The 137,333-nt window shown below is 35.4% G+C and overlaps 19 protein-coding genes across 31 annotated transcripts in view; 12 read left to right on the top strand and 7 right to left on the bottom strand.

Annotated features, from left to right (window-relative positions):
- Window positions 1–260, top strand: part of LOC118043329 (uncharacterized) — a 2,879-nt gene extending 2,619 nt beyond the window's left edge. The window contains exon 4 of one of the 2 annotated variants that reach the window (XM_073411757.1): window positions 1–260. This exon is cut by the window's left edge and continues 403 nt beyond it. In XM_073411757.1, the coding sequence (XP_073267858.1) occupies window positions 1–41 (41 nt within the window). In that variant the 3' untranslated portion in view covers window positions 42–260. The other variant, XM_035051283.2, reaches the window with a different exon arrangement.
- Window positions 261–6,588: 6,328 nt separating this feature from the next.
- On the top strand, window positions 6,589–12,994 carry LOC118043328 (anthranilate synthase alpha subunit 1, chloroplastic). The gene is made up of 11 exons (XM_035051282.2): window positions 6,589–7,022; window positions 7,490–7,674; window positions 7,770–7,959; window positions 8,856–9,007; window positions 9,452–9,567; window positions 9,660–9,906; window positions 10,015–10,071; window positions 10,281–10,433; window positions 11,202–11,282; window positions 11,770–11,856; window positions 12,201–12,994. Exons 1-11 carry the CDS (start codon window positions 6,875–6,877, stop codon window positions 12,525–12,527), a joined length of 1,743 nt encoding a protein of 580 aa, XP_034907173.1. The 5' UTR covers window positions 6,589–6,874; the 3' UTR covers window positions 12,528–12,994.
- Window positions 12,995–14,454: 1,460 nt separating this feature from the next.
- Window positions 14,455–17,395, top strand: LOC118043327 (clathrin light chain 2). Its single transcript, XM_035051281.2, has 3 exons — window positions 14,455–14,791; window positions 15,132–15,285; window positions 16,811–17,395. Exons 1-3 carry the CDS (start codon window positions 14,532–14,534, stop codon window positions 17,153–17,155), a joined length of 759 nt encoding a protein of 252 aa, XP_034907172.1. The 5' UTR covers window positions 14,455–14,531; the 3' UTR covers window positions 17,156–17,395.
- An 886-nt stretch (window positions 17,396–18,281) lies between these two features.
- LOC118043325 (uncharacterized) lies at window positions 18,282–23,532 on the bottom strand. The gene is made up of 5 exons (XM_035051280.2): window positions 22,789–23,532; window positions 22,550–22,661; window positions 21,358–21,472; window positions 19,724–20,749; window positions 18,282–19,388 (listed from the first exon to the last, which is right to left on the bottom strand). The coding sequence occupies exons 1-5, from the start codon at window positions 22,985–22,987 to the stop codon at window positions 19,137–19,139; spliced, it is 1,704 nt and encodes a 567-aa protein (XP_034907171.1). The 5' UTR covers window positions 22,988–23,532; the 3' UTR covers window positions 18,282–19,136.
- An 8,924-nt stretch (window positions 23,533–32,456) lies between these two features.
- Window positions 32,457–37,898, top strand: LOC118043324 (arginyl-tRNA--protein transferase 2). Its single transcript, XM_035051279.2, has 6 exons — window positions 32,457–32,772; window positions 33,324–33,362; window positions 33,495–33,645; window positions 34,056–35,150; window positions 36,430–36,766; window positions 37,551–37,898. Exons 1-6 carry the CDS (start codon window positions 32,619–32,621, stop codon window positions 37,659–37,661), a joined length of 1,887 nt encoding a protein of 628 aa, XP_034907170.1. The 5' UTR covers window positions 32,457–32,618; the 3' UTR covers window positions 37,662–37,898.
- A 1,587-nt stretch (window positions 37,899–39,485) lies between these two features.
- Window positions 39,486–42,846, bottom strand: LOC118043323 (protein yippee-like). Of its 2 annotated transcripts, XM_035051277.2 has the most exons (6): window positions 42,692–42,846; window positions 42,423–42,548; window positions 40,859–40,902; window positions 40,068–40,176; window positions 39,925–39,980; window positions 39,486–39,835 (listed from the first exon to the last, which is right to left on the bottom strand). In XM_035051277.2, exons 2-6 carry the CDS (start codon window positions 42,516–42,518, stop codon window positions 39,748–39,750), a joined length of 393 nt encoding a protein of 130 aa, XP_034907168.1. In that variant the 5' UTR covers window positions 42,519–42,548; window positions 42,692–42,846; the 3' UTR covers window positions 39,486–39,747. The 2 variants fall into 2 exon arrangements, with proteins under 2 accessions (XP_034907168.1, XP_034907167.1); XM_035051276.2 differs by having other exon boundaries at window positions 42,423–42,798.
- Window positions 42,847–49,813: 6,967 nt separating this feature from the next.
- LOC118043322 (high mobility group B protein 3) lies at window positions 49,814–53,111 on the top strand. 2 transcript variants are annotated; one of them, XM_035051274.2, is made up of 8 exons: window positions 49,814–49,967; window positions 50,529–50,601; window positions 50,780–50,908; window positions 50,997–51,054; window positions 51,164–51,208; window positions 51,684–51,764; window positions 51,851–51,952; window positions 52,755–53,111. In XM_035051274.2, the coding sequence occupies exons 2-8, from the start codon at window positions 50,531–50,533 to the stop codon at window positions 52,797–52,799; spliced, it is 531 nt and encodes a 176-aa protein (XP_034907165.1). In that variant the 5' UTR covers window positions 49,814–49,967; window positions 50,529–50,530; the 3' UTR covers window positions 52,800–53,111. The 2 variants fall into 2 exon arrangements, with proteins under 2 accessions (XP_034907165.1, XP_034907166.1); XM_035051275.2 differs by lacking the exon at window positions 49,814–49,967 and adding an exon at window positions 49,996–50,029.
- Window positions 53,112–63,502: 10,391 nt separating this feature from the next.
- LOC118043319 (nuclear pore complex protein NUP88) lies at window positions 63,503–74,724 on the bottom strand. Of its 3 annotated transcripts, none has more exons than XR_012171011.1 (10): window positions 74,189–74,724; window positions 73,925–74,076; window positions 73,718–73,840; window positions 73,334–73,478; window positions 73,019–73,080; window positions 72,456–72,669; window positions 71,161–72,084; window positions 70,295–70,544; window positions 69,554–70,048; window positions 63,503–68,703 (listed from the first exon to the last, which is right to left on the bottom strand). XR_012171011.1 is itself a non-coding variant. In XM_035051271.2 (9 exons), the coding sequence occupies exons 1-9, from the start codon at window positions 74,486–74,488 to the stop codon at window positions 69,789–69,791; spliced, it is 2,430 nt and encodes an 809-aa protein (XP_034907162.1). In that variant the 5' UTR covers window positions 74,489–74,724; the 3' UTR covers window positions 69,355–69,788. The 3 variants fall into 3 exon arrangements, 1 of the variants encoding a protein (XP_034907162.1); XR_012171010.1 differs by having other exon boundaries at window positions 63,503–68,682; XM_035051271.2 differs by lacking the exon at window positions 63,503–68,703 and having other exon boundaries at window positions 69,355–70,048.
- LOC118043321 (3beta,22alpha-dihydroxysteroid 3-dehydrogenase) lies at window positions 63,749–67,800 on the top strand. The gene is made up of 8 exons (XM_035051273.2): window positions 63,749–64,267; window positions 64,743–64,892; window positions 65,039–65,290; window positions 66,743–66,829; window positions 66,942–67,020; window positions 67,130–67,236; window positions 67,329–67,459; window positions 67,581–67,800. Exons 1-8 carry the CDS (start codon window positions 63,749–63,751, stop codon window positions 67,684–67,686), a joined length of 1,431 nt encoding a protein of 476 aa, XP_034907164.1. The 3' UTR covers window positions 67,687–67,800.
- Window positions 74,725–75,493: 769 nt separating the features above from the next.
- Window positions 75,494–78,391, bottom strand: LOC118043318 (uncharacterized). The gene is made up of 4 exons (XM_035051270.2): window positions 77,808–78,391; window positions 77,430–77,704; window positions 75,789–75,943; window positions 75,494–75,658 (listed from the first exon to the last, which is right to left on the bottom strand). Exons 1-3 carry the CDS (start codon window positions 78,082–78,084, stop codon window positions 75,875–75,877), a joined length of 621 nt encoding a protein of 206 aa, XP_034907161.1. The 5' UTR covers window positions 78,085–78,391; the 3' UTR covers window positions 75,494–75,658; window positions 75,789–75,874.
- Window positions 78,392–83,136: 4,745 nt separating this feature from the next.
- On the top strand, window positions 83,137–87,228 carry LOC118043317 (elongator complex protein 4). The gene is made up of 9 exons (XM_035051269.2): window positions 83,137–83,332; window positions 83,712–83,868; window positions 83,987–84,213; window positions 84,336–84,411; window positions 85,009–85,165; window positions 85,740–85,818; window positions 86,070–86,229; window positions 86,306–86,397; window positions 86,860–87,228. The coding sequence occupies exons 2-9, from the start codon at window positions 83,736–83,738 to the stop codon at window positions 87,025–87,027; spliced, it is 1,092 nt and encodes a 363-aa protein (XP_034907160.1). The 5' UTR covers window positions 83,137–83,332; window positions 83,712–83,735; the 3' UTR covers window positions 87,028–87,228.
- Window positions 87,229–93,729: 6,501 nt separating this feature from the next.
- On the top strand, window positions 93,730–97,659 carry LOC118043316 (GDSL esterase/lipase CPRD49). Of its 4 annotated transcripts, none has more exons than XM_073411645.1 (7): window positions 93,730–94,293; window positions 94,372–94,574; window positions 94,756–94,833; window positions 95,001–95,141; window positions 95,537–95,613; window positions 95,702–95,851; window positions 96,047–97,264. In XM_073411645.1, exons 1-7 carry the CDS (start codon window positions 94,272–94,274, stop codon window positions 96,048–96,050), a joined length of 675 nt encoding a protein of 224 aa, XP_073267746.1. In that variant the 5' UTR covers window positions 93,730–94,271; the 3' UTR covers window positions 96,051–97,264. The 4 variants fall into 4 exon arrangements, with proteins under 4 accessions (XP_073267746.1, XP_073267745.1, XP_034907159.1 ...); XM_035051268.2 differs by lacking the exon at window positions 96,047–97,264 and adding an exon at window positions 97,271–97,659 and having other exon boundaries at window positions 93,751–94,229; window positions 94,341–94,574; XM_035051262.2 differs by lacking the exon at window positions 96,047–97,264 and adding an exon at window positions 97,271–97,659 and having other exon boundaries at window positions 93,751–94,293.
- Window positions 97,660–98,238: 579 nt separating this feature from the next.
- On the top strand, window positions 98,239–103,534 carry LOC118043315 (DNA replication complex GINS protein PSF3). 2 transcript variants are annotated; one of them, XM_073412063.1, is made up of 9 exons: window positions 98,239–98,824; window positions 98,942–99,072; window positions 99,176–99,244; window positions 99,363–99,463; window positions 99,918–100,010; window positions 101,217–101,353; window positions 101,499–101,658; window positions 102,151–102,513; window positions 102,628–103,534. In XM_073412063.1, the coding sequence occupies exons 2-7, from the start codon at window positions 99,028–99,030 to the stop codon at window positions 101,606–101,608; spliced, it is 555 nt and encodes a 184-aa protein (XP_073268164.1). In that variant the 5' UTR covers window positions 98,239–98,824; window positions 98,942–99,027; the 3' UTR covers window positions 101,609–101,658; window positions 102,151–102,513; window positions 102,628–103,534. The 2 variants fall into 2 exon arrangements, with proteins under 2 accessions (XP_073268164.1, XP_034907152.1); XM_035051261.2 differs by having other exon boundaries at window positions 98,946–99,072; window positions 101,499–102,513.
- LOC118043314 (cation/H(+) antiporter 15) lies at window positions 101,873–105,812 on the bottom strand. The gene is made up of 4 exons (XM_035051259.2): window positions 105,262–105,812; window positions 104,738–105,026; window positions 103,622–104,602; window positions 101,873–103,386 (listed from the first exon to the last, which is right to left on the bottom strand). The coding sequence occupies exons 2-4, from the start codon at window positions 104,999–105,001 to the stop codon at window positions 102,103–102,105; spliced, it is 2,529 nt and encodes an 842-aa protein (XP_034907150.1). The 5' UTR covers window positions 105,002–105,026; window positions 105,262–105,812; the 3' UTR covers window positions 101,873–102,102.
- A 670-nt stretch (window positions 105,813–106,482) lies between these two features.
- Window positions 106,483–108,883, bottom strand: LOC118043313 (peptidyl-prolyl cis-trans isomerase CYP20-1). Of its 2 annotated transcripts, none has more exons than XM_035051258.2 (8): window positions 108,712–108,883; window positions 108,509–108,571; window positions 108,345–108,429; window positions 107,949–107,996; window positions 107,818–107,841; window positions 107,347–107,520; window positions 107,117–107,192; window positions 106,483–106,907 (listed from the first exon to the last, which is right to left on the bottom strand). In XM_035051258.2, the coding sequence occupies exons 1-8, from the start codon at window positions 108,787–108,789 to the stop codon at window positions 106,769–106,771; spliced, it is 687 nt and encodes a 228-aa protein (XP_034907149.1). In that variant the 5' UTR covers window positions 108,790–108,883; the 3' UTR covers window positions 106,483–106,768. The 2 variants fall into 2 exon arrangements, with proteins under 2 accessions (XP_034907149.1, XP_034907148.1); XM_035051257.2 differs by having other exon boundaries at window positions 107,347–107,529; window positions 108,712–108,882.
- Window positions 108,884–109,258: 375 nt separating this feature from the next.
- Window positions 109,259–114,248, top strand: LOC118043312 (phosphoinositide phospholipase C 6-like). Its single transcript, XM_073411725.1, is given in 10 exon segments — window positions 109,259–109,950; window positions 110,712–110,908; window positions 111,510–111,645; window positions 111,741–111,945; window positions 111,948–112,003; window positions 112,071–112,291; window positions 112,400–112,517; window positions 112,808–112,960; window positions 113,040–113,126; window positions 113,597–114,248. Coding segments are annotated over 10 exon segments (1,860 nt in total). The 5' UTR covers window positions 109,259–109,557; the 3' UTR covers window positions 113,891–114,248.
- A 5,122-nt stretch (window positions 114,249–119,370) lies between these two features.
- Window positions 119,371–123,939, top strand: LOC118043310 (phosphoinositide phospholipase C 2). 2 transcript variants are annotated; one of them, XM_035051253.2, is made up of 9 exons: window positions 119,371–119,813; window positions 120,415–120,611; window positions 120,995–121,130; window positions 121,206–121,442; window positions 121,519–121,751; window positions 122,138–122,255; window positions 122,660–122,812; window positions 122,948–123,034; window positions 123,361–123,939. In XM_035051253.2, exons 1-9 carry the CDS (start codon window positions 119,505–119,507, stop codon window positions 123,652–123,654), a joined length of 1,764 nt encoding a protein of 587 aa, XP_034907144.1. In that variant the 5' UTR covers window positions 119,371–119,504; the 3' UTR covers window positions 123,655–123,939. The 2 variants fall into 2 exon arrangements, with proteins under 2 accessions (XP_034907144.1, XP_034907143.1); XM_035051252.2 differs by having other exon boundaries at window positions 121,516–121,751.
- A 691-nt stretch (window positions 123,940–124,630) lies between these two features.
- LOC118043309 (NF-X1-type zinc finger protein NFXL2) lies at window positions 124,631–131,737 on the top strand. Of its 2 annotated transcripts, none has more exons than XM_035051251.2 (13): window positions 124,631–125,960; window positions 126,186–126,299; window positions 126,386–126,441; window positions 126,729–126,795; window positions 127,226–127,318; window positions 127,593–127,678; window positions 127,783–127,945; window positions 128,040–128,216; window positions 128,421–128,611; window positions 130,157–130,238; window positions 130,367–130,573; window positions 131,065–131,148; window positions 131,225–131,737. In XM_035051251.2, exons 1-13 carry the CDS (start codon window positions 124,764–124,766, stop codon window positions 131,384–131,386), a joined length of 2,679 nt encoding a protein of 892 aa, XP_034907142.1. In that variant the 5' UTR covers window positions 124,631–124,763; the 3' UTR covers window positions 131,387–131,737. The 2 variants fall into 2 exon arrangements, with proteins under 2 accessions (XP_034907142.1, XP_034907141.1); XM_035051250.2 differs by having other exon boundaries at window positions 124,650–125,960; window positions 131,059–131,148.
- A 2,391-nt stretch (window positions 131,738–134,128) lies between these two features.
- On the bottom strand, window positions 134,129–137,110 carry LOC118043343 (putative serine/threonine-protein kinase-like protein CCR3). The gene has a single exon (XM_035051311.2). It carries the CDS (start codon window positions 136,811–136,813, stop codon window positions 134,396–134,398), a length of 2,418 nt encoding a protein of 805 aa, XP_034907202.1. The 5' UTR covers window positions 136,814–137,110; the 3' UTR covers window positions 134,129–134,395.
- Window positions 137,111–137,333: the final 223 nt, after the last annotated feature.

Below are 137,333 nucleotides of genomic sequence, written 5' to 3'. Positions count from 1 at the left end.
AGGATGAGCCAGAGCTCTTACATCTAACACCTGCTACTTAATCCCTCTTCCCATCTTCTATTCCAATACTTGGCAGGGAAACTTCAGTATCATTTTCGATTGTAAATAAAGTTTTCACAGCGCAGATTTTCTCTAGAATAGCCATGAAGATAGATGTCTTGGTATCACTTACTTGGCTGCTGTTTTGACCTTTGATAATCGAACAAGTTAACAAGCCTTCATGTTCTTAGCTTCCATTTGATTAAATATTTTACAGCAAATCCTCTAATTGTTTTATTTTCAGCATCGTGTGAGAACATTAGCAAAAAACATCCTTGGTGCACCTGAACGATTAGTTTTTTTAATTTCGTTTTTTTTTTCCTTATTCCATTACAAAAAAGAACTGCCTTTCTTCCTTTGAAAGTTTAGGAAACTGTTTACAAACTTAACTATGGAAGTTGAATATCCAATTAAGAACGGGGACATGGAGTCTTTGAAATGGATACGTAAGGGGAGTTGCTGTTTCGTTTTACTCTTTCTAGTCAAGAGTAATTGTTTTATGGCTTGCTAGTTAATTTGTTGGGTTTTTGGTTTTCCTTTTGGTAGGGTGGAGTCTTGTTTAAAGGAAACCTGCGAGGTCAGGCAGCTAAAAGCTATGAAAAATTAACAAACAGGAAGCATGTATATATTTGCTTTTCCTTTGTCCAATTTCTTGCAGTTTCTTCAATGATCCGTCATGCAATTCAATTAAACAGAATAAACTTAGGGATCAGTATAAGCTTTTCCTCCAAATTAATCCAGAGGATGATAAGCCAGTGGCAGTTGTGGTTCCTAGAAGACCTTGCAGCCAGAAACAACAGGTAGTTTCATAGCTTAGTACAGTTTTCCCCTGATCAGCGCCTTTTGCACAGTATAATACTTAAATTTTCATAGCAAGAATGAAGGCACTAATCAATGCCATTTTAACTTATAGTTTAAACTACAACGGATTTAGTTTTATTTCTGCAGCTGTCCCAGAGTGTTTTGCAGCTGGATCTTTTGGACTGTTTACGGTCTTCTCATTACTTCTCCACAATGTGCCTGCATCATTACAGGCATACCTATTGTGTCTGATTTATTTATCTATTCTTATGAATCATATTTAGATTAATACAAGTTATGTTTTACTGAAGCTAAGAGTGATAGAATAACAATTTGTTCCTTTTCATTTTGTCTGTTAGGATGATAAAGTTAATTTTAATTGCAGTCATGAATTTTTAATCCATTTTATGTTATTGTTCAGGCAAGTATCTGAAAAGGTGATGTCCATGGTTTTCCTTTTGTGGTTCCTTGTACCCTCTTTTTGTCATGCTTTTCTTGATTAAGGGCAATAACCTAAGCAAATTCTTTTTCTTCGCTCACCACATACACTTTCCAGGGAGGAGAGTCCATTTTTGTTGCCCTTGCTCCTGTGGATATATTTAGTTTGATGCTATAGTGTTTATAATGCCTTTTATGTCTATTCTTTTTTGAAGCTTATCATCAAGGTTTCTAATTCATTTTTGTATAAGCATTTTCTTTGACCTGTCTAGACTTTTTCATGATGCAGAACTCGTTAGTTTTTTTCTGACTAGAACATTAATATCTTAATCTTTACTTATGGAGCAGTTCCCTAGCCACGATTTCTTTTGGAAAGCTTGCAAGGAGACTTGTCTTTCAGAAGCAGTCTATTTTTATTGATGTACATGATTACTGATCTATACAGCAAACGTGAAGTTCGTCTGAAAGTTGCAGCAGCAGGACCTTTAGCTGGTTTTTCTTTGGACTTGTTCTTTTCCTTTTGGACTTCATAATACCACCCAGTGATGGTCAATTTCTTATTAATGGCATCAACAGCATGGGTGGGAGCTCTCATTAATTCCCTAGATCAAGTGATATGGGCATGGGCGGGACTTCTTATTAATGCCATCAACAGCATCCCTGCTGGAGAGCTTTTGCTATTTGGGGAAGAAGGTGTACCATTTAAAGCCATGATACGAGAGAAAATATAAGATATTCCCGCTGGATTGCCTCCCCTCTCACATGAAAGTGGGCCCGCCATGATCACTGCTACCGTGTTGCACTTTTCCACGAGTCGGTGGACAGTACACAGGAGCACCCCCATCATCTTTTTCAAGTACAATATAGCAATAACTTAAGGTTTACGTCGTCAAGGATCTAATGAAAAATAGCTTAAAATCTGTATAGCAGGTCTTGAATTTGAGTTAGGATATGTATTTTTTTTAAAAGCTTGGAATAGCTTGAATTTTATTCGATCACTTGAACCCACAAAATACTCTTTCTTAAAAATAGAGTTTTCTCGAATCTTAAAAAACAAAACTTCAAGGTTTAAACTCGGAATGCTACTAGCACAAAAAAATAAAAATAAAAAAAGGTACACTTTCAAATGGTCCATAAATGGAATAAAACCTTTTATATTATACTTGAAAAAGAATTTTTTATATTTGGATTTTTTAATTAATTAAATTAAATTAGGTTTAATTTAATTCATTAGCTTTTCAAGACTGGAAAAGAAAATATAAAATAAAATTGAAATATTTCGGCTAAAATTTAACCAAAAAATCCGTAACATATCAAGATTTAAAATAAAATGAAAATTATTTCATTTTGTTTTGTTTTTAGAATTGATATGAAATATTTTAGTTCTTCCAAACAAAATGAAATGGATTTAAAATAACCTTACTTTGAACAGCTGATGTTTTTCTGAATGTTTATGGGCGAAAAGAGTGTAATACTGATCTAATTTCTCATTTGACAGGCTTCAGCTCGCTTCACTGGTTTCTCCATTGTCCTGCTTGGGCTATCCTCATCACTATCTAACGATATGGCTTTTTACTGGGTAGTTTTAATATTCTTCTTGGAAAGGAGGCCAATTGCTCAAGTTTCCGAGGAGATCAGTGATCCTGAGGATAATTATGTTGTCCTTGGACTCATAGTTTGACTCTTAGGATTGCTGGCATGCCTACCACACCCCTTCCCTTTTACAGATGAAGCCATTACAAGTTTCACAAATGACTCCATTTCGAGTCTCTAGCCACGAACAGTACTTTCCCTTAGAATGCGAGCCCTTCTAGAAGAACTTATCCACCAAAATGCTTCTGATACACATCTTGGCTCATCAAGTAGGTGGATTGTGCTGTGTATAAGCATCAACAAGTTCATATGCATGGCAATTTTGTCCCCTGATTCTGTTCATGGAATCTCAGTAGAGTTGATGAATCTTTTTCCGGTGGCTGAAATGAAACTTACTGCATGATCTCATCCTGGGTGGCTGAAATGAGCGAGAACAGGTAGCTAGTTATCTTGGATCGATGATCGATCGCCTTCCTTCAAGGGCGTCGCATGCCGTTAAGTTGATATATACCCTTTCAAGTGGTAAACAGGATGTCATGTCATTTCAGCTTGTAAGAATCTGGGGAAACGTTTTACATGCTTGACATTGATGGAGGGAGGTAGAGAAACTAGTTTCCATTTCAATTTTAGTCGGCTACCTTCCTTGCTGTCTGGCTAGCTAGGTCCGTGGTTGTCTAGAAAAGCTTAAGTAAATCGACATGGACTATCATGTGGTCCTTGGATAAGGATATTCTCAATAAAGCAGGCATTAAACACGCACATGTTTGGTTCATATTGTTTTCACAAAACGAAACTGCCCCATGTCGTGAAACTTATACTGTTGTACTAGATATCGCTTTTAAATGTGTTCCAGAAGCCGAATGTTATTGAGTTCTGCAGCTTGGATCACGGCCTGTTTATTTTTTATTTTTAAAATTATTTTTAAAAAAATTAATTTTTTTATTTTTTATTTTAAATTAATATGTTTTTGGTATTTTCAGATCATTTTGATGCGCTGATGGTAAAAATAATTTTTTAAAAATAAAATAATATTATTTTAATATTTTTTCAAGTAAAAAATATATTTTAAAAAAACAACTGCAACCACATTTCCAAACTTCTAATCTCCTAGCATAAAGTTTGTTGATCAGAGTGGTAAATATTATGGATTCAGAAACATGATTGAACTCACTGGAGAAGTGATGTCCTAATTCCACCTGAGAAAGGAATTGTGGAGATTTCGGATATATACAAGCACCTAGACTAAATAATAAGCGATACCTCGGATCTAAAGTTTTTAGTTTATGAGAGGAAATTGTTTTTCACCATGTTAAGTAAAAGGTGATGGCAACTTGAGGCATTACAAATGGTACAGGGGCGCTTAAATATTAATTTGAAGTATATAAAAAAATAAAAAAAATATTTAAATTTGTTTTAAATATAAAAACAAACTCCCTTTTAAATTAGAATGTGTTTTGATTCAGTAATTGCTTCGGCCTTGCATGAGAAAGACTGGGTAACTTTTGGCTGTCGGTACAGGCAAGATTAGCATTGATAATATCACCAAGGCAGGAGTCATACTCACGACTTCGGCGCTCTAGCATTTATACAATTTCACGTCGTTGATTAACCATGGACGGAACCTCTCTTTGACAACGAACCCTCACGTACATAGCTGGAGCCTGGAATGTTTTTTAAATCCATGGTACCGGATGGTCAATTCCATCACTTTCTAGAAGCTTTATTTGACTGGTTTTCCTTCTTCGTCTTCTTTATTTTTCTTGACAGAAGTTGCAAACGTCTTTTCTATTACTCTACTTCAAAAACGTGCCATGCATGATGGAACACGAGAAATTGGATAAGTTTCGGCGGCGGGGCCGGCTCCTGTGAGAATCCAGCATTTTTCTCAGTTGCTTAACGACACCTGGGTTGGATAGTTCTCTTCTCTGCTTAGCAATTAATACCACAAAATTAAGTTTCGTGTCAACACGAACTTAATACTAGAAATTAAAAAATTGATCGATTGATTCCATGCTTTTCACGCATGAGTCCGTGCTTCGCCGGAAATAGCTACCGGATTCGGAGTTTTCTTTCTTATACGCCAACTAGACTAAAGTTGAAGATTTCCGTCCAGTTCTAATTTGATTAGAAGTTTTGTCACGAGAGTATCTCCACATGGAGTTCTCCACCCATGAATGAATGTAGTGCATCCAAGAAACACATAAATTAGTTTTATATATATATATAGGAAAAATCTTTATTATTTAGGAAAAATCTTTATTCAGTTTTCAAAAGGTTGACTTTCGAGTGTCCAAGCTTTATCAATTAATTTTAAGGAAAACTCCACCTTTAGATTAATTGTGTCACGTGATGCCAAGTTTTTGATTTATCAAAACTTTAATTTCACCGGGTTTTCTTGTTGAACAACAAACCACCGTTTCTAATCATCGGTGTAATAAACCTAGATTTATTAATGGATGCAAAAAATCTTTTTAGAAACCATATTTTTTAGATTCAGTTAAAAAAAGAATCCACTTTTTAGTGGGCTCAAATTATGAGAAGAGTCTAGCATGATAATTGCAGTTATATTTTAAATTCTACTTTGTATAATTCTCTAATAACCTAATTATATATATATATATATGTAAAAGTGTTTTTTATGTTAAAGATTTTTTTTTTCTGTAATACTATCAAGATAATATTATACTTTAATTATTTTATAAAAAAAATTATTAGATATAAATAAATCATGAATTTTTCAATCTAAAAAGCTCGAGAATTTTCATCTTTTGCATATTTATATTTAGAATATATGTTTATAATATTTTCTAAAAAAAATCTTGATTATCATATCTCTGTAATACTATCTTTGTAATAACTTATCTTTAATATGCCACGTCAGGACTTTCAGATCGGGAACGGTCAAACTTCAAAACATTTGTTTTCTAAATAAATTTGACTTTTGTTTTCACATAAATAAATGTGGAGGAAAACTCTATCTAATCCAAGAAGCTTCTATCCACCCACCTCCTTTTCCGTATCTGTCATGAAGTTATCCGTAAAATCTTGAAAGAGTTATAGATTATTTGTAGCGTAGTTATGATTGTTTTTAAATAATTTTTTATATTAAAATATATATTAATAATATTATTTTATTTTTAAAAAATTATTTTTAATATTAACATATTAAAATAATTTAAAAACACTAAAAATATATTAATTTAAAGTTAATAAAAAAAATATTATTTTTTAAATATTTTAAAACATAAAAACAAATAGCTCTTAATCTAATCTACAATAGAAGACTATACCTATCCCTGAAAATTCATGAAGTTATCCGTTTCTTTCTTTTCAATAAAATAATAGATTCATTCAGTTATTTATTTACTAGTGAAATACATGTTGTCTGTTTAATAGTGTTTTTTATTTAAAAAAAAAAATATATATATATATATATATAAATATATTAAAATGATAAAAAAATCAAAATTAAAAATTTAATTTTTTTAAAAAAATACAGTTGTACTCCAGCAACAAACACCCCGTACCAACACGAGAGAACCTATAAATGGTTAATTGCCATTTAATGCAATAACGCAATTGAGATGTCTTCATAATTCAATTAAAAGAAAAGAGAAATCTAATTAATTAAAGTTGATTTGTGTCCAAACACAATACACAGAACCAATAATCAGAGACAATGCATCCACCTTCACCAGGTCTCAAACAAACAACAACATCTGAATCACAACTAATTCGAAACATGATATAAATAGAAGATAAATTCTCACCAAGAGACTCATGAAGAAAATTCCTAAAATTTTAGACTGGATTAAAAAATATTTCCATTTCAGCACGCACGCACCTTTTATAAGGTGTCGTTTTCAGACTCGTTACATTTCAAAGCTCTAGCCTTCCTGCCTCTCTTTCTCCGGTCATCTTCGCCTATAAATATAAGAAGAGGAACGGCAACTGTTTACGTATTATTACCATCAACACAGAGGCACTACAGATTCTACTCAAAATGCAAACCCTAAGCTTCTCAAACTGCTTGTCTCTGTCCAGTCACCGGCTCTGTCCAGTCCCGTTCACCGGCATTTCAACGAGGAGGTCCAGCTCAGTCTCGTGTGTCCGTCCACTCAAGTGCATTTCCCTTTCCAGTGATTCTCTAGGTTTGTCTTGATTGCGAAGTGTTTGGTTGCTGAGAGTATTGTGAGAAATGGGAAGAAAATCTTGAGCAGTAATTGTTTAGTGTGGCTTCTAAATGGAACATGAGATATATTGATTTATCAGTTAAGAGAAGCTTTTTTTTGGGAAGAAATCATATCTTGCTATTCCTTTTGCATCCAATGCTTGTTTGCTGCGAAAAAGAGGGGAAAGCAATTAACATTTAAGTTCGCCTCTTTTTTTTCTCTAAATATTGTGTGCAGATTTTTATTCAACTTCCTAAGCAACATTTGATTAAAGTGTCATTTCGATTGGTAAATTATAATTAAAGAATTAAGATATGATTATTTTTTTTGTCATTTTTTATGCTCTCATTTAATCAACAATAAATTAACGTGTTTTATTTAACAAATTCTATAGCGACTTTGTTTTCTAAGCTTCAGTTTTAATCTTGGTTTGGTGTTTCTTGTAGTAGTTGATGCCACCGAGTTCAAGGAAGCTGCTAAAAATGGAAATTTGGTACCTCTTCACACCTGTATATTCTCTGACCAGCTCACTCCAGTCACTGCTTATCGGTGTTTGGTGAAAGAAGATGATAGAGATGCTCCTAGCTTTCTATTTGAGTCAGTGGAGCCTGGTTCTCGGGTTTCAAGTGTGGTAAGAGCCCTCCAGTGCTTCCTTGTTTTGCGCATAGGTGGTCGACCTTTTTTTATCACGAGTTGTTAATTTTAAGGTTGGATTGATGGCAATAGGGGCGTTACAGTGTGGTTGGAGCTCAACCATCAATTGAGATTGTAGCAAAAGAAGATAAGGTTAGTCTGATGGACCATGAAGCAGGTACATTGATTGAGGAGATTGTCGAAGATGCGATGCTGGTTCCAAGAAGAATATCAGAGGCTTGGAAACCCCAACTCATTGATGGACTTCCAGACGCATTTTGTGGTAAGACAAGAAATCTCTGCAGACAATTTAAATGGCCCATATGAGATCCTCTTTAAGTATGATTCGGGCATAATTTCATTAACTATTAAAACATATGACCTAATCTACTTGCTGTTCTAAATTCTATTTTAATGATTGGTTGCTTTGATTTACCATGCTGAATGTGAAATGTGGAATACTCTGGGAGGTAATTGGCCTTTACTGATAAATTAACAACGCAGTATACAGCTTTATTGTGATCTCCAAGGATTGGTGCTAGAATGTAAGGGATTAAATTGATAAAATAATTTTCTTTTTAAAAGTTGTAGACAGGCATGGTCTCTGTGTATCGGCCTTAATTATCGTGGCATATTGAGAATTTGTAGTTATCCGGTGCCACCTGTAATATTGGATGTGGGATTATTCGGTGCCATTCATAATCAGAAATATTATTGTTCAAGGAATCAGAATTTACTAGTAACGGCAAGATTATGTGGTACTGAGTACCAACAAACCCCAAGAATACAACAACTGGAAATAACTTATATTTGACCATGATGTGAAATATTTGTCAGTTGTAGTAGAAACATCCATGGTAGTATGATTTACATACAGCATTTCCATGCACATGTCTTGTAGAAATGATGAATGTCCTGATTGGTGTTGTTTTGAATATTTGTATGCACCTTTGTTATTCAACCCTTACCCTGACCGCGTGGATTATGGATTTATTTCTAGAATTTTACAGCCAAATTGGAAAGTCAGATGCGTCCTTTTTTTCTTTCTTTCTTTCATTATATAACTGTCTATCTATAGCGTGGTCGTGTCATAGTTGAATCCCTCCACAAAATCTTAATCAATGTGGTCTCCATACAGTCTTTATGGCCATATCTAATGATAATCCTTGTCATGAGCAGGTGGCTGGGTTGGTTATTTCTCATATGACACTGTTCGATACACGGAGAAGAAAAAGCTGCCATTTTCGAGGGCACCCAAGGATGACAGGAATCTTCCAGACATACATCTGGGACTTTATGATGATGTGATCGTGTTTGATCATGTGGAAAAGGTACTGTTTTTTTATTGACAAAGTAAATTACTGGTGCAATGCCATATTATAAGCAGTGACCTTCCATTTCTATCTATGTGTTATCTATGCTTTTCATTTCTATGACATCATAGTCAACATGTTCCATTTCCTGCTTGAATGTTGAAATAAACACACTAGAATTTACAAAAAACAAAGTAAGGATTCATAGGTTCATTTTAATGTGCATGCTTGATGTATATTCTTATTGTAGATAATAGAGCAAAATGAAATGCGCGCTTTATTGAGCAAGCTATGTGGCAAGTTCAACATGCTCTATTTGTGGTGCATTGTCATTGCTTGTTATCCCTTTTTTAAGAAGTTTATTATTTTCCCAAGCTTTCTTCTTACTGAATATTAATGTAGATAACATAATGTTTATATAGGCTTTTGTGGTTCTAAATTTATCTTTTTGTTTATTCTCAGAAAGCATACATAATTCACTGGGTGAAGATAGATAGATACTCTTCTATTGAGGATGCATACAGTGATGGAATGAAACGTTTGGAAAAATTGTTGGCCAGAGTACTGGATATTGATCCGTGAGTTAATTCTCTGTTCTTTTTAATTTTCTTCTACTGTGTTTCTCTGAAGTTCATTTATATTTTCTTTTTAATATGATTGTCACTGCTAGGCCAAGGCTATCTCCAGGTTCTGTAAAATTACACACTCAGCATTTTGGTCCCTTGTTGAAGAACTCGAACATGACCAGTGATGAATACAAGCAAGCAGTACTACGGGCAAAAGAACATATCCAGGCTGGGGATATTTTCCAGATAGTACTGAGTCAGCGCTTTGAACGCCGAACCTTTGCTGACCCATTTGAAATATATAGAGCATTGAGAGTCGTAAATCCCAGTCCTTACATGACTTACTTGCAAGTATGTGCTCTCTTCTAGTATAGTGTTTATTTTTCCAGTGCGTTGGTCACTGCACAACTTGCAATGCTTAACATTTCTTTCATACTACAAATCTATTGTCTCATACAGGCTAGAGGGTGTATTCTTGTTGCTTCAAGTCCAGAAATTCTTACACGTGTAAAGAATGTAAGATACTAAATTTATGATTTTCTATTACTATGGTATGATATTTCAAGCCAAATGACTTGCTCCGTGCCAACAGCACCGTATTTGGTTTTAAATTTTACTTGTAATAAAGCTGATTGCAGATCTCTATGAATTCTTATGCTCATTTGATTTACTGGCTAGTTTTGAGAATATTCACAAGATTTTTCATTGTTACATTTCTTGAACAGAATAGGGTAGTCAATCGGCCACTAGCTGGGACTGTCAGAAGAGGCAAGACACCTGAAGAAGATGAAGTGTTGGAGGAACAATTACTAAAGGATCCAAAGCAGTGTGCAGAACATACCATGCTTGTCGATTTGGGAAGAAATGATGTTGGAAAGGTTTTACTACTGATTGTGAATGCTATCTTTTATTTCTTGAAGCTCATAGTCAATTGACATGGTATTCCTTGAATTTTAGCTAGAAACTTTATCACTCTGTTAAAAGTCTCTTTTACCAAACCATGCACATATGCTCTTTTAATTTGCAATTGTATATTTCAAGGGTCAATTACGGAGAACTAAATCACTCTGTTAAAAGTCTCTTTTACCAAACCATGCACATGTGCTCTTTGATTTGCAGTTTTTTATTTCAAGGATCATCCTAAATATTTATGTTGGAAAGCTTTCACTTTTACAGTGATCAGTGACTGACTACAACAAATTAAACTACGGCTGTCATCAATTTTTGATTTCTAGCTTTCTTCTGCACAATGTTATTGGTTATAAGTCAGAACAATGTAATTTTGTTTGCTCTCTTCACTGTTATATAAATTGTTATCTGGATGATCAACATCTCAGCATCATTTTATATCCTGAAATTAAGATATATCTTCTTCCGCTTGACTATAAAAATAGGCCTAGTGGATGGAATTTCTTGTCTATCGGAAAAAGAACTTTCTCTGATTTGTTGTCAGCATAGTTTTTCGTCAACATGTGATGTTTTGTGCTGTTGCTTTGCTTATTTATTGTTGGTCTCGTGCTTTTTTTATTAAATGCTGTTTCACCAAGTTTGTTTAAGTATTCAATGGATAGATGTTCCTCCAAAAGAGTGAGCTATATTTCAATAGTAAAGTTGCTTGACTAGCCATTCTGGGTTGTTGATTGTAGGTTTCAAAACATGGTTCTGTGAAGGTGGAAAGGCTTATGAATGTTGAACGATATTCCCATGTTATGCACATAAGCTCCACGGTGAGACACTCTGCCTACAAAATCAAAATGTTGATTGAGCTTTTATATAAAAACTATGTTCTGAATCCCCACGTGTTGTCATTTTGATATTCAAACTATTGTATTCTTTGATTTGAGAATTGGACGCAAAGGAAAGTTAATTTCTAGAAATGCCTTAAAAATTTACGATGCAAGTATGATATTTCGCATCTTTCGTCCATGGCATTTACAGGTTTGCATTTCATTTTCTTGACAACATTGTAAGGGGATCATTTTGATAGTTATATGGGGATAATAACTTGCTATTTTCCTTGTGATGTTATTGATGTTGATGCTGATAACTCTTCTTAAGCAATTAATTTGTGTGGACAATGGCATGGAAGTTGCCAATGCAGTATTTGGTTTGATGTGGATTTGAGATGTATAGATGAAGGACTCGTCCTCTTTTGGCTGGTTAGCTAAAACCAAACTTTTACTAATGAAAACCATACTTTCCCCCAAAATGCAGGTCACAGGAGAGTTGCATGATCATCTCACTTGCTGGGATGCCCTGCGTGCTGCATTGCCTGTTGGAACTGTCAGTGGAGCACCAAAGGTTTGCTTTTCATCTTATTGTTTCCCATTCCTGCCCAACTTGATTCTCCTGTTCTAATGATTTTTAAATCACTGATGAGATGCTCACAACTTGACTTGGTGTTTGGGCTGAACTAAATTTGCAAACATTATTCGGTCACTATTTATGCTTTTTCATGGCTTGTTTGGTATTAGGGCATCCTTGTGACTGCACCTGTATTGGCAAGGTTGTTTGTGAAATCTGTCATGACTAAGTTTAGACTTTACAGCCTAATTTTTTCCAAATTGCTTTCCCAAGCACTATCAAGATGCAATGTTCCTTTCCCTTTGCAAATTCCAGTGATCATCATTTGAATTGTGATCCAGGTGAAGGCAATGGAATTGATTGACCAAATGGAGGTGTCGAGGCGTGGCCCATACAGTGGAGGATTAGGTGGGGTTTCCTTCACTGGTGATATGGACATTGCACTGGCTCTTAGGACCATGGTATTCCCAACCGGAACTCAATACAACACAATGTACTCATACAAGGATGCCCAGCTGCGCCGTGAATGGATTGCTTACCTTCAAGCTGGTGCTGGTATAGTTGCAGACAGTGTACCTGATGACGAGCATCGTGAATGCCAGAACAAAGCTGCTGGACTTGCTCGTGCCATCGACTTGGCAGAATCAACTTTTGTTAACAAACCATGAGTTTTAGCAACAGATGCAAATATAGATTTCAATACCAGCCGAAGTTTTGTAGGTAGCAACCTGCTTTGGAAGCAAGCTAGAGTTGCCTGAGAGGCAGAGTAAGAAAAGAATGCTAACCAGTTGAATGTCAAACTTCTGCTTGTTTTAGAGCACACAAAATAAATAGAGCGAAGTCAGTTTTTCATGGAAATAGTGTTCCTTCTCTCATTACTTGCCGTCGAGGATCTTAAGATCCTGAGTAGGAATATCAATTAATAGAAACTGAATACAGGAAAACTATTAGCTTTAATGATAAATTTTTTTAGTAAACTGATCCAATATCTATTAACTTAAAAGATAACTTTCCTCAACGGATCCAGAGTATAGTGCGGTCTTGCTTTTATGCTGAACGAGGCCCCATTTAATTGTGTTGAATTTAGAGCATAAACAAAATCCAAGCACTGGGACAAGCAGAGCAGGAATTAAAACCAAGGCAGGTGGGATTTAAGTTACGTTTTCCCACTGAACTTGGTATTGAGTATTGATTACTTTATTTATGTGCTTGAATGCAGGAATGAAATTGAATAAAACGATACCCTAATGGTGTTTGCGTTCCTTCCTTTTAGATTTTTATTTTTTATTTTTTTTCATATTTCCAACATGTGAGTGTTTCATATATGGATGGGGAGGAGGTCCCAGCATTGGCAAAGTAACAGTAGCATTTCCCATGTGGTTGAGCAGAAAATAGATCAAAACAGGAGTGATGATGCGCCTTAATCAAACATGCTGTTGATGGGTCTCTTCCTGTTGTCATTTCCATCACCACCACTTCCCGGGTCGTAGTCAACGTAGAATGTTAAGATTGTAACACAAAAAAAAATGTAGTAACATGTTGATAGCATGATGAAGAAAGATATTTAATCCTTCAATTGCAAGCTCTCGTATATTTAATTTTTCATTTTGATCTTTATTTTTAAAAATTTTGAATTTTATCCTTGACATTTTTATTAAAATTTCTTTTCTTTCAATAATTTTTTTATTGTTTTATTTTTTTTAGCTAAACACTTATTCTTTTGATTTTTTTTCTTTTTAATAAATCTAATTTTTCAATTCACTTAAACCCTCCAATTAAATTTTTTTATCCTTCTGGTTAATATTTTTTTCTCACCTTTATCTTTTTGCATCCTCTTTTGTAATTATTTTTTTTATATAGTTTTATTTTCCAACATTTAATTTATTGGGAATTCAGCTTCATATAATTTTATTATTCTTCATTGTTTTTTTTAGTATTGTTTTTGTGATTATCTTCAAGTTTTGTCTATTGATTTATCATGGTCTCATAACATAGGTCATGATTTTTGCTTGTCTTTTTTTAATATAATTATTTTTTTAGTTTTTTGTTTCTGTTTTATTTTTCAAGGTGTTATTTTAATTCATCTATATGTTTTATATATATACAAATAAAATTTATTTTTTAAAATAACAGATATTCATTTTTAAATCACATTGTTGATATATTCGGCCATGCCTAATATTATTTATAACATGAGTTTATTCAATCAGCTTCATTTATTTTTATCTTTTAAGTCATTAGTATTTAAAGATATGAATTATTTATTTATTTATTTAAATAAACAGGTTTAGTAAACACAATTGAATGCGTCATCTTATTTTATATTATAAAATATCTTGATTTCACTTGTATGAATTTTTTAATTTATATTTTAATTTTTTTATATATAAAAATATATTTAATAACTTGCATACATGCTATTTTTAAAAAAAATTACCTCATGACAAAACACAGCAATTAAATTACTAAAAACCCTAGAAATTAGATAACGACTAGAAAAAAATGACGCCATTAGAAATATCCTATTCGGCCCATGGACTCATCAAAGCCCAAATTTTCCGAATAATTCCTCATAACCGAAACGCTCACGCTCCAACCAAGCTCTCTTTTATCTGCCCGAAATCCAAAGAGAGTGAAACCATTTCCTTGTTCGTAGATAACAGGCAATACCAATGTCAACATTTGCCAACCCAGTCGCACAAAACGACTCCACTCGCATGTTTGATGAAGATGATTCCTACGTAGGCTACGATTCGCAGCCATTCGATGACTCATTCGCCGCCGGCAATGATGTTTTCGAGTCTCAGTTACCGATCTACGGCGAGTTTTCTCCTCTTGAAAACGAAGGGTTCGGAGGACCGGAGGGTCCTATTTTTCCTCCACCGTCGGAGAAGGACGCTGAACAGGGATTTGCTCTCAGGGAATGGAGAAGGTAGATCTGATAAAAAAAAAAAAAATTGGCGTTTGATTGATATTTTCTGTGTGCTTAAAAGATAATTTGATTAAAAACTGTAATTCTGTTTGAACTCTTCGCGAGTAGTGAAATTTGAGAGTTAATATATAATTAGGAGTTTTGATCAATGAAACAAATTTAAGACTTGTTTGAATCAATGAAACTTTATTTTATTTTATTTGTATGGATCAAGAACCAATCTGTAATTTATGTTTATATATTTGATTGTGGTCTTGATTGGTTCAATTTGATAAAAGTATTAGTTTTTATTACATAAAATGATCATGATTAATTTTGTTTGCCGGTTTTTGATACCAAGGCAAAACGCCATACTGTTGGAGGATAAGGAGAGGAGGGAAAAGGAGTCATTGAGCCAAATAATCAAGGAAGCTGAAGATTATAAAGTTGAATCTTACAAGAAGAGGGAGATCGCTTGCGAGAATAACAAAATCACTAACAGGGAAAAAGAGAAGGTCAGATTGCATTTTGTATTTTCTTAGCTGATGTTGCCGTTTTGTTTGTTCTTTGTTTGATAATATTGGTATCTCAGTCTACTAACTTTTGGGCTATGGGTTAGAGCAAATGTTATTTTTGTTGTTATTTAAGTTTTCATTTGAACAAGCTGTATATTTCTAGACATGTTGAAATGTTCTTTAAGTCCCACCATAAAGGTATTCTTTTTTGGTATAGCATGTGCAAGAAAGGGCTTGGTTAAGCTATCTGTGAGTATATGCCTAAAAGAGTGATAGGTTATGTTTTTTTCAGTGCTTCTGTAACTTCTATGTGACTAGTACTTTAATATGATCAATGGGAAGAGTTAGAAGCCTGGAGTTGTTGCATTAGATGCATTCAGGTGTTGAATTATTTTGATAATGTCCTTGTAGAGGATAATCACAGAGTTGCTTCCTACTTTGACAATGTGAATTAGAATGGGATAAGAAATCAATAGACTCTCAGTCAAGATTCTCTTGTTGCGACCTGATTGGATTTTTGAAGGGACTAAACAAACTAGGATCTCCTAGTCAAGAATAATGGTACTAGATATTTGATTCTGGATGGTTTTAAATTTAATTCATGTGTGGTATTTCTAAAAAAAAAAGAAGAAGAAGAAGAAGGAAGGGAGTGGGGGCAAATAGTTCCATTCAGTCATCCCGGAAGTAGTCCAAGTTACCATCACATATGTAGATGTTACCTGTTTTGATGCTGATATTTTCTATCGGCTACTTAATAGTCATTTATCACTTGATCCATCTGATCACATATATTTTTCCTCTTAGGTTCCAAATTCAGAATAATGTATGTTAGTTCATTACTAAGTGATTTTTACATGTGCAACCATTTCAGGCAATTTAAAACTTGAAAGGAAAAAAGGTTATGTTTGTAAGCAGAAAGCTTCTAGCACAATGTAGAAACTATGCACATGCATGTAGCATGGACTTGATATAATCTTTGTGGTGATCAAATTTGATTTTTTTTTCTCATTAAAAAATTGTCCATGTGTGGTCTATGTACAGCCTTTACTTTTGAAGATTGTGTTTGGCATTTTCTGGGTCTACAACTTCCTTTGTAGCTTGACTACCAAAGCTGCATATGTTGCACTTGTACAAACTTCTTGTTATGAATAGCTGGTTACCTGTTTTTGATTTTATAGCTTAAATTATATGTCCTTCAATTTAGAAGGGCACTGATCAACTGCAAACTGGGGAAGGAAAATGATTGAAATTAGTATGGTAGAGCTTGGACTTTTTCATGCACAATCTAATCAGCTAACTGGATGTTATTTCCATGACTAGGTTGGCTATGTACTTCTTGACTTGCTAATGAACTTAATCATTATTTCCTTTGGATGAAAATCGAGCAGTAAAATTTGTTTTTTTTTAGGAAACACTGCACTGCCCGCGAAGTTAGTATTTTAATAGCAAGTTTGGTTTCTGACATCTAAATAGTAATGGAATGACGAGTCTTTTTTTTTCTGGCCTGCATCTTCTTCTTTGTCAGTTATTTCTGGTCAACCGAGAAAAATTCCATGCTGAAGTTGATAAGAATTACTGGAAGTCAATTGCAGAGCTCATTCCTAATGAAGTTGCAGCTATAGAGAAGAGGAAAGGGAAGAAAGATCTGGAGAAGAAGCCTGCTATTGCTGTGATCCAGGGCCCAGAGCCTGGGAAACCAACTGAACTCTCAAGGATGCGGCAAATACTCTTGAAATTGAAGCACAGTGCACCTCCTCACCTGAAGTATTCCCCAGCAGAAGCAGCCACTTCTATTGATGCTACAGTTGCAACCACATCCCTCAAGACTAATACTGTGGTGACGGCTTCTGAGCCTGTAGCTGTTGCTTGATAATTTTGTTTTTACATTCTTTGCCCACATGTATTGAAAGAAGTTGAAGAGCTCATTAGAGTTTGGTTGGTTTAGCAACAACCGTTTTAAATATGGTTCACAGGCTTATTCGACTGCTGTTTTTTTGTCTTTAATGTGTACAAAACTAGGCCATTCAAGCAGGTTCATAACTAGATAAATTGTTTGTCAAATTTCACTGCTGCTTTTTTTGAACCCGCAATAAATATGCTGTTATTCTGATGCTGCAAGTTTCGTGATTCATGTTTCCAACAATCCAGTTCGTCGTGTTGTCATTCATGGTGGCTGTGTGTTTGAGCTTGAAAAGCTGCTTGGGGGCAGTGCTATCTTGTTTTTACCGAATGGATGGATGTAGGCAAGCTCAAGAATCTTTTAAAGCAGCTGACGATTCATGAGAACTGGTTATTTTTTTGAAGTGTTTTTTTATTTTAAAATATATTATTATAATATTTTTTATTTTTAAAAATTTATTTTTAATATAATACATCCAGTCTAAAATATTAAAAAATAATTTTTAAAAAAGAATCAAAATTTAAACGAACAGAATTTAATGTGCTGGTTCAATTATTTAAATTTTCAGTTGAGTTATGTGGTCCTGTTACTGATTGACTTTATCTGGAAAAATAAGAGAGTATCTTCAAAAGACATGTTTCGTTTGGAATGGATCTTAAGTAATATATCATGGCAAATGGGTACTCGCATGGTGGTCCAGCTTCAAAGAGCTGGAGTTGGAAATGATGCTGCCTGCAAAGCTTGATCCCTTTATCTTCCTGTCGTAGTCTCTTTTTTGTGCAGCTCAAAAGAGTTTTATTTGCCTGCTTTGCATACCCTAGGTCTAAGATTAGGAATTTTATGGTGGTCCGATCCTTCACACTTTCATGGGTTTAATCCCCTACTCCACACTTGTGGGTTTCTTTCCCCTCCTTAAAAATTAAAATGCCCTTGCGCCTTTTGGGGTTTTAATTGGAGGGATGGATTTTTGTACGTAATTTCATAGGGGGTGAATCTCTGCCCTCCAAAAAAGAACATTTAGAAATTAAATAATATTTTACATTGCGGTAGCTGTCTAGAAATATATTAAAATAAATATTTTTTATTTTTTAAAAAGTAATTTCTAAAAAAACATGGTGTTGTAGCAAAGACAATCAGACCCTAGCTTGTAAAAATTACTGGTTAAGCTAGGCTTCAATTCATCCTTAAGCTGGCTGCTGCGTTGGTGGACGCTGCTTCCATTGTTGTATGAAGTCTTTTCCATTTTCTTCATTTTCAGTAGTGCACCAGGACGCCAGGGGTAATGAGTTTCAGACCCCTGACCTTCCCTTTAACAGTTTTGCATTGGAACTGATGCCTCAGGGAGACTTCTAGTTCTCTGAGAATTTCACCATCTTAACAGCTCAATACATTAACCGATGGCATCAAGCGTCAATAATGATACTGCAATAAATCCCACTTTGTGTTAGTCACAAACTAGGTAGGTAAATCATAAATGTGATCCCAGAAAATCTGTTTCTGTGTTTCCTTGACAGGGCCTGAAATCCAAAAGCAGTAAGCCGCTGCAATTTTTATGCACCCGGTTCTTTTCATATTGGGATGCCAGATGAGCGACAGAAAAGAAATGGGGATTATGCAAGGCCGTGGGATGGGGGGAGTGGTCCATGGTTTTCGATAATGAGGGGTCAACTTCTTAATGCCAATACAGAACACCCCACCAGTAGAAATGGGCCATAAAGACTGTTCTACTAATAACTGATTTTCCTAATAATAGAACCGTGAATTACATAAAACTTAATCGCCAATCAATCTAACAAGCTTTACATCAAACATGGAGGGAGGATTTTGGTCATTTTCTTTTTCATGGAAATTGTTTCCTCTTTCAATTGTCAGGCTGGATGAGGACCCACAAGAAGACACGGAGATTAGATTTAGAAATGGAGTTCATAACTCGAATGTTTGATTCTGAGCATCATCTGCCTCGTAGAGGTGAACGGCCACCTCTCTCACTGCCAATATCATCTTCTAGTTCAATCCCATCCAAACAAAGACCATTGTTGTTGATACTCACTTCTGAACTAGCATTACTGCTCGTTGCAAGAGGGGAGTCTGAAACACTAACTGTCCTGCTTCTTGCAGGCCCTGATCTCACACTGTACATCGACGATGCTGGTATATTAGTCATCAAAGGCCGTAAATTACCAGGAATGGTGCGCCTTATGTCCTGCTCAATACAAAACAAAATCAGAATAAATAACAGAATAAAGCACTGGATTGCTTGACTCAACTTCTCCATCACTTTAGATGAGTATCCTTGCCAAGGAACTGAAAGAGAGTAATAAAATAAGAAAACGAGTCATGTTTTGTTTGACTTCAAGAAAACTCAGGCGCAAATCAACATATAGAAGTGGAAGATAGTACTTGTGAATTGATGGAATAAAAGGATCTGAAATTATCAGCTTGAAACACTATCTGGTGTGTTGCGTTCAATTACCAAGGGTTCTTGTCCTGAATTCAAAAAAAAAAAAAAAAAAAACTAACTAATTGGAATATACATACCATGTGCCTTATGGCCATATCCAAAGATTTCTTTGAGAGTGTTCTTCCAAAGCCAGAGCTGTCTGGAGATGATGACTTCCCAGTCAGATTACCACTAGGAGAGTGTTTGCCATCTTGCTTGGGAGGTGCCAGTTTTCGCATATTTATCACTCTCTCGACCATTTTGGTTCCAATAATGACAGGGCTAACATTGTCATTAATTTTTGAATGCCCACGACTAAATGCAGGAACAGAGCTCCCACTGGGGTGCATAATGCCATTGGGGGCTCGTCCTCTTGACGGGGAGCAAGATTGACGTCTTGGCCGTCCATTAGGAGCAGGCTCAACAGAGGAAGATCGAGCACTGGGTGCTCCAGGCCTACCCCTAGTAGCTGAAAGTGGCCGTTCAGGTGCTGAAGTTCTTAAATTTGGTGGAGCATCAAGTGAAAAACCAGGCATCTCTGACGGCTTCCATGGCCTAGATTTCACCGTTGGAGAAGAGCCACGTGCCATCACGGGATTCCTAGCAACTGTGGGAGCTGACTTGGTAACAGTAGGAGCTGACCTGGTAACTGAAGATGATGACTTAACAGGAGCAGCAGACAGGCTAGGTGACCTTGATGGAGTGGATGGTCGTCGAGTGGGGCTTGCTGCCCTTGATGTAGACTTGGATGGAGGTATAGAGGGCCTTGCAGTTGGGGTTGAAGATCGTGCTGTAGACCTTGATGGTGTTGAGGATCTTGCAGGAACTGTGGACTTCATTGTAGAAGTAGTTGATTTAGCTGCAGAGACAGTCAGCTTAGCTGCAGAAACTGTGGGCTTAGATGAGGACAGGGTGGCCCTGGAGGTTGGTGTTGATGATCTTGAAGGTTTAGGACCTGTAGTCACTGTGGGGCGTCCGGTTGGTGTTAAAGGCCTAGATCCTGGACCACCTGATGATGAAGGCCTGCGCATTGCTGCACCTGAAGAGTTCAACCCAGGGGAAGAAGCTGATTGTTTCGATACCAAGTTGCCCCTTGCAACATGCTCTGGCTGAGGGTTAGCTAGCTATGACCACAATGAACAGAATTCACTTCACACATTAGTTGTGAACTCATCAAAAGACCTAGAAAATTCTGAAAAGAAGATGAAAAATGAAGACCACCTTCATGATATTTGAGCAACTTTTACTACATGAGAAGAAGCGGCAAGCATAGCTATGGCTTCAGAACTCTTTAACAATTACCATAGATGCTTGAGGAGAAACTTGAGAAATGGTATCAAATGTTTTAAACTCTTTGTTTTGTTTCAAAATTGAATGTTTAAGGCAATACAATCTTGTGAAATTGAGGATCCAAGAATTCAATTCAAGTTTGGGGCTTGTCAAGGAACCAGATCAATAAATGAAAATCAGAAGCTTCAAGTGTTCCATAACAAACTCACATAGTTTGATTTATTGATAATAAAAACAGATATGGGGCAATAAATCATATGCAATTGAGATGCTTCCAAACACAATCTTTTCTTTTAACTAAAACCAGGACCACAATGCACTGTGCCTGTTTGCACTTTAAACAAAATGGATTGCATAAATCAACTTTAGTCAAATGCAATAATATAAACAAGAAAGCACTGAAGAAAAAGGAGGGCTTAAAATTGTAAAATAGTGCTCTTACTCTAGATTTCAGAGCAGTTGGGCGGGCCTTTGGAGTACCGATCTGACTCATAATGGTCTTTTGTGATTCCATCTCCAAAGAAGGAAAAAGAGGGGTACCGGGAGGCGTTAGGAGCCTGAAAACAGATGATAACTCTCATTAACATCAGTTTAGTGGCACTGCTCTCAGCTCGTTACATCCATGTGAAACAATATACACACGCAAGCTCCATCTATGGAATTTATTTTGTATTCTTAGGCAACAGGACATGTCTATCTACTGATTATACAATAATGCCAGTTTATTGGGAAATCCATAAGCTGTGGAAATATGATCAAACTCAGAAAATGACAATGGAGAAAATTGATAGCTTGCCTATTCCATAGAAATATGATCAAAACATGACAATACAACTCGAGATCTCAAGTTTTACTTTCTATAAATGAGGAGAAACTGTCAGCTCTTTCCACCTTACAGAAGCCTAGCCTCTGAACAAGAAAACAGTCTAGGCCTAACCTTCTCTAGGAATCGCATTTTGATGTCCAACCAGTTTATTCATATGAAAGATAGTGGCTTAGATTGCCATGACTCCAGCAGCAAAACTTTTGCAATGTTTATGGAAACTACAGATTCTATAACAGAAATCAAATTGTCACGTTACTTCCACTAAAATCTTCAGATTTCTCTTTTTCCAATCAAGAAACAGGAATAAAAGGGAGACCATGCATTGTACAAACTGCTTGAGGATGACAGAAATTTGTCGAACAATACAAGGTATTGCAGTGTTATCATCAGTCACATCTACAAAGTGCATCCACTTCGAGCAGAAGCACAAATTATTGATGACTATAAGCCACTTCTCCATCTCTTTTTTCTCAATAGGTGGTCCCTTTCGTTCAAGTCTTTTATTTAAGATAGACCCAAGCTAAACAAAGACCAACTAAATACAGAAAGAAAAGCAAGTTGGAAAAGCTAAGATAAAGCGACCCAAAAAAAAATAGGGAGGTCATTGTTCTAAAGCATGATTAAAAAGAACAATTTTCTAAAATTTCAGTCTCCAACGGGTTTATTCAATTCGATTTACTTAATAAACTGATAATGACTCTTGAACGTTGACGAACCAAAACATCGAGATCATATGAATTCGCTAATCAAAAACTTTATTAAAAAACATCAAACCAAGAAGAGGGGGAAAGAATAAGCTTCTAGTTACCAGTCATAGTCGTTTTTATCATTCTCGGAGTTGAGAAAATCATCAGCCCCTGTTTTCCTCGCGGGCGTAGAAGAAGAAATATTAAATATAGGCAAAGTTCCATGCTTTGACCCTGCAATTTTTGGAAAAACAAAATTACGTAAGAATTTAAACCAAATAATCATCTTCACCGGACCATAAACCTAAAAGATTAGTAACAAGTAATCTACAATAACTGTTTTTTAAAAAAAAATTATTACCTAATGGTGCATCAAATTCTTCAGTGTTATTAATTAAAAGCAAATTATTCTGCTCCTTTTCACGCTTCTTCATTTCTAAAAATAAAGCAAGCTCTTCTTCTTTCTCTTTCATCATTGTAGCTCTTAATTGCTGCCTTTGCTTCACCACTGCTGCTTGCATTTGCATTTGCGAGTCCTGTGCCCTAAAACTACGATTCATTTTTTCAAATCTGAAGGGGAAAAAAATCCCCAACCAAAATACACTGAAAATTTCACAGATCGAAAGCTGAAACCAAGCTTCGCTTCTCACTCACACCTCTTAGATCTAAAAATGCACTCAAAACGCAGCATTCCGTGGCTGCTTCGCTTTACAAAGCCGAGAGCTACAGAGTCAGAGCACGGCTTCAAGAGAGCTCCATTGCTAAGTCAAAGCACTAAGAGAGAAAGCTAAAGCAAGTTCCGTTGTTGGCCACAAAAGCAGAGGGGAGAAACACAAATTCTAGAGTGACATTTGGAAGAGAATGTTCAATGCAGAGAGGACGAGGTGAGGGGCAGGTTTAAAGTGTAATTATGAGGAGGAGTGGAGGGTAAAATTGTCAGAGAAATGAAAGAGAAAAGGAAGCGGTTTTTGAGTGATAATGGGGAGTGGTGGAGTGTGGTGGGATTTCTTGTAGGAGAGGACAACTGTAACTATAATAGAGACAATACAAGAGAGAGAGTCCTGCTGGTGGTTGTTTTCTTTTCTCTCACTTAAAGCCTACGTTTTTAGATTTTCTTCTTCTTTTGAAATCCTTTTTTAGGTGGATGAATTATCACGATATTACCCTTTTTTATTATTCCTTTAATGTTGTTGCTTTTGGATTTTTGGATTTGTGAGGTTGTTTTGCAGTTGCGCCCTTCACTCCTTTTATTGTTCTTGTTCATCTCCTTTGTTTGGGGAACATTTTCCTTTTGCTCCTACCTCGGACAAGCAATATAAAGTAGCTATTACTAGCTGTATTTTCTTTTTATAAGAATTACTGAAAGTATTTACTTGCTAAAAAAAATATTTGAATTTTAAAAAAAAATTAATGTGTTAATATGCTGATATTAAAAATAAATTTATATATATATATATAATACTTTAAAAATGATCACTAATTCAATAACGAACATTACCTTGAAAAGTATAACAAGAAAATGAAACGAAATTTTTGCAATTAGTTGCACTGACCAGATCTGAATTTCCAGCGGGCGTGAGATATAAAAAGAAAAGTTAGACGTGTCAAGTATTAGTGACTGCACGGAAAGGGCGTGTTAAAATCAAGTTTTCATAAGCTTGTGTCCAGGGGCTCTTTTTTCCATTTCATCATGTTTTTTTTTTTTGTAATCATTAAGTAGATTTGTGGGTAGTTAGATATTTTAATAAATATAAAATTATTAACATGTGTGGGAGACGCCCATGTTGTTTGGATAGTTTACGTGGCGCCTCTTAAGTCTTAAGAGTGTGTTTGGTATTGCGGTAGCTGTTGTGATTGTGGTTTGAAAAAAATTGTTTTATAAAAATTACTTTAGTTGAGGTTGATTTGAAAAAATGAGTGTTTGGTTAAAACTGTGGTTGAAATTGAGGTTGAAGAAAACGTAGTTTAATGTGTTTGGTTTTAAAAATGCTTTTCAAATTGAGGTTATAAAATAATTTTAAAAAATATATATTAATATTGATGGTTTTAAATTTAAATATTGTAAAATTAATTACTCCTATTATATCATGAAAAAAATAATACTTTATATAAAATATTTTTTATTATTCTATTAAACTATTTATAATTTCATTACATACAAAATTCATTTGATAAAAACTACAAAATTGATATTACTTGCAAGTGAATTTAATTCACTTCTATACTAGTTTTTCAAGAAAAAATTTCGAGGAAAAAAATATTATTCACGTCGCGAACGAATTTAATTCTGAAAACTAGTTTTTTTTTTTAAAAAATATATATAATACAATTAACACATTATTTTTTTTTTAAAAAAAAAAAACCTGCGTACAGTGCAAGTGAATTGCACTGTTCACGTGAACAGTGCAATGAATTGCATTGTTCCTTGTTTTTTATTAGCCGTAGAGAACGAAAAGCATGTTTTTGTTGCTTTTCCGTTTCAAACGCAAAATTCATGTGGATTCCATGCACAGTAAATCACTTTTCTTAATTACCAAACGGCTGCGGACTGCGTTTTAAATAAAACACAGCCGCAGCCGCGTAGACAAACAGACCCTAAGTCTTAACAATCAAAAAGGCTAATTGTTATGTCATTCGAAGCATCAGGAGGCCATGCATTTTATGGGGCAGTATGTGTATGTTATTCGGCGGTGGTTGAATTCCCCTCTACTCTCTGCCCTCCTATCAAGAATTGAGGTAGCCTAGCTAAAATTAAAAGCTATCCTTATATTTTGTTTTTGTTTCAATTGTAGTTTTTATTTTTTTTATTGCTTTGCATCTTTTTTTTATTTAAATAATATTAAATTAATATTTTTTTAGATATTTTTAATATATTAACATTGAGAATATTAAAAAAAATAATATATTTTTAATTAAAAACACTTTTAAAAATACCTCTTATCATATTAATAAATACACTTTAACAAAATCGATCAATTGTGGATATTGATGTAGTGTTTGAGATTATGATAGATGTTGTTTTTAAAAATATTTTTCATCTAAAAAAATAAATTAAAATAATATTTTTTATTTTAAAAAAATTATTTTTAATATTAAATAAAAAACAAAAAACAAAATTCGAAGAAAAAAAACAGTGATTCTGAGTAAAATATCCGGGGAGGAGTGATGTTACTAGGAGTACTTTACTCTTCAATCCTTTTCCTTCGAGGCACTGGATCGCAGCAACTTTAAAAATAGCGGATGCCCACGAGCTGTGGGCTAGTTCAAGTTGGCCCACTTCCATCGACCCCTTGAGCAGAACTACAGTAAGAAAAATTAAAGCTATGCCACGGGAGGGAGTGGGCTACTTCAACTTAGGCCTTGTTTACTGACACTTGAACTTTCAATCAATCAGATAAAGTGCAAGCTGGTACAGGACCCGTGGCTAGCAATGGAGTGGCGAGCAAGATAAACTGTTGAGAACCACCTTGCTTGTCAGGCTACGCTAATACGCTTTATTGGGGTTTAAATGACACGTAGTGGGCACCATTTAAATAGTACAGCGATGAAGATATATTAAAATGATAATATTATTTTATTTTTTATTTTAATACATTAAAATTAAAAAAAAATCAAAAAATATTAATTTAAAATTAAAAAAATTATTTGAAAATTTTTAAAAAATAAAAATATCATTAGCATGTATTTTTACACGAAAAATTATTTGAAAAGCAACCGCTACCACGCTACTAAACATACTTTAAGAGAAATTTAAAAAAAAAATACTGTAGATAGTTAATTGAGCTAAGCTGTAATTTAAATATTCTTTTAACATAAAAAAATATTCAAGTTTTGTTGGCATTTTTTCTAGTATAGAGAAATTATATTTTACAGAGTTTGAACTAATATTACGCGTCGACTTAGTGATTTTAAATGTAATCCTTGGAGATTATTAAAAACGTAATTTTACTAAAAAAAATAAAATGATACATTTTAAAAAAATATTAAACTGATAACATATTAAATCAACTTGAGTTAACATATCGAATTCACGATACGGGCAATAAAACTATAACAACTCCATGTAAATTAATTTAAAAAAATTATAAAGTTTAATTCTTGAACCAATATTATCTAATGATAAAAATAAATAAATAATTAAAAAAATATGACTCGGCTTGCCAAACCCAATACTCGTTTTATAGGAGTAAAGTAATCTTATAAATATTAAATTGAAATAAATTATGAAGTGTAATTTTTAAAATCAACCCAGTATTGACCGATGAAGCTTTTTAAAATTCAATAAAAAAAATAAAAAATGACTCAAGAAAACCTGGTTTATTAATCCAAACCTACTACCCAAATCATCGAACTGGGATAATCTTGTGAAAAGCAAGTTGGAACACACTGTAAAACTTAATTCTCAATCAATCTAATGTTAAAAGATAAAATAAAAAAAAAATACATAATAAAATGACACGAGTCTATTAGGTCAGCCTGCAAAACATGTGACTCAGGTCATGAGATCATAATAATTTCATGAAAAACAAATTGAAACATGTTATGAAGTTTAATTTATAATCAACCGACTATTTAAAAGTTAAACTATAAAAATATATATATAAAAAAACTACAGTCAATCTAACTAATCTATCAAACTCACTACATGAATCATGAAACTGAGATAACTATAAAAAAAACTAATAATAAATCATAAAGCTTAATTTTTAACAAATAAAACTTGAAAATAATAAAATCACATGAAAAATATCATATTATCTTAGAAAAAAAATATTATTCTGACGAAGGTGTTTTGTGGCGTGATGTATAGTAAAAATACCACTTTTTTTAGTTTAATTTTTTCTTAATAAAAATAATTAATTTGGATTAATTTCCCTATACTAGTTTATTATATTCATTAATTATATTTACTGGGCAAGCAAGTAACAAGACATGGTTTCGGACACATGACATGCCTGTAAGGCGACACACATTTAAAATTCAACCTGGAGGCCAAAAAAAAAAAAACCTTCTCAATTTAAAAAAAACAATTCACGAATAAAAATAATTTTTTAAGTAAATGAACAGTTTTGAAAAAAAATATTACGCTGCTAAATTTGTTCTAAATAACCATGGTTTCTTATTTGTTTAACTGAATGACATATTGAGCCAGCAAAATACAATTGAAGAACATAGGAATAGCCCAAACCAAATCAACACAGTACGGGGACAATTTTTAAGTTCTAATTTTCAATATGTTATAAATTCTTCAATTCAAATGTATATTTTATGTTCAAATGAGATTTTAAAATCAATATATTCACATGCAGCGAGTTAATGATAGGTGGTCTGGTAGATGTTTTATTTTGAGGTGTTTATGAGAGTCGATAAAGGTTGTTTTTTAAAGTTTTTTTTATTTAAAAATATATTAAAATAATATTTTTTATTTTTAAAAAATTATGTTTACATTAATATATTAAAATAATATAAAAAAATTAAAATTTTAAAAATACTTTTAAAATATAAAAACAAATAAATTTTCATATATATATATATATATATATATATAATTTTTTACAATGCAGCAAGTGTTCAGGTACCAGACGCCGTTGAGTTATTAAAGTCTATTGATTGTCTTGTCAATCAAAGCACTTTTTTATATTCACCTTGCTGTCCCTAATTAACGCTGTCGCTATATAATCACGGGTCGTTAGGCTGCTAGATATTCGGAGAGTTGCGAGTGTCAGGTTTTGTTGTATAAATGAACTATTAAAACTTGACGGCCCTGTCATTTATGGCAAATTAAATCCACTCCTGTGACTGTCGTAAGTGTCGTTGCTGCATAACCATAAAAACTCGGGACCGAAATTTTTTTCAAATCATCTCACAGGACGTGCTTGTGTGTGCGTGAGGTCTATGCATACATTGTTCGGGAAGAAGTGTTATATGCCACCGCTCGAGCATATTCTGACCTTTAGAGGATTAAGGGCATGTTTGTTTTTTATTTTAAAAATATTTTTGAAAAAGTTTATTTTTTTATGTTTAAAATAATTTTTAAAAATTAAAAAAATTTTATTTTAATATATTTTAAAATAAAAGAAATCGTTATTGATATATATATAACACGCTGTATAGTTATGCTGTGCTTTTTTTTCTATGCTTTTTCTATAAGATTTCAATCTTAAAAAAGTTGAAGTGAGTAAAACAAATCACGTACGAATAACTAGTCTCGGTGCTGTATAGCGAGTCGATGGACACACGCTCGCGCGCGCGCACACAGATAAACTTTTCTAGTTACTAGAATAACTTTTGTAGTTATTGTAGTCTTGTTATTTAAGCCCTAAATTACCCTTACCCTGATTATATTTTTACAGAATCCACTCGAGGTGTTCGTTGACTTGTGTCCTCTTCTCACGGTCACGGGTGTTATTTTCAACTGCTATACAAGGATTTTATTACTAACAGTATATTTTTTTCACGAGATCTTCATCCATGCTTTCATCAAAATTATCAAAAATATTTTTTTAACACGACATGAAATATATAAAAAAAAATTCGGATTATAAACTTGAATTGTAAAATCATAAGTAAAATACTTTAACTAATTATATATTAACAATTTTAGTTAAGTAGTAAATAATAACCTAGTATGGGGTTTAATAGTTGTTTAATAATATAATAAATTTATTTTTTAAAATATTTTTAATTTTGAAATGTATTAAAATAATATATATTTTATTTTTAAAATTTTTTTTTAATATTAGTACATTAAAACAATTAAAAATAAATAAATTAAAACTTAAAAACTAATTAAAAACCCGCCTCCATCCCCCAGTCAACATAGATAAAAAGTTGAATACTGGTGATGACTTTGATCTTTGTAGTTAGTGGCAGAACTTAGATTTAAAAGAAAAGAAATGACAATTTGATAAAAAGAACGCAATGTCAAAGTGAATCATGAATAGTTACCCAAGTCTTCAACTCGGTAAGCTTTAGCTGTTAAGAAACCTTATGTGCTCATTTACACACACAACACAGTATCATCCCGATGGAGAGAGAAAAAAAGCCCACATAAACCATTAATTCAAGAAAACCTAGCGAGAAAGAGAGTTTGTTTGTGTATATTCCTTTTCAAGAAATGGCAAAGTGGAGTTCTTGTTTCTTAGTTTCAGGTACAGTCTTGATCTTGATCTTGATGGCGATGGGCTTAGCATCCACCGTTCAAGGAAGTGGGGAACTGGGGATCACCTTCTGGGATGGATTCCTACCACCACTACCACTAGATCATCAACCTACAACAAGGGATCTATAACAGAGTACATGGCTGACGATGGCGACGAGTTTGAGATGAACACAGAGATCAACGGGTGTATTCCAGCAACTAACAAATACACAGAGAGTTGAAGAGTTTGTCAAACTCGTAGACTGGATCCGAGTTGACCGCGTTTGACCCGGGTTTGACCGAGTTTACTGGTTTTCGAGTTTCTAACTCGATTTTACACGATATATATAAGTTAACTCGTAAAATCGAACGGACGATTTTACGAGTTAACTCGCAAGTTTAACAACCTTGCTTTCAAGCATTATTTTACGGCTATCGTAAAATAAAAGGTTTGTTTGTCGGTTTATAAACATCTTGTTTGTATTATGGTTGAAATATTATTTATTGAAAATTTAAATTTTTTAAAATTAATGTTTAGTGTATTTAAATTGTTTTTGATGTGTTTGTGTTATAAATAAAATTTTAAAAATAAAAAAATATTATTTTAATATATTTTCAAAATAAAAATATATTGAGAGACAACCTCTATCATATTTGTAAGCAAACACAAAATACAATAAAATATCATCCTAGAGTTTAAAGCTTAAGATATTGCAATCAATCATGATTGATATACTTGGTGTTTGGAATCGAGATAAAATTATTTTTTAAAGTATTTTTCATATAAAAATATATTAAAATAATATATATATATATATATGTGTGTGTGATTCATTTATGATATCAGCATATCAAAATGATTTTAAAATATTAATTTTTTTTTTAAAGTTCAAATTTCAACAAAAAAATAGGCAAGACCATAATTTAAAACGGGATCATACTTGGTTATGTATATTGAAGGGAAAATTACCCTAATGTACTGTAGTTTGATTGAAATTATATTTACCTGTCTAACAACATTTAACATTCTATATCAATCAAAAATTTCAAATATAATAAAATAACAGAATTACATTGATATAAATTAAGTTGAAAAATCAACCAAACAATATAGTTAATATCCTCTCTCTTAAAGCGAGGATTTTTTTCTTTCCACACATCATTTTTTTCTATTCTCTAAGCACAAATTATCAAATCAAACGCAAAATCTTTCAAGGATATGAAATTACTGGGTCACTATTTATTCATGTCATGCTCACATGGGTTTCGAAGTTTTCTTTGACTCAATGCCTAAAATCATGGTTTTAGCACATGGATATGTTTGTCGTTTGGTTGGTTAGTGGTGGATGAACCTCTCGTTCGAGTAGGCAGTGAAATGTTTTACTGACAAATCTAGATCAAGAAAAAAATTCGAATATGTTTAAAAAACAATTATTATTAATAGATACGAGTCAATACGAGTTATTTTGGGGCTGGGACCGTGTGAAATTACACTTGTATAATCCTCGGAAAGCTCAATCCCACTCGCGGGGAGAGAACCGATGAATCCATTGCAGGAGCTAACCGTCACTGGCGTACAACTCAAATTTATGTTCGAAAAGTATGAATTTCGGGCTTCCTCCAAAACAGCAGCTTGTACCGCAATTTTTCAAATACATCGAAATGTTGCATCGATTTTTGTCACGGCATAAATATCCAACCAGCATCGAGTACGGCAACAAAATGCTAAAAGTAAGCCCATGTAAATAGAAAAGTCACATGGAAAAAATATTACCAGCACAAAATATTTTTCGGTTTAACAATAGATGAACATCATATTCCCCAAGACAAAATACCAAAGTAAATTGGTGGCCTTGGTTTTTGCTTTTCGGAGTACGTTTTGAATTATTTTTTATATAATTGATGTTTTTTAAATATATATTTTTTTATAATCTTGACTGTTAATAACAAAAATATAAAAAATATTATTTTAATTCATTTTCAATTAAATTTTTTTTTTAAAAAACATTATAAACTACATTACATATCTAAAAAATATTTGACATAACATCTGCTTTTGCTTTTAAGTTATTTTGAAGAGTGGTTTTGACTTATAAAAATATTAAGTTTTCAATATTGTTTTAAATATTTTATGATAATCTTAACATGCTGATATAAAAAAAAATATAAAAAATAATGTTAATATATCTTTAAATAAAAAATATATTTTAACAAGCATTTAACATCACAATTTCAATTATTGCCTAATATATTAGAGAGGTTTATTATTTGATGTAACACAAGGGGGTTGCTTGCAAGGAATGATGAATATAGAAAAAATTGAAGAGAGGGGGGGAGATGGGTATTAATTGTTTTTACTAACAAAATCTATTTACAGGTGTTAACCGGATGTGCATGAAGTGTAATAATAATTATTTTTTTAAAATATTTTTTATTTAAAAATATATAAAATAATATTTTTTATTTTTAAAATATTAATTTTAATATTAACCTAACAAAATGATCTAAATAATAATAAAAATTTAAACTATTGTTTTTGAGATTTTACCTGATCTTGTTTGGAATGTAATACGAAACAGGGATTCACCAAATAAAATAAATAACTCATTCTTTACTTCCTATCCCCTAACAAACATACACATCCTTGATCTCATTTTACAAGTGAAAAAGCTGGGAAAAAGAAAAAGAAAAAGGAAAAGGAAAAACATGGAGGTGTGATCGAATAAGAAGTAAAAATCAGATGCCGCTCTCGGGATTATTCTCAGAATATCTGACCCTGAAAGGCAAAATATATAAAATTTCAAAACAAAAGGGACCAAAAAAAAAAATACTATACAAGTTGGATATCAAAGTTGCTGCGTTGACGTGTACCTTCTTTCACTTTCTATATTCGTTTATTTATCCCCGGAAAAAAACAAAAAACAAAAACCCAGTAAAAAGGAAAGAATCTTTGAGAATTGAAATTGACGAAGAAAAAGATCAACATGATCGAGCTAGAGAGATAAACGTGGTCGTTCCAGAGTTGCTGGCCGTGAGATTGGTAAGGGAGAATGGCAGGGAAGACAAGGAAAAGCGAAGCGAGCACTAGCAGTAGCAGCGGTGATAATAACAACAATCGCGGAGAAACCGTCGTTTCTGACTGTGGCCGCCGTAAAAGCTCCTGTGGTTATTGCAAATCGACTTCTCGCACTAGCGTCTCTCACGGTTTGTGCTTTCTTTCTTTCTTCTTTTTTCAAACAATCGATCGGCGAATTATTGATTCTCTTGCATTGTCTGGATTCTAATTTTCATTATTATTGTGATTAATTCAGGTTGTTTTCATATTTTTAATCTTTTTCTGGCTATAGTTAATCAACTAATTCGTTGATCAATGTTTTTATTTTGCTTCACAGCTGAGCAAAATACTAGCTCAGTTCAGATTACAATGACGAGGAGGTCAAACTTGGAACTGGAAAGGACTGTTTGTTAACTAATTTAGGCTTATGGTTAAAATTTGTGATTTTGCTATATTCTTTTGCGTGTGGGGAAAAAGAGAGGCTACACATTACGCAGAATTATGGATCTCTGTTTTGAATTCGTGTAATGATAGCTCTAATTCGTATTTATAAAAGTGACAAATGGATTTGCTATATGTATATAAACCAGAGCAGTTCCATGTTGAATTTATTATTATTATTTTTACTTTTTGCATCTGAATATAATTGATGGAAAATCAAACTTACAATTTTCTTCCTGTATTTTCCATATTGTTGTAGGTTTGTGGGCACACAGCATAACGGTTGATGACTACCAAGGTTAGTAAGATACGCTTCTTTCTAGTTTCTCTCATTATTCATAGTATTTTGTTTTTCAACGTGATAACTATTAAATTTAATGGTGGTAGCTTTATTTCATTTGCCTCTTTTAATCCAATGCTTCCTTGACAGACCTTCTTGACAGAGGGTGGAGAAGATCTGGTTCTTTCCTTTACAAACCTGAGATGGAAAAAACCTGTTGCCCATCTTATACCATCCGTCTGAGGGCAAGTGATTTTGTTCCGTCAAAAGAGCAACAGCGAGCGTCTAAAAGAATGCAGAGGTATGCCTTCTATGTCTTTTCAGCTATGGATATCCTCAGTTTGTTATTGGACAATCTTTTCTTCATACAAGAGATGAAAAATAGACTTTCAATTTGTCAGTTAGGTTGAAGACAATTTCACTGTCAATATTAAAAGCTGTTAAGAAATTTGAGCAAATCATTCTCCAGAGTCCAGAGTAATGTTTGTCCACAGAAAGCATCAGGGTTATGATGCCCTTCGCTAGAATTACTGATCTAGTGGATTTCCAAAGTTGCTAGGTGTTGAGATTTTATGAAATGGTTTATAAAGATCGACCTTTTCATAGGCTTTAATCTGTTTGTATGATATCCCCGGGTTAAATTATGTTGAAAGTACTTTTGGTTCATAAATCTTAGTTCCATATTGAGCAGTAACAATGCTACGTGCCTAGGTTTGTGGATGGTACATTGGAAGTGAAAAAATCAGTGGAAGCTACAAAGGACCCCAGTATTTCTGCTAGTGCCTGTAGTGAAGTTTCAAGCTCAGGAACAAAGGAATCCTTGTCCAACAAAAACAAGGAGAAAAATGTGGGAGATCACATTACTAATTATTTGTCAGAACAAGTTGACAATGTGATTCGGACATGCAGTGAAAGTGGGCAATTTCCTTGCAGTGTTCAATTACCAAAAGCTTCTGTAAAAAAGGTTTCACAAACCAAAAGAAAACTACTGGTGGAAGGAGCAGAAGATCTCATGTACTCTAGCAACATTGCATTTCAAATAGCAGCCACTATAAGGCAGGCTCGATCAATTGCCAAGGATGCAAGTCGAAGTGCAGAAGATAACCCCCTGTCTCCAAAAATTATTGCTGAAAAACTGGCTGCTTCTTTAGATCAATTAGCAAACACTAATGGTCTGGCAATTAGAGCTTGTAATGGGCACATTAATTTTTATACTGCAACACCTCAAGTTTCTTCCAACAAAGATAACCATATTGCTTTGGGTGCCCAAGAATCTGCAACAGAGAGGAAAGACTTCTCTGTGCATCCCCAGGGAAAAAGACGGAGGCTTGAGATCCGTTTGCAAAGGTCCAGCTTCGATCCGGAGGAGTTTGCATTGTATAGACGATATCAGATAAATGTGCATAATGATACTCCGGATCTTGTCTCTGAAAGCTCATATAGAAGGTTTCTGGTCGATACTCCCTTGGTACCTGTCCAACCAACTGGTGATAGCAGAGTCCCCCTTTGTGGTTTTGGTTCCTTTCATCAGCAATATGTAATTGATGGCCGGCTAGTTGCTGTTGGGGTGATAGATATCCTGCCTAAATGTTTGTCAAGTAAATATTTGTTTTGGGATCCAGATTTTGCCTTTCTTTCACTAGGCAAGTATTCAGCCTTGCAAGAAATAGGTTGGGTGAAAGAGAATGAAGTGCACTGTCCCAGTCTTCAGTATTATTATCTTGGCTATTATATTCATTCCTGCAGTAAGATGAGATATAAAGCAGCATATTGCCCATCTGAACTTCTCTGTCCCCTTCGTTACCAGTAAGTCTCTCCCCTGAATCTGAAAACTACTGTCACTGTTATTTGGACTTGGATTCCAGAATATATCGATTCCTTTTAATGCGATGATATCAGATCTCTTAATCTAAATCGATATCCTTTACTTTATGCACTGAGTGTTTTTTGGTAACCACATGTGTTGCATAGCTTTGAGCATTAAGGTTCAATAGTTTCCTAAAGTCATCATTTAAGAACATTTTTCATAATATTTGTTTTGACATCAACTGAAACTCGTTGCTTTTTAACAAGGATGCTTGTTCCGTGGTCTGAGAAGTTGTTGTATTATGGTAAATTTTAAGCTTTCAAATAAGCTAGGGCACCCGATTTATCTCCTATCATTTATGATCTAGAACCTGTTCATAAAAAGAATCTCCTGGGCTGCCTGGGAACATGCTTGAAAATGGTTCATATCAGAAAAAGAAAGAAAAGTTAGATAGCCAAAAAGATTTTTGACAAATTATACACAATATTTTCGAGCTCAACAAATTCAGTCCATTTTGTTGAGTTCCACATGTGAGTGAGGTCACATCGCCTAGGAATAAGAAATTTAAGGTGCATATATATAAGATGAACCCAAAACCCATTATTCTGGGCTTTTGAGTTAAAAGTGGTGTCAACCTTGTGTATAAAACCTCACTCATGCATGTGCAGACACAGGGCCAAGTGATGCCCCAGTGGAGATCTCCCTTACTAGTGGCATCAGAGTTGATGGTTCAATTGGGACAAGTGTGGTGTGGTTAGTTGAGCTCCCATTGTTGTCATCCAATGGTTGAGCAAGTGTGCACTTCCATGGTTTCCTCCACCTTACATGGTTGAGTAAGAAATTAGTGACACCACACTCGGATTGTGAAAGATGCTTCCATGGGAAGAGTAGTGTTTGATGTGGAAGAGAGATTCACATGTGAGGGGGAGAGTTGTTGAGTTCCACGTGTGAATGAGGAATTCCACATCGGTTAGGAATAAGAAGTTTGAGGTGCTTATTTATAAGAAGGCTTTTGGCCTAAAGTGGTGTTCAACCTTATGTGTGCATGCATGCGGGCCTAGGTACGTCCAAGTAACTCCCCATTGCAGATCTCCCCAATACATCTATGGGTGTTCAACTCATATACTACGCTTAAACTGCAAGTTTCCGTTTCAATTATGAGGCTAGACTTTTGGTTTCCTGCATTTCTATCCTTTAAATATATATTTGTCTTACATTATAGAACTGGATTGTTCTGCCGGTTATTCTTGGTCTGATGAGCTGATATCTTATATCCAGGTGGGTTCCATTTGATATAGCCCAACCTTTGCTCGATAGAAAGCCATATGTTGTCTTGTCAGATTTTGTGCTATTACAAAATGGAGAGTCATCACAACCTCTTGTCCCTGAGAATGTGATGGAAGTACAGGGTGATGAGAACCACAATGAAGACTATCATGATGTTCTGATAGATGATGATAATGATGATGACGATGATAATGATGATGATGATGAATTTGAAAGCTCTGATGACGATTCAGGTCCAGATAGCTTTGGTCAGACATCAGTTGAAATAGAAAATGGTGATGTCAGTGACATTTTAATTGGGTTAAAGGGATCTAGATTGAGATACAAGGTATGTAATTTAATTCTCTGTATGATTTAAGATCTGGAACATAACTCTTACATTTGGGAATGGTTTTATGGTGTAATCTGTATATGCTAGCTCACTTTTTATTTGAAGCTTTATCCCCGTCACTGTTATGCAGAGAAATAAAATTAGCATGACCTGACATTTTCTTTTTATTTTTAAATCTCAGTACCGTTTCCAATATTCCTCTTGTGTGGGTGCAACTCAAATACTGTTTCATCAAATTGTCAATGTGATAGACTATAAGATGCCTTTGTTAACAAATTTGTTCTTCAAAAGATATGTGTTTTATTAAACAAGTAATTGATGCATCAGTTGTCTGAAACAATATTGCTATTTTATTCGTGAAGATAATTTTGAATCAATGCTATTTAAGACAATTCTTGGGTCTTTTGATTGTAGCTGCAAATGATATAGATAACTAAAATAGAATGAATTCGAGGAGAGGGCATAGACAAGTTTATTCACTTTTTTATTAGATGATGGTGTTCTTTCCTTAGTTTCAGCTATGCCAAATTAGAATGGAAAGCTTTCACAATTAAGTCATAAATCCGAGCTGTATTTAGTTGTGGAGTAGATGATTAGGATTCTGACATCAACTTGACAAAAGATAACAGAATAAATGTTGCCATGTCCTGCAATTAGGGTGATGCTTTAAAAATTAACCTGAATGAGGGGTACGTTGATTAAGTTGAACAAGCAGTTTGGGATATTATTCCTTAAAATTGGTGTTTCATTTTAAGCCATTTTCATGTAATAATTCTTGCAGGATCTGCAACGAGCTATTGGCCTTGGAGAGAGATTGGAGTCCCAGTTGCGTAGATATAAGAGAGTTGTGGGTGAAAAGCTGTCAGAACGAATGGTCTATTCACTTGGATGATTCTGTTCTTCCACTAGGGATTTGTTGCATCTCAACACAATGAGAGATGGATATCTTACTGCGAGAGCTGGGTTCAGCATGATGACCACCTCCCCACCCAGATCATTCGGTGGTTTAAATGACTGTCTTGTGTTCTCCGGCAGTATAGTGCTTGTGCTGAATGAAAGGTTTGTGATATTTATTTGCCTTAAAAATAATGAGAAACGCAGCAATAAATGGAGGGTTTTGTTTTTTCAAGACTCTCCCTCTCAATTCAGTTCTTTCCCTCTGCCCTACCCCACTTTGCTCTGCCAATGTCAGGAGATGAACCCCTTCTACAGCACTCAATCCCACTTGAAATAAGTCAGCACTGGTTTCTTTGTTTCTTTGTTTTTTCTTTTTGACAAGGAAATAAGTCGGATTTTAATTCTACAATCTTCTACAATATTGTTGGGTATTAACAAAAGCTAATTGTGCATTGAAAAACAATGTGGACATAGATCTATTTGTACTTTTTAAAAAATTGATAGTTAAGGATATTTATATCTTTTATATTTTTCAAACAGTAAAATGATAATTTTACTTTTTAAATAAAAAAATTAAAACATGTTTTATATGAGTTTTTCGTCCTTTGTTTTGTTATTATCAATTTTATTAAAGAAAAATTCGGGTTTTTTACATAGTTTAAATATTATTTTAATGAAAAAAAGAGTAGACGCTTGTAGTTTACTCATAGGTGTGTGAGAGGGGCTCGTTTATTTTGGGTGATGCATGCAACGTATACTAGCAATCAAAAATATTTTTTTGTTGTTGTTGTTATGATGTATGTCGGAATTAGTGCGGTGGTTTGTCACTAAGTGAACTTTTAATATTTTCTTTCTCCTTCTTGAAAATTACAACTTGATTTTATTTGTTGCTATTTTAATTTCAGGGCTCGCTTCTTTTTTTTTTTTTTTTTTTTAATGTTGTCTATCTGTTGTCATTGTTTTTCTTTATATATATATATAGTCTAATTAAAATAAAATTAATTTATTTGATTTTAGCCAAGTGTATGACTTGAGTCATAAATTTTTTTTCTATCTTTAAAATGTGTTTACAACAATCTGAATATTATTTATTATAAAAAAATATAGGTATGTAGCATAAAGCAGGTCCACTAGTCACAATTAATCATATTAGCAAGATGATTTTTGTTTTTGTATTAGATTATCTTGATTTTATAATTTGAATAACGAGTTTATATAATTTTTATCATGATAACTTGGGGTTGAATTAAATTGATTTTTTTAGATTATTTTTTTAACTCATTCCATCCTTTCATATTTAATACAAATTTAGTTACATCACTTTTTTTTTAATATAATCATCTGCTGTCATCATTTTTTTTTTCCTATTCTAATTAAAATAAAATTATTTTATTTAATTTAATCAAGTATATAACTTTAATATGTGTGTATATTTATACATATATTATGAGATGTTTGGAAATATGATATCGATTATTTTTCAAAATATTTTTTACTAAAAAATATATTAAAATAATTTTTTTTTAAAAAATTATTTATATCAATATATATATAAAAAATCTAAAAACATTAAAAAAATATTAATTTAAAATAAACAAATTTAAATTTTTTTAAAAGCACTTATAAAAAAAAAAAAAAAAAAAAAAAAACCAGTCATTAATCCACCAACTAACTTGCATTGTGCTCCGGACAGCTGCGAGACATTCAATTGTTTTCTTAACCGGACGCATTCGATTAATTTATTCTCACGGATAATGTACCTGCCAACAAACACGGAAAAAAGAAGAAGAGCAGAGGAAAGAAGAAGACAACATCTTGCTTATGCAATGAACAATCATAGGTTTGCTTTATCCCAGCAAATCACGCTTGTAATTGCAAAATAAAAGATTCAACAACTGTCATGCACACGAGCTGGCATATGAAACTGGGAATGGATTCATCAGAATCAACATTCCAAGTTTGGAATTAATTATTGAAAGCTAGTTGAAAGAGCTGTCCAAATGATGATTTCAGCTTTTCATAGCTAAACCAGAACATCAGAAGAGAGAAGTATGTACAACTCGAAACGACAAGATGGATAATCAAACATCATCTGCGTCGCTTCCACCAATGTGGTGGTGTTCATGATTCGCCCAATAAAAGCTTCCGTCAGGACCAGACACCTTAAACCTGCTCAGCAACAAATCAATGAAACCTTAATTTACAGGATCATTTCAATCCAGAATCAGAACTTTCTCCTACTATAGTTTTCTACTAACCGCTCAAGGACAGATTTTCCTTCCTTGTACTTCTGGCTCTTTTCATGTGCAGTCTCCTGAAAGAAACCGTCCAAATAAATAGTCACAACAAGAAACATTCAAAAACATCGGATTCTTTTCAAATCTCTGCCATCAAATCTTACATATTTCCAGCCCACAATTGATCCACACCCAACACAGAAAATGTCAGCAACAGTATGCAGCCCGGTAATCATCATTCTCTCTTCCTTCTCTCCCGCAAAGACGTTCACTCTGCCATACAAAGTAAGATGATTTAAATCTGAAAGGAAAAAAGTGTGAATATATAATGTCTTCTGACTCATTGTAGCAACAAACAATCATTCTGAGGATGCTCTGAATATCATCCATAATCAATCTAGTTCACCATTCGGCAAGCTCAAACGATTAAATATGATACCTGCAGGCAGCCCATCATGACATACATCTCTCTTGCTCTGTTCAGTGATACTCAGAATACAATAGCATATTGACAACAAACAGTTTGATGCCTGAAGCGTGATTATGATTCACTTCTCAGTTGATAAACATACATTTGAATGCAAATTTTAGATTAATTTCTAAGTTGTTTAGCATAGCCCCCCTAGACTAAAGACGCCATCTAGTATTTTACCATTTAAGTTTGCCATGATCTTAGCTCTCCACTCCCCTTCCACCCCGCCCCCATTAGAAGCCCATGCTCTGCCAAGCGCATATCTACCAACAGAGGACCAGATGGGCCACATATATATCAAAACCTAGTTCAGATGTTACCTTCAAACAGCATCACTCACAAAGACAAATAAGGCACTTGTACAATATGTTCAAACAGCGTCTTGTGGTTTTGACAAAATTTCACGTTGGTCCAACATAGAATTAGCTCCAGATTTAACATGTATTAAAAGGTGCCCCAATCCCAAAATCAAGAAAAACTTACACCTTCTTGAAGAGATAAGCTTTCCCATGCCTGCAGTGGAAAGACTGAATAAAAGGGCAGAGGCAAAACATGTAGTCAGAACATTTGCGTCCCATGAAAACTACAAACGACATTTGGACAGAATGAAAGAAATGACAGGAAAATACAGCCCAAAATGCTGAGTTATCTTCAAGAAATATGTAATGCATATTACTATCCAAACTTCATCTTGACATTTAAGAAAATATTGAAAACCGCTATACGTGATCCCACTTAAGGGCTTACCTACAGTCATATTATAATCCTCGAGACAACTTATAGACGTGCAAATATACAGTGTTAGTGTACATGTGCAGAATGACGATATCTGAGTCGAAAGGTAGTGGTACAGTAATAACCTTGATGATACAGACCACGTGAGCTACTTGATTGATCAAAGCATCCACAAATCATTCACTTTTCAAGGACATGGATGCCCTCCCAAGTTTACATGCTACATGAGAACATCATTCATGAAACTTATAGGATGTTCCTTCTGCAAATGGCTTGGGGAGATAACCTCGCCATTTACTAAAAATGTTTTTAAAACACATAATATGCCATCCAAGCATGAAGTTGCCAAACTCCACACATGGCTGGTTACTTCATAGGAGTACAGTTTTAAACCAAGCAGAGAAATAGTTAGAACCATTTATAAACAAAATGGAATAAATACCATTTCAGTTGTATGCCTTAAAAATCTTGTCAATACCTAGAGGATATAACATCTAAGTAGCTAGACGTTTACTGAAGCTCAAATATCAGGAAGAGGGAAAAAAACACTTTAAGCAACAAATTCAATCACAAACCAGAAACAACAAAAAATCATTGAGAAGGCCTGCAATATATAATCATCACAGAGTGCAAAACAAAAAGATATGCATACACCCACCACATTAAGAAACAATTTCAATGACAAACCAAAAACAACTCTGAAACGAATTTAATTTGCCATAAATAGATCACACAAAAGTGAAATTCTCTTAAAATCCAGATATGGCATCAAGTGCAGAAATCTATATGGCGCAAGAAGTTAAGCATTACCAAGCTTCCAAAACAACGTATAGTCACAGCCTAACCGACTTAAGATCCTAAATACTACAGTTTGGTGCTTATTTGACAGTTTTAAAAATCGAAAGGTAAGGATTTCTCCACTTGCAGCATCATCTACTCCTCATTTATCAAGTTGAGGCAAAAGGAGTTCACCGATTAAGCATCAGTTTGATCGAAATAAACTCAAATGCACTAATACTGCTTAATATTCTTTAAATACATTCCTGATGGATGGAAAATTGGATGTCATTAAAATGACCAATCCAAAACCTCCTCGCTTAATCCGACCCATTCTTCATGTCTAACAAACAAACAAACCCTCTTACGATAAGATGAATTGGATCATCACAGCTTCAACACAGGCGATCATCAAAGAAGAACCCATAATTCTCACAAAAACAAATCGAATTCACAAAAACCCAGATAAAAATTCCGCGAAACAATCACGAAACAAATAGAATTCGAGCAATGAAAGGTAAAAAAAAGAAGCAACCTTTGAAACAATATCATCATAAAGAGCAATATGAGTCCTGCAGTGCTTGCAACTATAGATCCTCCCTTCAAGACTCTCCACAAACAGCCTGCCCATGTCCTCACAAACAGATCCTTCAACAAAAATCTTTAGATTTATAGCGTCAGTTGAGAGAATTCAAAATCTAGATTGAGAGTAGAAGAAGACTTTTTTTTTCCTTAATAGAGAGAACAAAAGGAGACGGAATCGTTAATATTAATGTTTCGAGTTTAATAGATTGGATTGGCCACCTCTTTCAGTGTTTGCTTCGAAATAGAGTTGTTGTTATTGCATGCTATATAAGAAACGTATACCGGTGGGAGAGGAGGGGAGAGGAGAAGCCATCCACCGTTATATTACCCTTTTCTGCTAAAAGTGGAAAGCTGACAAGACGTGTATTCTACGGTTCTTTTCCTTTTTTAAAACAAATACTGCAAATGCTTAATTATTTTATTTATTTATTTTCTTTTGAAAAGAAAATCACGATTCATTAACTATCGGTAAATATTAAATTGGAAAGAAATACTTGAATAAAACTCTAGATAAGGCAAACAATAAAGAAAAAGAAGCATGCTAATACAATTGCCAGAAAATCCAAAACAATTGCCTAATCCCATAATAAAAATCATGCACTCCAATCACAAAAATTGACATCCAAGTTTTTCAAAATCAAACAAACCAAACAAAATGCTCATCATAAAAATAAAGTCATTTCCAACAAAATAAAATTAAACTCCAAATATCTTTTAAGATTATAATAAAGTACTAAATAAAAATGTTTGTGTTGGTATGAGCAATAATCATCGTATTAGGACACGCCCCTGTCAAAGTATAGAAAGCCAATGATCTTGTATTTTTTTTTTCTTGTTAGATTTTGCACAAAAAATAACTAATTGCGAACAAGATTGAAATTTTTTTTTATCTTATGATGCAAAAGTAAAATAAATAAATAAATAAGGGATTGAATATAATAACATATTGTGTTTTAGCCATGTTTAGAAAAGTAAATGAAACATATATTAAAATCAATGAGAAATTAAGATGTTAAGCTGTATTGTTAAACCCATGTTAGTTGGATCTGACAAGTTTGCCAGACCTATATCAATTGAGTCTTGCAAGCATGCTAGACCCACATCAAGTGGACTTGATTGACTTCTAAGTCTGCAAATATTAGCAATCGAAACATCCATAAAAGAAAACATAAAACAATCGAAACCCTTATAAATAAGGCAAAAAACAAAGAAAAAGAAGCATACTAGTGCAGTTGCCAAAAAATCCAATATAAATGCCTAATCCCATAATAAAAAGCATGCATTCCAATATCAAAAACCAACCTCTAAGTTTTTTTTTTTTAAATCAAGCGAACTAAACAGAAACCATGCCATGCAACACAAGATGGAAATGCACAGGAAACCAACCTGGTTGGTAGAAAGACCCTTGACTAACCAAGAACTGTAACAACCACCAGAGCCCAAGCACACCTTAAAGCCAAATTGCAAAACAAATAAACATTAGAAATAACACCAAACCAAGCAACACAATATAAAATGAAAATGCTCAGGAAACCGATCTAGTCAGTATAAAGACCCTTGACTAACCAATAACTTTAACAACCACCAGAACCTAAGCACACCCTAACGTTATACTACAAAACAGATAAACATAAAAATTAGCACTAGCAATCTTCGAGAACCTAACCAGAACATAAACATTCCAACACCCTAAATCCCAAACCACAGAGAACAAAACAAGACCAGACTCCTAGAAAATGCCCTAAGAAACAAAACAATTCTTGCCAATGAAACTATATAAACTCTACCCGACTCTTTAAAAGAGAGAATGAATTATGTAATATTCCATAAACTAGCACATAAAATAAAAATAAAAAAAAGCATGAATGTCCTAATCAATCTCAAATGCAAAATCCATCTAGAGTCCCTTAAATCCAACAAAATCCAAAATAAATAATTAAAATAAACAACTCAGTGCAGTGACAAAGTACTTATACCTGCACAAAACAAAAAGAAATAACAAAGAAACCATTGTCATCCCATGCAAAATCAACCAAAATCTCATTCAACCGCACTATATCAACACTCTCTTAAGAACAACCACGCAACTGGATAAATCGCAGGTAATGGTTGTATCTAACTACCAGCTCCTCCATACTGAACAAATCAGGAGAATGACAGTCCATTAAATACCCACTAAGAATAAACAACCCAGCAACCCACAACATGCGACGACACCATGAAAAAATGAAAGAAAGCAAACTGTTCACAATTTATTGCAAGAACCAACTAATTCCTCCATGATAAATACTGTTCCAATTCACAGTGAAAATACTCACAATCTACCGTACATAAATGAGCTCTTTTAGTTTCTTTTGTAATATTGTTATGTAGATTTTAGATTTGGTTTGATAATATTTGTCTTATATACGTTTTTATCCTGTAAAGTGATTATCCAAGAAATCTATCCATTCTAATAAATTCAATCAATATCCATAAAATCTAGATTAACACATTCGCTAGTTGTTTGTAGAGGCATTGAGGTTCAAAATTTCCTGTTTAAAAGTATCTTTCATGCTCTTCGGTACTTAGCCAGATGCCCCGGTTGGGGTAGAGGAAGTGCATACCTAGCAACGGTAGAAATTTGTGAGATTGAAAAATATTAATCAGGTGACTAGGATGTATTTTAAAAGACTTCGATGTGGATAACGTTAATTTTGGTTAAAATTTTACTTTTAAAAAACATTTAAGAAAAATCTAAGGGATATTCACTTATTTAATTTAAAGATTGATTTGAAAAGAAATGCATACATTAAAATTAGCATTGCACTTTCAAGAAGTTAAGCAATATAACAATAGAACCCTAACTTGAATGATAAATATGATCGATCCCCCATTATCAAATATTAAGGAGTTGTTCAATGATAATTTCTTACTTTTTTTTTTATTATTAATGTGAGTGTCCAGACCAACTTGCGCGCACCTCGACTAATCCCACATGTCATGAAGTTAACGACTATGTAACCCTCTAATGACCCCGAGGTTTATGAGATTCGAACTGGAAACCTTTAAGTAGCAAATCTAGAACTTGATTAATTGAGCTATACCTCTCAAAATTACAATAATTTCTTACTTGTATATATATTAAGTGAATATCCTAACTATAAAAGAAAATCTAATCTTAATTTATGTGATTTAATCTAAAAATATAATATTTATTTGAAAAAAAAAAGAAAATAAGAATTTTATGATTTGCAACTCCCTCTGAGTTTTTTAAACAAAAGTAGGGTTTGTCTTTTATGAAGAGAAAATCCTTTTCTTTTAGGAGTGAGGTTTCATTAATCATTCTTTCTCATTTTTCATTGATTTGTTTTCTTATAATCAAAATCTATTAAAATTAAAATAACATAAACTTGAAAAAAAAAATAACTTAACTAGAACTAGCTTTCAACAAGTTGTATTTAAGATTGTTTAAATCGGAATAAAATCAACAGCACACAATTCACTTTAAAAAAACTTAATTTAAACTTAATTAGTTTGTAAGAAGTAGTTAATTGTAACGTACAGGGGGGGATTAATTTGATCAAGTAAGAGAAAATCACTTAATTAAATGCCGGCCTTTCATTTCATATAAAGGTTTAGAGTTTAATATATCATGACGGTGCTAATTAGGCTTGTCTCAATCAATTTTGGTTTTTATCTCGAACTAAAAAGAGCCTTTTCCTGGTGCTCGCCGCTAGGAAAGTTAAAAAAAAAAAAAAAAAAAAAAGGTTTGTGGGCCAAAATCTCGAGACAAAATCACAAAATTCTGTTCTTCCTTTTCGCAGATGAGATGGCCGTACGGGTAGAAACTGCTAGCCGCTAGGTAGTCCAGGCCAGGCCTATCTCAAAATGCGGTCTCGCTTGCCCAATTTGGACACAAACACTGGATTCGCTTGCTTGTACGATCTAAACTAAAGCTGAACCTCCGAATCTGGGAGAAGAAATAAACAAAATTCTAACCCTTGTCATGAACAGAACAACTCATCATTTTAAGAGAGATCTCAGATTATAAATGCAAATGGACTTTATAGTGAGACCATCTGATGAAATCATACTCTCTCGTACCAGACTTAGCATTTCAAATATTCCATCAACCACAACAGAAAATGGTCAGCAGTGAGGCCTATTGATTTGTTGTGGTGTGCAGCAGCAGCGAAACGACGATTAGTAATTTCCAGGCACCGACCATTACAGAGGATCGCCAAGTACGTAACAGTGTAACACGAAACATAAAACTGATCATTATTCTTCTTCTTTTTCGAGCAACGAAACATGAATTTGTAGCATATCCAAGTAGGATTCGAAAAGAAACAATGTCTTATTAACTGTGGTGACTTATAGAGATCAATTGTTAATTGAAGGCAGCCAAGAAGCTGATGGAACGAAGCTGTATAGAACTATAAAGATATCAATTGCTAATTGAAGGCGGCCAAGAAGCTGATGGAACGAAGTTGTATAGAACTATGGAGATCAATCGCTAAATACAATATTGTATAGCTGATGGGATCTTTTACTTTTAGAGCAGCTTGAACGCCAAATATAATATTGACGGCCACACCATAGCTAGCCTAGCATGCAAAATCTCTGCCAGTTGAAGGTTCTTTCTTCTCGGGATCAGATGGCAAGCCAAGAGGATCAAAGTAGCCACCAGGATATAGCCTTTTCTCTTGGGTCAAGTTCGGAATTCCTTTGGAACTCAGTGCACTCAATTACTATCACCTCAATCCATATCAATGTGGTATGAAGGAGAAAGGAAGTGGCTGGCCAAGGTACAATGACCCCTCAATTAACTCCACCTGGAAAAATTACCAGAAAGAAAATCCATCTGTTTAATGAATTATTATATCAGTCAACGTCAGTAAACTGTTGTTATCATCATCAATACTGTCATTTGTTTTTTTGCTTGGATAGCGAGAAGACACGAAAAAGAAGAAAATTAGTTGTGTTGTTGTTGTTGATGTTATGTTAGGTATTTCTCTGCCGGTCCTCTAACGTTTCGAAGAGAGCAGACCAATCTCAAAATCTCTCTCTTTTTTTGTTATGAAGAAGTTTGACGAGAGAAAAAAAATATTAGTTAATAAATATTGATGATTTATAAAATATACTAAAATTATATCTATTTAACTTAAATTTAATAATTTAAATATGAGAAACATACATGATCAAACAAGACATGATTGCATCTAAATGCATTAAATATTTGATGATGTTACAAGATTTAAAATACTTGGGAATATGGTTTTTTATGGTTGAATTATGACTTAATCAAATATTTATTTAATTAAATTCATTTTCTATACAATGATGTTTCAAAATCCAAGATACTTAGAAATATAATATTTTGATAGTTGAATTATGGGTTAATTAAGCATTTTTTTTCAATTAAATTCATTCTCCATGGTAAGGGAAAATGATCTCTTGATATATATATAAAAAATCTCATAAATTTAAGGATTTTCAGATGTGTTGTTTAAGTTAGTATCTTGTACGTATTTTTGTTGTGTCTTGTCATGGAACAACCGCGAGAGCCTCGAGAACAACGGCACCAGGAGCATCCATCATTGACTCCATTCCATGGATAAGTTTGAATTCTCTAAACCTCCGCAGCTCAAAAACCTCAGCGTATGGCTGATGATGATGCATGGTTAAAAAAAAAACTCTAATTTTTTTTTTTTATCCCAGGCCCAGATGGCTAGACTCGGCCTGCTCAAATGCTCTCTCATCCTCCCATATTAATCCTCTCCTTAATTATCACTAGGGGTCCCAAGAAAAGAGGACATGGCAACAGCAATCGTAGCAGCATGAATGGGTGTAGCAAGGAGAGGGTCCCCATGGAAGTGTCCCTGTCCTCATAATGGATTATTTGTTTTTGAAATTAAATTACAGCGAAGGTTTTATAGTTTTCTTTGTCATATGACGAGTGTGAACAAGAATTGATAAGCCTATTCTAGAGGGTGATGCTGGATGGTTGAAAATCGCTGCTGGCTTCGATAACCTTACTCGAAGCTATTGGGATAAATTGGAATAGAAATTAAGGTGGCATCCTCCCGCACTGCGCGCAGTTTTATGAGGTGACCTAGCTAGGTGAACTCGATCTTTATACTCTTGATTGGAATAGCTAAGTGTCCCTGTCCTTTAAACCTAACATATAAATTTGAAGGAAAGCAAACATCAAATGTAAAGTTTATATATAGAGCCTTCCGTTGAGCAGTGGCATTTTTTTTTAATAAATTAATAGCTACAGTCATCAATTCTTTAATTTTAGCTTATACCTAATTGTGTAATATAAATATCAGTTTTCACAATCTGAGTATCTATTGATTTTAAAATTTCTCACTGTTTAACTATTGATTTTAGACCAAAAGGCTTGTATCTATGATAAAAAAGAAAAGAAAAGAAATTAACGCAGACCATCATAACTACAAAATTTATTGTGAAATTAAACTCTCTATTATAGTTTTCCCCGCGAGTGGATGAGCGTATTAGCTTCTTCAGTGCTTCGAAACTTCGAAGCTATCTCAATCCATCTGTCATTGAAGATTTCATATATATATATATATATATATATATATATCATGCAATCACAATAATCAAGCCCGCCTCCTCTGTTTAACCAGAAGTCTTTTCTGGCTTGAATGGATTCTGTAATTGTAAAAGTTGATATACTGAGGGGCGAGCCAAGGAGATAGGTTGAAGGGGCCGTGACCTAAGATTGGAAGATTGAAATAGCTCCCACGTTTTATATGCTCTTCATAAAAGCTCCTCTCTTTTTTATATAACCATTCCTAATTAAAAAGTGAACAAGCTTGAACATTTTAGTTTTTTAATATCTATTTCTTTTTTTGTATGCATGGAATTCTCATCAAAAGTATAAATACACATGGAATCTAAAAAAAAAAAGAATAAGAAATTCCCAGCTCATCGTTAGATATATTAATAAAGCATTAATCAATGGGTGTATTTTAAAATAAAAGTGTCCGTGAACGGCCTGATGGGAAAATGGAAAAAGTTTCAAGACCTCCAAGTTCTTCACTGCCTCAGATGGAAGCAGGCCACAAGGCCCATAACTCCCAAGGAGCAGAAGACAAACAAATACCGGGGAGCTATTCTTACCTGATAGACACCACAAATAAATAAATAAACAAAATCTGAAGTAGATTTTTGCTGTGATGAACAAAGCTGAAAGTAGATTATACTGTACAAACTCTGACTTAGAGACTAGACATCACCTTAACCAATCAAAACCCAATAAGCGAGCCACTTCGGATCCTCCCCTGGAACTGGATCATAGCCCGACAAAACATTTTAGTCATTTTCAAGTTCTGTCAGAAATTTCCACGTGTTCACTCATTGGTCCTCGGTACAAATATCTTCTTGGCATCTCTCTCCTTACTTTTTAGGACTTTTTTCTGGCTCTGCTTTTGTTATTCGTACTCCTTTATTGTCGTTCGGTTCTCTTCCACTAATTAAAGAGGTATGCGTTCCTCTCTAGCTTGTTCTTAGTTTCTTTATTTTTTTGTTTGAACAACAGTTCTGGTATAATTTCTGATTCTGGTTCATTAGTTGTTGATTGGTTTTTTATTCAGTTTTTCTTTTCCCAGATGAGTTTTTTTTCCTTTCATGATCATTTAAAGTATTGATTTTTGCTAGTTGATTTTTTGTTAGCTCGTGCCTTAATTCGTGTACCGTATTATCCTTTGTGTTTGCATATGGGTGAAGAAAACAAAGATTGGAACTTTATAGCTTATGCTTCAGTTTCCTAGAAAATGGAATTAAGTTTTGTTGGTCCTTAAATTAATATCTTAAATTTTGTAAGCGTCAACCAGTAGCTTTCTTGTTGCCAAAGTGGGCATGCTTTGTTAAAACAAGCTACTTCTTTATGGCAAAGAGAGAGAGAGAGAAAAGGCTTACAATTTTTGAAACTTGATTTGAACTGTTGTAGCCGTTTTCTTGATCTGCCAACTAGGTTAGTGAGGTTTGAGTAAAGTAGAATGATTTTTAGTTAAATAATATGACTTTTAAATGTTGGTAATAGCCATGAAAATTGCCAAGGGCAAGGGGACAGCAAGGACGGAAAAGAAGGAAGTATTACTCCCGGTTGAGGACAGGTAATCTGTTTTTTTTTTTTTTTTTTCTGAGATTTATAACTAATTCATTCCTTGCTTTCCTTAAACAACCTGATAGATAAATCACGCGGCTGTTATCCGTTTTTTTCATTGATTAACTGGGTTATATGGTATGGATTCTGAGTGAGTGTTTTTGTCGTGTATGCATTTCTTCTTTCAGGAAGATTGGAAAGCGAAAGGCAGCACTAAAGGCTAATGAGAGTAGCAAGAAACGAGTCAAGAAAGAAAAAATCACCAAGAAGGACCCTAACAAACCCAAAAGGCCTCCTAGTGCTTTCTTTGTTTTTCTGTAAGACACTACTAATTTGAGATGGTTTAGTAATTATGATATCAAATTTGAAAATTACCTTACGGTTATGCAATGAAACACACTGCAGAGAAGAGTTCAGGAAGGTATACAAACAAGAGCACCCCAATGTGAAGGCTGTCTCAGCTGTAAGCAGCTCATGAACACAATGTGTTTCTTAGATCGTGAATTGTTTTTTAGTTGCTTTGATAGATTTATGTTGACTGAAATTTTGACTGCTGGATTATGTGATTGAAGGTTGGGAAAGCTGGAGGAGAGAAGTGGAAATCCTTGTCTGCTGCAGTAAGTTCTAAAATCTTTCTATGAATGAATTGTGCTGCCCTTGCCTGAATAGAATACTTTTACTCGAACAATCCTGTCGATTCTGTTTGTTAAGGCGCTGCATAAACCTGGCACTGTGGTTCCCACTGGAACTGGCTGTGCACCAAGCACATGTTCGATCAATCTGGAATTTTGTTAGCATGGCCATGCCAGTTCCAGTGTGGAATGCAGGGCCCCTAGATGTCAGTACTGCTAGGGCCTGAAGATTTAAAAAGACTGAGGTGGAATTCAGATATGCTTCCCTTGACTGATGTTGCAAGATGGACATGTGCACATAAATGCATGATTGTTTGAATTGGTCAAAATAACTAGTGTCCAAAGAGTATTTTCAGTTTTTATTAAGTTCAAATATCTGTCTGCTGATTGCTTCCTAGCTGTACAATTGCCATGCCGATTGCATTCTTACCTGTTCCTCTATTGGACTGGGATTTGGCAGGAGAAAGCTCCATATGAAGCTAAAGCAGCAAAACGGAAAACAGACTATGAAAAGCTAATGACAGCTTACAATAAAAAACAGGTGAAATATTTTTGCATTGTTTTCTTCAGAATCAAATGGACTTGCATTATTTCCCCAGCCTCAGGACTACATTATGCTCCTCTCAGGATACGGATGATGGTGATGATGACGATAATGATGATGACAACAACGAACAATCTCACAAGTCCAAACCTGAAGTCAATGGCCAAGATGACGAGAGTGATGAGGTAATCTTTTCTCAGCCTCTGATGCCTCATACTAACTAATGTGTGGAATATTTTGCAACTCTTGCACATGCACTGGGTTTCCATCCCCGTAGTGAAGAATTTAACCATGACTATGCTTTTCCATTGGATTAGCCCAGTGCGTTGAGCATGCTCACTTGCACCTTAATCCAGACACCGACATTCGTTGTTATACACGGTTCAATCCATTGTCTAAGTTCATTGTTACTTTAGATGCCTCTGAGGCAAAGCGGCTAGACCTTTGCTCTAAGAGCGTTCGGTAGTGCGGCGGGGCCCAGTTCCCATTAAAATTACAAAGGTTTTTTCCAGTCCAAGAGAACTAATTGATGATTCTTTTTACATGAGAATGTTCGTGCACTAGCATTCCTGTCAACAATTGGACAGGCTAGATCGAGGACCTCACTGTTCCATGTGCTAATATTCTTTAGGTTCTTAGGATTGGATTATTCGTTTTAGATTTCCTTGAATTTGTCAAATCTTCATATGATTAGTTTCACTGAAGAGAATCATAGATAGATGCCTCTGAGCCCATGATAGAGCGGTTGATGATTTTGGGACGGTTTTATCTTCCTTGTTAACATGAGTTTGGGAATTTATCTCGCTTGTTTTCAGTCCATTACTTCATTTTTTCTTTTTTCTTTGCTCCTGCTGATAGTGACCGACCTGTCCTCCCTCCTGACTACTAGTCTTCTATTTCTGATCGAATGATTGTATTTTCGTTCATTCCTACTTATCATGTTTTTCCTTAACCAGTCCTAATATAAGTCGATTTTTCCTTCTTCAGGAGGATGAGGATGACGATGGCGACGACGATGATGACGATGACTGATCAAGTTGGCATGTGGGCTGATTGGGCCTGTGATTGGTCCAGGCCAATATTCCTAGACTTTGTAAGTGATACGTTCAGGTTATGTCATGTCTGTGGTGGTGGTTTTCTGAAACAGGCCGAATTTTCTCTGCCCTTGGTGCTGCCAAGCAGTCATGTAAGGTTTACTCGTATATTTACCACGCGTGTATCTAACTATCTCAGCTGAATCATTAATGGATTCTGAGAACTAAATGCGTCATGCTTTTGTATGCTATCTGGGAACTCAGTAATGTTTGAAGAAGAATAGCAATCAATAGAATTTATGTTTGTAAATATGTGGGCTACGGGCATCACTGCTTCTGCTAGGGGTTTTCTTTTCTGGATTTCTTAAATGCAGTCCATGGTAAAAAATCATATTACCATCAGCTATGAGTACATAAATGATTTTTTTTTCCTGCAATTTTCTGCAACGCAAGTACCAGTTCCCTACCATCTTTGTACTTGGTAGTCTTAGGACTGACGTTGTGGCTGTCCGTGTCCTATTTGCCGAAGTCTTTCTCAAGTGGCCAACAATGCCAGGAAAAGTAGTTCACCCGTTTTCTCCTGTTGTAACTTCTACCATTGACCCAGATCGAGCAGGTCATCTCTACAACTAATATGCATTGCTTGACTGAATCAGAATCGAACCACAAGCTTTGATGTGTAGCTTAAATTGCGATTGCTTTGTCTCTAATCATTGCAGATAATCGGAATTAAATTTAATCAACTGTCCTGTTCAAAAAATGGGACAAAATGCTGCTTATTACAGCTCTCTTACGGGTATCAACTCTAGTACTTCTTTATGACCTCTAGTGCCTATGACAAGTAGGGTTTTTGCTCGCTTCTGCGGTTGGTTAGGACACGCATTGATACAGAATTTCTTGTTTCCAAGCCCGCCAAGCTGATTGAAGCTAGAATCATATCAAGAATTTATAGCGATTTTGGTTTGAAAACTAGAAATTCTGTATTAATCCGTGTGGACCTATTGCAGAAGTGAGAAATTATCTGAATTTCCAATGGGACTTTGGATAGTTTTGGGCTCCGAAAAAAGCCCTCTGGACCGATTTAAATGGACCAGATCTAAACCACCAATCCAGGAGCAAGAGCACATTGTTATTTTCTTAGATAGAGAAGTTTTTATGTTACTATAAAATTTTATGTAATTACGAGACTTGACAAAAAAGAAAAAGAAAAAGAAAAAGAATTTCTGCAGTTGATCGTAAAAGAGAAAGCACAGATTCCTTCTCTCATCAGTACATTGCTGTAGCCATTTATGTGGGATGAATAGTACATGCAATTTAATCTCTGAAAAATTCTTGGATCCATGCCATTCCTTTATTCTCCTCTCTTTTTCAATATGAAACTGATTTAAGAATCTATCGATGTATTTGTATGGGTTCAATTGCGCAACGATGCCGTTTTCACTACCCACACCTGTCACTAATTAAAATAGCAACCTGCCCATCTCTCAGAGCTTTATTTTATAGCAGTGTCCGGTTCTCTCTATCAAAACCATGTAGTTTTCATGGGCTGTAAAGAAAAAGAAATTGAGATGGAAGCATGATTTATACTTGCATGTCGGAACATGTCACAGGAAAGTTAAAGAAATGTGATGGTCACATGTTCGCGAGGGACACGCCCAAGTGGACTGCAATTGCCCATCATTATCATTATCAACACTAAAAAGCAACAAGTTGAATATTAGAAAAGGAAAGCAGTAAAAATTAAGGTATAGGTGCCCACAATTCCTACATGAAGCCAATTAGATGTCGTTTTTGTGTTTTGGTACATGATTTTAATCATGCCATGCTTTAATTAGCTTTTATGTTTCTGTTAATCATGGTTAATTTACCACATGATATACATAACTCAAATCTTCTTGTTCACGGTTTGTATTCCATGATCTCCAGCACTAGTCATGTCATGATGCCGGTTCAAGAGGAATTTAAGGCCTTGATATGTAACGAAATATCCTTTTGTTCTTGATGATGTCAGAATTTTATTACAGTGATTCATGCATACACGTGCCGTATTATAGTTTGTTTACTTTATCTTTATGCTTTAAATATATTTATATAAACTTAGTTGCTTCTAATTTGTCTTCGTATTATTAATCGTTCCTTAATTTATCCTTTCCAGGCGGAATTAATTATATAATTAATTGAAAAGGAAGCTGAATCACTGGTTAACTGTTTCAGTATTTACTAGGCGGGGAAAATGAGAGCAATTTCCAAACCATGCACAGCAATTGTTAGGGCAACCACAAGCTACTATTTTTTTTCTCGCCGGATGCAACGAAAACATCTAGAAAAATAAATAATAAAAACCAAAGCTGAAAAGCCAGCATAGATGTGAAAGGTCTACTCTGGATATACAAGTAGTTAGCTAGTTGTCCCCTACTCTATAAGCAGCAAGGAAGAGACGCCCCCTGAATCAAAAGAGAAACAGGAGATCGTGAGAAACGGGGATGCTTTCGCTGTTTCGAAGAGAAAATCAAGTTGATGAACTCAGGCAGTCAAAGCTTATTCACAAGATATTGAGGAGGTCGATTAGCGAAATGATTGGTGGGGGAGGAGAAAGTCTAAAAATGCTGCAGTGCTACTGCTTTAAGCCAAGATATAAAGATTAAAAGACAACAGCAAAGTGGGGTTATGTGTGTATCGCTACTTGATTACAGACAAAGTAAGCAAACCCTAAAAGAATGGAGGGGAATTTGTCCAGGCAGATTATCGGTCAAGATTATTCATCACCGCTCTTGTTGATATTTTATTCAGTAGTTTGGTAGGATTTGGCTGTAACTTAACACCATTAATAACGAAGCCTCCAATCATGATGGTATCAATCTGGGAGTACCATCGATCTCACCATACCCGGGTAAAAACATACGTGCGCAGCCGATAAGTTAACTCGGTATGACAATTCTTCCAATTCATTTCTCTGTCAATCTTTTCTCAGGCCTATTTTGATCTTTTCTCGGGCCTATTTTGAACTTGTGCGAGATGAAACTTGGGACTAATTTGAGAGCCATTTAATAACAAGGGGCTAAACAAAATTCATTGAAGAATTAGGATCCAAATAAAACAAATTGGTTGATCAAGGACCAAATAAAAAAAAAATCTGGCACGTGTGATCGGGTTGCCTTGCCACTTTTAAGCAACACGTGGTGCTTCAATGGGCTTTATTAATGGACTTCTTGAACTACTACGATTGATTTGCTTAATGTATAGCTGATTTTTTTTTTTTAATTTTTTGATATTAAAAGGTTCTCAACTCCAATAGCTAATGTTTAAATTCTAGACGATCTGTTTGTTTTGTCCATTTTAAAAATTTTTAAAAAAAAATTTAAATGTTATTTTATTTTTTTATTAACTATAAATTAATATGTTTTTAAGTATTTTTAAATATTTTGATGTGGAACTATCAAAAATAAATTTTAAAAAATAAAAAAATATAATTAGCATGTATTTTGATATAAAAAATTATTTAAAAAATAATCACAATCACATTATCAAACAAACTCACGTTGGTTAGGGAAGTGTTATGGGCACCGTCAAAATTTGAAAAATTTTTGGATTTTAGTTCTAGATTTTTTAATGTATTTTTTAACTTTACATATTTAATTTGCACTCTCAAGAATCAATTATTTTTCTTATTCTTCCTCCCAATCCTAAATTTATAGTTCCACTCCTGCTCAAAGCGTAAGTAATCTATAAACAAAAAATAATCGATGTAATTAGTACCTAAAAAACCCGGGGCCGGGATTAACTGGACCTTTTTAGAGCACTTTTAACGTACTAATCAAGCAAATATATATATATATATATATATATATATATATATATAAAAACACTGTTTAGGAGTCAACCAGCATGTTATCATGCATCTTATCGAAAACAAATTGAGGCGAAGCCTTTTTTAAACGATAACTGATCTGATCTTTGGCTCGGTGTTTTTTAAAAAAAGAATCAAGAATCATCATATGATAGCTAGTTTTGAGTCTTTTGACAACGGAAGGAGCTAGCTGCTGTCTGGTGGTTGTTACACCATCGGCTTCAATCACTTTTCTAGAAAAAGAGGCCATAAAATACAGAAAAGGCCATCTATCCACCACCACATGAGTACATGACAAAACTCACAAATGCTACCATGGCCAAACCACCAAAAATACAAGCCAAGATGGGCTCCCCTGCTGCGCCGTATCAGCCGCCGCCCCCTGTTTTTCCCTCTCTTGTAATCGTGAATTACTGCCTCTTTCTTCGCATTCTTTCGTTGTTTAATTTTATGTTTTAAAATATTTTTTAAAAAATTTAAAATTTAAAATTTTTTATTTTTTATTTTAAATTAATATTATTTTCATATTTTCATATTATTTTAACATCAAAAATAATTTTTTTCAAAAATAATATTATTTTAATATATTTTTAAATAAAAAAAACTTTAAAAAACAACTTTATTCATAATTTTAAATATACTGTGACAGTCAATGTCTTGACATTAACTGCTGCAGCGCACGTGCAATCTCTGACAAAATCCACCCTCACCCCCATTCGTGTGGACTGCGAGGAGAGCGGAAAGAAAGAAAAGCAGAGCAGAAAAATACATTGGAAAGTGTACACACATCGGCTAACACTTCTCAAGAAAGTAGTGTCGCAGTACCTTCTGTTACAAAATTACATTTCAACAGTGCGCACGTGTGACCCAGACCTCGTCTCTCGTGCACGCCCACCCTCTCTCTTTCTTCGATGGTTTCACTTTCAACCCAAACCCGTCAACTGCGTGAGATGGTTTTCTTACATTGCCGGTAAGGCTTTTTAAGGTTTTCTATCTCAGTGTGGTGCTTCCTTACTTTTGCTCATCTGAGTATCCATATTTTTTAAAAAAAGAAATAATCAAAATATGATGTTAAATTTTGTTATATGCCGGTATAATCTTTAAATTGATACGTGGCATATTGACACGCTCGTCGAGTATGCATGGGTTTTTTTTAGTTTTTTAATTTATTATTTGAAAATCTGTATTTTAGTTGAGTTGCTGAATTTTTAAGAATTTATTGATCTAGTCTCCAGTTAAAATATCTTAGTTAATTTCTAGTGTTTAAGTGATAAACTTTTGAAAATAAGAATTAATAATTGATCTAGTGCCAGGTCAATTTCTTATATAAATGCCGACTGAGCCAGGACAGTGAAAGTTTTTTTTTTTCAACTCTTCCAAATTCGTTGGTTTAAGTAAATATGAAGTTTTAAATCTCTCCCGAATCAGACAATCAAACTCAATGCAGACAGATTTGTCCCTTCTTGTTGACTGATCCATGCATTCAGCATACATGTGTCCTTATTGAATAATATTGACCATACAAATCTAATCACCTTTGCTAGATTAATTTATCGAAAATCTAGAAGAATTTTTTGGACAGTTCAGTATTTTTATCAACCACGTAACAGTAATGGTTATCCACGGAGCTTGCAAGCTCTTGCGGTAAAAAAATAGTTTTAAAAATTCTTAATTTTTTTTATTTTAAATTAATTGTTTTTTAAAGTTTTTATATTATTTTGATATTAAAAACAAAAAACATATATTATTTTAATATTTTTTAAAACAAAACGCTAGAATAAAAATCACTTCATGTCTACTCGTGAAATTAAATGCATTAAAAAGACAGGACCTGGCTGGTGAAAGTCAATATTCCAGAGTTGTCAATAGAATAGTGAGGTAGACGTGCTATGCACTGGATCCATGTATCCTTGGCAGTAGTATCGTTCAACCCAGGAAATAAAAACAAAACTTAAAAATTAATTGTGCTGTCAAATCTCGGTCTACACTCGACTGGAGCTATATTGTTAGGTACCTTTCAATAATTTCAGGTTCAATCTGGATTCAAAATGAAAGGGGACCTCGCTCGGATGAGATGGTAATTAAATAAAATCATGACAACTATATTATATGTGGAACGGAGTGTTTCAAGGGAATGTGTTGTAAATACTCCCTGAATGTGTTATAAATACTCCAGAACAATATAATTTAAAGATTCATAATTTTTTCTAGAAACTTGTATATTTCCTAGACATTAAAATTGGATTTAATGCGTCTTGGTTAAGAAATATATGGCAGTACTGGCAATCCTTAACGTAAAGAAAATCATTTGTGCTTATCTCTCAAGTAGTATTTTTTTTAATCTAAGTATTAACAAAACATTGTCTTTATACTAAAAATCAGTTAAGATTAAGATTAAATGTGTTTTAAAAATACAACAATACCAAAACCACATCATTATTATTATTATTTTTTTTAAAATCTAAATATTAAGATCATTGTTAAAAGAATATTTTTCTGGATGGTACATGTTCAAAATTTTCTCAATTAATCAGAAGTTGCAGTTAACTACTGGAAAAAAAGACGTGTTGCCTCTAAAACTTTTAAAAAATAAAAAAATGTCGGCAAGGAAATGCAGAGCACACGCTAAAGCTAATCGACGGTGTTCTCCGAGGAGAGGAGTTAAATGAGCGAATCCTCCACTCTTGGATCTAGAAATATTCGATCCCACCCTAGCTTTTTTCTGTAACAGCTAGTACCTCTCAATTATAACAAAAACGACTTAATTGAGAAATCAAGGAGCATGCACTGTTTGTACCACCACACTGGATTCGCTACTTTTATTGATGGGACAATTAGTTTTGATGGACGGACCAGCTATTTAGCTAGATAACACAGTTGTAATTATTGGCGTGGCTCCCTCATCTCCTCCTTGGCCAGTGCAAAACTTGGTCGTTACGGTGACGATTTCCGCCGAGAAATCAAGTTATACATGAACACATGTTGACATGGGCCAGTACGAAGGATCTCGGAAATGATACCCCACACTTCAGTGGACATCTCTGCCTCCGGCGTCGGCTGTCTTTTATTCTGTGGAAATTAGAATGTATCAGCTATACTGTTCACAATAAAAAAACGAGTGTACATCTCCCCCTGTTCATCTCATGTGCACATGGACATGGTCACATCAAAGGTGGGGCGGCATTATTGATTTATCATAGACTCCAATTTCTGTTTCAGTCACCATCAGAATTGGTGTCTTTTCAACTCTATTATGCATCTCTAATCTGTGTTTTCTCCCTGACTATAAGCGCATGTGTGTGTAAAATCTCTCCTCCCTAATTAAAGAAGTGAAGGAAAAATCATATATTTCTGCTGTGAGTTTTAAGAAAACTTAATAATCGATTTCACGGAACGCTGACTGATTTAGTAACCGGGAAATGATCTGAAGAGCGAACTAATTAGTACGCATCATCACCATCACTTGAATCAAGTTGCGTGAATTTGCATCCTCGTATAATTATCAGCACGTAGCAGTACAGGTGTCGAGAAGCAATAGGATAATTACAACTCGAAAGACCCAGGTGCGATGGACGATGCAGCACAAACATGTTAATCGAACTACTACAAAGCTAAATTCTGTCTAAATCCCGCGAATCAAGGCCCTCATCTGTCTCAAAACAGCTAACCTACCTCAGAACCTACTGATAAATACCTCCATCAAATCCCTTTTGCGTTAATGGATGATGACAAGGTTTGATCTATTTGGAGAGAATGTTTGTTTTAATTCCAATTAATCGTGGGGATTAAGAATGGTTAGCTGAAAAAAAGGCAACGAGAAGAGGAGGCAGAATCACATGACATGATTCTCCCCTCAATAACTTCACACAGAACTAAATGAAAAGTTGATGTCGGTACTTGCCCATATGGATCATTATTCTATGGGTTGTCGAGTGGGTGGAGAGCTTACTGCCCCTTACGGGGACCATGTGGATGAAGATGGTATCATCACCTCATATTTTTAAAAATCAAACCCTATAATAGCACCATACTCTCCATTATTCTTGGCCACGTGGCTGATTGATAAGCTTGCGTTGCATTATCGTCATAGAAGCTTCATTTGTGGGAGCTCACACCCATCTGGGCTAGCTGGATGAGAAGCAGAGTGAACTTAGTTTCTCTGCTGATGATCATTTCAGTTAATAATGGAAACAAAAAGGAAGGGCTTATTTGGTGGGTTTAGGGCACCCCTCTTTCCACAAAGACAATTAGAGGGTAGCCTACAGATGCAGTTGGGTGGAACAATCGGGCTGCGCCAACATATAGACATTCTTTATCGCCTCTAAACCTTGAATTAACACCCATTAATTACCCTTCTTTGTTCCTTTAAGAAATATTTGTCGCTTTATTTTAAATTTCATAAAATCGAAATATGCACGACCCAGTGGTGTATAGAGTGTCAAATCCAAGAGAGAGAGAGAGAGAGAGAGAGAGAGAGAGAGAGAGAGAGAGTCGTGTTAATTAAAAAAAAAAAAACAAATCAATCTGAACTACCACTTTGCTTTCCACTCTCAATCATATGATATACGTAACATAGGAATCTTACCTAAGTGGATTATCGGTTTACAGTGACAGAAATATCTCTTCTTGTTTGTTTAATGGGTGTCCAAATGTCCACGTGCTTGGAGGAGATTATTGTTGCCAAACGGAAAAGGAACTTGGTAAAGTATGTTGCCGTGCACGATCTCCTTCTATTTAAACCTTTTTGAAAAAGAAAGAATTAAGCAAAAATAAAAATGAAGGAACGTCAGGGACGGCCTACGAGCAAAAGACAACGAATAAAGAGAAGTGACGGTTGCACGAGGAGACAATCAACGTAGGTCTGCGTTGATTAGGTGTGATATATATGTATCGTATGATCTTTGCTAGGTCTTAGTTTTCTGTTCAATTATCTTACTTCCCAGAACAAGATCAAGAAATAAAAAAAAATAAACCAGGACAGTGGTTAATTAGATGTTGAAACCATAAAAAAAATTTAATCCATCCTTATTAGTTAGTAATCCTTATACTCTCCATTAAAAAAAAACGCATCTAAAATACAATATATGCTCAATCAGCTACAAGAATATTTCCCAGAATGTTAAGTTAATATATAATCCCAGCCGTTTATTATTATATCTTAGGAGGCTCGAGTATGAATCTCATTAAAGATGGGAGTATCAGGTGAATTGATTACTACTGCCCGTGGACAATTAATATTCTTTTTTTTTTTTTTTCCAATCTCGTGAAATTAAGTATCAAGAATATTTACCTCAAACTCTTACTTGGTTTATAATCATGAACAAGAGCTAGAAGACGCTGAATCCTACCTCCTAAAGCAGCAATATTTTAACTGCAACTCACAATTTCACACATTTATATGTATATAAAGGGTCAAGTGAAAAAAAAAAAAAAATCTCTCAGCGGGGTACTAAGCAGATTTTGTTTTTGATCTTTACAAAAGAAACAAATAGGTAAAATATAGAGTACATGTAAAGTGTACAACATGAGTACTCTTAACATGTTGACTTGGGTAGCTAGTAAGCGAGTTTAATTTCTACATTATTGTTAGGAATTAATTCTAAGAAAAGGTTTCAAAAAATAATTCTTACGAATATATCATTTCAATAGTTTATAACTTGTTTAAAATCTAACTATGAAGGAACCTGGTATTGATGTATGAAAGTAGATTTAAAGCTGTTTGAAAATGTGATTATTGTTATTTTTTAAAGTGTTTTTTATTCTAAAATGCATTAAAATGATAATTTTTATCCTTTTAAAATTATTTTTGAGATCAGCGCATCAAAACGATCAAAACATAAAAAAAATATTTTTTAATAAAAAATTAATTTTTTAAAAAAATACAGGTTGCCTATATTTCTAAACACTCTCTTATCTATTATCTCTCCTTTGGTATTGATGTAAAATCTCCTTTTTTTAGTGGTTATTATCAAATTTCTAGAAGAGTTTTCAACCATCTTTTTAAAAAATATTACAAAATAAAATTATAAAAATAACCTAAATAGATTTAGGAAATCAATAGCATTCCAATAATAAATTTAGAAAAGCTAGAATAAAAGGTCAATTTTTGTTTTAAATGACGTGACAATGATGATATTATTTTTTCTCCGAGCATTTAATATCTGAATTTTTAAAATTAATTTTAATCTTATAATTTATAGATGTTTTTTTAACTATTAGATAATGAATCTATTATTTTTATTTTTCTTTTTAATTTATGAGATTCCCCTATTCGTTACGGGATGTTAAACCTTAAAAATAAATTAAAGAAAAAAGAGAGTGATTGTGCATATTTGTTTGGAAGTGTAATTATAATTGTTTTTTAAAGTATTTTTTTATCAAAAAATATATTAAAAATAATATATATTTTTTATTTTTAAAAAATTTTTTTAAAATTAATGCTTTAAAATATATATAAAATTTAAATTTTATAAAAATCACTTTTAAAATAAAAAACAAGCAAGCACAAGATTAAAAACATGGTTTTCTATCCTGAGAGAAACAATGATTCTTTGATTTTTTTACTGATTGTGTTAAAATTCTACAAGTGTGGGCCCAAAAGAAAATTTCCATTTCCATTCCCCAGTACTCTTTGTTCTACATCATCTTCCTAAACGAGAGAAAATATCTTAGAATTCCCCTCAGTTTTCTTTACTCCCATTCCTCCCCCTTCCAAAATACACAGTGCTCGTAGAAAAGATCAACCTGATCCCAACACATGCAAAAGAAAAGTAATTCCATTTTTACTTAGGAAATGTTTACATAAGATTAGGGCCTCTTTCCCACTCCTACCTTGAAAGGTTTCAAAAAAGAAAGAAAGGCTGTCAGATACTGTAATATCAAAACATATATTTCCTTTACACGGGCCTCTTAGATTCTTATCTGATACCCTCCCTTCGTGTGCTCTGTCTCCCCTCCATTAATGCTCTATCCACCTTCTCGTTTCTCTCAAAAACTAGTCCTCTCTATATACTTGCATGCCCAAACTACTTGTATGAGTACCTCGCTAATAGATGCGTTCGCCTTGTCACTAAGATATCCATCACATAGTTAAATACCTCATGGCGGTTATTTCTCTTTATTTGGTTTTCTTTGTGGTTCTCCCGGCGATAGTCCTTATCGCTCACCGGAGTTCTAGGTGCCGACGGCTCCGGTTGCCGCCGGGGAGTTTGGGTCTGCCCTTTGCTGGGGAGACTCTACAGTTGATATCTGCATACAAGACCGAGAACCCTGAACCGTTTATAGATGAGCGGGTGAGCCGGTTCGGTTCGTTGTTTACGACCCATGTTTTCGGTGAACCCACTGTTTTTTCTGTTGATCCGGAAACGAACCGGTTCATCATGCAAAATGAAGGGAAGTTGTTTGAGTGTAGTTACCCGGGTTCGATAAGCAACTTGCTGGGAAAACACTCCTTGTTGTTGATGAAGGGCAGTCTTCACAAAAGAATGCACTCTTTGACTATGAGTTTTGCTAACTCTTCAATCATTAGAGACCATCTTCTGGTTGATATAGACCGGTTGATCCGTCTCAATTTAGATTCCTGGTCTGACCGGGTTCTTCTCATGGAGGAGGCCAAGAAGGTAATAACCTCTATTTCTCCTAACGAATCTACTCAGGGTGCATATATGTTCCTAATGATGCCATTGAGTTGACTCGGTGGTGGATCATCCGATTTTACTTGAATGATGTTATTATGATTATTGTTGTTTTCAAGGGTTAGTCTTGTGATTCTCGTTATAGGGAGTTAAAATGGAGGGTTACAAACACTCCGAGAGCAAGTTAATTAGCATATTAAAATTATATCAGAGTACTTGCAATATCTCTCTCTAGCTAGCTAGTGTCACATACAAATATGAAGTGTTATTCCTTTACTTATGCTTCTGGTTATTATTAATTTCTTTTTGTTGTCGTGGACTCGTTTTTTTTTTTTTTTAATGTAATCAGAATTATAAACCCCACAACATTGATGAGCACTATGCTAATCTTATTTGGGTCATGCATGTCGTCTAATATTCTCTTCTGATTTTTTTTTTTTTTTGGTTGTGATATTATCAGATTACATTTGAGTTGACAATGAAACAGCTAATGAGCTTTGATCCATGTGAATGGACCGAGAGTCTGAGAAAAGAGTACGTGCTTGTTATTGAAGGCTTTTTCAGTGTGCCACTACCCATCTTTTCCCCCACTTACCGCAGAGCTATCAAAGTAAAGATTCTCCTGTTTTTCCATTTAGTACTTAATTTGGAATCAAATCGCAGCTGTGTAATGAATGGAAATTGGCTTTCTGTTCTGTCCTTTTTCTCTTAAGCTATCGCCTGATCAAAACAATCTATTTTGTTGAGAACTTGTAGGCTAGGACTAAGGTGGCAGAGGCTTTGAGCTTGGTAGTGAAGCAAAGGAGGATAGAGAGTGAGCCAGGAGAGAAAAGAAAGGACATGCTGGCAGCTCTTGTAGCTTCAGATGATCATGGCAGCTTCTCGGACGAGCAAATAGTGGATTTCTTGGTAGCTTTGCTTGTCGCAGGCTATGAAACTACATCTACTAGCATGACTCTTGCTGTTAAGTTCCTCACTGAGACACCTCTCGCTTTGGCTCAGATCACGGTGAGTGTTGATTTTTTTAATTTCCTCCATTTACTCTTTATTATTAATCCTAACTAGCATAAACCTATCTCTCTCTCTCTCTCTCTCTCTCTCTCTCTCTCGCTGTTCCTTCCTCCATTTTTCTTGGGGACCCAAATTCCTATAATCATCTTGTTGGCCCATCGAAACCTCTTTTTTTTTTTACATGATGTCAATTCTCAACCATTCCCATTGAGTTGTAGGATAAAGAGAGAACAAAAAAGACCAAATGGGTTGTTTCATTGTCTCGCACATAATTTATTTGTGCAAAAACTATGTGTAATAGGACCTAAAACCTGTACCACACGAGTTCATAGGTTACAGTGACGTGTAACCATGTCATCGTTGTGGATAGACAGGGTGTCTTGATCATATATATATCATTAGATTTGATTTAACTATTTATTAAAACATAATTAATATCAAAAGAGATAATACTATAGGTAATATTAGCATTGTGGCAGCCCTAGAAAGATTCAATTATATGGCTGGTAAATAACAATATGGCGCGCAAATGTTTTTATCAAGCAAAGAGTAAGAGCTGAACTTAAAAAGAAAACTTTGTTCCTTATAGACAATGTTCGAGGCGCACGAAAAGGAAAAAAAATTCTTTACTTTTGTCTGAAGGGATTTGTTCTGGTGTTACTTTTTGGAGACGGAAATATACCCCATTTTTCTTCTTCTCACTAAAGTTATTGTGTTACGTTCTTATAATGTCGGTCAAAAGTAGAGGCAAAAGTACATGAACGTAAAAGTCAAAGTAGAACCCAGCGTTCGTCTAACCGGACAAAATGACACCTCCCCCCTAACTGCACGCCTTAGATTTATGCTCCCTGCTTGAAACCTGACTACTGCTCTGAGTTTTCTGCCCTTTTGACTAATTTGTCTTTCCCCGAAATGACCTAAAACACCCTTCTCCAAGGGCTCTCTAAAGCGTGGGGTATTTGGTAAATAGATAGGCACTTCCACGGCAGGGTGGAGTCCTGGGATCATCGGGAATCGTTCTGCTCTGATTTCAAGAAAAAAAAAAAAAAAGAGCAACCAATCGGTGGTGTCGTCGTGTACATGTTGCTCTACAGGCTACCCCTTGTCTTGCAAAACTTGATTCCTCGGATTTCTCTGTTCCCTTGGTGGGTTCGATGTGATGGCTAAATCACAGCCGTTGGATTGTCTTTTGAAGCAGAGTGGTCTGGGACCAGATAGGTTTGCAGGGCTTGTGAGGATACCCACATGATTATGGTCCCTCGTCGCGGGGCCCTCCCGTTCATGTTACTTGCAACTTTTTGGTTCAACTGTATTAAATTGGGCTCATAAAAGTTTTTGAGCAATTTGGATAAGACTTGCCTGTAGCTTAAGGAGCCCACACAAGCCCATGGGCCACACTTAAATAATTCTTTTTTTCGTTAATGTTTTTACTGTGTTTGATGTTGGCAGGAGGAGCATGAACAGATTAGAGCAAAGAAGGGTGAGGGGGAAGCTCTTGAGTGGAGTGATTACAAGTCAATGACCTTCACTCAATGTGTAAGATACATTTATATGACTCATTAGACTCGCTAGCAGGACTTTAGGGACTTGATTTTCATGTAGCTTTCCTTGAACTCCATTTTCACTTTTTTTTATACTATTTTTTCAGGTTGTTAATGAGACGCTGAGAATCGCGAACATTATAGGTGGGATATTTAGACGAACGATGACAGATGTCAATGTAAAAGGTAGGAAAATTGTTTGATGCTTAATAAGTGGGTCTGCTGAAAAAGGACATGTTTATCTTTATAGTATCTTTTATCAACTTATAATACCTCTACCCTTTAATCTTTCCAGGCTACACAATTCCTAAAGGATGGAAGGTTTTTGCATCCTTTCGTGGTGTGCATTTAGACCACGAATACTTTAAAGATGCTCGGACTTTCAATCCATGGAGATGGCAGGTGATTATCTTTTGCTGGCTCGTTAATCCCTTGTCTTGATTACTTCAAATAAATCACTAATGAGCGTCTTCGAAAAAATTGAAAATGAACAGAGCAACTCGGGGGCAACATGCCCTGCAAATGTGTTCACTCCATTTGGAGGAGGGCAACGGCTATGCCCGGGATATGAGCTTGCTAGAGTAGAACTCTCTGTTTTCCTTCACCACCTAGTCACCCGTTTCAGGTATCTCCTACAATCGGTGTCGATCTTCCCCTTGCACACGTGTTGTGCCTATAAATATACTTGGCAATGCACGTGCTGATTTGAAACTAATTTTTGTCTGTGATCTTGTCTTGCGCACCAGTTGGACTCCAGCTGGAGAAGATAAGCTGGTTTTCTTTCCAACCACGCGGACACAGAAGCGGTATCCCATCAATGTGCAGCGTCGAGATCGTGTCCAAGCCATGTAAATCATTAATTAGAGCAAAAGAGAGAGCATAGTGGGAGAGCTGTAATCCTTTTAGTGTTGGATCCAATAAAAGCTAAAAGTAACAAGATAAAAGCAGATGTTAAGTTCTGGATTATTGAGTATTCCATTAGTAGAGGTTGTGGGCGGCCGGTGATGATATCCACCCTCCTCCCCGTTATAACCACGCCCCCACCAACTCTCTTTTCTTATAAACCGACGAATACTCCCTTGAATCAAACCCCTTCTCTCAGTCTTAACTCTATCGATCAGGATATTCCTCTCTCTTCCCTTCTAACCTCCAACTTCTAACCCACACCACCCTAAGGCCTAACCATCACTATTCTCTGCGTCAGTAAGAGTTTTCTTATTTGTATGCAGCAACCCGCAAGTGATTACGTCTATTGTTTTAGCCTAGGCAGAGAGATCTTTCCGTGTAATACACGGAGAGGCATTAAAAAGAGTAAAACTTGTTTTTACAATTTTCTAAAGAAACACCATGCTCTAGAATTCGCCGTTTCTCTTTCTTCTGGACTTAGGGATCGTGGTGAAACTAAAATCCTAGAGCATTAAGAGGTCTTGTGCACGATTTTAAAGTCAGATGCCATGGTAACCAACATTTCAACGTTACGGTTTCCTGGAAGGCAATGCCTGCAAGTTGTAACTGAAGATACAATGGGACGTGACCTTTGTTGGGTTTGGTGGTGGTCTGGGCTTTAGAAGGGAAAAAGAGTAGAGACTGAACAGATTTAGAGGGTATAGTTTTTTCTTCTATTTTTTTCATGAAAAAAAGACACTAATTAGAGAGGAGGGGGGACACTAGTATTTGTTGAGTTACAAGCTCATCGATGAGAGGGGTATACTTGTCAGCTTGTAAGAGAAGAGGGGTGTGGTTATCACCTGCTGTAGTGGGCATCATTGAAGCGTGCAACAATCATCCTCTTCTCATGAGGCAGTATAAAAAAGGCAAGAGTTTTCGGCTCCCTGGTCACGTGGGGACCTAAATCATCAAAATGCAAACCTGTTGCAATCACTCACTTATTTGCAGCAAGTCAAGTTAAAATCAATAATTATCTGGTACTACTTTGCCTACAAAAACATGTAGACTTCACCTGGAGCCTAAAGTAAAATAAAATAGAAAATGGATTGTTCAAGCTAATATTATTTAAACTTACTTATCATCGATTCGGTCAACGTACAAAATAAGATTAAAGCCTCCTAAATCTAAATGATCGAACAAGTTATGCAGTTTTTAGAGGTAGCGTTTTCTCCTCGAGGCCATCAAGTACTGATATCACTCCATGTTGGGCCCAAATAATGGAACTCAATCATCTACTCACTGGATGGCGGAAAACGAGTCTATTGGCAGAAAATATTATACGACTTGAACGAGGACAAGGGGCAAACGATATGATTACTTTAGGCTGAATACGAGGAACCCATCAAGAAAATCCTATGATTTTTGGCACAACCAGGTACGGCTAAATTCAATTCATAGATAGAGGTACAAGGTTCCCTCCACATTGCCATCAACGTGAGTTTCATCAGTCTCTAAATAGAACCAGAATACAGAACTTTGATGGGCAGTCAAAGATTTCTGTGTCTTGTTTGCTTAACCACCGTGGAAAACAACATACAATCACACAGACATCTTATAACTACATATTTAAAGTGACATGTAAACAGGATCATTATCATAAAATGTCATAAAATCAAGTTGTGTTTCTTCTCAAACACAAGAAGTCAAAGTCGAAATTACTTTTCCTGCATGCATCATAGAGCTCAATCATATGTACAAACTAAAAATTTATCACAGAGCAGTCAAGTGAACATGGAAACATTGATATTACTAGTACAAAGAAGGCCCTGACCTGAATACGATTTACTGTAGAATGCAAAAGCTCTTGACCAAAGCATCTGTCCATTAAGTGTGCTGAAAAAAGATGGCCAGCTTTAGTCTGTGTACCCATGTCTCCAGTATAAATTTGAAAGCCCCTAATAGCAACGGAATACATCTTGCATTGTTGACCTAAAACTAGTATCGTTGCTCCAATAACCAAGACAGAACCAAAACGGAGTGGGCTTCATATGAGGCTGGGGAACCCATCATCTACTGCTTTCCTGTTTTTTTAACGCGGATTCAACAAGCTTAACTTTCTTTGTATTCTCACTATTGACAAGGGAGAGTTTTGTAATTGAGGATTTCAGCTGCGATATTTGGGCATCTAGGACATTGTTCCTTCCCACTATTTTCCTTTGCTGATTTCGTACATCACCTTTCAAAGATTGTGTGAACCTTCCCAGCCTTGCTCTTAGTGTGTCAATGGAAGCACGCAGAGCATCCAATTCAACTCTGGTAAATTGGTCTGCAGGATAACCAAACAACACAGAAAAGTTTGTAAGGTCGTGGCCAGCCTTTCTACAACCAAAAGACAAAAAAGTGAACTGACTTCAAAATCCTATAAGAACTGTCGTGTGATAAAGGTAAGGAAAAGCACTTGACCACAGAAAGGAAATTTTGTATTTCCTTCATGAAATGGTAATGGATGAGCAAAAGTCAGAAATTTGCATAATTTCATTAAAATAATTGCTGTGAGCATAAAATTGATTACCAAGCTCGGACTTGAATTCACGTTCTGCTTTAGACAAAGGCTTCTTATGAACTCCAGGCAAGTTCCTCAGGCAATGCAAGCGCTGTTCCAGAAGATTGTGTCTCTGCATTGCATGATTAATCCTGTTCACCAATCCTGACTGCTTATTCACCACTTTCGAAAGCTTCTCCTGTGCCTCACCTAATCGAGCATGCTGATCATCAATGATCCTCTTCAACTGGGGGCCATGATGCTTGAGTTCAAAGTAGACCTGAAGTCATGAAGGATAACATCTTCATACAACTGATTAAAAACCCAGTGCTGATCTGACAGCAGCATCTTAATAAAGCTTTGTCAAATGTCTAGCCTATATACCTCTAAGTAGTTCAAATATAAGCAAACTGAAAGTCGCTTAATTGCCAATGGCCCAGAAAATAATCATTATAATAATGATTGCACTCCTGAGAACTTAAATGATAAACCTTGGCAGCATGCCAGCAGAAAGAATCATTGGATCTTTATAGACAGCAATTCAGAATGGCCCTTTATAAGAATCATTGGACCTTGGAGCACAAATGGCCCTTTATAGACAGCAATTCAGAATGCAAAACGATATAGACATCCTAAAAGTAGTTTTTCTCCAGAAACAAAAACTACTATATACCTATGGGTCAACCCCTAATATTTTTGCTCGCCAGACAAGGCTTTTAACCTCAACATATTCAACTATAACTTGCCTAATAGTTTGCAATTGATGGTTGTAAATGACAATAAATTCCATTTCAAACTAGAATGAGCAGATGGTTCAGAGAGAAGAGGCAGCAACCAAAGAGACCTAAATGAGTGAAAGGTAGTAGTAACCTGTATATCCCATAGGGGATTCTCACCTTATGTGCATACTCGACATAGTTTTCATGGAAAAGGTTCAAGTACTGGTGAAGAGCTGACCGCCCTTCAATAGAATCAGCAGCAACAGATCGAAGATTTGGTGAACCCTGAGGAACAAGAACCACCTTAGGACCACTAAGTAGTTCTTTGCTTATGATGTCTGGAGGATTTCTATATGTCCATTCTTCAGAACTTGCAGATTCCTTCTCCATATCAACATGTACAGGCACCAATAAATTTAATGTTTTCATTTCTAGCACAACACATTCTTTGTTGGAGGTAATCACAGCAATCCATGAGTACCCAAATGAATCTGACAACGCTATAAAGCCACATAAGGGAGAAGGGGTGGAGTTCTCCACCTGGCATGTGCTAAGGACAGGATGCACAGAGGGAGACCGGACTGTCTCATCCTTGCCACTGGACTGACTGGTAAATGGAAGAAAATGCAAAACAATTGAATCTATCCCTCCATCATGAACAGAATAGATTCTTTCAGGCATAAGGGGATCAGCAAACATTGAAATATGAGACCTGCTTTCTGTTTTCCTCGTTAAGGCCAAATCCACAATTGCAAGTCTCAACAAAGGTGGTGGATGACCTAACCAGACAGTATGATCATGTGGTTGATCAAGCTTCACAACAGGAAGCTCACCCGAGATTGATTCACAAAGCATTGCAAGACCAAGAATATGGTTGTGGGAATTAAGACGAAGACGAGGTGGACTACCAACTGTCCAGACTGGCTGGATTTCATCGGATAGGGCATCTATTTGCAATTGCCCACCACTCCAGGCAGTCACCAGAATTGAGTCTTTGCTGGCTAAATCATAAAGAAAACTGACTGCATGACCTTCGCATTCTGCACCCCTAACTGCCAAGTCTTCATCTTCCACACCATGACATACTTTGCGCAAAGGGCCCTGGAAAAACAAAACAAACTTGTTAGTTTCTTGAAGATGTGACAGTAACAGTACAAGTTCCAAGCAAAGACTTGACATCTTCACAGAAAAATTGTAACAAGTTCAGCCAGAACTAATGAAGATGCTACTTGATGTGGCATATGCAGAGATGAATTCTCACATGAAAAGCAATATAATGTTTGTATGTTTAAAATTAATTGATTAAGAAAGCATTCTGGTGAAACACTAGCAGATAGGAAATTTCTAAATTTTCCTATTAGCTGGCTGTCTGGAAGAAATCCAGTTTACAGGAGTACTTTGGATGTTCTGAAAAGCTATACAACATAGGTAATGTATGGGAAATGTAATGTAAGAAATAGAATGAATATTACCTGCAAACAAAGTGATGCATCAAATATAGCATAAGGGTGAGCTTTTAGTGTTGATAGTTCCCTCTCCTTTGATTCTTGGGCTAACTCAGGAAACGTTGCTTCCAGCCAAAAGATTGCCAGATTTGAGTTGTTAACAGCAACTGGATTTGCTGATTTCAGTCCAAACATTTCAGCATCACTATATATCTCCAAAACAGATTCCCATTTGTAGACACTACAAAAAAAAGCACTCAATTTTAGTTAACATCAGATTAAAAATCATCTTGATATAAGGAAGCACTTTAACATATACTCTTTGATGTATAATAGAAAATCTATACATGCCATGGCCATATGATACCACAAGTACAAATAAGAATAGTAAGAAAAAAAATACCAAATTAAGTAATCAAACAATGTAAAGCATAGGAAAGAATAAATGTGACAATGTGAGATCTTCATGGTCATTTTTCAAGCATGTGACTTTGTAAAATAATGAGAATTGAAAGGACTACAGTGCCAACCTATCATGGTATCCAAAGAAAAATTCGAGCAGGTTATAAGATATCAGGTAAAAGAAATACCTTTTGAATGGAACAACTGGGCAAAGGATGTAAACTGAACCATCGCTGAATAACACGAAAACCTGCAGAATGGACATAAATGGAGGAATAAACAAGAGATGAAACTACTGCAAGGCATAAAATACCAGTCATCTAACCTAAACATGATGAACATGAAACGTCATGAAAGATGCGATATCACACAAAAGTTGCGAGTTTCAAAGGTAACTACCATGGGAATCAAAATATATCAAGTAGAAAGCATCACAGAACAGAATTAAGACTACTAGCAATACTATAATTAGGCACATGCATTAAACCCCCAACTGGACTTACACTAAACTTGTCCCACAAGTGGTCGCCCCCAAAAGAAAAATCAACTGGACAGATTGATGCAGCATTCCTGGATCTACCTGGTTCAACAGGCTGTAGATAATATTCCTGCTCTGGCTGCAGGACATCTGAGGACAAATCAAACAGTCTAGCCAAAGAAAACATATGAACAAAAATTAAAAAAAGCACAACACAAGTCCTATTAGAACATAAAGGCAAGAAAAGGCATGGTTGACAATAATATTCATACTTTTAACATCAATTGAAATAATTTAACTTAATCATGAAATTCAGCATGTATTTACACTTTAACTAACAAATAACAATACTTCAATCCTAAACCGAAACAATCAACATTATATGATTTGAAACAGAAATTCGTGATACCTGAAAACCGAATCAGAAGAAAGAATTCCTAAATGCGTATCACTGTAAGGATGCCACAAAACTTTTCGCATGTGTATTACATTTCTCCCATTAAAATAAATTTGCGAACCAATGGAAACAGTCCTGTACACCAAAAAAATTCTAGTCATTAACAAAAAAACTTGAAAATTAAATTTAAATTCAAAAAATCAAATTCTACAAACGTACCTGCAAATGATGGAGTCATCTTTACTAGAAGAGCGTCCATAAAGGTACATAACACATAAACCATAGGCACCGGAAAGAAGCAAAGCAGAGCCATTTCTATTGATAGAAATTTTGTTAACCTCAAAATTAATCTCCACATCTGTTTGTAATACCTAATTACAAACACGTATACATATAAGAAAACAGCAATTACGCACTTTAATATTGGATAGGCTATCACAGTCAAAATTAGGTTAACTATTGAAGCGAGTAAAGTATAATTACCTTAGAGGGAGAAGCAGCGAGGACAGAGGTAGGGTCGGGATCGCCGAGGCCAATTGAAATTCGATGGAGGCAGCGGAGGTTTGAATCCCAGTAATATAATCTAGAAGCGCCATCCCAAGCTAGTAGATTGGATGGTGGTTGCGGAGCAGCGTCACCTTCGAGTGAGGTGGAGGTGGAGGTGGAGGAAGTGAAGAGCGGGTGGTTTTGGAGTGGGACCCATAGGATATCTTCTTTGGGAGTCAAAGATTTTCGAGAAGAAGACTCTGGGTCTGGTTCTGTCAACTCGAAGTTGAATCTCATTTTGTTCCAGTTGCTCACTACTCACTACTGTAGGCTGCTTTCTCTTCTTGTGTTTCACGTTTCCTTGCTTTTGCTGGTGAGGACTGAGGACTGAGGAGAGAGCGACATGGAGCTGGCGGAAGCAACCCTGTCTCTAGTTTGGGAAAGATGAAATGTCAAACGATGCCGCTTCATGGAGGAGGTTTTTCTGTTTTTTTTTTTTTTTTCCTGCTTCCTGACGGACTAAGGAGGAGACTGCCGGACTGAAATGAAACATAATATATGGGCATAGCCCATAAATGGCCCAGCACGCATAGGAAGAGGTCCAGCAGGACCAATAAAATGAGAAACAGCTGCGATCAAATTTTGTCTTTGATTAACGTGTAATTTATTCCGAATAGATTGCATATTGAAGGTGGTGTTGAGAGTAGTTGTTTTTTAATATATTTTATTTAGAGATATATTAAAATAATATTTTGTTTTATTTTTTAAATTTATTTATATTTGCATATTAAAATGATAAAAAACATTATAAAATTATTTTTTTCAAAAAAAAAAATTCCAGTTGAAACGCTGTTCTTAACCAGAAAATCAAAATTAATAATGTTCATGCAAGTCCTTGTATCGGGTATGGAAATCTTAACTTCAAATTATCTCGAATTGAGAAGGATAAATTATTTGTATTTCCGAGTGATCATAGCACCGAAGAGGAATCCAAAAAGGAACGGGAATCTCTTTTGCATAATCTGTTTAAGATTTTTTATCTTTTGCTTTAAGTTTCCATGCGATTGATAAAGCAATGAGAACCTTCGGAGATTTGTAACAAGTAGTCAAGTACCATACAGTAACAGAGGCCAAACAGACCTCGATCATATATACATGCTCACACTTTGTTGGATTACAGGTGGTTTGGCTAGTCTCTAGCTAAATGCATTTACCATTCTTTTGTAAATACACAAACCATACAATGTTAACTGAAAACAACAAGCCATGGTAGATTCTATCCTTTAGTCATATATATACATGTGTGTGTTTTTGTGTGTGTGTGTGTGTGTACATGTTCAAGCTATAACATACACGGTGATCTATGGTATATCTAAAAATGGTTGTTTCACTCTTTTCTGGTCCCAAGTCGCCATGTTAGTGGTGTTTCTTCAACAGTCTCCAAGCTGCAGATTGTGTTGAATAAACCTGTCCAAAAAGGGCCAGAGGTCAGAAACTGAGCTGGTTGCTCAAGTTCACCGGATTGGGTGATGATGGGAATCGGCAAGGAAGCAGACAAAATGACCTGATATATAACAATGGAAGATTTAAATATTACCTGCAACCTGACGCTGAAGAGTCTGATTAGCCAAAACGAGAATAAAAGTCTCCAGTTGCTGTTAGTCCTTCAAATGTTAGAATTAATCATTTCACTCTTTCTTCCAGCAGAATCTTTTGATACCTTGGAAACACCACATTCTTGCAAGCTGAAACCTGTAGAACATGGCACACTCGTATCAGAGCCTACTTTAATCCAGCGTCAGCTACTACTTCTTTGTCAAGGCATTTCTATTCATTCAACATGGAAAAAAAAACTTCTAATTTTTGTGGTCGACAATTCTTTTGGCAGTTTGGCCGTGTGGGAAACTTGGATCAGTGCCTTTTTTGGGCTAAGCTGTGTCACAAAGCCTCATAACTGAGATGACTAAGACAACATAAACTAGAGAGAGCTGTTTGTGACTCGAGTAATTAAAAGCAGGGAAAAATTGACCTGCCGACAGTCAGCTTCTGAAGAGATGGTACTTGTCACCTGTTATTGTTTTGACAATTCTCATGGACCAAGTCTAAATTGGGGACCTACTTGTTGTAGTTTTTGTCACGCTGAACAATCGCTAAGGCTATCAGACATTAGACCAGAAAAAGAAGTGTGAAACTGTGTATATATGTAGTTAATCACCTTTTTATCTCAATAAGCATCCTAAAAGCCTCTAATCTCGTTTCAAAACTAATTTTTATCTGGGTGTGAAAGGAATAGAGAAAAGAGATTTCGGTGGATAAAGTTTCTATGGAGAAAGAAAACGAACATCTGTGAATGGAGTAAAGATACTTCACAAAAGAGGGTACACGTCTCGTATTCTGATACTAACAAATATGTGACCACAATAGTAAATTCGAAAAAATAAAATAAAAAATTGTCCATCTAAGCCGCATGACCGGTTTCTCTGGATACGAGGTCCAATGGTTGTTTTTTGACCAGGGGATATGGAGGCTGGATCCAAGTGGAGGACATGGCTCGAGAAACATTAAAACATATAAACGAAATATCGACATTATGATCACATGCTTCCTAAAGAAACAATTAAATTTTCTCAAAGTGGCACGCCTTCCCCCCTAACATTCTAAACGCTTTTACACCAGTCAGCTCTATGGTGCCCTGGGAGAGGATTTTTTAGAGGAATCCTATGAATCTATTAACCAAAACCTTGCAGAATTAGTCAGTGATGAAAGGGCTAGCTTATGTTACCGGACCTTTCAAATTAACTACCACGTGATCTCCCACAGCCGCAGTATCAAGTAATTTTCTCCTCTGTTTATGTCGTATATTTAGCTTGCCAAAAACACCCCCCCCCTAAAAAACCCCGTAAGAAGTACCAATTCAAGGGGTTTTTCTGACCTTCCAGAAGATCAAATATTCAACCGCTGTACAGTTGAATTAGGTGCTGATAAATTGACTAATGAAGTTTTTAAAATCACAAAGGAAGTGCGATGTGACAACGCCGGATTCTTATCTTAACTTCTCTGTTATGTACAGTTGTAACTGTAAGCATAATTCATTTTTGTAATCTGTTTATACTTCCCATCAATTAATTGCTGCAGCAGCCAGGCTATAACGTTTAAATTTTTAGTAATTTGCATTATGAGAATCATCAAAATCGTCACGATCCAGTTAGGGAGACGAGGGAAGGAGGGAGGGACTTACAGCTTCAATGTCAATTTTGTAGACCCAAAGCTTTCTTCTTTCTCTGCAGCTTGTTCTATACGCCACAACAACATGACCAATTGCTAGAAGTAGAGAGCAAAAAAACAAGGCAATTTCCATGGCTCTAACATATTCTCCTCGGCCCGTACTTGAAACTCTAAACACGCGTGGTGCCTTGAAGGAAACATAAATCAGTGATGACACAGAACAGATCGTTGTAATCCCCAGGTATGGTCCTGTTGAGAGCCTTGGTCCATCACACAAACTATAAACACCTATAACAACGACAACAAAAATTACTAATCTTCCCATAAAAACATTAAAAACAGGGGAGACATATAGAACAAAGAATGAAATTGACTGGTTTATGATACTTACAAATGATGACAACTGATCTTATAATGGATATGAGGGGTATGTCAACGAGGGAGGAACGAAAATCATAGTTATTGAAATAAGAAGAGAGTGTCTCTGATGATAAAGAAGAAGGAGAGAGAGAGGCAGAGAGGAGAGAAAAAGGAAGGAGAGTATCGGCTATAACAAGAAGAATAGGAGCAGAGAAAAGAAGGAAAGAAATTAACATGGAGATCAAGAAGAATACAGTCTTTACTCCTCTCAAAACCTTTTTTGATTTCTCTTCTTTTGCAAAACCCATCTCTTCTTTTTTGAGTTTCTGTTGCTTCTGCTTCTAACTTGTGAAGGATCTACCAGGTTGTGCTCGTAGACAGAGGAATTGAAAAGATAGAGACTTGAGGACTTCGCTAAAGTCATGGGAGGGAAGGGGCTTAAAAGGGGATGGTTGAGTTATATGAATTTAAAGAATATTTTAAGGGAGAAGTTGAAATGAAAAAATAATCGCCATGGAAGGAAGGTGCTGCAGTAGGCCAAAATGTTATTTTTTTGACTGGACTTGTCCACTGGGGACAAGGATGACAAAGACTTTGGAACTTTGGACGCGGAATTTAATAGTCAAATATAGCATTCTGAAGGAAAAACACCCACAAAGAGAAGTTCTTAACGACAATAACTACAAATGTATTAAGAGACAATTAACGACAGTTTATAGGTTTTCTTTTTTATTGCATACAGTAGAGGTAGAAGTTTCTGCTGTATTTTTTCCCAGCTTTGTTTGTGGTCTTTTGGTTTGGCGAGGAAAATACAGAGCTTGACATATAATTCAATTTCACGTGCAAGATATTTGAAAATAGAGTTTTTTGTTTTTATATTTTAAAAGTATTTTTAAAAAGTATTTTTTTTTATTTTAAATTAATTATTTTTTTATTGTTGTGATGCACTCTCAATTCTAATTCATGAATCTCTCGGTTCGAGAAAAAAAAAATCAAACCATTTATTTTGATTTTTTTTTTTCAAATTCGTTACAATAATACTAAACAAAGGACGAGGAATCAACATGTTCGAGGCTCCCCCGATGAATTGAGAAGCAATCTCCTTTCCTTTTTTTTAGCCATCATCGTTGCTTATAGACAGATAACCTGTTGATTATTCTTTCTTTTTTATTTAAAACTGAAAATGAATCATGCTCAACGACCACAATAACAGTCCATGACTGCATGGTATCGATAAATATAATAACCCACACCAATCAAGCGGGCATGGTGGAACCGACTGGCTGGGATCATGTGGGCACATGCAACAGTTCATCTTTGCGAATCTTTAGGGTTTTTATTTATAGGAGTCTTGGCTTTTCTCTTGTTTCAATTGATTTTCCTTTCTTTAACCTCACGAGTAGTTGAGTGCAGACGAAAAGTAAAAAATAAACAATTCTTGTTATTTAATTAATTCCTTGGTAGTTAACAACAAATACCAGATTCAATCTGTCATATGCCGTGACGTTATCCAAAACCTGAGATTACATGCCTTTAATGCAGTTGTAAGCTAGCCTGTGCAGGTGAGATGGCCTTCTATCCATCTCCGTTCAGTGCATTCTGTTAAGATCCTCAGCACAGTTGAAAACGTTCTACGGCGTCGTGTTGTGAATTTAGTACTATATCAGAAATTACAGTTCAATAGCCTGGAAGCCATTAGACCAACTTCACCCCCACCGAATCCGTTGACTGGAAAAGGTCAGGGGGCAACTGTCGATGCTTTAATTAGGTCCATGCTGAAAAATCTATCAAGTCATACGAGAGAAGTCGAGATAAATGACTGGTGAAAATACATTAGCAGTATACCATCAGAATCCAAATGGAAAAGCTTGATCGAATATTGTTTAAATTTAATTAAGTTAGGGATTTGAACGAACTAGCCAGTGTTTTTCAATTGAATAGATTAATCTGACCAAACAAAATGTTAAGTGCAGGAGTATGTTTCTCTCGATCGAGAGCACATGAATATACGTCATCTCATGGGTGGGCAGCTGGGAGTTGGTGAATGGCTGATGTGTGCCCGGAATTCTTTAACTATTTGTTTCAGAAAACTTACATCGTTTTCTTCTTCTTGTGTTTTTTTAGTAATGAAAAGCTTCATTTTATTCTAAATCCTGCATCGAGATAAGCTTGACAAATAGCTCGATTGCAGCTGGTTCACCACAAAATATTATTAAAATCCAGTAAAAATGTGAGATTAAGTTAATTCTACAAAAAACAAAATATATATGATGATGTTTCTTTGCACGGTTTTGTGATCGTGCTGCAATGCTTATGGTTTTTTTTTTTAATGGATTAATTTAGCAAAAACCTGAATATATAATTCTTTTTATAAAAAAATTTAAATATCGGAGAAACACGAATCACATAACTAATTATAATATATATATATATATATATATATATATATATATATATATAACACGTCATAGTAGTTCTCTTTATTAATTGTATCAATTTTAATTTTTTTAGAAATCCCTTTATTAAATCATTGCTTACGGACCAAGGCAATAAAACAGGACACCTATCTAGAGAGAGACAGAGCAATAGGTTGGGATAAACAGTACAGCTCAGGAAATTTCAGCTGTGAATTATAGAATTAAACCACCTGTGTCTTGCGTAATCGCTTACTTAAAAAACTGGAAAACACTTCCTTGATGGAGTTGCCAAGCATCCTTTATTATACTCGATTTATTTGTCAAAGCCCGCTGAGGTCCGATTCACATTATTTTCGACTGTCTCGTGAAGATATCTTTTATATTTTTAGATTAATATAGGTATTTAGGTCAGTATCTTGATTCATTTTATAAATTTTAAAATTAATAATTGTATAAGTATTTAATAATAGATTTAAATTTATAACTTAAAATCTATCTAGTTTGACTATACTCGAATTTCTCGTGAAGATATCATGCCAGGCAGTCGAGTAAGAACCATATGGCTACATGCATCTGGAGCCGCCTTAGCGGGGTTACGAGTCAAATCTTGCATATACCGTGACCAATTCTAGATTTCTAGAGCAGCCATTTTTCAAGCATGGTTCACGAGGCTTACGTGTAAGTCGTCATGTTTCTTTGTCAGAAGCGACCTTACCAATGGAGAGTGAAAGAGAGTTACAAAATTGCAAGGAAAATTTGCAGTTTTTTCAATCCTAGCAGTTGGGTGGCGTTCGACCTCTGTTTTTAATTAATTTGTTAAATTCACCAATCCGAGTAAATGATTTATTACCTCCATAACGGGACCAAATTCCTCGAGGATAGCGATCTTTTTTTCTCACCAAAGCACCAACTCTTGCAAACTGTGACCAAATTATTATATGCGACTCTAGTCCGGTTTTTAAAAATTATAGTAGTAATTATTTTTAATATCAAAACATCAAAATAATATAAAAATACAATAAAAAACTATTTTGAAATAAAAAAACATTTTTAAAATATAAAAATGAATAAAATATTAAATTCAAATACCAACACATGGAGAAATCATGTACTCGATCGATACTTACTTTTCAAGTTGCGGATTTGGCTTTAGCGGCAGCTTAGTGATGTACAAGTTTCCTTCTTACCCTGCTTAATTGGGCAGTCTTTTGGAATAAACTATTCATTGCAGCAAAAATAAGGAACCATTTACAAGAAGCAAATAGAAAACGCCAACGATATTTCACATTTGTTACAAGATAAGAAATTACAAGGAAGCTTCCAAGGAGGGGGGGGATAATCGATTTTAGGGCAATGTACTAGCCATTTGGATTGTTCTTTAAGCTATTCAAGTTCTTAGGCGCCACGTAGCAAGAAAAAACACGGAATTATTTTCAGGACCAGAACAGAAGTATGCCTCTGCAGGGAAATAAAAACACTAAAAAATGTGGCCCCTTCGTCACAAAACACTAAAACAGGAAGGAAAGAAAAGAAGAATGTGACCCCTGCCTACATATTTAATCAGCAACACACGCGTGCTACGCTCGGAGAAACTGGGACACATGAATACGATGGTCTTGCTATTATATGCTGTTTGGCTTTCTAGAAAGCACGCAAGAAAATTAAAATTAGCACATCACGTATATATATTACATTTCACACCCATTATCCACTATTTATTTATATATTTATTTCATCAATCTTTTTTTAAAAATACTTATCATGTTTGATTGAGAGGCGTATCTCACTACAGTTTTCAAGGGGCATGATGTGGTAGTAAAGAACTTGAGATCTGCGCAGCTGATCTCAAATTTGAGTTAGAGTGCACCTTTTGTAAGAATCTGGGATAGCCGGAATTTTATTTGCTCACCTGAACCTATAAAATACATTTTTTCAAGAAATTGAAGCTACTCAAATAAAAAAAAAAAAAAATATCTCAGTGCACTTGGGAAGCAGAACTGATTAACAAGTAATTAGGTTACCGACTCACTTTCGAGTCATGCCGATGACGAGACCTATTTGAAAAGGAGGAATTATAAGTCTCTCATGTGCATGAAGGCATGGACCAGGACGATCCGTGATGCTCATTTTTTCTTTGTTGATTTTTGCCTTCGATTTTCTGATTTACATTTACACAATCCGTGATTTTAGTTTTTACATTTTTTGTAAGAGTCTGGGATAGCCGGGATTTTACTCGCTCATCTAGACCCACAAAGTGTGCTTTCCGGAAGGTGGGATTTCCTCGAATCCAAAAAAAAAAAAAAAAACACTGACGATGGCATGTCGTGTAGAGAACCATATTTTTAATCTGGGTTCTAAACAGGATTCCATATGGTTTTTCGCCAGCACAAAATCTTGCGTAATGCTTGAAGATAATCTAAATTCTTCACCAGAACTTTCACATCCCAGGACATGGGCTTCAAATCTGGTTCAAAATACACAAAAGTCAAAACCCTATAAAAAAACCTCATTTGTATGATATCGTTCCCATGGCCCATCATAAAAAGCCCACTGTACTTGAAAAATAATTTTAACACGGGCCTAGCTTCAATAGTATTTTTGCGCAATGCGTTCATTATTGTTACATGAAACCCGCGAGTTTACCCAAGATCCGGGTGACTACGGTCTTAGTTATTTTTTCAAATAAGTAAAATATAATTTTATAGTTGATTGGGTTAAATTTAAATAACTTATTAAGTTAATTTAAAATTTAAATAGCTCATTATAACTTTGATGATATTTTATATATATATATACGTGTGTGTGTAAAATTTATATTCACATAACTTTTACATATGAGATAACTATATATAATTTATATACATACAAATTATTTTTATTTTTTTAATATAAAGTATTAAAATTCTTAATATTTTTTTAAAATTTTATTGGGTTTACCCGGGTGAACCCCCGGGTCAGGTTTAATAAATAATCAGAGTTCAGACGCCAATAGAAAAACGGCTCTCCGAAGCCGAAAGAATTTGAAAAGACTGCTTGTATACAGCGAACTCGGCACGTCGAGATAGCCAAGTCGAGGTGAAGCGTTGAACGCACGCAATAGGAAGCCTCTGTTTGGTTGCTCGGAAAGACAGGGAAAGAAGTAAGAAAGTTGCACTGTGATCTGGTTTCATCACTGTTGTCTTGCGCTGTTTTAGTACACTTCTCTGTTTCGCTTTAGTTTTCGCTGTTTCTTTTTAGTCTTTTTTTTAATGCATAGATTTTACCAGCTATAAAACTACACCAGCTGTTCAAAAAACCATAATTCTCGGACTTTGAGCTATCCTTTCTTGGGCAGTTTAATTGGAATTTGCTGACTTATGAAACTCTTTGTGATGCACTCCAGTTGTTCGATGAAAAGCGCATGTCAATTATTATTATTTGTTATTGTTCTTGGTTCTGTTACCAACTGTTCATGGCTTGTAAAAGAAACGCCAGCATTGTAATCCTAATAGAGCTGCATTGTGCTTTTCTGTTTATAGAAGTTTAACTCGGTGACGCTTGCAATGGCGGCGACTAAGACCCGAATAAGCAGCTTCTCTCGCAATATATCAGCTGTGTCTGCTCCTCAGTTGCCTGGAATAAAGTGCGGTCCTAATGGCACATTCTTTGTTTCATCTGGGATACCTGACCTTGACAGTAACCTCTCTACATTACTTTTCCTTAGTTTCTTGCACTTACTGAAGGCAGGGTTCGGTTAACAACAATCAAATGAATTGATATTGTTTTGAGTTTTTCTTTCTTTTATCTTATGTAGAGATACTGGGTGGGGGCTTTCCTTTGGGAAGCTTAGTTATGATAATGGAAGATGCGGAAGCTCCTCATCACATGCTGTTATTGAGGAATTTCATGTCTCAAGGACTTGTTCAAAACCAACCTCTTCTTTATGCCAGTCCAGCTAAAGACCCTAGAGGGTTTTTGGGTACTTTGCCTTGCCCCTCATCATCTAAAGATGATAAATCCCGTAATCATGATACAGAACAGGTTCTCTCGTTTTCATACTGATTTCTACCATGCAGTTTTTATTTCGTTTTTCTGTATTTGTTTGATTTTTTCTTTTTTGTTTGGGTGACATGAGTTTGTACCGCATATCTAACTGATTGCAGGAAAAGGGACTGAGAATTGCTTGGCAGTATAAAAAGTATTTCAGTGAAAATCAGCAAAATATTGATGATCATAAAGGTGAGCTTTTTGGGCTAGCCATTTCTTTTGTAGATTTAATACACTAATCATGATTTACATCTTTGCATAGAATTGATGTTATGAGAGAATTGTCGGAAGTTGATCACTTGGAATAATTTTCAAGCAGCCTGTCCAGAATAAACATGTTTTCTGAGCGTGCAAATTCACTAGGCTGCACTTCATAGCTTTGATAAAAAGGGTACCATTATTTTTTGTTATCAGCAGTTTCAGGTATTTATGCTATAATGCTTAAAGGGTAAACAAGAGGTGCAATACACGTATATTTAAAGCTTCTCTTCATGGATTCAAAAGAATTAATTATGAACACAATGAAGGAGAAATTGAACATTTAGGTCAAGTATAAAGACAAAATATGACATCGTGAAAAAAGGGTGCAACTTTGTTGTCCTTGCCATGCTGATCCAATAAAGAATCTAGATATGAAGCTGTTATTGAATGATTGACCTCAGATGACGAGTTATTTAATTTGATCTTGCATTCAGCTTCTGTTTGAGAATCTTTTAGTAAATATCATGTCTGTTCAGTGGTGGGAATGAATGGAGATAAGTCTGGCATCCTTACATAGTTATATTGCAGATAGTAATCAAGAGTTTTGCAATGATTTTGACTTGCGGAAACCATTGGAGAAGCATTTTTACAGTGGGCAGCGTGTAGACTGTGTCAGCATCAAAGATTCTCCTAACCTGGCCACTCTTCATGACCGTTGTGCCACATTTTTAGCTCAATTTCCAAGGTAATGCTGTATGCTTCCTTAATCAGATATCTTAGGCAAATACATTTTGGGTTTTAACAAAATGTCAAACATCTGAACAAGGTCTGCAAGAAATCTTGATAGCTGAACCATCTTGAGTGGTGACATTATAAATGTTTGCATGATCACATAAGCTTGTCTATCCAGATGTGTGGGTGTGTTTTAAGAAATAGTTCTATGTGAAATAGTTTAGCATGCTGCTAATTTTGTTTCATGTTTCTTCATTCATTGTTAAACTTCATCATACACATTTCTCTGCAAATAGAATCGGAAAAGACCATACATGCTTGTGCTTAAGTGTGTGTGTGTGTTAAAACAGCTTTGGCATGATAATTAATTTCATATTTCTTCATTTATTTGTTATATTTCCTTTGCTTATTTCTCCACAAAGAGATTGGAAAGCTTCTCAAGCTATTTCCTGTTTTTAGTTTGGACGATAGGGTCTGGTCTGCTATAGAATTGATCTTTGACTATCTGTTTTGGGTTTCTTGTTGATTTAGCTACTTTTCTAGTTTTTCACACATTATTCTTACCATCTGCTGGTTATTTTCTCCAGAAATGATGGAAGCTTTTCTTGCATGGGTCGTATTGCTATTCAGTCATTATGTGCTCCACAATGTGAACATTCCAAAATGGTCAGTGGCAAATACATTTGCACTTGAACCCTATCTCCTCACAACTTTGGTTTATGATTTGCATTAATTTAGACTGTTCCAGTGCCTTTCCTCTTTGGTAAGGTTTTCTAAATTGTAAAAATCTTTTCCTTGGCCTCTTGTAACATGTCAAAGAATCTTGACTGCCATTTATCTTCTTTTTATATTGAAACCCATTACGATTCATTTTTGTGATTCGTACAGGACTTTTGTTAACAAATGTTACATTGCAGGACTGGGATATGCTTTCCTTCATTAGATCTCTCAAAAGCATGCTACGGTCTGCAAATGCAGTTGCTATTATTACATTTCCATCTTCCCTTCTTTCACCATCATTCTGTAAAAGATGGCAGCACATGGCAGATGTGTTACTGTCTGTCAAAGCAGTCCCAGGTTTATTGATATTCACACGTGCTTTTGTGGTGTTTATTTTAGCTTTCAAAACTTCTGAACAAGTGCTTTTTCCCAGATGAGGACAAGGAATTGGGAAAACTCCTAACTGGTTACCAAGACATGGTTGGCTTCCTTAATGTGCACAAAATAGCACGTATCAATACTCAGGTACAAAATCAGGGTACTTTACTGTAATCATATGCCACGTGTATTCTCTACTTTGCCATGCATGGGTTTCCAAAATAAGCAAGTAGACATGCATGCACGATGCATGCACAGATACACATTAAGAGAGGCGTCCTTTTCACCTAACCCTGTGACATGCTGAGCTTAAGGCATGTTAGATTCAATCGTTGGCCTTGAAATAGTTTAATTCCTATTAAAACATCGCCATATATACTATTTTTCATCTAAAAATGCAGGTTCAATTGAACGTGCTATGTTTACCTGCCATGCATATTATTTCAGAACCATCTTTTCTTCCCTTGAGAGTTCCTTATAGAATAGCAGCTCAAATTTGCAGTTTTTTGTTCTGACTGGGAACTCAGGTCTTTCCAAAGACCTTGTACCATTTTGTTTATCATCATGACTTCAGGGTTACACAGTTCTGCTGTTTCAAAATTTCCACAGGTTCCCATGATTCTTGAGGCAACGACATTCTCAATAAAATTGCATAAGCGACGGTTTTTAGTTTTAGAATGTCTAAATCAAGCCCCCATTGATGGTTCAAGTGGGACTTCGTATGGCACATCTGGTGGCTGTTCTGGGTCCTCCAGAAGCGGTGCCCTTGATTTTTAGCGGCATTGCATGTAGACCGACTGGCAAGTGCTTGTCAAAGCAACACTGAGAGTTGACCAGGAATGAAACAGAAAAATTGTTGGTCGTTGGCGGCAGAACACTCGAGGGTTCTCTTGTCTACTTAGCAGTACAATCATCGAATCCACTGTCTTGAACAGTAAACCAGCCTTGAATGCAAGAAAGTGGGTCAGTCTCTTCTGATTTATCGGATTTCCTTGCTGATTATCCAAAATGTTCAATGACAGAACAACATTGATGTAGCTTTGTTTGTGTTATTAGTACTGGTTTGGTTTGTATTTCAAAACAGAGCGATTCATAGGTCGTTGGAGAATACGAGAAATTGCTTGACAAGTTGACATCATAGCTTGTCGATTAGCTACCTTTTTTTTTGTTGGTGGAACTATCTAACCGGAGCAGTTATATTGCAGTATAAATTGTTTTTTTTTTCTTTTAATATGATTAATGACGGTCGAACAGTCCGAATTCAAATAGATATTTCTAGGGTATTTAACGATACTTGGTTATAGAATAAGATAATTCTAGTTACGCAGTTGCATGCTTTCACACCTTCACGAGTTTGGAGAGGTTACTCTGTTTTTGTTCATCTATAAAATGAAAACTGAACGTGAACATATCAATCTAACTGTGCGTGATTTTAAAGAATAATTTTTTTAAGAATATTTTTAATCATGGTTTTAAAAATATGTTTAATTAAAAACCCTTTGTTAAAAAAATAAAATCAAGATTTGATGCAATTATATATATATATATATAAATATATATAGGGTTCAATGTAAAAAATAAAAAATTATTTAGCTAACTAAAAAGGGGTTTTTATTTTTAAATTTTATTTTTATAGTTAGATAAAAAAACAGAAGCGGTAACAATATTATAGGCTAGCTCTTTGCTGTTTGTGCCGGTCATAATTGCTTATGGCAAAGTTTATATCGTCATCTTTTCTTTTTTTCTGAACACGTACCCTCCTTGTATTATCATGGAACTTCGATGAAAATCTCTTTTGCCATCAAAGCAAAATATACCTTTTTATATGATACTAGTTAACGGGTTTTCTGGAACATGCATCGGTGATCTTGTGTTTTGGGCTGCGAAGTGCTCAGTCTCTCTTTACTGAATTCTATCCAGAATTTAGCATTTTTTCACAAGTTAGAAACATATTTTATTAATAAAATATGATAATCAAGTTAATTAACAATATAAAATAAAACATAATTAGTGGTTTTATTACAAGTTCAGGTGACCTGTTTAATTTTGTTAGTTTGAAGGAAACAAAATAAAATGGAGGATATTTCCGAAGTTGCTAGTCAATGGTTAAGATTCTGTTCAGGTGACCGTAAGAAGGGGCTTGTTTAGCTTCTTCTTTTTTTTACATTTTTTTCTAGCTGTACCATGAGAGTCGTTGGTTGCCGGGACCTTGTGTTCTATTAGTAATTCCATTTTCTCTCGAACCTACAAAAACTTAGGGAGTATGGCCACGGGATCCTTGTGGCGCACCCGAGGGAAGCTCGCGGTGGCAGCCACCGTGGCCTCTTCCGAGGATGCAGAGACTGCTCTGTAGCTCTGCACCGCCGTTCCTGTCCGCCTCTATCTCGACACCGTCACTGCCCAAACCCCCTCTATTGCCTTTGGTATGTATGTCTTCAAACTAAATTCTCTTTCCTTCATCGCCGATCCACAGAAACACGATTCACTCTTTAAATTCTCAATTTTGGCTTAGATTTTGCACTCAGCGCTAGACTTTTTATATTTGTGATCGGTGAAGCTTTTGTTTGGATAATTTATATTTGTAAATATTATAAGCAGTGATATACATGAGCATTTTTTAGATATCTTTGGAAATCTTAAATTTGTGAAACGTTTATGTGTTGAAAATTGAGAATTGTTGAGGTGAATTTATAATGGTGTCTGCATTCTGTTTTGTTGATAGATTTTGAATACTCGCTGGTTGTCCGGAGGAAGTGTTGAGGGGGAGAAAGTTAAACATGAAGTTCACTCAAGGTCCACTGCAAAACTTCAAGAACTGTGTTTTGAAAATGGTGGAGTATATATTAAGCTTGGGTAACAACACCCTGGGCACCTGGTGAGCTTTCAGTCTGCTTCCTTAAGCATGCATGAAATCAAATTTCTTCGTATGATCAAGCGTGTGAGGTTTTCAAGAAAGAGCTTGAAGAGACACCTTGTGGCCACCATTGATAAGTTTATTGTTCATGTAGCTCGAACAGATGATGGCCAAAAGTTGTCTGTGAGGGTATTCATTAATTGATGTCCCTTTAACTGAAAACAAGTTTTGTACGTGTTTGATGGAATTGTGAGTAGCATATACATGCAGGAAATAACTTGTGGGGTTTGTCTTTTAACCTCTTTTTAATTTTATCTGCACATTGTTCATGACAGCCACTGCAGATCGTCCCACTGCTTACAGGTAGCACAGTGGATGGTTAACGATATACTTGTTCAGATATTTGTTCATGTAAATCATATTTACTTGCTGAAAAATAATTTTTTTGAAAAAATAAATTTTAAAAAAGTAAAATATTTTAGTGTGTTGGTTATTTGAAAAAATAGTTTTTTTTTTTAGAAATTAAACTTTAGAAAAATAAATTCTTAGAAATAAATTATTTTTTGATATTTGATAATGTAATAAAAAATAAATTAAAAACCACTTTTTAGTATGTTGATTATGTTATGAAAAATGAGTTGGAAAATAACTTATTAATGTTTTATTTTTTTTAGTTTATTAAAATAATAAGGAACAAATCTTACAAATTAAAAAGTTGAATGAAAATGAAATTGAAAAAAAAATATAATTTAATAAATTATTTTAAATAAAATAAATAATAATCAAAATAATATAGATCAAATTTAAAAAATTAAAAATTAAAAGATGATGAAATTAAAAGAATAATAATTAACATTGTCATAAATTATTTCAAATAAAATAAGTAACAATTAAAAGAATAATGATCAAATTTGATAGATAAAAAATTTCAATTAAAAAATGATAAGAAAAAAAATAATAATTATAAAAACGAGGATCAAAGTTATATAAAAATTAAATTATAAGGGATGAAATTGAAAAAAAAAATATTCAAAACAAAATATATATAGCAATTAAAAGTTTGATGATCAAATTTGATATAATCAGCAAATAATATGATATTTCTAAATTTTTACAAATTTCAAAAAGTGTTTTTTGCTCAAAATAAAAGAAAAAAACTTTCTTATACACCAAGCAAAATTTTCATTTAAATTTTTTATTGATTAATTTTTTTAATAACAAACAAACACATAATATTTTAAAAAGTGTTTTCTCATTAACAATATCTAAATGGTGTGGGGGAATCACTGTTCCCCCACACACAAAACACTGTGGATTACAATAGTAATCCACAGTGCTTCCTTCTTCTTCTTCTTCTTTCTTTTTTTTTTTTTTTTTTTTTTTTTTTTTTTTTTTTTTTTTTTTTTTTTTTTTTTTTTTTTTTTACTTCTCCTCTTTTTTTCATTTTTTTTCCTTCTTTTTTTCAAATTTACTTTTTTTTTCAACTTTCTTATTATTTTTTTTTCCAAAATTATTTTTGTTAATTTTACTTTTTAAATATTGACCTGGTTAAAATTTTTGTTTTGTAATTTTTTTTCTTTAAAATAATGTGGATTGTTGCGATGTTTTTCTACATAGTTTTTCTATTTTATTTCTTTATTTTTCAAAATTATATTTGTCGATTCTTTTTAATATTGAGCTGGTTGAGAGTTTAATTTTGTATTTTTTTTCTTTAAAACATTGTTGATTACTACAATATTTCTCTGTATGGTTTTTTTTTATGATTTTCTCTGAAATTATTGTTTTTTTATTTTTTTTTTAAATATGGAGCTGGTTAAAAATTACAGTTACAATATGTAAGAAAAGCACTGTAACTTTCCTCGAAAATTACTGTTGATTGCTACAGTGTTTTTCCCCACATGGTTTTTTTCCTGTTTTTATGTTTTTCCCTAAAATTATCTTTGTTAATTTTGTTTTTTAAATATTAAACTAGTTAAGAATTGCAATACAAGTAAATACAAGTTTTTCCTCACAAAACATTATGGATTGATACAATTTTTTCTCATATGGTTTTTTTTTCCAGTTTTTTTTGTGTTTTTTTTGTTATATTTTTTTCTAAAATTATCTTCGTCGATTTTATTTTTTTTATATTGAATTGGTTAGAATTTAACTTTGTAATAAAGCTTAATCATGTGGGGAAAGCATTGTAGCTTTGCTCATAAAACATTGTGGATTGCTAAAGTGTCTCTCCGCATGTTTTTTTTTTGTTATAATTTTTTTCAAATTATCCTTTTCAATTTTATTTTTTTGAATATTGAATTGTTTGTGAATTACAATTATAAGTCATTACAAATAAGGTTAAATCATGTGGGGAAGCACTGTAGCTTTCATCACAAAACACTGTGAATTGCTATAGTGTTTCCAACATGTTTTTTTTTTCTTTTTTTGGTGTTTGTTTTGTTATTTGTTTTTTCTAAAATTATCTTTATCGATTTTTTTTTTAAATATTGAGCTGATTAAGAATTTAGCTTTGTAATTTTTTTTTTCTTTAAAACACTGTGAATTGTTGCAGTGTTTTCTTATGTGATTTTTTTATGATTTTTTTCAAAATTATCTTTGTCGGTTTTTTTTTAATATTGAGTTGGTTAAAAATTATAATTACAATAAAGCTAAATCATATGAGGAAAGCGTTGTAGTTTTTCTAACAAAACACTGTAGATTGCTACAATATTTCTCTAAATGGTTTTTTATTTTATTTTATTGGGAAAAACGCTATAATTTTCCTCACAGAACATTGTCAGTTGCTACAACGTTTTTTCTCATGGGTTTTTTTCCTTCCAAAATTATCTTTGTTGGTTTTTTTTTTTAATATTAAGTTGGTAGAGAATTTACCTTTGTAATTTTTTTCTTTTTATTAACTAAAAAAGCTAAATCATGTAGCGAAAGCACTGTATCTTTCCTCACAAAACACTACAGATTGCAACAAATCATTTTGTTCAGTCTCTAAATTTTTGATCATCAACACAACTTTTTTTCCTGTCATAAAATATTTGCTCCATCATACCTTTAATTTTTATTACTTATCTAGCGCTGGTTCACAGTTATAACATTATCAAGTATATTTATTTTATAAGCCCGCAGCAATGCGCGGGCATGTCATCTCGTAAATCACTAGAAACAAACACATCCTATAAGACCACTTTCGGAGATCCAGCTTTTTAATTATGCATGATAAATAACCATGTGCACTCGAAATTTGGTTTTATATGAGATGTGCATTTTGTTTTCCTTTTCAAGGGTGCAGGCATCCCTTTCTTCTATCTGTTTATTTAGGTAGGTGGCTATTCATGGTCTTGAAGAGCTATTGTTAATTGAAATTTCCATGGATTGCATGTGCAGATGGGTTGGTTGATGAAATTAGTGAAAGTTTGCCCAAGGCAAGTAGAGTCAACATCCGGATGGGCATCGTGGTAGGGGTGGTTGGCTGTCTAAGTTGCAGTTGCAACCAAGGTTGTTAAAATCGAGATTTTAGAACGAAACGGAAAGCCCTTCACAAAATCGGATCGTAAAAACGGATCGTAAAATCGTAAAATCGTAAGGAATTTTGAAATATATTAAAAAAAATTCATGTTTCAAATAAAAATTCATACATATTTCAAGGACATTAAAAAACATGTTTCAAATAAAACTTCATGCATATTTCAAGCCTTCAAATAAAAATTCATATATAATTCAAGCATCTTAAAATATAAGATTCAAATAAAAGTCATATATAATATAAAATAACTTTTCATTAACTAATAATCAACAAATTTAAAACAAACAATCTGCTGGTGTGTTTCCTCATCATTCCTTAAGCATTCATCACAATAAAAACATATATATTGATATAAAAAATAAAAAAATATAAATTCAGCATTATTATAGTATATATTTTTAAATAAATATTAATTTTTAAAAGCAACATACACCACAATAATATATATACACTACATGGTACTTTATTTATAAGTCCGCAAAACAGTTAATTACATGTTAGAAAAAGTAATTTGATATTATTATATGAAAATAAAAAAACATTAAAAAATAATTTAAAACAAAAATAATATTTTTTTATAAAAACATTTTCTAACCAAGAAAAAAAACCTCTTGAAAAAAATACTTTACTTGGACAAAATGTTTGTCATAATTTTAGTGAGATCCACGAAAATGAATCCCAACTATCACAAAAATCAAGGCTAATGGGGGGGGCTGTGCAGCAATTATATTGGGAGGAACGATTAGGGAGCAAATGAGCAATTATAATATTGAAGGGGAGGGGTCCGGGGGGAGCAATTATATTGGGGGGAGCAATTATAATATTGGGGGAGGAACGGGGGGAGCAATTATATTGGGGGGAGGAATTATATTGGGGGACAACAATTATATTGGGGCTTTTAAATTGAAATCGTAAAATCGGTCCTGATATCGCGATTTTGCGCGATATCATCCGATTTTTACGATTTTACCCCATTTAAACCCGATTTTACTTATTTTCGATTTTTTCAACCGATTCAACTCGTAATGCATGTTTTGACTCGTAAAATCGTACGATTTTACGAGTCAAAACGCGATTTTGACAACCTTGGTTGCAACTATTGCATTTCATTAATGGGGAAGACATAAATGGTTGGTGTTGTTTGGTGCTGGGCTATTCACACTCGTTACTTCTTCGGCGCTCATAAATGTTTCTCGTCTAATTTCTCGCGAGTAGGTGGGAATATACTCGCCTTCTGCCATTTTAGAGTAAACAGCTATGTAGTTGTAAGTTTTCGTGGGTAGTTAATTAATACAAGAACACAGTCTGAGATTCATCGATGAAAATCCTATCATCATGAACTCATCATCAATGATTTTATTTTGACAGTAAAGGCATGAAGTTTTTAATATTCTTTTTATTTCACGATAAAGTTTTTTTTTTTTTTTTATTTCTTGTTTATTACTGCTGTTTTCTTTACAAAGACAGGTAATTATTTCAGTGGAAATATCGTATATGGTTATTTTATATTTCGTGTTTTAATTCGCGGGGAAGGAAATGAACAGAACTCGCAAAATTGGAGGGAAGAAATCAATGAAGAGAGAGACACTTGCCACTGTCAAGGAACAAGTACGTGATGGATCTGTACACCTCTTTTAACGAGGAGGGTTCATGCAATTGGGCAATAGAAGCCGTAAGTCCTCGATTCTCACGCTTTTCTCCATCCTCCCTCCTTCGCAGATAATCTAGTGTCGAGCCGCTACCATTTCAGTACTCACAACCAAGCAGAGAGAGAGAGAGAAAGAAGAGTTTTGTGTTCAAAGAAAAAAGAAAACGAATAACAGATTTTTCACGACAGAGAAAATGGTGGGACCGAGTAGACCGCAATTCGTTTTCTTTGGATCGTCCATTGTACAACTGTGCTTCAGCCATGGCGGTTGGGGTTCCATCCTCTCCGATATCTACTCTCGCAAGGTATTTATTACTCTCTTGATTTAACATGCTCTTTTAAATGTTGCTTCACTTGTTTCTAAATTACATAGAAATTGAAGTGAAAAGATTTGCCCTAGTTGATATTTATGTAACTGTTTTGGCCGTCAAGTGAATCAAATTGCCATTCTCGGTGTCTGATTAGGTTAATCTTATTGTGTTGCAGGCAGACATATTGTTGCGAGGGTACTATGGATGGAACTCGCGGCGTGCTATCCAGGTTCTTGATCAAGTTTTTCCAAAGGTATTATATCGATGTGCTAATTTTTTAGGAGCGGATCACACATGAAAACTGATCATTACAGAGGAAGCTAGTGAAAGTTTCATCATTTTAAATGGGCTCACTGTAAGATCTATTTGAGGAAACCCGTCTCTGTGCTAGTGACATTGGTTATTTTTCATGTATTGTAGGAAGCTCCTGTGCAACCATCTCTGGTGATAGTTTATTTTGGTGGTAATGATTCGATGGGGCCTCACTCGTCTGGCCTGGGCCCTCATGTACCACTTGATGAATACATCGAGAACATGAGAAAGATTGCAATTCATCTCAAGGTCTTCTCCTGATTCTTAAATATACAATCTCACTACACAAACAGATCATGGTTGATGCACATCCGTTATATGAATGAAACAACCCTAATTAGATGTAAGGAAATTAAAACAATCTTTCTCCTTGAGTCGTTAGATAAGAATTATGGTAAACTTAGTTTTTGAGGGGAACAAAAAACTGGGAGGTTTTTATGGTTGCGATGAGGATTCAGATGGAAAATGTTGTTCTTATGCTGCTCTTGAATGCCTTAAAAAGCTCGAGTACTTTTTTCTATTCAATTCCTGATTGCTGGGCTATGTTCAATTTTCTTTCATCTTGTATATCTTGTATTCTGACCCTGAGCTCTTCAGAGAATGAGGTTTGATGTCTATTCTAACGCAATATATATAAAAATCAGAGCCTTTCAGAAACAACACGCATCATTTTTCTGAGTTGTCCTCCTGTTGATGAGACCAGAGTTGGTTCAGGCTTAAGGTGCTCTGATACATCACTTCTATCTTCTTTTTTTCTTCTCTCTTTCTGATCATATAAATTCTGAACCACATGTTTTTTCTAAATTCAGTGGAATTCTCAGTGAATTGATACGAACAAATGAGTTGTGCCAAAATTATTCCAATGCTTGCATAAAACTATGCCAGGAAATGGGCGTGGAGGTTGTTGATCTTTTCTCTGCCTTTCAAAAAAGAGATGATTGGACAAAAGCTTGCTTTACGTAAGTTTTCTGTATCTTGCTTTTGCAAACATGATCGAGGTTCACAAGTGTATGTTGTCTTATGTATTTTTTCGTGGTCTCCCTCATGTATCATCATGTCTGCATTTTCTGCATGATACTTGGATGTGAAGGTATTTTTCTCACACAATTATTAATAAGCCTTAGTTTCCTTTTCTCTTAATTTTGTACGTGCAGGTAGAAAAGCTTTCAAACCATTGGTAGTTTGCTTTTTTTTTTGTTTATTTGGACAAAACTCTTTTGATTGTTGATTTTTGTGGTTATAAGGATAATTGCTCTTATCTTAGGATACGTGTAAAGACATCAAGCTGAAATTTCAATTACTTGTCTGCACAAAATTGCAGTATGGTACGGTATCATTTGACTACAAGAACTCACGGGTTGCAGATATGCATTTTTACTTTTCATACTTGTGCAATTTAGAGACTCCTTTCTTATTTAATCTGCAAAAACCAGATGGATGATCCCCACTTTAAGTTTTTGCATTGCCATGATAAGTTAGGCCATCAATGTGTTTTCTTTCCCATGATAGAAAGATATCCTTAGCCAGCTTTGGTGGGTTAGTTTATGCTGCTATATCAGATGGTCTTTTTTGGGCTAACGTGTCAAGACCCCTTGAACTGCTATAAGCACTATAGTTTTTTCCTTTGATTATAAGCACCCCCTCCTGTTAGGTTCCGACTACTACTGGCAGCGAGACCAGACCACCATCAAATGAAAGTTTCAGTTGATGCAAGTTCATACATGCAAATATCAAACCCAGCCATCACCAAATTCAAGTTTTATAAGGGTTCAAAGTTTTTTTGATTTGGTTTTAAAAATGGTTTTTGATATTGAAATTTTGTTTGGGAGTTTGAAATAGTCATTCCGGTGGTTGATTTGGTGGTCAGAACAGTGGAGTTTTGGCGGTGAATGGTGATCCTAATCCAAACACTTCCTAGTTCATAAATTAAAATCAAAAGAAAAAAAGAATGATAGGGGTGTCAATCAAAACAATAAATAATTCAGGGGTATATTTACAGTTTAGTTGTATTTTTAGCATTTGTCTTTCTTTTTGCACAATGACCAGAATCTGCTCTGTGGACTCAGGTCTACGTGGATTAATTAATCTACGATGCATGTATGCTGTCTCTCCTTCAATCTCCACGGCAGGCAGGCTGTGTTGGTTAATTCAGCTCATAAATCACTAGATGTTTCCTCTGTCACAATTTTTACTGGCTAATGTTAGGTTCCATTGGGGAAGTATGTATCCTAATGATTTGAGATTGCCATGTTTTCTTCTCCTTTCACTACGACAACAATCATAAAAAATATGAATTGAATGTCTTTGGTTGACTTAAACTGATAGTACCATCCATTTCGACCTTCAATTTTAAAGTTCTTCCCTTCACTTTTTTCCAGAGATGGCGTTCATTTATCTGCAGAGGGAAGCAAAATAGTTGTGGAGGAGATCTTGAAGGTGCTGAGGGAAGCTGAGTGGGTTCCATCTCTTCATTGGAAGTCCATGCCCACTGAATTTTCAGAGGATTCACCTTACTATCTTGTTACTGCTGATGGGAAACGAACTCTAAACCCCTCCGAGTGGACTTTTCACAGGGAGATTCAGTGGGACTAAGGTTGCAAAACTATCTTCTCACTCCTCTTTCAAATGCAAATTGAAGAAAACAAGCTTCTCCTACCAGGGTCCGTGCAAAAAATAATTAGCCTAGAGTGAGATAATTATAGTACAGCCCACTCTTGTCAACTGATGTTGAACTCCATTTATTTTTAATCGAATTGTTCCTTGTACAGCCATGGGTTCTGGTAGCAACATATAATCCTATCCAAAATCCTAATTAATCTGAAGGATAGAACTGGTGATGCTTATAGCCTTGGCTTGGTATGGTCACTTCAAGGCACTATCTATAATCTCCACGTCTTCCGATTATAAACTATTAAACATTCTTATTTATTATAACGTAATAACTTATTTTATTACTCAATAACTTAATTAATCATCCCGTAACAAGTAAATCATTCGAACTGTTACATAGATACATACGATGAATTTTAAAGAAAATTATTTGATCTTTTTGTATTTTAACCAATTACTTTATAATAACGATGGTTACGAATAATTAAATATAATTTTATTATAAAACAATTGTCACTCTAAAGGATAAAAAAATATTGCTTAAATAATAGAAAGTAATTTATAAACAACTGCAAATTAATAAATATTTACATTAATTACGTCCTAATACTATTTTATTATTTTTTAATTTCCAAGGCATTATAATCACAGTATTGGCTTCAATAACCATAGCAAACCCGCTTGTGCTGGCATTATGTTTAGTTAAAGCGGCCAATTATATCTTTTAAACCGTAGAGTTTAAAAAGACGAATTTCTCGAACCGTGGGGGCATCCACGGCCATAAAATTTCAACACCCATTAATTTCAGTGGATCTCTGATCCAAGACTACGACGGCCTCTGATTGACAAACACCGTAATATCCTACACCTGCTTACATAGAAACCCTACCCAATTTTAAAGTTTTCAAGTTTCCCTCCTCTCTGTACATCATATCCTTCGCGCTCTCAAGAGAAAATAAAAGCCGAAAGCAGAAATCTCCTAGGCAATTTCTCTGAAAATCTTTTTTCTGGCCCCGAATTTCTTAACTATTTTATTTTCTTCATAACTCTACCTTTCTCCTTTGAAGCAAACACATCACTCCTTATTTCAGAATTTCCGTAGAATTAGGCATTTTCTCAAACCAGGTTTTCTTCTATTTACAGATTGTAGCTTTTTCAAAACCGGAATAAAATTGAGGTATTCTTTTTTTTTTTTTTTTTCTAGTAAGTTTTTTCCATTCGTTTTCTTAATCTGACCGGAAACAAAGCAAGAAATTGTCCGGGCAACTTCTAGATTTTTATGGCACCTGGAATGTACGACTCCTCCAAATATTAATTATGAGGTCACCTCTATTTTCTTTGGTTACTGACAAGCAGGATTATTTGCTGGTTGAAAAAAAAGTTTCTTGTTATTTATGGATTATTTTTTTTAACTATATTGCTCGTCGTTTAATTTGTAGCCAGGAAGTAATTGCATCGTGTATATACTCGGAAATTATTTCTGTATTGGCGAAATCATAGAGAAGATACAAAATCGATAAACTAAATGGCAAATTACAATGAAATCGATGATATTCTCGCGGAGGAAGAGGTGAGAAATATCATTTAATCTTGATCTTACATTTTAACGCCTAAATTTCTCAATTCTAACATAACTAATTTTCTGTGCCGCGCCTGTGTGTTATGGCTTGCAGTTTGTCCCGGTTGTGTTTCAAAAGGCTATAAATGGAGTGAAAATCGATGAAAGCACCGAAAAAGGACATGTAAGATTTAAGTTAAAAATAGCATCGGAAAGATAACTCATGAGTCAAATTACTGTTTTTTTTTTTCTTTTCTTTGAGACACTCACACTTTGTTTTCCATGTGTTAATTAAAACTCAGGTTGAACAAGGTTCAAAGACAGAGCTACCTTTCTGGCTTGCTCGTGAATTGCACATGAGGCAAGCAGTATCGATAAGTGTCCCAGCCTGTTTTAATCAGAAGTAATAATAGCTTACTTGCTCAAACTGAATCTTTTTTGTATTTCACATTTTCAAGTGAGTTAGTGGGAGATCCATTTTTCATACTGGCTGCTTTCTATTTGTAGTTGAGAGGTCTGGTTGTATCTCTTAAGGCTGGTAATTTTCTTTTTGAAATTATGTATGTTACTGTTGTTGCAGCTTGAATGTAAATGTAGTTCCATAGAGTCATATCTCAAGAAACTCTGCTCAAGTCCTCTATGGAGGGCTTTCCCCTCCTTGATTTTAGAGAGTTGATTTCACTTCTAGGAGTTAGTCAAATTAATTGCTTGGTATGATAGTTGAGTGCCCAAAGAATCATCAAATGTGTACAAGTATAGAGAATGGTTCATTTATGCTGTCATCCAACATCCATTTACTTGTGTGGTTCTTTTTATGTCTCATAGCTAGTTTTTTTGGTTGTTGTTGTCCTCACCAGAACAAGGATGGAAATCCAGGCAGATGCTGCATGTGCGGACCTGAGATCCCGCTGCCCTTACTTTTATGAATTTGGATGCAAGCTAGCCCCACTGTGAGTCTCTTTGCCTGCCCATCCGTTCATGTGTGTATATAACAGTCATTGCGATGTGTTCTTTGAGTGCCTTTTGTTGGACTGCCACGCAATACCTGCCTAAAATGGTATCCAACCTGTGAAGCATTGTCACTGAGTGGTGCTTTCTCAATTTGGAGCGGGAAATAGGCAGCTCAATGCATTCAATATTTGATGACCTTGACTGTGTGACACCTTAACCTTTAGACTTTGTCAGTCTTCTTATTACGTTGACAATTCCAAATCAATCCAATTATTTGTTAGATACAAACTAACACATCAAGAAATCCAAAATTGGATTGGGGGTTTTAAGTATAAAACATCAAATTTGGGCATCTTCTATGTCCGATCAAGAAGTTTGGCAAACAACCAGAAGAATTATGAAAATCTTTTAACTTTAGGATATCTTCGAAAAAGAATTAGGATATCTTCAGTACTGTAACAGGAGAATATCATTTTACCACCCACCTGAACCATTCATGGATTGAATAATGTTTATCTTGTCCACTTAATTAGCCCCATTTAAAGAAAATATTTGTATATGAGTATGGCATTCTTTTTCAGCCTTATACATGTTTTCTGTTAGTAGTTCTAGGTTGCCAAGTTCTATCTATGTTTCGTTTGATGGCAGATGTCAGTGCACCTGAAATCTAAAAGCAAATCCTATTAAGTTTTCATTCTCAAGTCAAGGGATCAATTAAAGGCCCTTATCTTGCCATAGAAAGAAAACAACGGGAGAAGTAAATTGTGAAAATGAATAACCTCGTTCCTTGTGTTCTGATTTCCTTTTTAGATTTGAGAAGTTTGTATGTTGTGAAAGGGTGCTTCACAATCTATCAGGGGCCCTTTTACTTTTTGGTCGAACCTCAAGGCTTAGACATAAACTGTACTGTTGTTGAGTTTATAAGTTGTGAAGGTTGTGCTTGGCACTCTCTTTATCATGCTACATCCAAATTTACCTTTGCATAATTGCTGTGATTTTGTCTACTACAATGAAATTAGATTGTGTGTTTTTGTCTTGTTAGTGGCAAGACTGCACAATTGATAAGTGATGTTGTCATTCGTACCTATTAACATTAAATTTGCACCTGCACCAGCAATCCTTCCTTTGGCTGACAAATTGATTCTCACTAAGCTTTTTACCTTCTCTTTATAAGGACTTATTTGGTTATTCATAATGATCCTCAGGTGTGATAAAACCATTGGATTGTTGCTCCCATATGCATTTCGAATCAGGTATAAGGAAATTCTACACAAGGCACACACCACAGCATTTGCCACAGCTTCCAAATTTCTGACGCACCTAACTAGAGAAGAAACTTCTTGTGAGATTCTCTTACTTGTTTAAGCATATATTTCTGCTTTCATGACTCACATTTATGTTGCAATTAACATTCTTTTATTTCTCTGCATGAAAGCAACCTCACATTTATGTTGCATTAACCTTCATTTATTTCTCTACATGCTTAGTGTATGAAGCAGCTCAATCATCCATGGCAGCCTTTAAGAAATGGCGGATGGGTGGCCCCAGATTGCAGAGAGCTTCAATTCTCGGGAGGAAGAGAAAACCAGCTGAGTAGTTGCTCATTGCTACCCTGCCAACACTCTCAATTCAAACAACCAAGCTGCAGTTATGTCTCGGTCCTTGCCTTGAGATTGATGCATGATGTGTGCATTCTAGCACAAGAAATATATTAAAAAAAAAAAAAAAAAACATGTCAGGGTACTATTATAGTGCGTTCTTCAGTTTCACTTTCCTCCTGATAATTTTAGCTTGATATTAAGCCCTAGAGGAAATTGGGGCCAAGGCTGTTTGGGGTGTTCACGCAATTGCACAGTAGCAATTAATTAAACATGGAAACTGATTATTTGCGTGTTGCCATGGTAATTGAGTTGATGCAATACATTCTATCTTTAATTGCATGATTTAGAAAAATTATCCATGCTCAACTGTACATCCATTTCTTTTTAAGCCAATCAACCAAAAACTTAATGTGATCAATGCAGGCAGAACTTCTACATAAGATATTATACCATTTGAATTTGGCTACATGATATGCTATAAGCCTCTCATTTAATCATCCTCTTCATCTGTCTTCTTTCTGTGATTTACAATGTTCAGAAGGTCACGACTACTCAAAGGAGATTTCCAAGTTTCAAGTCCAGCTTTCTCTTGATGCTGCGGCATGCCCTTGTTTTTCATGGTTGAAACAGAATGTTGTTGGACTACAAGAATCGATGCGTGTAGTGCGAAGTCAGATGTTGATAATGCATCTCCTAGTGGCCCAAGCTCTTCACAGTTACTCCACTCCGATAGCCCCAAAGCAAATGGCTTGATCATTCCCTGACCCCTCCCCACAATATATAGATCATATTCATCAGCTAGATCTTTTGCTGCGATGATAATTTCATCCCCGCTATTTACCGACCTATCCACCCAAGTTACAGATGGATTGCACATTGTCATAAATCGTAACTCATTCAGGTACATATCATCAACAAATCTTTGATTTTCACCCTCCACTTCCTCTTCCATATCCATCATTTCTATTGCTTCTTTACCTGGAAGAAATCGTATAACTTTTAAACTCACATTCAGAGACCCTGCCATCCTGCAAGCATAAGTTAAGGCCTCCCGATCGTCATGTCCCCCAGTATAAAACATGGCGAAATTTAGCTTTTCTCTGCGATGGCTACCCTCGTTATAAATCTTCAAACTGAGGCCTCGATCAATAAATATCCCCACAGAGCATGGAGCTTTGGCTAGCAGATTTTGGTTTACTAGTCTGATAGAAGAGTTCTCTTTTTGCATCCCTTCTGCACCAGATTGTTTGTGAAATGGAATTAGGATGAAAGTCACGCGTTTGTCCTCTGCAAGGTTATGGATATCCTCGTGCATGGAGGTGTAAGGAGATACAACTGTCAGAGGTAGAAAGGACATTGACTGGTTTCTTCTTTCGTAGTTCTCCAAAGTGCTGATGATTTGGTCGGCATCTGATCTCCCACGGGCAGGGGGGTAGTTTTGGCTACTAGAATTACGATTCTCATCGTGAACGATTAGCATGGCATTAGTCCGTCCACTCAGACCTACTAGACACGTGGCAAATACACAAATTGGTGATTTCTCGGTTGAATTAGACAGTTCAAGGAGGTTGAGCATTCCTGATAGGTTGCGAGTAGTATGAATGCATGCAAGTATTCGTAGTTCTGAGTTAGGTTTGCTTTCTTGCAAGGTCCGGAGTTTGTATTTCCTGAAATGCTTGGTAGTCTTACAAGCCCAGAGGGGGATCGGTTTTACAAGAATCGTCATGAGTAAAATTGTCATCACCATTATAGCAAACGGTTGGTTATCCACAGCCTGCATGTAAAAACAAGTTGCAAGAAAATTAGAGGATAAAAAAAAACCAACTATTCAAGTTGAGGGTGAGTTATAGTTTCCTATTCTTTTTCATTATTATTTGCGACACAGGTATTTGATACCTAAGAACTAATCACGTTGGAAGCCAGTGTCAGAATATCAAGGCAGGCTTCTATTTTTTTACATGGTGACGGTGATTCAACACGAACTCAAGTTGATGAAGTAGTGATTGTACCTTTATGTCTCTGCCAACATTAAGAATAATCAAAGCCAAAACCCCTTTGGCGTTCATAAGAACTCCAAGGGCGACACCTTCACGAACTGGCATGCCATAGTACATGGCAACCAAGAAACCGCTTATAATCTTGGCTAAGCAAGCTAAGACTAGAATTCCCAGAACCGCGAAAGGATTAATGTTGCTAAACATATCAATAATATTGCATCTAGTCCCAGTAAGCACAAAGAAGGCAGGAAGCATGATTCCTGGCACAAAGTCTTCAAGTTTCTCCATAATCATCATCCCAAGCTCTCCATCAGGTATAATAAGTCCAAACATGAAAGCTCCGATCATAGAGTGAGAACCACAGGCGTCTGTGATGAATCCACAAACGACCACCCCGGTAAGAATAGAGTATATACAAAGGTCACTGTAGTTGCCTCCTTTTGAGGAATCTCTGTCAATAATCTGCGAAAGAATCGGGCGTAACACAAACCAACAAAATAAAATGAAGGCAAGGGTCGGGAGGATGAAGGCACGGGTATTCCCATTACTAACTGTTATTGTCACAACAAGAAAACTCCAAGATGCGATGTCACTGACAAAAGCTGAGGATATGGCCATTTGTCCAACTTCTGTTCGTAGAAGCTTCAGGTCTGAAAGGATCTGAGCAAGATCCGGGAAGCTTGTGACGGTGAGGGCAACAGACCAAAACCAGGCACCAAGAGGATTCTCAAAGTGGGTTTTTCCAGGTAGTAGGTGAAATAAACCTGCTCCCATGCCTAAGGGTAAAAGAATTCCAAACAAAGCATTGCCCCATGCACCTTTACTGATTCTTCTTATTGTGGTTAGGTCCATCTGTAAACCCACGAGAAACATGTAGTAAATGACTCCCAAATTTGTTAAAGTCTCTGTCGCTCCAGTTTGTCTCATAGGATGAGTGTATTCTGAAAAAAGCGCGTTTGCTCCGAGCATCATAGGACCCATTAGTAGGCCAGTCTAACATCCAAAACAACACAAAATTACTCTATTTGTTCATCTCGTGCAATACATAAATTAACAAGATTCAAGTAATTGTAAAGCATAAGAAAAAAGAAAGAATATCCAGGATCAATTAGTGTACAGGATGCTTACAATCAACTCGGAGAAGAAACGAGGCAAACGATGGAAGAGAAGGAAGAGCAATTGAATCAGCAGTATCGCTGAGCATAGGTTTGTGACGAATGGTGTAGCATCTAAAAAGGGGTTCGAAATTTGCCAAAGGGTAGTAGAATTGCTCACAGCCTCGTAACTACATGCATTAAGTGCACCTGAAGACAGGTTTGCGGTTATTGTATAACCAGTAAAATATATTTCCGTAGCTCTATATTTTAGTTCTGCTTTGTCACGGCCTTCCATCCTTGCCCTCTCGGTTGCGGTCTCTCTTGTAAATTTCAGAGGGAAATAAATAAGAGAGGAAATAAAAAGAATTTTTCTATATGAATGTTGTTTCTTCTTTTTCTGTACAAAGTGCTCTCTGTTGCTGCTGCGTGCAGGGCTTAATATAGATGATAGAGTTAGTTATAACCATAAAAATTACAGTTAATGTGCCATCTCAAGAACACGGCTTATATGTTGTTAGACGTTATGATCCAAACCCAAAATTGTTATCTGCTTACCTGGCTTCTCTGAGTTTGTTGGGGACATTTTTGTGTCTGCCTCTATTATGGCTGAAATTATGGGATATCAATCTCTAAATCCCTTGACCCAGTCCCTTTGACAGCAATTTTTTTCTTACCAAATTCGATTGCATTTTCAATTCGAGCAACAAAACAACAGAAGCTTTCGTGACTCCATTGAAAATGGTGGAGATTGAGATTTGAATTCTATAGGAAATTAAGAGAAAATTTAAAGATCAGAAAAGGACTATGGGCCGACAGGAGAAAAAGAAACCCATGGTGAAGATGAAGAAAATGAAACCCCTTCTTTCTCTTTAAAAACTGATGCAAGAAAAAGCTGCCGACAGGAGAGAGAGAGCGAGAGAGCGAGCTGCTGGTGTGGTTTAGTGGAGAAGGGAAAGTTCGTGGCTGCCATGGATGGTGGTTTTGTTGGTTGCTGGTGGCTTTGCACAGAGGCGTGCACAAGAAGGCCGTGGCTATCATATTAGGATTTATAGGAGCCTAAAATCATAACCCACAGAATTCTTAACAGTATTCATATTCATTTTTAATCTAAAGAACAGAAAACAAAAGGATTCGATTTCATTTGAAAAAAATAAAATATATATACAACAAATAGGAATTGAGTTTTTTATTTGAGGATCGTGGTTCAATTTTTTTAAAAAAAAAACTAAAATTTAAAAACTGGAGAAAGTTTCACTACCTTTTCAATGAAGAAAAGATTTACAGCATCCTTGTAAGATTTGCAACATTCTTGAGTGTTTTTTTTTTTTTTTTATGATGAACTGATAATGAAACTGGAATTTGAATCAACACCACTCAAATACATTTCAGATGAATGATTCAACCATTTAGCAGGTGACAGTAGAAAAAACTTGGATTTAAAGGTTTTATTTTTCCAGTTACCTTAACTTCTTTTCTAGTATATGCCACTGAAGAGCTGGTGCTTTGAACTGTTCCGAGAAAGCTGGTTTTGATATATTCTTTAGTCGAGAGACAATCATAATAATAATAATAATAATAATAAAACCCTCAATCGGCTGTTTTAAACTAGGAGGGCGCGTAGAGAGGTTTATGAAAATAAGCATTTGGGCCTTTTGGGGTGAGCTGCACCCAAATATGGATGAAAATGGAAAGGACGCTTTGACTAGTCAACGATCTGTCGCAACTTGCAAGGATCTCGATTACAAGGAAGAGTCTAACTGTCAAGCAACATCCTACTGACAAAGGGAGCTTTTCGAAATGTCTTATAAATGATGTCCGACCATCCAAGGCAGAACTCATAAACCCACGGAGACATATAATATTAGTGCTGTAAACTTAATGTTAATCGCCTAAACACATCAATGTGCTCACAGTGACAATAAAACTGTGAACGTGTAAGCTTTAAAACACACAAACTTGAAATTAATTAAGACATAACAGGAGTACAAAATCTATCACCATTCCTATGATGAGTTTGCATAGGGGAACAAGAGAACTGATGAACTACAACGAGGGCAAGTAGTCACAATGGCATTTCACCAGAGTCTGAAACCACAACTTTATGTCTGGGCACTCCATTCTGATTTCCTTCAGCTTCAATCTTGTATATAATATCCATGCCAGAAAGCACCTTGCCAAACACAACATGGTGGCCATCCAACCTTTCAAGAAAAACAAATGCTTTCACGTGAGTTTAGAAACCTCATTAGGTCAATTAAACATGACAGTCTTTGGCACAAATTCATGTCTCCCAAGAACACCTTTTAATTACATTTGACAACAGCAGAACAGGATACTGAAAACCTTAAGCGATGCAATTATAGTCTCGGAACATGGTGGGACAGGCCTCATCAAAGACAGGCATACTTACCAGCTAGTCACTACAGTGGTGATGAAAAATTGTGATCCATTGGTGTCTGGTCCTCCATTTGCCATTGACAGATATCCTGTTTGCAAAGAAGAATTTAGATTGTTAGAATTCTATGGTGCATCTTGAAGATTGCAGCTCTCTTGATCATTCTAGAAACCAACAGCTACAGACTATTTTAGATACTGTCATGGCTAGAACTAATAATATGCAGTAATAGAGCGCCAACTTACCTGGTCCAGTGTGCTTCAGCTTGAAGTTCTCATCAGCAAACTTCTCACCGTAGATCGACTCTCCACCTCGTCCATCACCTCGAGTAAAATCACCACCCTGGATCATAAAGCTGGGAATAATCCTATGGAACGTACTCCCTTTGAAATGGAGAGGCTTCCCACTCTTTCCCATTCCTTTCTCCCCTTCAATGATGAGGTTCACCACATACAAAATAAACAATTATAAAGTTTGAAGCCTATTTTAAACGATAATCAGTTAAAATGAGGTCAGGGGATGATTCCTACAGGATAAAGATTGGTGAAATAAAAAATGTCCAACTATGTATTACTCCTCTACCAACTAAGTACTCTTCCGATTCCTATTCCACAGTAGCAATCATCCCATAATCCACAGCATATAAAAGGTCAATAAAGCAGCAAAATGAAATTGGGAAAAAAAAAAAAATTCAGGAGGTGAAGTTACTTGGCTACCCGTGAAAAGTGCTCGAAAGTTTTCTGCACAACAAGCATGTAAATTAGTAAGTGCATGGTTTACAAAATAACAAATCTCAAGGAACTCATGAGGTAACAAATAACATCGCTGTTGCACTTAGGCTCCATACCTGCGGTCTTAGGAACTGTTTTTCCAAAGAGGCCCATAACAACACGACCTGAATGTCAAAAGTCATAGATATAAATAAACCCCATCTAAAGAGTGTAAACAAATGCAACTACAGCGATAACATTTTTGCTCAGCATCTTCATAATCAATGACATAAAAGAAACTGAATAGTTACATTGGTTGGTCCGATGATGCATCTAAAGAAGGGGAAGATAACAAGCTTAAAGATTTTAGTGACTCGATCAGTACTTAAATGATCCAAGATTCAAATGCTGTTGTCTAAATAATTTTCATTATATCATCATAAGACAGAAAGAGAAACACAGCAATTCCAATTTAGAATTTAATTCCATAAGCAAATATTTTTTTTATTTTTTTTGGATATGCACATACACACCCATGGGTTTTCCAGCAATCTCGACATCAAAGTAAACTTTGTAAGTAACTCCTTCCAAATCCAAATCCCCCTCTGACTTGTTTTCCTGTCCATCATAAATTCACACTTTTGTTACTACACAAACCAAAGAGAGCAATCAAAGTATATCTCTTTCTTCGATTTACCTGACCGAGTTCGTTATTAACAAGTTTAGGATCTGATGAGACCGCAGCATCGCTTAGTCGATTCTGATTAAAAAAAGGAAAGAAATTAAGGCAGCAGAATCACAAATATACACCCATTACACAACATAACCCAACAATTAAGAAAATACTTTTCTTTTTGTCTGGAAAAAAATAAAAGAGAGAGAGTGTGTGTGTAACCTAACCTGGATAAAAGCTAGAGTTCCAAAGAGAACAAGAATCCATAAAAGAGCGATGGACACCAGTCTTGTTGTGGTGGACATCTCTCCACCCCAACCAAACAGTTTGGTCTAATGCAATGAAATCAAATTCCTCCGTGAGATCCGGTGGTGGTTTTTCGATGTTTGATTTAACTGGTATGTTTAAATAAAACAGCAGTCAACGGGAGTTGAGGGATTAAAATATAATGTGTCAAATATAAAGGACTAAGTTATAGTCATCATCAAAATACAGTGACTAAAGAATAGTTTACTATTGTTCTTTGGATCTCTTCTGTCTGTCCTTGGTTTTCCTTCGTTCTAAAAAAATCTCTCTTTCGTCAAACAATGACACTGACAAATTGGTACGTGGACTGTAATAAGATTATCTATTTACTTTATGAAATTTATCTATTTATCTATCTATTCCATTTCTAAAAATAAAAAATTATTTCCTTTCCTTTCCTTTCCATTATACTTGGTACATAAAACACGGCACTCGATTAATTTTCCAATTGATGAGCAGGTAATATTTGCTCTTCAATTAAAGAAGAATATATGCAATGCTTGTTTTATTACAAAGGCTACCAACCTAGCACGAGGGAAAGATACTAATGAAATTTATTTGTTTAATTTTTAGTGAAGAAGAAGAAGAAGCCAAACCACCATTTGGTACGTTTGCTTTCATAGTCTCCCTTCTCCAACGATAGATAGAGCTTCAAATTCTCCTGTTTTATAGGCTCTCCCCAGTCTCTCTCTCTCCCCCTCTCTCCCCCAAATCTTCCAGCCGAAAAGAAAACAAAAACCAGATAGCGTGACAGAGATAACTAAACAATGGGGAGCTACAAGAAAGACCAGCGTAGATCATTTTCGTCACCAGAACCTAGCAACAGCAACAAAGATGAAATGGGGAGCTATAATTACAAGATGTTTAATCTTTTTAACAGAAAGTTCAAGATCACGGAGGCTGAGCCACCCAAAGACGTGAAACAAGTTTTTTCCAAGTTCTCGGATGGTGGGTCCCACATGATGGCCGATCAGCTCCGGCGATTCCTGGTTTTGCACCAGGACGAGCTTGACTGCACGCTGGCGGAGGCAAAGAAGATCATGGAGGAAGTTATCAATAGGAGGCATCATTTGACGAGATACAGTAGACATTCACTTAATCTTGATGATTTTTTCCATTTCCTGCTTTATGATGATCTCAATGGGCCCATCACATCTCAGGTTAACCCCCCCCCCTCTCCCTCTGTAAATACATTTGGCGCGTTTATGAATTTTAGAGTATCACAATTGTGTTTATTCTTTTAAATTATGGATATTTTCTGATGGTGGACAGGGTAAAGAAAGCAAAATCTTGTACAGTTGATGCTAATGCATTTCTGTTTTAATTGTTTCACATTATAATTTGAACTTTAGAGAAGCTTGAAAAATGGGGTTGGATGAAGTTTGTAATTTTTTACAGCAAATGATGAGATTGGAAGGTTTTCTTTTTTTAATTTGGTTATGGTACTGCCACCTTTTGGTAATAGTTTCTTTGCTGATTTTGTCAGCATTTAGAATTATTTTTTTATTAACGTGGTATCCGGCTGGTTGTTCGCAAGTCGAATAATCTTACATATCCTGAAGTTAAGTAACATAGAAGCTTCTAGTGATTCCGAGAGTTCTCAAACTCGTGACCACAACATTTAGAATTATTCATTGAGATGAGGTGCATGAGCCTATAAACTGGGTGATTTGCAGATTGGAAGGTTTTTTTTAAAAAAATTTGGTTATGGTAAAGAACCACAATAAATACTTCTCATTTGAAAATTAAGAAGAGATTTTTACACTTACTCCTTAGGAACACGATCTCTGAAGCAACACTTCTCTGCATCTTTGCTAGTTTTGCTTCCTTCCCCGGAAATGTATGTTTTATGTGGGTATGCTTCGAACAGTTTTGTAAGGGGCCATGTTAAGTCTGCCCTTGACAAATTATGTCATTCCAGGTACACCATGATATGACTGCTCCATTGTCACACTATTTCATATATAAAGGGCATAATTCCTACTTAACTGGGAATCAACTGAGCAGTGATTGCAGCGAGGTCCCAATCGTAAAAGCTTTGCAAAGAGGTGTAAGAGTAATTGAACTAGATTTGTGGCCTGGTTCCTCAAAAGATGAGATTCTTGTTCTTCATGGAAGGTGTGTTCTGATCGCAAACTTACAATTTTTGCAAATGTGATTATTGATTCCTTTCTCTCGCCTTTAAGTATTTGTGGACGTGTCTACTACTTTTATACATGGATGGTAGTATTTGTGCATCAGAAACGTTTGTTCAATTGCAAGTAACACTTAAAAAAATGTGTAGTGCTAGTACAAAACAGAATGAAATATAATATTTGTGTGTTCTGAATAATTTATCTTTCCCTTTTCAGGGAGCATGCAGGACAGGGTATCTTTAACTCTTTTTTTCTGCAAATAAAAAGAAAACCTACTGATATCACTGAATGGATTTTATGCAAAAGAAATTGGAGTTTCTTGATAGTGAGGGTGCGAGAAAAATCATCTGCAGGGAATAACATTATATTACAATTTGGAAAGTAGAAGCTTTCATGATCATCTTTGAATGATGTACCTAAAAGTTGGTTGTCTTAAATGAGGAAACTCACAAACGAAGTGAATTAACTTGCTGAATTGAGTTTGTGAGTTAACGAAAGAACATTCATTGTATGAAAGACATACATAAATTTTATGATTCTGAATCATTGTTCCTCTTACTGGGTTACATCCTGAATAATTGTAGGACCCTGACCACTCCAGTTCCACTCATTAAATGTCTGAAGTCCATAAGAGACTATGCTTTCTCTAGTTCTCCATATCCAGTCATTATAACTTTAGAAGATCACCTTGGGCCAGACCTTCAGTCTAAAGTTGCAGAGGTTAGCTTTCAATTCAATTTCAAGGACTTGAGTTTTTCTTGAAACATCTGATCTGCTTCCTTCTTAAGTATAACCTCCAATACCATTGCATGTAGATGGTTACTCAGACATTTGGCGGAATGCTGTTCTATCCTGAGTCAGATTCCTTGGTACAGTTCCCTTCTCCAGAATCATTGAAACATCGCATAATCATTTCAACCAAACCACCAAAAGAGTATCTTGAATCTAATGGCATCAAGCAAAAGGGAGCATTATCACCAGGTGGAAGGAATTCATCCGAAGAAGATGAAGAAGCATCAGGGATACCATACCAGACCATACAGCTGAACTAGAAGCTGATGATAGGGTGAGCATAGAGGTGAATATTGCCTAGTCAAAGTTAGATTTTTTTAACACGTTTCTTTTAACTTTTTTACAAATGGCAGAGCAACAGTGATCAAGATGATGCAGACCTAACTGATTGTGACAATAAATCAGGCCAGCTAGGGGCACCTGCATATAAACGTCTAATCACAATACATGCTGGGAAGCCAAAGGGTCAATTAAAGGATGCATTGAAAGTTGCAGTTGATAAAGTTAGACGTCTTAGTTTGAGTGAACAGGAACTTGAAAAGGCTGCCACCACAAATGGAACTGATGTAGTGAGGTATCTATCAAACATTCCTGATGACAGATGCTTGAAAGAAGTTTCTATTGCTACTGTCCATGTTAAAATCAGATCACTAGTGCTAATATATGCCGTTGACCTTCCCAGATTTACACAGAATAATATTCTGAGAATATACCCTAAGGGAACTCGGATCACCTCCTCTAATTACAAACCTCTTGTTGGATGGATGCATGGAGCTCAGATGATTGCGTTTAATATGCAGGTTTGGTTCATAAAGCATTTCATATCAAGCAACTTCCTTTCATTAAGAAGGAATTCAAGAGTTAAAAAGACTATATTCTTTGGGAACCAAGAGTGGCTTAGCATTTCACTGGGCCTTGAATTTTCTTTGTTAGGTTACCTGGATGTTCCAATTAGTAGTTATTGATCTGGTTTTTATGAATTTTATTCATGACCTGTCAAGCAATATGAAGCTTATGTTCTTGCATGTATGGTGATCACAGAATGCCAGCCAAATAAAGTCCTCATAACATGCGAGTTTTCCTTTAACAGGGATACGGAAAATCACTTTGGTTGATGCATGGGATGTTTAGGGCCAATGGAGGGTGTGGTTACCTTAAGAAACCAGATTTTCTAATGGAGAAAGGTGCAAATAACGAGGTGTTTGATCCTAAAATTAAGTTAGCAGTAACAAAGACATTAAAGGTAAGTGTATTTGTTTAGCTTGAAAATGAATTTCATTCGTCTGACAATCTCTTCTCAAACTCTTTCTATCGAGTAACAGGTGAAAGTATACTTGGGCGATGGATGGCGCCTTGATTTTAGCCACACGCACTTTGATGCATACTCACCACCAGACTTCTACACAAAGGTCGGTTGGATTAAGTATCTTGCTCACATGTTAATGTGAATTTTGTCATTAAGGCTTGTAATACCAGAGCATCGTTTTCCCAACCTACGAATGGGAAAAGGACTTTTCAATATGTTTTTGTGAACCTGCCTCTTTCTCAATTTGTAATACATTCATTAGTAGTGGAAAACATAAGCTTTTGATTCTCCGAGGTGTTTACAAGCCATTAATGAGCAAAGCATATTTTATTTCCTCTAGCTTAAGAAAATGATGTGTGATGACAGTAAATGGACATTCAACTTGTTCTCATCAAGGAAACTTCTAAATTTTGCGAGTAAGTTCGAATCACTGGCTTTGGAAGTTGGTATCTGTGGGCTTTGAGGTTCCAAACCTGCCTTGTTCTGTTACATTGCTGGCATCTGTATTGTGTTTCTGAAAGAACTATCTCACGCGTTCCTTCCTACTAATGAACTAAATAATCCACACTGCAGGTTTACATTGTTGGGGCGCCAGCTGATGCTGCAAAGAAAAAAACAAAGATAATCGAGGACAACTGGTCTCCGGCTTGGAATCAGGAATTCACCTTCCCCCTAACTGTTCCCGAATTGGCTTTGCTTCGGATTGAAGTGCGAGAGTATGACATGTCAGAGAAGGATGACTTCGGTGGTCAAACGTGCTTGCCTGTCTCGGATCTGAGACCAGGAATCCGATCAGTCCCTCTCCACGATAAGAAAGGAGAGAAACTCAAGAATGTAAGGCTTCTTGTGGGGTTTCAGTTTGTATAACCTCTAGACTCCAGAGTATTAATTGCTCACCGAGGGCACATGCGAGGGCCTAAAACAACAGTTTGTCCAAGAGTAGGTGTATACACAGGCGTTGTAATTATTTGAAAAGATTGAATCTGGCCCTGAATGCTCATCTGAAGCTTCGGACGGACGCTAGGATAGGCAATGTTACAATCAAGTTTTTTGGCCCTTGGCAGTTAAACCCTGGTAAGAAGGTCCTTTCTTCACTGTTGAGACTTGAGATGTCAGATGTTTAATCTTTCGTTCTTTAGGTGCGTGCCTTCACATTAGACTCTGTGATTCCGTTTATTCCTGTGATTTAGTTAATAAAAAAAAACTATATATGTTATTTCCCCAATCAAGATTGGGGGGGGGGGGGGGGGGCGGCGGGTGGGTGTTAATACTCCCACAATCCACTGAATCTAATCTGGATTAAGGGAAAAAAAAAAAGAAACTCATGCGGGACCAGTCGCTTGTCTGAGCCTGCTTGTTCTTGTGTTTTTATTATAAGGTGGGGTTTGGTATAACGGATAATATTATTTGGATAGGATAGGATTGTAGGTAATTGTGATGTTTTATGTTTGGTGTGTATTGTTTTGAAGTGAATAATTAGATTTATTTTATGTTTGATAGTTACTAAACGGGATATGATTGGTTGGGTCTAGATCATTGAAGGTTTAAAAAAAATTAGAGGAATAGTTGATCCAATCTAATCCAGTCAAAAATCTAAATTCACCTGAGATAAAACACTAGTAAAAAATTTATTGATTTACTTTGAAATGTTTTTTTTGTCAAAACAAGACTACTTTGGTTCTATATTTTTGAATTTGGATCAAATTGAGTTAATTCTCTTGACATGTGATCTAGACTCAGTTTCTAGTCGACTTCTGGATCAGGTTTTTTAAATATAATATAATTAAATTTATCTATATGTTGACTTGGGGCAAATTGACCCGTGACTCAAGCCTGGTTTTAGGTCGACCCTCGAATCGAGTTTTAAAACATGATAATAATCAGTTTTATTCTTATATGATGACTCAGATAAAGTTCAACATAACCCGTGACTCGGGCCTTACTTTTGATCCATCATTACTTGAATTTTTAAAATTATGATAATAATAATTTTTATTTTCATGTTAACCCTGATCAATGGTCAACTTGACTCGTAATCGATACCTTATCATAAGTCTACCATTCCAGATTTAAAATTATAATAATTTTTATTTTTATTTTTATTTTTATTTTTGCATTAACCAAAACAAGACAAGTTAATTCATGTACAAATAATTGGACAATTTGTCTTATCTATTTATTAGAACAAAAATTTCCCCACTGGGAATAACTTTTAATATAATAAAAAATAATTTTTATACTATTCAAAAATACACCTAATAACTTCACAAAAAATTTATCATGTCCAGTCTTTCTTTATTCCGTATACCAACTACTTTCACTTCTAGTCATGGAGAGAACTGTATAAAACCTGGTTGAAAAGTCAAGGGTGCGGATTAGGAACTGACCGACAAGCAGTAATTTTGTAGGGTCATGACTCATGCGGTCCGTCGACATAAATGCCCCCACCTGCATTTTTATTAGCCCATAAAGAATAGCACTATCATGGTTTCGTGTCATCATCGAGTCTGTTAAAATGTATTATTTTTTAAAATAATATTTTTATTTTTTTATTATAATTTAAAAATATCAAATAAAATATTAATTTAAAATAAAAATAAAAAAATTTTAATTTATTTTATTTTAAAATACAAAAATAAACAAGATGATTATCCTTACAGCTTAAAATTCATCAACGTCTTTAATTGCAGCTCTAAAAGTGCGCAATAATTAAAAATGATGGGATGGCTTGATCGTTGAAGGCACGCCACGCCTTCTTCTTGGAGTTTGTCTGGCTATGCGATGAGAACTATGATTCAAATGAAAAAATATATTTTTTCATGCTTCGTATAAACACAGCCCAGCTAAACAGGCTCTTAATTACCAGCTAATCTTGAAATCTCAGGTCAGGCTATCAAAATCAAATTTCCACGAGTTCTTTAACCTTGTTAGAAGACCCCTAAAAAAATCTCTGGTGTGAAAACTGGCCCAAAAATGGAAAAACGTGCAATTAAGGTGGATGATAGTGCCCGGAGCTATTTATTGGGGTCATCAGATGATGATAGATCCCCACCCTCCGGAAACCGGTGGGGAACCCGCTTAGCTACTCACTTTTAAAGCTATGATATCTTGTCCGGTGACCCGTGAGAAAGAAGACCTTTACACTGGGGTCCAGTCTTGCTTCCAAGGAATATTCTTTTAGCCTGGAGATATTTCTTTTCTTTTGGTCCTCTTACTAGTTTTATGCAAGTTTATCTACAAGAATATTAAACTTGAAAAATAAGTTTGATGGTAAATAAATTTATTGATTTTTAATATTTTACGAGTTTTATTTTTTTTTTTCTCTGTACACACCAAATACTTATAAAAACTAAATTTATAAGTCCGCATCACACCACGGGCTTAGACAAATAAAATTATTAGTGAAAAAAATATTCAAACGATGCAAGTTTATTTTAAAGAAGTAAAAAAATCCAAGAACCTGGATATAGACCTGCCTGAGTCAAATAGATTGGTATAATTTAATTAGATAATAAAAAAATAGACAACAATAATAAATAAACCGATTTAAATAAATAAAAAAAAAATTCTTAAGAACCTAAACCAAAAAAAAAGCGACTATTAAAATATAAAAAAAATAACAAAACTCAAATCTCAACCAACCTAATATGAAATAATATGATTAAAAAAAAGAAAAAGAAAAGAGCCAACGTAATCAAGCATGTTAAACATGTAACTCAGGTCATGAGATCAAAATAAATCAATAAAAAAAACAACGAAGCTCAATTCCTAATAAATATAACGTAGAATGATGAAATAAAAAAATAATTTAAAAAATAACCCATAAAAGCAAACCGAGCAAGCATACCAAACTCCACGACCTGGATCATGCGAAAGAAATAATCAAATAAAAAACATATTAGAGAAGATTACAAAACTCAATATCAAATCAACTTGATGTTGAAGGACTACCAGAAAAAAATATCAAATTAAAAAAATAACTTAAAAAACTTTAGATAACCGATCAAACTCGAAGCATGGATAACAATATTATGGTAAAAAAACAAAAAATAAATTAAAGAAAACCACAAAACACAAAAAAATTTAAAAAATACACAAAAGATTGGAATTGAAAAGGAAAAATACCGAAGAAAAATAAATTTTTTAAAAATATCAATAACTTAAGCTAGACTTTCAAACTTGTGATCCAGATTACAAACCAATATCACCCCATCAAGAGAAAACATGGAGCTAGATTTTCTACCAGCCTTTACGTCGAAGGATGAAAAAAATCAACCTTGTAAAGTAATATATAACAACAAAAACATATAGCAATGAAAAGATGAGAATAAAATTCAAAATGAAAAAAAAAAATCAAAGGGCAACTTATATTTTATGTTTGAATGATGAAATTAAAAAAATAAAATTAAATTTCACAAAACAACTCTATACAAATAAAAAAAAAGAATTAAAACAATAATGATTAAATTTGAAAAAAAAAAAACAACCTTCAATGTTTAAACTTAAGGATGAAATTAAAAAGACATTTAAATTTAATAAAAGAGATCATAACACAAATTTAATAATAAAAGAAATTAGGAATCAAACATGAAATAACAGCCTACCATGACAAGAACCATGCACCCCTCCGTATGGAAGAGAATAATGTGATTCCTCTAAAACCACTACAGAAGGTAAAGTTTGGTTGCCTCTCATGAAATAATGTGATTCCTCGTTGCCGAAGCACTGTTGCCTCTCTCACTTCTCGACACATGCGTTGCATGCACCAACCAGTCTTACATTGCTCGTTAATGATAGCCCCCTTATCCGTCTTGACATCAAAATTGGTCTCCAAATACTTATTTGTTCTAAATCAGAAGAATTAAAAATATATTTCAATTAATCGAGTATTAATCAAGCATCTAACTGTTTTATAACATTGCAAAATAAGGAAACCACAACAAAATATTAAGTCAATTCTCAAAAAAAAAAGAGAAGGAAATGGCCAAGTTTTTTTAAAAAGAAAAAGAACGTTAAAAAAAGGCAAAAATATCCGACTTGATCGTGCAACCGAGTTCCTAATGTTACAAGATTAAAAGGACTCGATATTTTCCAGTCTCAAATTCAAGCCCCAAAACTTTAATTACTATAAAATAATAAAATAAAAATATATTTTAGAAAATCAAGTACCAACTAACTAACAAAATATTCCCTAGTATCTCAAGGTCCCTGTTTACAAACGAAAAAACAACACACAGAGCCTAGATCAACATCGTTGCAGCGTTAACGGGCCAAATGTTTTTTTAAAAAACACCAAAACATAAAATACTGAAGGAAAGAAAGAAGAAAGAAACAGAGTGTACAATAATTTCACAAATAGGTTTAGTTTTTTCCTTTTAATTTAATTTTTAATTTTAATATACTTTGAAAAACTTCAAAAAATATATCTTAAAAAATACACCGGTTAACTTGCCGTCGAAAAATTAAATAAAATTAAAGTAGTCGCCTTACGTAGCGCGTTATTCCTAATAATTTCCCGGGCATGTACGACGCGTCAAACCAGTGTCTCACTTTAACCCTCTTATTCTTATCTGTTTATTAAATTACAGTAAAAACGACAGAAATGTTAAGGTCTCCTTTGTACACTCAGCAAAACCGGTATACTAGTCTGTCTTATTTTCCACCACCCGCAGAACTTTAAGATTTAAAAGGACAACGTGAGGCACATGTTTAACATTTTGGGGGTACGTGAGACAGCGGAAAAAACTGCTTACAGAGTATTTTTTATTTAAAAATATATTAAAATAATATATTTTTTAAATTTATTGTTATATCTACCTATTAAAATAATAAAAAATTAATTTAAAACAAAAAAATTAATTTTTTTAAAAAACACTGCCCAATCACCGCGCAAATAACCCTCTTGTAAACGAACAAAGAGCAGGTATAATCCACCTCACCTTATAGTGCATAACAAAAACAGCTGAGGTTTTCCTCACTACAAAAAGAAAATTGGGTTTCTTTAATTTTTCTCCTTGATTGAGGTTCGTTTGATCGTCTCAACAATATATCATTAAAAATATATATTTCCACAGTAAAAAATTAAACGATATAATTTTTTTTCATCATCATCATCATCATCATCATCATCATCATCATCATCATCATCGGAAGCTACCTATCAAGCGTCAAGTAACCTAACCACGTGTATAATTTTATCTAGCGAAGGGATAAGAGTGCAGAGGGAGTAAAGAATCCTTATCACAGCCAAAACCAAACCCAATACGCCAAAGCCAACTGTCTAAACTGACCCCATCAGAAAAACAAAAGGGTCATTATGGACCATCACCAACTAATTTTTATGGAAAATTGGAAACCATTCACACATCAATACTCTACGTACAGACAAGACACGAACAACACTCTCTCCTCTTACATACAAGAAAAAAATAACACAAACTGTAATCCTCAAAACTCCAGAGAGTGAAAAAAAATTTCTCCAATGTCTAAACAGACCTACAGAGTTTGCTTGTGCTTTAGCAGGAGGTTCAAGCTTGCAGTGGCAGAGGCACCGGAGGAGATCAGGGTCTTGTTTAATCAATACTCGGAGAATGGCATCATGACCGACAATCATCTCCACAGGTTCTTGATCGAGGTTCAAAAACAAGAAAAGGCTACTCTTGAGGAAGCACAAACCGTCATTGAAAGCCTCAAACATTTGGCCATTTTTCACCGTAAAGGGCTCAATCTTGAGGCCTTTTTTAAGTATCTTTTTGGTGATAATAACCCTCCTCTGGATCTTAAACTTGGGGTAATTTTTGTTTTCTTACCTTTCTTTGTTGAGGCTAAGTTCTGCTTCTTTAATGACTTATCTTAAATGGCTATTTCTTTTTGGTTAAATTTGGTACTTACAATAAATGCTGGAATCACTTGAAATAGCTAGACGGACTCTTTTTTTCCCCTTTAGTTTTTGCTCTAGCAACTAAAATAGGAAGTTTGTCGGGTTTTTTGGTTCTATATTGGGAAAAACTCAAGTTTATGACTCTTGACTAAATGGGTAGTAATTAGCTGCATTGATCAAAGTAATTCATGATTCAATTAGTGCTATTGGTTAATTCTCTTTGAAACATATGATTAGATGCAGAAAGTTCCATGGGATGCCTGAAACTGTCCATTTGGCTTTTGACTTTTGTTATTTAACATTTCTTCATGAGTGGAATGTCTTTCATTTTCTCCAAGAAACGACCAGGAATGTAAAAATAAAAGTTTTCAACTATTGCCTCTTTGTCATGGTTTATTTTTTAACTGATTTATCTGTTTTTTTTTTCCGCGGAATCACTGCTTTGTTTCAATCTCTCTTAGATATCTGCGTTCTTTTGTATTTGCTGTTCTATTGCATTCTCTGGTTTCAGGTGCACCATGATATGACAGCTCCCATTTCACACTATTTCATTTATACCGGCCACAATTCATATCTAACTGGGAATCAGCTCAGTAGCGATTGCAGCGATGTTCCCATCATAAATGCACTGAAGAAAGGTGTGAGAGTAATTGAATTGGATATATGGCCAAATTCCGACAAGGATGATGTGGAGGTACTTCATGGGAGGTATGCAGTTATTGTGCTAATGCTGAAATCTCTAATGTGGGTACTAAATGATGTGTAATTGTTACTGCAAAAGGAAAATGAAGCAGGAACTAAAATTATTGATACAGCAACTTAAACGCAATATTTTTTCTTAAAGTTTCGAGCTTGATCTCGAGTAGGTGATTTGAATCATAAAGAAGCTTTGTCGTGTTTTTTTATTTCTTGACGGAGGATCCATATGAGCTAATTTGTTAAATTCTTTTACATAATGCAGTATCCTTTAACGCATAAACTTTGCCTTTATTGACTTTTTAATCGGGTATCAGAAATTTCTATTAACTTCAAATTACTTTTGAAGCATCCTTCCCTTGTTTTTAACCAGTGGTACATTTTACTTTGTTTAGGACTTTGACAACTCCAGTGCAACTTATCAAATGTTTGAGGTCAATCAAGGAGCATGCTTTTACTGCATCTGAATTCCCTGTTGTTATAACTCTAGAAGATCACCTTACTCCAGATCTCCAGTCTAAAGTGTCAAAGGTGAGTCTTTGTTATTTTGTAGGGATGTGCAGCTCTCACGGGCAAATGATTTACTATTCTTTCAATGATTTCTAGATGGTCACTCAAACATTTGGAGACACACTGTTTTCTCCTGGCTCAGAATGCTTGAAGGAATTCCCTTCCCCTGAGTCATTGAAGAGACGTGTTATCATATCAACAAAACCACCAAAGGAGTACCTCGAGGCTAAGGAAATTAAGGATAAAGAGAGTGATTCCCAGAAGGGTAATGCTGCTCCCGATGAAGAAGCTTGGGGGAAAGAAATCCATAATCTTAAAGGCGCTGATGACAAGGTATGTGAAGACGCATATTAGTATTTAGCTTGCCAGTTTTTTCTAATCTCATTCCTGACCAATCTTCTCGAAGAAGAATGAATTGGATGAAGATGATAATGATGCCGAGGAAGATCCTGGTGAAGGAGACCACAAGTTGCCGCATGATATAGCACCAGAATATAAACGTTTAATTGCTATTCCTGCTGGGAAGCCTAAAGGTGGATTAGAAGAATGTTTGAAAGTGGATCCTGATAAAGCGAGGCGTCTTAGCTTAAGCGAGCAACAACTTGAAAATGCTGCAGAGACCCATGGAAAAGAAATTGTCAGGTATCAACAAGCCCTAAAGCATTCTGTTGAAAGAACTCTAATATGGAGAAGTACATGTGCCTCTATCTGCTGCTTGAAACCTTGTTGTCATGAGTGCTATTTATTTGTTTATGTGCATTTGATGGATCGATGCTCATGGTTGAGAATGTATTTATTGGTGTAGTTTAAGGATTTGAATGACTTAAAAAAATGGCCTTTAATATTTTATGTAGTGGCGTTTATTTAGTCCTGGCTTCTAATTTTTGACTCCTTTGCAGGCATTATCTATTCCATAATTATGCCAGTAATAAGCTGATGTACTTCAGAACTATCTCCTATGCACACTTTGTACTTGGATCATTAGAAAACCAAGTTCCATAATGTCTAATGAATGACTTGCTATACAGGTTTACCCAGCGGAATATACTCAGGGTGTATCCAAAGGGTATTCGTGTGAACTCATCCAACTACAACCCACTAATTGGATGGATGCATGGTGCTCAAATGGTTGCTTTTAATATGCAGGTTTGTGTTCCAAAATCTAAGGATTGAGTTCCCAATGCATAAACTTTGAGGGCAGAAAGTGAAGCTGTGTGGATTTGGTGTTACATCATTGTAGTTTTTAAGAGTTTTGGCCTATTGTTTGTAAATGGATTTGCTTAATTGAATAATTTTATTCAAAATTGTGTTTAAAAAGTACTAGACTGATATAAGAGAAAATTGTGATGGAGGCTTTCTTGATTATAGTTCTTTCATATACAACACTATACTCAAGAAAGCCTCCGTACATTATTGTTCTTTCATATTTGTACAACACTATAGATCTTATACAACACTAGCTGACTGGTGCATTAAATATATTATTGTTCTTTCATATTTGTACAAGTATGTGCCTCCACCAAATACTAAAAGCAGGTCTTTCATTCCAGGGATATGGAAGATCACTCTGGATAATGCAAGGAATGTTCAGAGCCAATGGTGGGTGTGGTTTTGTGAAAAAACCGGATTTTCTTCTGAAGTCTGGTCCACATGGCGAGGTATTTGATCCCAAAGCCAAGTTACCTGTGCAAAAAACTTTGAAGGTGAGTGCTTTGTTGTCATTCACTTTGATTGGAATGGATTTTTCCTGGATTTCCATTTAAAACGCCCATATAATGTTCACTTGTGCATTTGTTTTTGCGTTGATTAGTAATTGTAATTTTCTTATTGCTGAATAGGTGAAAATATACATGGGTGAAGGATGGTATTATGATTTCCATCACACACATTTTGATGCATATTCCCCACCAGATTTCTATGTGAGGGTAAGTGGATACAATCTTCTGGTCTCATTTTCTTCTCTTCATCATAAGTGACTATATCCAAAATATTTTTGTCTTGTCGCCAAAAACCTCTTGTTCTGGTTGTGTCCATGGCATTATCCTCGTTGAGATTTGTTGTAACCCATGGCTTTACCATGACACTGTGTTTGTCTTGGCTGTTGCGTGTTCCCTGGATTCTTGCAGTGTGCTTCTGGTTCCATTTTACTCAGTTCTTTTTGCCCCCCCCCCCTCCCTCTTTTCCGAGAGCTATCTGAACCAGACATGAAAATAATGGATAATCAAGTGCAATTCAACTTTATTTTGTGCAGGTTGGGATTGCTGGGGTCCCTGCAGATACTGGGATGAAGAAAACAAGGACTCTGGAGGACAATTGGATACCTGTTTGGGATGAGGAGTTTGAGTTTCCATTAACTGTTCCAGAACTAGCTCTGCTCCGGATTGAAGTTCATGAGTATGACATGTCAGAAAAGGATGACTTTGGTGGTCAAACATGCCTTCCTGTGCGGGAGTTGAGAGAAGGGATTCGAGCAGTTCCACTCCATGACCGCAAGGGACAGAAATACAATTCTGTAAAGCTCCTTGTGCGTCTCGAATTTGTTTGATACCAATGGCAGTTCCATGCCAAGTATAAAACCACTGGAGCGATGTAAAAATCTGTGAAGTCCATTTGTTGTTGTGAGCTGGTGTGATTATGTGATTTTTGTTGCCGTGTGAACATAATAACATCTGCCTGCTGCTTGCCATTGGCTGTTCGTTTTGATGTACTATAATCTTGTGAAAAATGTGACAGCTAGCAAGTATTTTTGTTGTTGCCTCAGGACAATAAGATCGTTAAACTGTGATTTGGGCAACATTGAATTCCAAGACAGCCATCTTGTTTCTTGTCATCGGTTCTCTTTGATGCTAAAGAAAAATAATTCCAAGTCGATCTTCTTTCCTATTTCCAGTCTGTTTTCCAAGTGGTTACCGATTTGACCATGAGTTTTCACCACTTCCTTCAATGAAAGAGTTGTTACAAGTGACAGCATGCATGGCTTTGTGCCGAAGGCACATATGAGGTCAGCCCTAAACACATTAGAGATGAGATAATCAATCAAATTTGCAATAAAATCAATAGGGAAGGTTTTGAACTAAAGCAAGACTAAAATTTAGAAAGAGGCACCCTATAAAATTAATAGTGCGTGTTTCACATTGTATTTTAAAAAATTTTTTGAAAAATTTAAAATTTTTTTTATTTTACTTTGAATAAGTATGTTTTTGATATTTTTGAATTATTTTGATGTATTGATTTTTAAAATAATTTTTTAAAAATAAAAAAATATTATTAACATTAAATAAAAAACACTTTAAAAACTGTTTTTAAAAACAACTATATTTCTAAACACACTCATTGAGGGTCTGCCTAGCCCCAACAATAGTGTGTTGTAGAGTGATGCTGTTTCCATCATACTTGTGTAAGGAAGCAGACACCAGATACTTCACGAAACAAATTAGGGCTTGTCACCAGAAATGAAACCCATTATGATAACCATACCTGTCCATTGGATCTGAGTTCTAGCCGTAGGGAAGCAAGCGGTCCAACAAACAGTCCAGTCATGAGCCCAACATTCCAAAACCTGGAACCTTTTTCACGTGAGTGACTTTATTACCCGCCCTCAATTTGTTCTTCCATTTCCAGCCAAATCAAACCCACCACCCCCGAAATCGGAAAATGTCCTCCGCCATTGGCTACCACCATCACCACCACCTACAACAACAACAACAACAACAACAACAACAACAACAACAGAAACCCTTCTCCGACTCCGATTCCTACTCCGGTTCCGACTCCGACACCACCAACAGCCAAAACCAGCACTCCGCAGATCTCACAAACTCAATCTTCAAATCCTACTTCGAACACACCAACCACCAATCCTTACAACCAACGCAACACGACCTCACCAAAATCAAATCCTTCCTAAACTCCTCCTCCTCCGGCGCTCTATCATGTCTCATCTGTCTCGAACGCATCAAAACCTCCGATCCGACTTGGTCTTGCACTTCTATCTGCTACGCCGTTTTCCACCTTATCTGTATCCAATCCTGGGCTCGCCAAGCCTCCGATCTCTCCGCTCTTCGCGCCTCCACGCGCCTCCCTATCTCCTCTGATAAAGCCGCTGAATCCTCCACCTGGAATTGCCCTAAATGCCGCTCTGATTATTCTAGATCTGAAATCCCCAGAAATTACCTCTGTTTCTGTGGCAAAGTCGAAAATCCACCAAGTGATCCTTGGATTTTACCCCATTCTTGCGGGGAAATCTGTAACCGTCAGTTGAAGAATAACTGCGGTCATTTCTGTTTGTTACTTTGCCATCCCGGTCCCTGCCCATCTTGCCCGAAACTTGTCAAAACGACATGTTTTTGCGGCAAAACGACGGATGTTAAGCGTTGCGGTTACAAATTATTTTCTTGTAATAATATTTGTAATAAATCATTAGATTGCGGGATTCATAGCTGTAAACAAATTTGTCACGATGGACCCTGCCCGCCGTGTAATGCCCGCGGGGTTTATAAATGTTCATGTGGAAGGAAAGTTGAGGAGAGGGAGTGTTGTGAGAGAGTATTTAGATGTGAGAATCCCTGTGAAAAATTGCTAGCCTGCGGAAAACATGTGTGTGAGAGGGGGTGCCATTTTGGGGAGTGTGGAGATTGTCCTCTTCAAGGGAAGAGAGCATGTCCATGCGGGAAGAGACTCTATGAAGGGATGGCCTGTGATATTGTTGTGCCGCTTTGTGGTGGTACCTGTGATAAAATGTTGAGTTGTGGTTTCCATAGGTGCCACGAGAGATGTCATCGAGGGCCTTGCATTGAGACTTGTCGAATTGTTGTCACCAAGTTATGTAGGTGTGGGGGGATGAAGAAAGAGGTAAAAACTTCATTTTTGTCCCTTGCTTTATAATCCAATTTAGTGCTTTATCAATGATTACAGTTAAATTGTATTCAGTATTGCAATGGAGATACTGGATAATTGGATTTAATGTAATACGTATTAGTTCAGTCATTTGTGGTGAACTGAAAATTTTACCTTTATTTTTCCATTTATTCATTGTGTGATTTCAAAATTGGGGAGATTTAACTGAATTTAGATTAGGTTCCTTGCTATCAAGATTTGGCGTGTGAGAGGAAGTGTCAAAGAATGAGAGATTGTGGACGACATGCTTGTAAACGTCGCTGCTGTGATGGGGACTGTCCGCCATGTGGAGAGGTGCAATTTTACGTACCTGGTTGTTTAGTGCACCTTTTTTTTTTTTTTTTTAAATTCTGGAATTCAATAAATGTTTGAAATTTCAGATTTGCGGCAAGAGGCTTCGGTGTAACAATCACAAGTGTCCTGCCCCGTGTCATCGGTATGCTTGTCCTCATCTTGGTTCACTTGCATTTCTTATACACAAGAGGATGATTTAAAATAAAAAAGATGAGATGCAAAGTAGTTTTGCTATGCCACTGCATTTTAGAATTCTTCTGGCACAATTCATTTGTTTGAAATTTCTTTGATTGAGCTTCTGAAACTGTGGATCAGTCTCACAATATACTGTAGACTGTGGTATTGTTCCCAGTTAGCTAATGAGATGTCACGTTTTATGGATATTTCTGTATCTAGGCAATGACTTGATGGTTGGTTCTGTTCTTGTAGAGGTGCCTGTTCTCCTTGTCCTGTAATGTTTACAATTTCATGTGCTTGTGGAGAGACTCATTTTGAGGTAAGTGTTTTGCTTAATGGATATCTTTTTTAATTTCTAATCAGGACTGGCATTTAGATTATCTGAATGCACAATTCACACATCTCTGAATCAATCTATAGCAATTTATATTCTGGCAAAGTTATAAGCTTATATATAGAACCCTGTCTAGGAATTAACTTCTTTCTGTTTTAATATAGCTAGAATAGAGCCTTGATAGATTTTACAAACCCTTCGTTTATTGAATTTTCTTTCCTTTTCTTGCTTCATTTAACCCTTTCAGTTTATTAATATTTAACCAGTTGTGTTTAGCCCAACAGTGCTCTCTGTTTCAAAGCAATGGCATGGAGTAGGACTTGGGCTCAATCCTTGCCTTCGCCATTGTAAGAAACCTAAAGAAAATGCTAACACCTCCACATTAATCAGTGTTTCATTATGGATTTTCCTTCAGGTTCCCTGTGGCACTGAGAAAGAGCAAAAGCCTCCAAAATGTCGTAAATCATGTGGAATATCTCCTTTATGCCGACATGGATCAGATTCTAAGGTAAGAATAGGTGTGTATTTCCGGTTGATGCTGTGGTGGTGCTTTGTTTTATCGAAAACATGTGAAGTTGCTGTGGTGATTGAACAGCTGATGCTAATAGTGGCATCCTTTATACTTGGCTGTTCATTGATCTAAATTTTGACTTCTCTTTAATAATTATGTACATCTACTTGTAATTCTGATTTAAGAGAGACAGATGCTGTTGCTATTTCATGATCCTTAGCATGCTTTGCTGGAGATTATTTAAGCAATTCTTATCTGTCATTTTGTCCAGCCACACAAATGCCATTATGGGGCGTGCCCTCCTTGTCGATTGCTTTGTGATGAAGAATACCCATGCAGCCATAAGTGCAAATTAAGGTTCCTGGAATTTCAAATTAGCGAATGTTTTCTCAAGATTTTCCTTTGGTTGGTAATTCATGAAATCATTCTATCCTTGTATTTTTTTTTCTGTTGTGGTTCAGGTGCCACGGCGCCAGACCACCTCCTAATCCAGATTTCACATTGAGGCCAAAGAAAAAGAAACCAAATCATCAGAGTGAAAGTACACCAGGAACCCCATGCCCTCCTTGCCCTGAACTTGTTTGGAGGCCATGTCTTGGCCAGCACATTGGAGCAGAGAGAATGGTTTGTTTCAATTATCAAGTGGCTCAATAAATTTTCTTCATTTTTTCCTTTCTTTGTTGGGTGGCTGACCTATTTTGGTTGCTCCTCATTTCAGATGATCTGCTCGAACAGAACCCAATTTTCCTGTGAAAATCTGTGTGGGAGCCCTCTTTCTTGTGGCAATCATTATTGTACAAAAACTTGCCATGCCCTAAAGAGCCAGTCTTCAACTTCATTGGTTCAACATAAAAGAAGCGAGTCTTGTGAAGAGTGTCATCTTCCTTGTGAAAAGGTGATAAGTTATTGCAATGATATTCTGTTGTTTTCCATTTGATTTTACCAATATTTTTTATTCATTTTAAATTTTTTCTTGTCTTGAGTTCAGAAGATGATGTAAACAGGGTGTAATTTTATTATTTGTTGGTGCACCAGAGCTGTTTCATCTTTAGCATCATTGTATGTTTTTTGATGTTTTCGAGTTACCTCATTTGTTCAGGAACGGAAACCTGCTTGTCGACATTCTTGCCCTCTACCATGTCATCCTGGGGACTGCCCTCCTTGCAAAGTTCTCGTGAAACGATCTTGTTATTGTGGTTCTATGGTCCATGTTTTTGAGTGCATATATTACAATAACCTGTCAGAAAAGGAGCAAATGGCTGCTCGTTCATGTGGTGGATCTTGCCATAGGTAATAAATGGATTATGCACCTTTATCTTGTTAATATTTTCTGCAAAGCTATTTTTTTGATGATTTTTATCCCTGGTTCAACTCAAGGAACCTTTTATTTTGACTTTGCGTATGATTTCTGTTGTTGATTGTGCACTTCAGTTTGTTTTTGCTTTTCATTTTCTTTGTGAGAATCAAACCAGGACAAAGCTGTAAAGACAAGCGTTGCATGTGTGAGTGACCTGCATATTTTTTTACTGACACAGTTGCAATCTCTTGAATATTCTATGCTAAGTTTCATGATAATATGTGAACTCCATTCTGTCTCATGGCAGATGAAGAAATTGAATGCAAAAATGTGACGTGGACAGTGTTATCAAGGGTGAAAGGTGCTAAGCCCGTAAAATGCCTGATGCGCTAGGTTCAAACCTAGGTGCTCGCCCGAATAAACAATGGCGATATGCTATAAATTAAAAAAAAAAATGTAATATAATATTATATTATGTAAATCTAAAATATATATCTTTCCAGTTAAGATTAGATCATTAGAAAATCAAAAGAAAATATAAAATACCATAACATGGTTATATAAAGTTACATTTTTCACCTTTAATATAAAATAAGATAATTTAAAGTAGAAAGTAGCCAAATAGATTAAAAAGCAAAATTAAATATCATCATCATTATTCATTAATCTTCAAAAACATCTTCATATGCTTTCCTCCCCTTCACCTGAACCCTCCATTTCCTCCATTTCATAATTATAATTGAAATCCTCATCTATCAAACCATACTGCACTTGTTTAGAAAAAAATAAAGTATTACGTGTACATGTGTTGTTCTGACTCCCATTGTTGAAAATAGGAAGTGCGGCTGATGTTTCTTTTCTAAGTGTCCTTCATTGTCTGTTTGTCTCCCTCTTTAATGATTTATTTTAATTTTTTTACCCTAATTTTTGTTTTTTAGAAAAATACCCCTAAGTTGTTTCTTGTGTACTTCAAGCAAGCACTAGCCTTAGTGTCTTGCACCCACTCACAAGGCGCTCGCCTAGGCGGTGCCTCGTTGAAATCCAATGCCCGAGGCTAATAAAGGCACAGGGGCCTCGCCTCGCCTAGGCAAGAGCCTCAGCACCTCTTGACAACACTCATGCAGTTGTGAAGCGTTAATAAATAGTACTGACACTACTGTTTATTTCTCCTTTTGATATTCAGCAATTCCATGCTTGTGTGGAAGCTGCTGAAATTGAGTTTTCCTTCTGTTCCTTAATTGTTCTCTTGATTGCTAAATGATTGTATTGATTTACTTTGGAAACTTGTATGTAGTTGGATTTTGATAATGGTTCTACGCGGGGATTTTTGGAGTAAATGATTTTGAGGATCCCTCAAGTGCTTTAGGCTGAAATCTGAAACTTTCAAAGTTTTGTAATTTTTAGAATAATCTTGATGGTCTTGGAACATGTTATGATGATTTTTGGAGAAGTGAAAATGGCATGATCTCTGAATGGCTTGCTGCCTTGAATTGCTGTGAGAATCTTCAAAAATGATATGACGTGATTGATTAATGCAGGAAATTGCCTAATTGTACACATTTATGTCCCAAGACATGTCATCCAGGTCAATGCCCATCACCTGACAAGTGCGCCAAAAAGGTACTGACTTAAGTTATCTCATCGTAAAAAATGATCAGTGAAAAGGATGTTTTATTAATGCGTAAAACACCAATGTTATTTCAGCTACCAGTCATTAACTTGATTTGTCTTGCCAACTCTTTTGCAAGGTCACTGTTCGTTGTCAATGCCAAACCTTGAAAAAGGAGATGCCATGTCAAGAGGTTCAAGCAGCCTATCACAAAGCAGGTTCCGATCCCAAAGATATATCTAAAAGTCATTTTGGACTTGGACTTCTTCCTTGCAATTCTGGTTGCAAGAGTAAAGCACAGGTTGTGGATCAGGAATTGCATTTGCGTAAATCCAAAGACCTGGAGGTACTCTTTATTCCAGCTAGAATCATGCAATTCATTCTTGGCAACTCTTTATGCTTGAGCTTATGGTTCCAGATAGTAACATTGATAGCTTTACAGATACAAATTTAAAATGTCAATCGGTTTAATTGCTATCACAGTAAGCTTTAGCTTGGTCAGCTAATGTGTGCCTTTAATAGTAGCATCATTGTTTATGTTATCAGAATTCAGATGTAGAACCATTTCTTACTTCGATTTCTATTACATGGTTATCTTGGAAAATGCTCCTCTTCATAAACTAGTTGGCACCATTTTACCTTCTTACTACGTGTGGCATTTAAAGGACATGGCTTCACCTTTCTATTATGGAATGCCTAGTAAACCACCACCATGGATATATACAGTAACAGAAATGAATCCACTTTTTCTGGTGCACAAGCACAAACTATTTTTTGGTGCATGATTCCCTCCACCTGAAATATGATAGCATTTTATGATATTTATTGAAGGAGAAGGTTCCAGCCACTGACATTCATCCACCGAAGCGCCGAAAACGGCGTGAACATTTACAAGAAACAAAGAAGACCTCACAACTGCAGGTATGTTACTCTCCTGAAGTAAGAACAGGTTTTATTAACTGCTACTTTGTTGTAATGATGACTTGTTTCGAAGCAGAAAATTGCTGCCACCATGAAGTGGCTTCTTGTAATAGTCACCCTTGTGGTGACTCTGGTGGCAGCTGCATATTTCGGTTACAAAGGTCTCATGTGGCTCTCCGATTGGATGAATGAAGTTGAAGAGCAGCAAAGACACAGAAGAAGACATCCACGAATCTAACCATTGGCAACGCTGTCAATTGAGTCTTGATCAAGTTACATTGCTTTAACTCTGATAGGCATTTACTGGTTTTACCGAAATTTTTTTTTTTTTCCTGACAATAAAATAATTGTTGTCTAGTAAAAACTTGCTGGGGATTTTGTTTTCGTTTGGTAGTCTTCTGCCTGACATACCAAAGCGGTGGGCATCACCTGATTTGGTCAGACACCGTGATTTTTTTATTAACGCAGCAAGACGTGATTCTGAGATGACTGTATGAACTTGATGAGATGGACTGTATATGATTTGTCCAGATTAGGTCGATTACATGGACTGAATGATTTAATTGATGTTGATGCAATTCATTTTCTATTTGGTACATCCAAGAAAAAAGAACATCTTAGCATCCTCCAAACTAACTGAAGAATCCGCCATAATGCCATAGGCCTTCTCGTGTTTTTCCAAGAAGTTGGGTCTCTCTAGGGCTTACTTTGGACAATATTTACCTAGAGGACACGTGGAGAAGTCTCAGTGGCTTTCTATGTCGTGGCACCAACACGTGTCTGATCTTCTATCTTCTATCTTCTATCTTTCTTTCAGTCTTTCTTTCCTCCAATGACGGACACATCCAGGTAAAACGTCCGCAAGTGCATGAAATCAACAGAAGTTGGGCCTGAATTCCGGTCAATAGCAGCTATAGCATATTGAATATGGTATGATTGGATCAGCCCAGAAGACTAAAGTAATGGTTGAAAGGTAGAAAAGGGAACTCCGAGCGCATGCACGGGAGTGGGGATAGGAGAGAATACTAGATGTTAATAAGTTTGTGACATTATCATATCAAATCCTCCTCCCTTGTGTTTTCAGTAGGTAGAGTCAGGGCGAGCTCTGGTAAACCCTAACGGATCTCAAAAATTAATTGCAAAATAAATTAGAGAACGGTCAGGGCACGGCAATTTCAAGTGGTGATCGACACAAGCTATAAGCATTGATGAGCGTGGGCGAATGGTCATGAGGTGCTGGAGTCATATGCATCATAGGCACATGTGACTTGTTTGCATCTCATTCTTGCCACCTCAAGGAACTGTTAATGCATCCATCCCTTTGGCCTGTAGTCGTTTCCCGTGAGCCGTGACAGATGGCACCTGTCTGCCAGTACCGGACATTGTATTGGTCTGATCACAGAGCTCAACGTTGTTTTGCACGAAGAAAACATATGTTATAGTTAGGAGGCTGTGCATAAATTACGGCAAAGCTTGATCTCGTTGTATTGATTTCTCTCAATTTATGTCCTCCTACTGCAAAATGATTTATTACAATAAATAAATTAATAGTTATAGATACTATAAAAACATAAACGTTTTTTACTATTGTTCAATAAATTAATAGCTATGCTAAAACATCTTAGAAATGCACGTAAGAATGTCGCAAATGTATGCGAGGAAGTGGTTAACCGGCCACCACCGATAAGAACCCACCTCTGCCCCCACAACATTTAGTCTCACTAGCATATACTCCCTTTGGGCATTAAATTCGAGAGGCACCGCATTGTTCATTGGATTTTGTTGCTTTTGTTTTTCTTTAACCGTCAAGAACAGATCCTTGCCCTTGCCGCGTTATTCAATGAGTTTTTCTCTTAAAAAATCATCAAGCATGCATCCTCAGCATGGCTTTCATGGAAATTATATATTATTTTCAAACTAAATCTCTTTGATTCATATTTTAAATAAGCCATTTATAAAAAATCATTTCCTGCAATCATTAGTCAAATTCAAATTATAAAATGAAAAAAAAAAAAAGGAGTAAGCTATTGAAATAACCTTTTATAATATATGTTTTCTCAATGGTAATTTTTTATAAAAAAATCAATCAATTTTAACTTTTAGTTTGACCATATTCTCTAACACACTCTTAGGTACGTACGTTGATTTTTTTTTACATGCATTGTATATGATAGCTTCCTTGTTAATCGACTTAAATGCACTTTCAAGGATATGTAAAAAGAAACAACTAGATATTTCTGACGAGAAAATTAAAAGATTTACAGATGAATGTATTATAGAACTTCAATAATCTAAAAGTTAATATCGATTGGTTTTCTTATATACGAAGATTAAGATATAATGGATAAAATATGCAGAATATAAGATTACACTGATATGTTTTTCTAAAAGAAAACATTTATCAACCAAGCAGGATCGTGGATTTTTGTTATTCGTAAAGTAGAATATTATGCGTATTTTGGTCCAAGCACGTGTCAAGGGAATAATAATTCATTACCACCAAAATCAAAGCCCCCCCTATTGACTCCTTTTTGTGAGTTGAATTTTCAAAGTCAAATTCATGCAGCACTACCAAACGTGAACTATGTGCCCAAGTCTAGAAATGGGACCGCAATTCCTTCTTTCTTCGCGCCCTTTTCAGGGTTGGACCCATTCCGAAACTGCTTTCAAAGGAGTTCCGATCAGGACTCGGTCTCCAACTCTGTGAAGGGTTCAAGTAAACAATAAAGGCAGCATCACCGTGTATTTTGGTGCCCTCGTGCAACCCCATAAAGCCTAGTTTTTTTTTGAACTTTATGTCCTTTCCTAGCATCACATCAGAAATTGAAAGTTTTTCTGAGAATGGAGGATCAATCAATCCAATTTGTCAACAGGAAAACTGGACCAAGTCATTCACGCATGGATACAATATTAGTAAAGTAATGAGGATCGAGAAAAGGAAAAGAAGCAAATGGGGTGCTTGTGTCTAAACAATTTGAACTGTAGAAAGGAAAAGGAACATTCCCCGTAACGTAAATCATGTAATCATTGTCCTTGCTGTCAGTGCTCACAAAATCCTACACTACAGCTCGATGTTAGATAAATACTCCTAACTCATCTAAAATTGGAAAATGAAAAAAAAAAAAAAAGAAGAAAGAAGAAAGGGAATTCCTATTTCTTTACAATAGCCCAACTGTTGTACCCAATTAAATTGTCCAAAAAAATGATAGTTCTGTTTTCTTTCTTTCTGGGTTTGAAAATTGAAATTTCAATCTGAAATAATTGATATTGTACCACTTGAGATGCTGCCATGGCTACCATCACAGAGTGACAAAGCTCGCTCTAAATTAGCAACAATGTCAGTCATAGTTGGCCTATCTTTCCCTTCCAAATTCACACAATGCATTGCTGTGTATCCTACCAGCTCCACTGCTTCTGCTTCATTAGGCTCCGGCGGACCTACCCTGGGATCCAAGATCTTACCCAATTCATTAACCATAATCTTAGGCACTGCAAAATCAACAATACTTGTTGGTGTGCCTCCGTTATCATCACCCTTGAATATGGCTCTCTTTCCTGTCAAGAGTTCTAATAATACCACACCAAGGCCATAGACGTCACTCTTCGCAGTTAATACATTTAGACCATAGTACTCAGGATCAATGTACCCAACTGTCCCTGCTGCCTTTGTTGGCCTGCAATTGTAATTCTCTTCTGATCCAGGACCCATCAATGATAATCCAAAATCAGAAACTCTTGCTGTCCAATTCGCATCCAGCAATATGTTAGATGACTTGATGTCTCTGTGAATTATTGATGGGACTGCATAGTTGTGAAGATATTCAATTCCTCTAGCAGCATCAAGTGCAATCTTGATCCTCATTTTCCATGAATTTATCACACTACTAATCTTTTCAATGTTGTTCTTGTCATGTAAATGGTCATAAAGAGCTCCATTCTTCATGTAATCATAAACTAGAAGCCTCTCATCTCCATCCTCACAATACCCGACAAGCCTTACTAGATGTTTGTGGTGAAGCCTCGACAAGAATGCCAATTCTGAATCAAAGGCACTCTCTTTCTCTTGAAACTTCTTCATCTTCTGCCCTGTTTCCCCCCTCTTAATCGCCACTTCACGGCCATCTCTCAATTTACCTCTATAAACAACACCAAAGCTCCCAGCACCAATCTTGTTCTCTACTGAGAAATTGTTGGTGACAGCAGCAAGTTCAGCAAGACTAAACTCCTCGGCTCTATCAGCATGCTTTGATGACGTCCCACTCCTCTGTCGTCTCATCGCCCTCGAGCTCTGGCGCCTTATCGTTGATGATCTCGAAATTAGACCGCTATTGTTTGAGGTCATGCCACCATTGGAACCATCTCTAGTAATTGTGGGCTGAACTGAATTATGCACCTTCTTCTTACCAAAACAAACCCCAGTCCACAAACAGTAAATAATCGTGCAAATCCCTGCAAAGCCCCCCACTGATCCAACAACAGCAAACACCAATAACCCAGTTGTCAATTCCTTGGACGGAGATGACTTGGGCACTATCGTCGGGGGCGGTGCTGGTGGCAATGGCATCGAAACATTGAACTCACAAGGCTCGCAAATATTCCCTGAACCAGAACACAATGTCTCAGATAGTGGATACAAACCACATTCACTGCAAGAAGATTGCACACATGGCCCTGGTAAAACCTCACCCAATGGAAGCTCTGAACCATTAGGCCACCCTGGTCCCCAACACACAATTGAAAAATTCAACGAAACCAATCCACAAGTAAAATTAGACCCGGAAACAATAGACTCAAAGAAAACACCTTGAATCTCATTCACATTATATTCACCATCACCTCCCCAACAAACAACTGATCCATTATTCTTTCGAATCGCGCAACTATGGCTATCCCCAAGAGCCAGCTGTGAATATTCCAATACATTATTTGAAGGAACATTCAATTGACCTAAACTCCCATTCCCTCTGCACACCAAAAGCCCACTAGAATTCACACCACAAGCATGCAAACCACCCACCTCAAGACTCAACATTTCCATGTCTCCGAAACCATGCTCAATCTCTCTTGCAATTGTAACATTACCCCAACACTTGATTCTATTACTTTCCATTAAAATCCCACAAGAGAAGCCAAACCCACTTGAAATTGACTTATATTTATCACCGTCACTTGGTGATTGATTACTCATATCACCATCTCCTCTCCAACACCTAACAGTTCCTGTTTTATAGACACTTAATGTATCATTAACAACCGCACACACTTGATCATCACCAACAGAAAGATTTTGTAAAAAGACAGTGTCGTTGATATAGACTCTTTGAGGATCAAAAGGCGAATTCCTTGTGTCCCAGCATAACAAAGCGTAGCCCCCGGAACGGAGGCCGCAGAAGAAGGTGGAACCGCCGGAGATGGAGGAAAAGGAGACGTTAGGTTGGACAGCGATGATTCCTTCCATAGGGGTTCGTCTGTAGCAGGTGATGCTTTGGGTTGGCTGGGAACTCACGAGGCCACAGACGGTGGAGGTGGCGGAGATGATGGCGAGGGTGGAGCCGGAGCCCAAGGCATGTGTTAGAGATGGAGATGATAAAATAAAGGAGAGGAGTGTGAGGGTGCTAACGAAGAGGGTGACGGAGGAGAAAGAGGAGAAGGGTAGTTTCGTCATGTAAAGGAGTGGAGATTTTTGGTGACGGTGGAGGAGGTGGGTTTTTGGTGATGGGTTTGCTTCATTGGTCTAGTAGGTCCAGAGAGAAAAGAGAATCCTGGAGAGAGAGGGAGGGAGGGAGGGAGGGAGGGAGGAGAGATTTTGAGCTACTATCAGATTCTTTTTTGAATTTAAGACAAGGATAAGTTTAGAGAGGAAGAGAGGGGGTTTTAGTTCTGTCTTCCGTGCAGGTTACACAAGTCTTTCCGGTCTCTCTCCTCTTCTTGAGATGTGTTTGGAAGGTTAGTTTTTTAAGGGAAAATGAGAATTTTTGGAAGGAAATTTTCAAGATTTGATTTAATATGTGCCACGTGGGTTTCGTTGCCATAACTGAATTTTTAGGAAGGAAATTGAAGATAAGTTTGGGAAAAAAACATGTATAGTAGGTATATGGGATGGTTTTTGCTATGGAAATTCACAAATTCGGACTGAAGAAGAGCCTTTCTTTTTATATTTTCAAAACGAAAGTTAGAAACAATTG

The sequence above is a fragment of the Populus alba genome, chromosome 10, assembly GCF_005239225.2.
Source record: "Populus alba chromosome 10, ASM523922v2, whole genome shotgun sequence".
NCBI lineage: Eukaryota > Viridiplantae > Streptophyta > Magnoliopsida > Malpighiales > Salicaceae > Populus > Populus alba.
The sequence above is the reverse complement of the archived record's forward strand: the minus strand, read 5'-3'. Positions and strand labels throughout refer to the sequence as shown.

Coding starts and splice junctions, on each gene's coding strand:
- LOC118043328 (XM_035051282.2), top strand. CDS start 6,875: ATGCAAACCCTAAGCTTCTCAAACTGCTTGTCTCTGTCCAGTCACCGG. Junction 7,960..8,855: donor ACTTCCAGACGCATTTTGTG/GTAAGACAAGAA, acceptor TGTCATGAGCAG/GTGGCTGGGTTGGTTATTTC. Junction 10,072..10,280: donor TTCTTACACGTGTAAAGAAT/GTAAGATACTAA, acceptor TTTCTTGAACAG/AATAGGGTAGTCAATCGGCC.
- LOC118043327 (XM_035051281.2), top strand. CDS start 14,532: ATGTCAACATTTGCCAACCCAGTCGCACAAAACGACTCCACTCGCATG. Junction 14,792..15,131: donor GCTCTCAGGGAATGGAGAAG/GTAGATCTGATA, acceptor TTTGATACCAAG/GCAAAACGCCATACTGTTGG. Junction 15,286..16,810: donor CTAACAGGGAAAAAGAGAAG/GTCAGATTGCAT, acceptor CTTCTTTGTCAG/TTATTTCTGGTCAACCGAGA.
- LOC118043325 (XM_035051280.2), bottom strand. CDS start 22,987: ATGAATCGTAGTTTTAGGGCACAGGACTCGCAAATGCAAATGCAAGCA. Junction 22,662..22,788: donor AGAATTTGATGCACCATTAG/GTAATAATTTTT, acceptor CAAAAATTGCAG/GGTCAAAGCATGGAACTTTG. Junction 20,750..21,357: donor CAACTGCTCTGAAATCTAGA/GTAAGAGCACTA, acceptor TTGTGGTCATAG/CTAGCTAACCCTCAGCCAGA.
- LOC118043324 (XM_035051279.2), top strand. CDS start 32,619: ATGGCAGGGAAGACAAGGAAAAGCGAAGCGAGCACTAGCAGTAGCAGC. Junction 32,773..33,323: donor TCGCACTAGCGTCTCTCACG/GTTTGTGCTTTC, acceptor ATATTGTTGTAG/GTTTGTGGGCACACAGCATA. Junction 33,646..34,055: donor GCGTCTAAAAGAATGCAGAG/GTATGCCTTCTA, acceptor CTACGTGCCTAG/GTTTGTGGATGGTACATTGG.
- LOC118043323 (XM_035051277.2), bottom strand. CDS start 42,518: ATGGGCAGGCTGTTTGTGGAGAGTCTTGAAGGGAGGATCTATAGTTGC. Junction 40,903..42,422: donor ATGATGATATTGTTTCAAAG/GTTGCTTCTTTT, acceptor CCTTTTATTCAG/TCTTTCCACTGCAGGCATGG. Junction 39,981..40,067: donor CAATTGTGGGCTGGAAATAT/GTAAGATTTGAT, acceptor GGTTTCTTTCAG/GAGACTGCACATGAAAAGAG.
- LOC118043322 (XM_035051274.2), top strand. CDS start 50,531: ATGAAAATTGCCAAGGGCAAGGGGACAGCAAGGACGGAAAAGAAGGAA. Junction 51,055..51,163: donor ATGTGAAGGCTGTCTCAGCT/GTAAGCAGCTCA, acceptor ATGTGATTGAAG/GTTGGGAAAGCTGGAGGAGA. Junction 51,765..51,850: donor CAGCTTACAATAAAAAACAG/GTGAAATATTTT, acceptor TGCTCCTCTCAG/GATACGGATGATGGTGATGA.
- LOC118043321 (XM_035051273.2), top strand. CDS start 63,749: ATGGCGGTTATTTCTCTTTATTTGGTTTTCTTTGTGGTTCTCCCGGCG. Junction 66,830..66,941: donor CAATGACCTTCACTCAATGT/GTAAGATACATT, acceptor CTATTTTTTCAG/GTTGTTAATGAGACGCTGAG. Junction 67,021..67,129: donor GACAGATGTCAATGTAAAAG/GTAGGAAAATTG, acceptor TAATCTTTCCAG/GCTACACAATTCCTAAAGGA.
- LOC118043319 (XM_035051271.2), bottom strand. CDS start 74,488: ATGAGATTCAACTTCGAGTTGACAGAACCAGACCCAGAGTCTTCTTCT. Junction 74,077..74,188: donor TCGCTGCTTCTCCCTCTAAG/GTAATTATACTT, acceptor GTTTGTAATTAG/GTATTACAAACAGATGTGGA. Junction 73,479..73,717: donor TCTTCTGATTCGGTTTTCAG/GTATCACGAATT, acceptor TTCTTTGGCTAG/ACTGTTTGATTTGTCCTCAG.
- LOC118043318 (XM_035051270.2), bottom strand. CDS start 78,084: ATGGGTTTTGCAAAAGAAGAGAAATCAAAAAAGGTTTTGAGAGGAGTA. Junction 77,705..77,807: donor AAGATCAGTTGTCATCATTT/GTAAGTATCATA, acceptor TCGTTGTTATAG/GTGTTTATAGTTTGTGTGAT. Junction 75,944..77,429: donor ACAAAATTGACATTGAAGCT/GTAAGTCCCTCC, acceptor CATGTTCTACAG/GTTTCAGCTTGCAAGAATGT.
- LOC118043317 (XM_035051269.2), top strand. CDS start 83,736: ATGGCGGCGACTAAGACCCGAATAAGCAGCTTCTCTCGCAATATATCA. Junction 84,214..84,335: donor GTAATCATGATACAGAACAG/GTTCTCTCGTTT, acceptor AACTGATTGCAG/GAAAAGGGACTGAGAATTGC. Junction 85,166..85,739: donor TTTTTAGCTCAATTTCCAAG/GTAATGCTGTAT, acceptor TATTTTCTCCAG/AAATGATGGAAGCTTTTCTT.
- LOC118043316 (XM_035051262.2), top strand. CDS start 94,272: ATGCAATTGGGCAATAGAAGCC. Junction 94,834..95,000: donor TTGATCAAGTTTTTCCAAAG/GTATTATATCGA, acceptor CATGTATTGTAG/GAAGCTCCTGTGCAACCATC. Junction 95,852..97,270: donor TGGACAAAAGCTTGCTTTAC/GTAAGTTTTCTG, acceptor ACTTTTTTCCAG/AGATGGCGTTCATTTATCTG.
- LOC118043315 (XM_035051261.2), top strand. CDS start 99,028: ATGGCAAATTACAATGAAATCGATGATATTCTCGCGGAGGAAGAG. Junction 99,073..99,175: donor ATATTCTCGCGGAGGAAGAG/GTGAGAAATATC, acceptor TATGGCTTGCAG/TTTGTCCCGGTTGTGTTTCA. Junction 99,245..99,362: donor AAAGCACCGAAAAAGGACAT/GTAAGATTTAAG, acceptor ATTAAAACTCAG/GTTGAACAAGGTTCAAAGAC.
- LOC118043314 (XM_035051259.2), bottom strand. CDS start 105,001: ATGGAAGGCCGTGACAAAGCAGAACTAAAATATAGAGCTACGGAAATA. Junction 104,603..104,737: donor GTTTCTTCTCCGAGTTGATT/GTAAGCATCCTG, acceptor TTTGGATGTTAG/ACTGGCCTACTAATGGGTCC. Junction 103,387..103,621: donor ATGTTGGCAGAGACATAAAG/GTACAATCACTA, acceptor TTTTACATGCAG/GCTGTGGATAACCAACCGTT.
- LOC118043313 (XM_035051257.2), bottom strand. CDS start 108,789: ATGTCCACCACAACAAGACTGGTGTCCATCGCTCTTTTATGGATTCTT. Junction 108,572..108,711: donor GAACTCTAGCTTTTATCCAG/GTTAGGTTACAC, acceptor TTTTTTAATCAG/AATCGACTAAGCGATGCTGC. Junction 107,530..107,817: donor CTTTCGAGCACTTTTCACGG/GTAGCCAAGTAA, acceptor TCATCATTGAAG/GGGAGAAAGGAATGGGAAAG.
- LOC118043310 (XM_035051252.2), top strand. CDS start 119,505: ATGTCTAAACAGACCTACAGAGTTTGCTTGTGCTTTAGCAGGAGGTTC. Junction 120,612..120,994: donor GTGGAGGTACTTCATGGGAG/GTATGCAGTTAT, acceptor TACTTTGTTTAG/GACTTTGACAACTCCAGTGC. Junction 122,256..122,659: donor TGGTTGCTTTTAATATGCAG/GTTTGTGTTCCA, acceptor CTTTCATTCCAG/GGATATGGAAGATCACTCTG.
- LOC118043309 (XM_035051250.2), top strand. CDS start 124,764: ATGTCCTCCGCCATTGGCTACCACCATCACCACCACCTACAACAACAA. Junction 126,442..126,728: donor TGTCCTGCCCCGTGTCATCG/GTATGCTTGTCC, acceptor CTGTTCTTGTAG/AGGTGCCTGTTCTCCTTGTC. Junction 128,217..128,420: donor GTCATCTTCCTTGTGAAAAG/GTGATAAGTTAT, acceptor TCATTTGTTCAG/GAACGGAAACCTGCTTGTCG.
- LOC118043343 (XM_035051311.2), bottom strand. CDS start 136,813: ATGACGAAACTACCCTTCTCCTCTTTCTCCTCCGTCACCCTCTTCGTT.